General features: G+C 54.1%; 11 protein-coding genes across 12 annotated transcripts; 5 read left to right on the forward strand and 6 right to left on the reverse strand.

The window, feature by feature from the left end:
* Positions 1 to 944: 944 nt before the first annotated feature.
* Positions 945 to 10,063, forward strand: C13H15orf39 (chromosome 13 C15orf39 homolog). Its single transcript, XM_066328727.1, has 4 exons — positions 945 to 1,099; positions 6,277 to 9,312; positions 9,686 to 9,719; positions 9,923 to 10,063. Exons 2-4 carry the CDS (start codon positions 6,324 to 6,326, stop codon positions 9,924 to 9,926), a joined length of 3,027 nt encoding a protein of 1,008 aa, XP_066184824.1. The 5' UTR covers positions 945 to 1,099; positions 6,277 to 6,323; the 3' UTR covers positions 9,927 to 10,063.
* A 10,987-nt stretch (positions 10,064 to 21,050) lies between these two features.
* Positions 21,051 to 22,818, reverse strand: LOC136367213 (mRNA export factor GLE1-like). Its single transcript, XM_066328729.1, is given in 2 exon segments — positions 21,051 to 22,263; positions 22,265 to 22,818. Coding segments are annotated over 2 exon segments (1,674 nt in total). The 5' UTR covers positions 22,801 to 22,818; the 3' UTR covers positions 21,051 to 21,125.
* A 2,523-nt stretch (positions 22,819 to 25,341) lies between these two features.
* Positions 25,342 to 30,619, forward strand: LOC136367214 (mucin-1-like). Its single transcript, XM_066328730.1, has 12 exons — positions 25,342 to 26,291; positions 26,734 to 26,792; positions 27,397 to 27,551; positions 27,970 to 28,073; positions 28,198 to 28,256; positions 28,503 to 28,639; positions 28,721 to 28,845; positions 28,989 to 29,047; positions 29,364 to 29,518; positions 29,872 to 29,978; positions 30,093 to 30,206; positions 30,395 to 30,619. The coding sequence occupies exons 1-12, from the start codon at positions 25,431 to 25,433 to the stop codon at positions 30,437 to 30,439; spliced, it is 1,980 nt and encodes a 659-aa protein (XP_066184827.1). The 5' UTR covers positions 25,342 to 25,430; the 3' UTR covers positions 30,440 to 30,619.
* Positions 30,620 to 31,924: 1,305 nt separating this feature from the next.
* On the forward strand, positions 31,925 to 33,865 carry COMMD4 (COMM domain containing 4). Its single transcript, XM_066328731.1, has 8 exons — positions 31,925 to 32,173; positions 32,252 to 32,323; positions 32,406 to 32,471; positions 32,707 to 32,746; positions 32,865 to 32,984; positions 33,202 to 33,282; positions 33,383 to 33,559; positions 33,694 to 33,865. The coding sequence occupies exons 1-8, from the start codon at positions 32,171 to 32,173 to the stop codon at positions 33,732 to 33,734; spliced, it is 600 nt and encodes a 199-aa protein (XP_066184828.1). The 5' UTR covers positions 31,925 to 32,170; the 3' UTR covers positions 33,735 to 33,865.
* A 287-nt stretch (positions 33,866 to 34,152) lies between these two features.
* NEIL1 (nei like DNA glycosylase 1) lies at positions 34,153 to 37,592 on the forward strand. Its single transcript, XM_066328732.1, has 9 exons — positions 34,153 to 34,597; positions 34,694 to 34,813; positions 34,973 to 35,045; positions 35,516 to 35,615; positions 35,738 to 35,862; positions 36,290 to 36,317; positions 36,682 to 36,755; positions 36,873 to 37,083; positions 37,245 to 37,592. Exons 1-9 carry the CDS (start codon positions 34,170 to 34,172, stop codon positions 37,262 to 37,264), a joined length of 1,179 nt encoding a protein of 392 aa, XP_066184829.1. The 5' UTR covers positions 34,153 to 34,169; the 3' UTR covers positions 37,265 to 37,592.
* Positions 37,593 to 37,887: 295 nt separating this feature from the next.
* MAN2C1 (mannosidase alpha class 2C member 1) lies at positions 37,888 to 48,572 on the reverse strand. The gene is made up of 25 exons (XM_066328733.1): positions 48,476 to 48,572; positions 47,931 to 48,056; positions 47,294 to 47,417; positions 46,946 to 47,016; positions 46,627 to 46,804; positions 45,972 to 46,161; positions 45,506 to 45,612; positions 45,234 to 45,344; positions 44,784 to 44,876; positions 44,549 to 44,665; positions 44,020 to 44,115; positions 43,572 to 43,717; positions 43,012 to 43,135; positions 42,761 to 42,882; positions 42,155 to 42,240; positions 41,527 to 41,697; positions 41,161 to 41,243; positions 40,913 to 41,007; positions 40,699 to 40,803; positions 40,352 to 40,508; positions 39,908 to 40,051; positions 39,710 to 39,819; positions 39,062 to 39,141; positions 38,525 to 38,933; positions 37,888 to 38,450 (listed from the first exon to the last, which is right to left on the reverse strand). Exons 1-25 carry the CDS (start codon positions 48,565 to 48,567, stop codon positions 38,333 to 38,335), a joined length of 3,255 nt encoding a protein of 1,084 aa, XP_066184830.1. The 5' UTR covers positions 48,568 to 48,572; the 3' UTR covers positions 37,888 to 38,332.
* Positions 48,573 to 50,997: 2,425 nt separating this feature from the next.
* SIN3A (SIN3 transcription regulator family member A) lies at positions 50,998 to 82,363 on the reverse strand. Its single transcript, XM_066328734.1, has 21 exons — positions 81,960 to 82,363; positions 74,652 to 74,872; positions 73,068 to 73,244; positions 70,943 to 71,049; positions 70,162 to 70,444; positions 68,018 to 68,269; positions 67,179 to 67,331; positions 66,193 to 66,351; positions 64,898 to 64,987; positions 63,372 to 63,490; positions 61,702 to 61,912; positions 60,071 to 60,187; positions 59,150 to 59,388; positions 57,762 to 57,945; positions 57,004 to 57,577; positions 56,372 to 56,541; positions 55,178 to 55,351; positions 54,394 to 54,486; positions 53,949 to 54,043; positions 53,546 to 53,753; positions 50,998 to 52,187 (listed from the first exon to the last, which is right to left on the reverse strand). Exons 2-21 carry the CDS (start codon positions 74,838 to 74,840, stop codon positions 51,957 to 51,959), a joined length of 3,825 nt encoding a protein of 1,274 aa, XP_066184831.1. The 5' UTR covers positions 74,841 to 74,872; positions 81,960 to 82,363; the 3' UTR covers positions 50,998 to 51,956.
* A 3,698-nt stretch (positions 82,364 to 86,061) lies between these two features.
* Positions 86,062 to 96,666, reverse strand: PTPN9 (protein tyrosine phosphatase non-receptor type 9). The gene is given in 14 exon segments (XM_066328735.1): positions 86,062 to 87,606; positions 87,874 to 88,081; positions 88,171 to 88,321; positions 88,580 to 88,658; positions 89,176 to 89,245; positions 89,348 to 89,441; positions 89,813 to 90,141; positions 90,369 to 90,479; positions 91,104 to 91,209; positions 91,801 to 91,925; positions 92,025 to 92,077; positions 92,080 to 92,113; positions 92,553 to 92,696; positions 96,255 to 96,666. Coding segments are annotated over 14 exon segments (1,764 nt in total). The 5' UTR covers positions 96,288 to 96,666; the 3' UTR covers positions 86,062 to 87,379.
* A 1,969-nt stretch (positions 96,667 to 98,635) lies between these two features.
* SNUPN (snurportin 1) lies at positions 98,636 to 107,413 on the reverse strand. 2 transcript variants are annotated; one of them, XM_066328736.1, is made up of 8 exons: positions 107,245 to 107,413; positions 106,961 to 107,117; positions 106,052 to 106,156; positions 105,855 to 105,951; positions 104,907 to 105,004; positions 104,536 to 104,613; positions 103,388 to 103,468; positions 98,636 to 99,685 (listed from the first exon to the last, which is right to left on the reverse strand). In XM_066328736.1, exons 1-8 carry the CDS (start codon positions 107,394 to 107,396, stop codon positions 99,356 to 99,358), a joined length of 1,098 nt encoding a protein of 365 aa, XP_066184833.1. In that variant the 5' UTR covers positions 107,397 to 107,413; the 3' UTR covers positions 98,636 to 99,355. The 2 variants fall into 2 exon arrangements, with proteins under 2 accessions (XP_066184833.1, XP_066184834.1); XM_066328737.1 differs by lacking the exon at positions 106,052 to 106,156.
* Positions 107,414 to 107,843: 430 nt separating this feature from the next.
* Positions 107,844 to 112,743, forward strand: SNX33 (sorting nexin 33). The gene is made up of 2 exons (XM_066328738.1): positions 107,844 to 109,996; positions 111,865 to 112,743. The coding sequence occupies exons 1-2, from the start codon at positions 108,556 to 108,558 to the stop codon at positions 112,116 to 112,118; spliced, it is 1,695 nt and encodes a 564-aa protein (XP_066184835.1). The 5' UTR covers positions 107,844 to 108,555; the 3' UTR covers positions 112,119 to 112,743.
* Positions 112,744 to 119,107: 6,364 nt separating this feature from the next.
* Positions 119,108 to 132,771, reverse strand: CSPG4 (chondroitin sulfate proteoglycan 4). The gene is made up of 9 exons (XM_066328740.1): positions 132,528 to 132,771; positions 127,944 to 131,522; positions 127,175 to 127,654; positions 126,627 to 126,803; positions 123,558 to 123,756; positions 123,260 to 123,394; positions 122,964 to 123,118; positions 121,952 to 122,135; positions 119,108 to 121,766 (listed from the first exon to the last, which is right to left on the reverse strand). Exons 1-9 carry the CDS (start codon positions 132,660 to 132,662, stop codon positions 119,884 to 119,886), a joined length of 6,927 nt encoding a protein of 2,308 aa, XP_066184837.1. The 5' UTR covers positions 132,663 to 132,771; the 3' UTR covers positions 119,108 to 119,883.
* Positions 132,772 to 135,636: the final 2,865 nt, after the last annotated feature.

The raw sequence follows: 135,636 nt of genomic DNA on the forward strand, positions 1-135,636 counted from the left end.
TTTGCTCCCTGCCGCCTGCAACAGACGCTCTTTGAGCTTTGGAACCTAATGCATGCGCTGCACTGGGGCATCCTCTTCACGTGGACTGCCTGTGCCACCGAAATGAGAAATCAGACTTGACACCGGTGTGGCTCTAAGAAGCAGACCTTGTTATCTGCCCTGATGCAGGGCGCGTGACTGCGGTGCAGCGGCGGCTCAAGATGATACACGCCTTTATTAACCGGCGCCAGCCCATCAGAAAATGTTACCTATGAAGGTCTTGGCTGTCAAGGCGAGCTGGGCACTTTTTTTTTTTTTTTTTTTTTTTTTTTTTTTTTTTTTTTAACAATTTGTTACTCAGGCGGCCGTGGAGTCCCTTAAGCGGACCGCACGGAGTTGTGCCCGAGCTCTCCACGTTCCACGGGCACATCACGTTCCTCGAACTGTGGCTTCGCCGTCAGCACCTACCCAGGGGGTCCCCTCGATGGGGTCCTCTCTTATGGGGATGTCTGTAAGCGGGGGGACCTCCCTAATGGGCATTGCCCGTAAGTAGGGGGTCCTCCCTAATGGGGACTGATTGTAAGAAGAGACCCCTTAACGCTGCTCCTCCCTAATGGGGTCCCCCTTAATGGCAGGGTGGTTTCTAGCGGGGACTGCCTGAAATGCTGGCCCCTTCACTGGGGCTCCACACAATGCACCATACAATGAGCGCTGCCCTTAAAAACGCTCTTCCCGCACCTTGGCTCCCCGTGCGGCCCCTCCTCTATAACGAGGGGCTCGATTCAAAGCGGACCCCTCCGTAGAGCGGTGTCCCCCGGACCGCGGGGGTGTCGCCGTGCCGAGAGTCCCCGCTCCGAGCGCAGCGGCAGAGCCCCGAGCAGCTCAGCGCACATGTGGCTGGGCTGTCCCCCGCTGTCCCGCGTCCCCTCCCCTCCTCCGGCCGGCCCACGCACACCCAGCCCTCCTCCTTCTCCACCTCCTCCTCCTCCTCCTCCCACTTCCTCCGCACAGCGCGGGCTGCCGGCCGAGGAGGGGCGGCGGTGCCCGGTTCCCCGGTCCGCTCCAGCCCGCAGCGAGCCCGTAGCGATGCGCCGGGGGAGGCGCCGCGCCGCAGCCGCAGGTGAGTGCGGGCCCGGGGGGATGCGGTCCCGCAGGAGCCGCGCTGGAGCCCAGGGATGCGGGGGGACCCCGGGCAGCGCCGCGCTTGTCTGCGGACTCCCTCGGCGGGTGAAAACCTGGAGCAGAGGGGGGATCCCTGAACGCCTTCCTCGGGATCGGCTGCATTCCTTGGGCCCCGCAAGGAAAAAAGGGTTGCAGGCTCCACATCCCGGGATTTTACCCATTTATGGATACTTTTGGATCATGCGGCTGATTGGCAGCGCGAGTGCGCTCAAGCTCCTGCGAGAGGTTTGTTTTGAGTGTTGAAGAGGTGGCCGTGGGTGTGCGAAAGGGACAGAAGGACGGCCACGGCCACCCACCCCTGCCACATCCATACCTCGTGTCCTGGCAGGGCCCTGCGAGCACCGAGGGGGTCTCAGCCGTGACCACGGCCAGCCTTGGATGTGACATCTATGAGTCGAAAAGGGATCGATGCCTTTTGGGGGGCTTTTAATCCCCCAAGTAGAAAGGGGCGCAGTCCCTGAGCCTTTCTGGTGACTGCTCGATGCTCCCTGAAGTTTTTCAGTTTTTAAAATAGAAGTGAATATTCCTGGGGGGAGGTTTCAGCTTTAACCGCAGACAAGCCGTGGCTTGGTGCATACGTTCCGTAGGGATACTGACTCAAAAGCAGCGGGCTTCATCCACGGGGAGGCTCCGGCCGGGCTTTTGCCCGCGTGGGAGAAGCTCGGGAGCCGCAAACCTTGTGGGAAAGGGACAAGATGTGGAATAAGGGGACCGCTGAGGCCTTTTGTTTGTTCCCCCAAATGACCCAAGTTTGGGGAAGCGATGCCGGGGTGAGCTCATCCGAAGCCGCCGGCCGTGGGAATGGTGACCTCCTCGCAGGATCCCAGAGTCCCCGGGATTGTGAAACCAGGATTGCAGCCGGCCAGGAGAACCCGCCTCCTTACCGGTGGAGTCCATTGGTTTCGGGGTGACCCCGGGAACACCCCTCGTTCCCCAGCACCTCGAGGGGGCTGGCTTTGCTGGGTGCTAGCGGGTTTGGGAGATTTTATTTCTCTATTCCTGCGGGTTGGCCGGGAGTCGGCGGCTGGTTTTGGCATCACGTGGCGATGGAGGAGGCGGGAGACTGAGATGAGAAGCTCCGGCTCCGGGCATCGCATCCCGGGGAGGAAATTCCGGGGAGCCTGCGTGCCCCGCGGATAACGCGCACGGGCGCATTGTTCGGAGCTGTCGGAGCAAAAAAAAAAAAAAAAAAAAAAAAGAGATGTTTGAAGTGTTCCCAACGGCCTTGGCACGCCGAGGAGGTGCGGGAGCCCTCCCGCCTCCTTTGGACACCCAAAACGCGGCAGATAAGGCTCCCGTGGGAGCTTATCAGGGAGGTTTCGCTGGTGGCGGCACGTGTTCCCTCTGCGCTTGGTTTTACTTTTACTCCCTCGCGGCCAAACGGCCCCTTGTGGGAAAAAAAAAAAAAAAAAAAGCCCTGAGATGAAGGAAGGGAAAGAAAAATAATATAAATAAAAGAGGAGTAGCGAGTTGTGTTTATTCCACCCGCTGCTTTTCCCAGCTGTCGAGTTTCAGAATTACTGGCTGCACGTGATGGGGTTCTTCCAAGCATCCCCCTCCACCAGCGCTGATTCCCACGTGTCCCTGTCCTCCCCCTCTGGCTGCGAGAAGGATAGCCCCAGAGGGAAAAGGCTGATGGTGACAGCAAAAGCGGAGCAGTTTTCCTGGCGTGGCGCAGGTGTGGGGATGGCACCGGTTGGGCAAAGTCCCTGTGGATTCCATGGAGAGAGGGCGCCCCTCTCCCTGATTTGGTTAATGAGCTCAGCCCTACCAAAGGATCCCTGTGCCCGGCTGCTGCTGTGGCATCACTCGTCCTGCTCTGCAGCCCTCCAGCCCGAATTTAACTCGCAGCTGGGTGACACAGGGCTGTTTCATCGTGCCCCGTGGCGTCACCCCATCCCGCGGTGACAGGGTGTCACAATATCCCCACGGTGGGGAGTGGCGGATCCCCGGGGCTTCGGGGAAAGGCTGATAGCACAGGGTTAAAATGATTTTTAAAACTGTAAAAATTGTAACTGGGGAGGTGGTTAGAAAGGTGAGGCCTGGACCTGCAGGACAGCGAGGCCCTGGGAACGGAATGTTAACTTACTGTAGGCAGGACGATACTTTCATGCTATTGTCTTAACCAACTCGAGTATGACTCTGCCCGGGTAATAAATCAGGGGAGGGCGGGGGATGAGTGTGATTTTTGTGATTGGTAGTTCGGGGAGCTGTTGATTCAAACAAATCATTAATATTTATAACGTAAGAACAGAAAAGCCCAAGCCTCTGTATGTCTGAAGAAGCGGTGGGGAAACGTCGGGACTCACAAGGGCTGGATCGCTGTCCCAGCTTGTCCACCCCTTGTCACAGCTGGGAAGGGATCCCATGCCTGCACTGCCCTCCCATGCAGCATCTCCCGGGGAGATTGATTTAAACACCACCCTCCCAAGAGATCCCTTTGGGAAGGAAAATAACCCAGTGTGGGGATTTCTTCAAGCTTCCTTCAATTTGAAGGGAGCTGTTTTCCCTAGATCTAAGTGCTGGCAAATTTAATTGGTACTGCATGTCTTAGAAATGACCCCAAGGACTTATCCTGAGGATAAAACTGTTGGAAATGATGTGGGGGAAGCACCGAGGCTCCCGTGGGGATTTTCGGAGGATTCCTGAAGGGAAGCAGTGTCCTTCCCGGGAAGCAATTAACTGAAGCTTGCATGAGAAACGCACCGAGAAGGCTCAGTGAGAGATGCAAGCCTCAGTTGTGCTGTTTTGGGGTGAGCTGGGGAGCTCTGGTCCCCTCCAGCAGAGCTGCACACCACCACCACAAGTCTCCCCCCATATCTGCTCTGTGTCCCCTGCTGGTGATGTGGCTTTTATCTTATCTGCACGTGCTCTTCCTCCATTTCCTCCTTGGCTTCTCTGCTAACGCTGCCACAAAAGGAAGGGGAAAAAAATAAAGCGCCAAACCAAAACGGGAGGAGATCCTACTGTAGGGAGCCCATCCCTGGGCTTGGGGTTGCTGGGCCGTGCCGGGTGACAGGGAGTGACATTTGGCCGTGCTGGGAGGGGGCTGAGGGGTGCTCAGCTTTGTCCTGGAGCTGCCTGGGTGATGTACAGGATGCTCAGGTGATGCTGGGGGATCCTGTCTGATGGTCCAGTGGTGCTTTTGGGGCTCAGGTGATGATCAGGTCTCTCAGTGGGGTGCTCAGGAGATGCTGGGTGATGCTCAGAGAACCCTTGGGGTTCTCCTGGGTGCAGGACTGTTGATGGGACAGACTGTCAGCTCCACCTGCTGGCACCCACCACCTGCCACTGCGGGCCAGCACCCACCCCTCAGCAGCCTCAAATCCCCTAAGAGAGGGGCTGAGCTGCTGCCTTGGGGGAAGAACCTCCAATTACTTCACAAGGTGAAGCCGGGGATGGGAATTTTGGGCACTCTGTGTCTGCTGGCTCCTCACCTGAGCTGACCCAGCTTTGCTCCCTGCTGCCTGCAACAGATGCTCTTTGAGCTTTGGAACCAAAGCAGCCAGAGCTTTCCAGGGCTTTTCCAAAGAGACAGATGGGGAAATGCCCTGCCAGCCTCTCAGGACTCCCCTCAGGGCCAGAGAGGGTCGGATCCTGTGGAAAGAGGAGATCCCTGCACAATTAAAGCCCTCATGACTGGCCACGGTGGAGAAAGTGTAAAAAAGACTGTGCATCTCCAATTAATGCCCACACAGTTATTGGACCTCTTGTGACATTCCCCTGTGGAAGTGGCCTCGGATGTGCAGAGATTCCCTGTCTTGATCCGAGGCACTAAAAGTTCGTGCTAAGATTATCACTTTATTTATAGTTGTTTTATTTGTATTTCCATCAAAAGTAACTCGTTTGGAGACCAAATATTAGTCAAACAACTTTTATACATAGTTAGCTTCATTTTTGCTACCTTTATTTTGTCTTTTTACTTGGAAAAAAAATGATGTGGGAAAAGCTTTTTACCTTATAGAAGTATGATTTTGTCTCGGCCAAACTTAGCCTGGGAGTTAGTGCAAGGATTTACGCATATTTGGAACAAAAAAAGATATGTACAGCCTTCCTTGTTCTGCCTCGGAAGGCTTGAAATTTACCATGAGGAGGCTACATTTTTTCAGAGATATTACCAGGAGAACTGAGTCATCTGGACAATGTAATAGGAAAAAGGTGACATGACCTTCTGTCCCATTATGCTGCAAATCACCACCGCGGGGGGAGATTTGGAGTGAGCAGCAGCAGCAGAGAACTGTTGGAATGTTTGAGTAGGGGCTGCTGTAAGAGGCTGGAATGTTCATGGTTAATGCCTCCAACAATCGAGCATTTGCATTAAGTGCCCAGGTGCCGATGGGCTCACACCCATCCCGGCCTGCAGCTGTCTGTTGAACAAGATAAGAGGCTGATAAGAGACAAATCCTGCCAGTGGGATGGTGCTTTTTGGTCCTATCGATGTCCCTACACGAGTGGCTCAGCGGTGAAAACCCCCCTTACCAGGACATTGGAAGTTATCCTGCAGATATTCATGCCCTCGGGAGGGCCATAGACACCTCCTAAAAGGTCACAGGCAAACAAATGCTCCGAGGTGCGCAGTGATGCGCGGCATTACATCATCCAGAGTCAAACTCCCTGCCCCAGGGGAGGTACCTGGGCGTTCCCACCGAGCCCGAGCATTATATTAACCCCTGGAACTTTGTGTTTCCTGCGCTACCATCACCCCAGACAGATCATCACAGTGGAATTGCGACCATCCCAGTCTTCTAAGATCCAGGGGTGGTGGATCTACTCTTAGCCTTCTTCTTTCTACTCTTACCCTTCCCTTTCTTTTCCTTAGGCATTGTTTGAAGGGTTATTTTTATGCTTTTATATTGCTGTATATCAGTAGATAATAACCAAAACGGCTCCAAATTGCTCTAAAACAAACTTCCTATTTATATATATATATATTTATTAACACGAGTTATTCAGCGTTGTTTCACTCTAATCAGCGTCGAGAGATCCATTAACAAGAACCTGGGTTACGCTCCCCCTGTGGGGTGGCTTGTAACCCTCAGTCACCCCGTGCCACCACAGGCTGCCGGCTGTGGGGACTTGGCTTTGCTCATGGCTTCTTCTCTCTCTGTTTCCCAGGAAGGCCAGCTCACCTGTCCCGTGGGAACCCCGGCACCGATGTATAAATGGCCTCAAAGCGGTACTCGCAGTCTGCGGACACGGTGATTTTCAACAAGCTACCTCGTCCCGAGCCCGCCGCCGCCTTCCTGCCCGGCGACATCCCGGGCACGTCCAGCCCCGTGCCCCACGCTGGCTCTGAAAACCATTTCAACTACAAGGGCTCCTACTTTGCCTGCCCTCTGCAGAGCGCTGAGAGCCCCGAGCAGCCCCCGGCCGGCTGGAGCCCTGCGCCTGCCCACCTGCACCACGGCCCCGGAGCCCTGAGCCAGCCCGTGCCGGCCGAGGGGCCGCTGCTGGGCTTCCTGCCCTACCCCCCGGGGAGCCCGGGCACCAGGCTGCCGCCCCCGGACACCCAGAAGAGCAAGGACGGCTTCAGCCAGGAGCAGCTGATGGCCAGGAAGAAGCTGGACAGCCCCAGGTGCCCCTTGCCGTTGAAGAAGCCGGTGGTGGTGAAGGCAGCTCCTATAGCACCTAAGCCGGTGTATGGGGCCCCTGCCTCTTTCCTGGCTCCCAGGATGGCTCTGCTACTGGGAACGCAAGCAGAGAGCCTGCAGCAGCGACCAGGGGAGGTAAACTGGGCCCTGCCCCCCGCCACCCACCCTCTGCACCCCAGCGAGCCCCACAAGAGGGGTCCCTGCTCTGAGCACGGGCTCCAGCTGCTGCCCTCCAGCCAGGCCCTGCCTCCCAAAGAGCAGCTGGGCTCCCCCGTTGCCTTACCTCGCTGCTGTGTCACCTTTGATAAGTACGGGCCACCCCCCAGCACCCTGTTCCTGGAAGCAAGCTGTCCCTCTGCCCAGAGCCAGAAGAAGGTGCTGGAGCTCCCCAGCCTCAGCCTGGACCCCTGGCCCAAGCTCCAGCCTCCTGACGTCAGCCCGGTGACCCGGGACAGGACAGCAATGTGCTACCCACCCCCTCCCTATCCGCTGTCACCCCACAGAGCTGGCTCCCTGTGCCACCCGCCAGCTCCCGCTGTGGTGGAGCCCAGTGCCCTGCCTGCCTTTGGCTATGTGGGAAGCAGGGAGTCCTTTCCCAGCCCCTACCATAAGCCCCAAGCCCCCAGGAGTTACGTCCCCAGCCCCCTGGAACCCTACGTGCCAGGGACAGGGGCTGCCAGGCTGGGCGCCGTGCTGAGGGATGCTGAGCCACCCAGGGATGCTGAGCTGCCCAGGAACACCAGGTACCCGGGGTTTGCTGGCAGCCTGGGAGATGCATCCGTGTTCCACGCCTCCTTTCCCGGACTGGAGCCGGGGTGTGAGCAGCATGGGGCAGGCGGTCTGCAGTGGAGAGCAGCGCTGAGGCACAGCAGCGCTTTCCAGCCTGTCTGCACCTCAGAGAAGCTTTCTGGGGGCTCCAGTGGGCTCACTGAGACATTTCCCGAGAGCGGAGGGAACTGGGAGAAACCCAGGCAAGGGGATGAGGAGCCCCTTTACCCAGGGAGGAGGAGCATCAGCCCGGCCCCTCAGGACACCCACCGTGAGGAACCAGGGGAAGGAAATGCCTGTGAAGTCGGGGATCCAGCCAAGGAGCTCATCCGCCCTTCTCCATCCATGACCCCCAGCCAGGGGCTGGAAGACCTGAGGGACACCAAGGCTTTGTCGTCCTCCCCACCCATGCCTGTGATCCACAACGTTTTCAGCCTGGCGCCTTACCAGGAGTACCTGGAGAGAGCCAAGGGCTCGGACCCCATCCTGTTCTGCAGGAAGAACCTGTGGGAGGACTCCTCACCCCAAACCACGAGTGGCAGCCAGGAGCCTGCTGCCCTCAGAGACATCTCAGTGGTGTCCAGCCTGAGGTCTGGCAGTGGTGCAGTGCAGAGCCAAGGGGAAGGCTGTTACAGGAGCAGCCCTAAAAACCCAAAGCCTGTGCCCCAGGAGCTGGAGTCTCAGGAGGGCAGCCCTGGCGGGCTGGGCACTGAGGAGCCCCCTGAGGACATGGTGCTGGACCTTAGCTTCAAGAAGAGACTGATAGACGCTGGGGACTCCCAGAGACCTACTGGGCCTGTGGAGGGGACGCTGGAGCAAGAGGATAAGGAGGAGAAAGAGGCTGCAGGGGGGAAGGTGGGGTCGGAAGAGGCTGTGCAGCCCCGGACGCCTGAGGCGGACTCTGGGGACAGGAGGAGCTTCCAGAGCTCAGTCACCTTCATGTTCCAAAAATACAAGCTGCTGCCCTCCGTCCCGCCCAGCGCCGAGCCCCCCCGGCAGGATGGCAGCCCCCAGGCCCCCCCACAGCCCAGCCCCCCCAGCAGCACCCCCACACCAGCTCCGCCAGCCTCCTCTCCATCCTGCGCCCCCTTGCTCCCAGCGCCTGGCCTGCAGCTCAGCATCATCCTTGGCCCAACCCCTCCCCAGACCCTGCTTCACAAAGGCCCCTCCACCCCGGAGGAGGAGAGGGTGGTCAGGCAGGCTGGTGGTGTCCCCGCACAGACCCGCTCGGGGCAGTACTTCAGCACCCTGCACACCTTGCTCTGTGACATCATCTCAGGCTCGGTGTCCCGCTCCTCCCCGGAGCTCCTGCGGCAGTGGCTGGAGAAGGCTGACCGGGCAGAAGAGCTGGGAGGGATGCCCAAATCCCTGCCCAAGGCCAAAAATGGCTCCAAGGCTCCCAATCCTCAGAAGCCCAGCAATGGCAAGGAGATCTGGCTGGCTTTCCAGGACGTAGCTGAGCTCCTCGGCAAACTGCTCTCCGAGCTGAACTCCTTCATGTTATCTTGCCCTTTCCCCCATGTTGTCCGGGCAGGAGCCATCTTCATCCCCATCCACGTGGTGAAGGAGAAGCTCTTCCCAAAGCTGCCCGGGAGCTTTGTGGACCAAGTGCTGCAGAAGCACAAGGTGGAGCTGCGTCCCACCACCTTCTCAGAGGAGAAACACCTGAGGGACCTGGAGTTGAAGAGCTGCACCTCCCGCATGCTGAAGCTCCTGGCACTCAAGCAGCTTCCTGAAATCTACCCTGACCTGCTCAACCTCCACTGGCACAACTCCATCTGGCAGCAGCTCGGTGGGTAGCCCAGCAGGTACCGGCATCTCCTGGGGATGGGTCCCAGGAATGTTCCAGCTGCACCTGCCCTCCAGATGCTGCTGTTCTTGGGGGCATCCAAAGGTGCCTCAGCATCCATGTCCTACCGAGGGTTCTGTCCAGCTTTTCCTCTGTGGGTTGTGGAGAGGGAAAGTTTGAACTGGAGGAGGGAGAAAAAAACATCCTGGGGTTTCAGGAAGGTTTCAGTCAGTTCCAGGCCACCTCTGTCCATACGAGGGTGCAGGGTCAGACCTGCCAGCCATGGCTGTCCCATCCAGCTGGTGACTTCACTGCTGTGTTCAGATAACCTTTTGTTGCTACTCAAGGCCCTTACCAGCAACTTTATTTCTTCCAGGTTCAAGTTCAGACACTGGCCAGCAGCCTTCCAAGTAGGTAACTCCTCTTCCACGTGGGTTTATAGGAATGTATGGGATTTGTTTGTAATTTTGTGGAGGTGGGAGGGGTGTGTGTGGATTTCATGTGATGGTCAGCTGGAGCTGGCTGGGGAGGCTCCACTCCCTGGGCTGGGCAGGAGAAGGAAATATTCGGGATGTGGAGGTGTGCCCTCCCTATCCACTCTCTCCTCCCCCAGGTAGCCCAAGCGTGGAGGCACTGAAAGCTGATGGCAAAGCACAGCCACGGACAAGTCAAGGAAAAGGAGGCACTGGGGAATGTGCCAAGGGCAGCAGCCAAATGATGATGGGAGTGGGAAGGTCCTGAGTCCCCAGAGGATGCCGAGACTGCCAGCAGCCCTGCGGGCAGGTGCTCAGCTCCGAACAGCACCAGGATCCTCCAGGAAGCTGATACCTTGCAGAGACCCCGTGGGGATGCTGCTCAGGGTGAAGAACAGCTCAGTGGTGCTCCAGGGATGCACACAGGGATGCTGGCGGGTTATCCAGGCCCATAGGCATGGGCTGGAGCTCCTCACAGCAGCTGGAGCTGCTTTTCTTTCAACGGATCATCTGTGATTGCCCTGGTGAGCTGAGAGGGAATGGCTGGAGTTCCAATGGAAGTGGAGCAAGAGCAGCATGGAAATGGCCACAGCACCATCCCCAGCCTTGGAATAAAGGACTGCAGGGACAACATCCCCCCTCCTGCTTTATCCACACCATTCCAAATAAACATCCCCTTCCTCTGGGATTTTCACCTTTAAGACATGGCAAACAACAAGGGCAAGGGAATCATAACTTCCGTAGGCCCAGGACTAAGTTTCTTTTTTTAAAAATAATTTCTAACATTTTACAAATGTTCTGGATTTACCTTTATAAGGAGCTGCTACCTTCAGGTCATGTGTTTTGGGTTGTTTTTTTTTTTCTTTAAATACAGTAATTTATACGTGTCTTTTTATTTAAACTAAGAGGCTGCCAGAAAGATCTAAAGACTCTTAAAGAAAACAAAACCAAATCACTTTACATCCCTGTCCCAAAGGATGTGGGAGATGCACCTTCAGGGACTGCCTTAGTGGAGATGAAAGGGGCAGAGAGGGGAGTGGTGCTGCCAGAGCTTGGAAGGAGGGATCCTTTCATCCCAAAGGGTCACGGGCATCCCAGCAGGGATGTGGGCATCCAGGATTAATGGACCTCCCCTCACCCTGGGGGGCTGCAGCAGGGTACACAGCAAAGGCCTTAAAACCTCATCACTCAGGTGTTCTTCAAGCTGCTGCAGGGCATGGAGGACCAAATCAAGGGTTATTCAACCTCTGTGTTTCACTACAAAGATTATTTATTTTAAACTAAGAAAACAGAGGGACGGGGAAAAAGAAACTACCCCACCCAAACTGTACTTATTTTAGCCAAAATGTGTTTGCAACTGGGGCATTTCTGTGGGTGCCTTCCTGGTTTTCTGTGGGGATGGGGTGGCTGTGGATGGGAGGAGTAAAGGGGATGCTGCTGTTCTCCTCACTGACCCTCACCACTCCATGCCTGTGCACAGTGATTTGGAAAGCAATGCTTGTTAATAATGATGTTGCTTTTATATGCATAGAAGGTTCTGGGGAAGAAAATTCCTTCCCTTTATTTAATTTTTTTTGTAAGAATATGAAGAGCTGCCTCACCTGGTTTAAAGAGTTTGGCTTGTTTCCAGACATGCCTTGCTTCTGGCTCTGCTTTCCAGTGTGGGCACAACTTCCTGGGTGTTGTGGGACCTTCCTGGGTGTTCCTAGGGATAGTATAAAATGTATTTGTCCTGGTTTAGGGAAAATCTGGGAGAAAACTTCTGGATGGGATCCCTCTGGGAAGTAAACCCAAACAGCCCCTCCTCTAATTGGTCTGGTAAAAAAATCTCCTTAGAGAAAAGTGGCAAAAACCTGTTTATTCAACTAGTAAAGTGCCTACAAGCATAAAAATGAATAATATGAAACAATAAAACCTCTTGCTGTTTCCGAAGAGAAACGGCAAAGTTCAGAAAGTCCTCACTTGGCTCGCTCAGTCTCTTATCAGTCCCTCTGGTGCTGGAAAATGCTGAGGTCCAGACCCCAGTAGGCTGCAGGTGTGGGCGTCTGGTGCTTTTCTGGGTTTTCAGTCCAGAGCAGGTTTAAATAGTCCTAAGAAAAAGGGAAAAAAAAAAATCAATCTAGGGAACCTTTCTTCTTCAGCTAGCTAAAGACTAACTAGAAGCAGAGATCTCTGTCCCGCTGTCTGTCCATGCTGCAGACAACACAGTCCAGGGGTGGAATGCGGAGTAGTGAGAGCAGTTTCTGAAAACAAACTTGGTGCTTCTATTTCTTCCCTTTTGCCCTCGGAACCAGTCTTAATGGTACAGAAAATAATATCCAACATAAACAGAAGAGACAGTTGGGGATACAAGCGTCATAAAGTCACTCCAGGACATTCCACCCCTTATCCCCATATTGTTAACTTACTACTAAAACTAATATGTATTCTGGCTACACACACATACATTAGGCATACATACATATATATATATATATATATATACACAGAGTATACAGCTGTCTACAGACAATGGCAGTGACATTCAGCAAACAGTGATACTTATGTATGGTTCTCACCCAACAATCACATCTCCCTGAGGTACACATCATGTTGTTCCATCTTTCTGCATTATTCACCATGTGCAACCTAGTCTCTGAGCACAGACGACCCCACGGATGGGTTTGCCTCTACTCGAGGCAGAATTGATCCAAAGTGTCTTCTCTAACAAACTTCTCACATGTACCACTGGGACTTTATCTCCCTGTATTGTATGCAGGGGCTCAGACTGGGGAGGGCCTGCTCTGTTGGTGGAACTTTGGGTGATAACTAACCAGGTGGCCTTTGCTAGATGCTGCTCCTAATTTTTGAAAGATCCTTCACCTAATGCTTTCAAGGTGGTTTTTAACAGTTTAACAATGAAGTACTTCTTCACTTTGCTTGCAGCTGGTGTATGGTAGGGGATGTGGCGCACCCACTCAATGCCATGTTCCCTAGCCCAGGTGTTGATGAGGCTGTTTTTGAAATGAGTCCCATTGTCTGACTCAGTCCTCTCAGGGGTACCATGCCTCCAAAGAACTTGCTTTTCAAGGCCTAGAATGGTGTTACAGGCTGTAGCATGGGGCACAGGGTGGTCTCCAGCCATCCCGTGGTGGCTCCTACCATTGTGAGCACATAGCGCTTGCCCTGGTGTGTCTGGGGCAGTGTAATATAATCAATCTGCCAGGCCTCCCCATACTTATACTTGGACCACCATCCACCATACCACAGCAGCTTCACCCTCTTGGCCTGTTTGATTGCAGCACAGGTGTCACAGTCATGGATAACCTGAGAAATACCTGAGAAATACTGTCCAAGGCTAGATCCACCCCTCAGTCTTGTGCCCGCTTGTAGGTGGCATCTCTGCCCTGATGACCTGAGGCATCATGGGTCTATCAAGCTAGGAACAGCTCTGCCTTGTGTTGCCAATCTAAATCTATCTTTGGCACCTCTTGTCTTCGCAGCCTGCTCGTTGTTTTGGTGCTCCTCATTAGCCAAACTCCCATGGACATGGGCATCTACACGGTGGACTTTCACAGGTAGCTTCTCTACCCTTGTAGCGATGTCTTTCCACTCTTCAGCAGCCCAAATTAGTTTTCCTCTATGGAGTCAATTAGCTTTTTTCCACTTCTCCAGCCAACCCCACAGAGTCTTGGCTACCATACACTAATGAGTGTAGAGGTAGAGCTTTGGCCACTTCTCTCTTTTAGCAATGTCCAGGGCCAATTGGACAGCTTTGAGTTCAGCAAGTTGGCTTGACCCACCTTCTCCTTCAGTGGCTTGTCGTGTGGGGCTCCACATGGCTGCTTTCCATTTGCAGATCATCCCTACAATGTGACAGGAACCGTCAGTGAAAAGAACGTAGTGTGTTTCTTCTGCTGGCAGTTGGTTGTATGGAGGAGCTTCTTCAGCATGTGTCACTTGTTCCTGCTCTTCTTTATCCATGAGACCAAAGTTTTCACCTTCTGGCCAGTTTGTAATAATCTCTAAAATCCCTGGGCAATTCAGTTTTCTAATACGAGCGCGCTGTGTGATGAGGGCAGTCCATTTGCTCCATGTGGCATCAGTGGCGTGGTGGGTAGAGGGAGCCTCTCCTTTAAACATCCATCCCAGCACCAGTAGTCGGGGTGCCAGGAGGAGCTGTGCTTCTGTGCCAGTCACCTCTGAAGTGGCTTGAACTCCTTCAAAGGCAGCCAAAATTTCCTTCTCTATTGGAGTGTAGTTGGCTTTAGACCTTCTGTAGCTTTGGCTCAAGAATCCCAGTGGTCGGCCTCGAGTCTCCCCAGGCACTTTTTCCAAAGGCTCCAAGACAGACCATGGCTCCCAGCTGCAGAGTAGAGCACATTCTTCACATCTGGTCCCATCCTGACTGGGCCAAGGACCACTGCATGAATGATCTCCAGCTTGATCTGGTCAAAGGTGTGTTGCTGTTCAGGGCCCCAGTGGAAATCATTCTTCTTGCAGGTAACCAGGTAGAGAGGGCTCACAATCTGGCTGTACTCTGGAATGTGCATTCTCCAAAAGCCTATGGCACCTAGGAAAGCTTGTGTTTCCTTCTTGCTGGTCGGTGGAGACATCGCTGTGATCTTGTTGATGACCTCAGTGGGAATCTGGCACTGTCCATCCTGCCACTTTACTCCTAGGAACTGGATCTCTCGGGCAGGTCCCTTGACTGAGGTCCCTTGACTGAGTCCTTTGCTCTTCTTGATGGCAAAGCCAGCTTCCAGGAGAATCTGAATGATTTTCTTTCCTTTCTCAAACACTTCAGCTGCAGTGTTCCCCCACACAATGATGTCATCGATGTACTGCAGATGCTCTGGAGCCTCAACCTTCTCCAGTGCAGCCTGGATCAGTCCATGGCAGATGGTGGGGCTGTGTTTCCACCCCTGGGGCAGTCAGTTCCAGGTGTACTGCACACCCCTCCAGGTGAAAGCAAACTGAGGCCTGCATTCTGCAGCCAGAGGAATGGAGAAAAATGCATTGGCGATGTCAATAGTGGCATACCACCTTCCTGCCTTGGACTCCAGCTCGTACTGGAGTTCCAGCATGTCCGGCACATCAGCACTCAGCGGTGGAGTCACTTCATTCAAGGCACGGTAGTCCACAGTCAGTCTCCATTCTCCGTCAGACTTGTGCACAGCCCAGATGGGGCTGTTGAAGGGTGAGTGGGTTTTGCAGACCACCCCTTGGCTCTCCAGCTCACGGATCATCTTATGGATGGGGATCATGGCATCTCGATTTGTCCGATACTGCCGGCGGTGCACTGTCGAGGCGGCAACAGGTTCTCGTTGTTCTTTTACCTTCACAAGTCCTACTGCAGATGGGTTCTCTGAAAGTCCAGGCAAGATGTTCAATTGCTTAATGCCTTCTACTTTTACAGCAGCTATCCCAAATGCCCATCTGAGTCCCTTAGGGTCTTTGCAGTAGCCATTCCTGAGGAAGTCTATGCCCAGAATACACGGGGCCCCTGGGCCGGTCACAATCGGGTGTTTCTGCCACTCCTTCCCAGTCAGGCTCACCTCAGCTTCCAACAGAGTCAATTCTTGTGATTCCCCTGTCACCCCGGCAATGGAAATCAATTCTGCCCCAACGTGTCCCGAGGGCATTAGGGTACACTGTGACCCAGTATCAACCAAAGCTTCATATTTTTGTAGCTCTGATGTGCCAGGCCATCGAATCCACACAGTCCAAAAGACCCAGTTTTCCCGTGCCTCTTCTTGGCTAGAGGCAGGGCCCCTCTATAGCACTGGTTATTGTTTCCTTCCTGGGCATACATATAGAGATTCCTTCAAGGGGATGCAATAGCTCATCCTCACTTCTATAATACGTGGCAGCTTGGTCATGGGAGGTTTAGGCTACCTTTATTTTTGTGGAACCCCCTGGATGACTGTTTCCCTCTTTCAGCTCATGCACCTGTGCAGCCAGGACAGAAGTGAGTTTCCCATCCCACCTTCTCATGTCTTCCCCATGGTCATGCAGATAAAACCACAGTTCAGCTCGTGGGGTGTACCCTCCCTCTCTAGCTGGGGGATGTTGGGCTCTGACTTTGGGGCCTGTAACTCGCACCAGTGCCACATGGGAACTGTTCTTTCTCATCTCCTCCCTCACCTCCCTTATCTCCTCTTTGAGTTCCTTTACCACGGCAGAGACCTGAGCCTGCATTGGGCCATTGATCATACTCTTGTAATTTCTGAGGCTGCTGGCCAAGCACCCACTGCCTCTCAGTTGGTATCACTATTAATTGTTGCAATGAAGGTGGTGTATTGAGATGGTCCATGAGTTGCCAGATTCCACAACAACTGCCCTGTACACCTAACCTTGCTGTGGTCATTATCAAGCTGTTCACCCCTCCCAAAGAGTCCCTCAAATACCACCACTTCCCTCAGCTGTTAGATCCCTTCCTCAAGGGTTTTCCAGTGCATTGTATGATGGTGCTCCTGCATTCTTGTCTTGGCTTATGTAACCAAAAAAAAAAATAAATTTATTCTATTCCATCTTTCGAAGCCCAGTTGGGGAGGTGTAACTCTAAGAGGAAGGGGGTGACTGCCTTTCTGATAACAAGCCAGCTGTTAAGACTGGATGGGGCATTGTTTCTTGTCTCTGTTCACCCTCCCATTACCTCCCAAGCCAGCTGTTAAGACTGGATGGGGCAGTGTTTCTTATCTCTGTTCACCCTCCGATTACCTCCATGGGGATATCCTCTGTTAAAGGGCCATTAAAGCTCACCAAAGACATGACACATCACATTGTGAGATGCTCTACCCAGGGAGAAGGAGTCAAACCATTTCCACCTAGAGAAAAAGGAGCCACACGTGTCACCAGGCATCCAGTCAGACCCTCGGAACTCCCAAAGGAAGACCAGACCTATCTCTGGACCCTTTTTCTCTACAGGACCATCTCTTCTTCCAACAGGACCACATCTGCCACTCCAAGAGGTCTTACTTTTGGACTATTTCTAATGCTGTGACCAACAGGGTGTCAGGTTGTATTTCTGATTCTGTCAGGGTTTTCTAGGATTTCTTGGTTTTCTGTTTTTTGCTTATTTTGAATTTTTAATGTCCCTAGTAAAGAACTGCTTTAACTATTCCCAAAACCTTTGCCTGACAGCCTTTTGATTGCAAATTTATAATAATTTGAAAAAAGGTGGAATGGGGGCTTACATTCTTCATTCCAAGGGAGATTCCAATCTTCCCTTGTTGCCCGAAACGAAGTGAAAACACAAACCAACAAGAAGTCAGTTTATGTCGTGCTTTATTCGGGGCCCGGGGTCCTGGGGACTAGCGTCCCAAATCAGGATTCCCAAAGACCCTCATCAAGACTCAGGTTTTTATACCTTTTTACAAAGATTACTTCATCATACTACGTGGCAAACAGAAAAATTCTTTGATCAAAGCAAAGACATTCATCTACTAAATAACAGACTCCTAAAGTAATAAATTCTGCATGCTTGTCTTGTTCAAAACTATAGGTTAATTACCAAAGTTTACTTTTCCCTGTCACTAGACCCCCTCCTAGTAATTTTTCAAGCTTTATCTTTAAGACGGTTTGCCCTTTCAGCATGTTTTTCATGCTTTGCTAATCCCTTTGATTATTGTTTCCACAGACCCAGCACATTCCCAGGCTACCTTCCCAAGGCCTAGTGCCCTAATGCTAGCCAAGAAGCCTTAGCATAACTACTGCTATACGATTTTCTGATATTTGGTAACACCCTGGCGGATACCTGTCTATCTAAACCCAGACAATTCTCTCTCTGTGGACAAACCTTTCCCTTACATTCATTAAAAGTTGCTCCCAAAGAGAAAGGGGCTCTGGCTCCCTTACAAATACCTGATTTACACCTGAGTCCTGGGTCAAGGGTCCCAAATTCCTTGCTCACTATCCAGCTGCACACCTGCACCCATAAGGTCCCAGACCTGAAGTAACCAGGCTGTATAAGCCTCACATCCCCATCGTGTAATATCTTTGTGCAGATCACGGAGACTCTCATGCATCAGGGACTAGGTGATGACCTCAACCTGTGGCTCCCCTGCAGGTTGTGAGGGCCCTCCTTTCTTATCCTTATTTACCTGGGTGCTCTGATTTCATCTTACACTTCTTTGTTTCTACAGGGGCAACTGCTGCTGGCTGTGGCTGTCCCTGTGGATGGTTGTAATGTCTGTGGGTTCCACTACTGCACTTTTAGACTCTCCCTCTTTGAGGCAGGGAGATGGTCTCCAATCCTCTGGGGATAATGAGGCTAATGAGGCCACCACTGGGAAAATGTGCTCCTTTAGTATCTGGCCCATCTCCTGCACCAGAACCTTCACCCAGTCTGGTTGGTTCATTTCTGAGGTGGGCTGTGGGGCAGGGTCACACTCTGGGGCTGCATCCCTAGACTCTGGGGCTGTGTCAGGCTCTTGGGGAGCATCTGTATTCTGTGGGGTAGGTATCAAGGTGGTTATTCAGGTCCATCTCCCCTTATCTCTGAATGCTAAATAGAAAAGGCCTATCAGCCACACCAGCCACTGTATGATATTAGCATTCAGAGAAGATTTGAACTCTTCAAGAACTGGTGAGGTAGACCCAAAGAGCTGGGTGAAGGGTTGGGAAAAATTTCCCCCAGTGTCATTTCCTCACAGTAGGTACTATTATTAAATAACCCCAAAACCACACAATTTGTGTGTGATAGTTCTGGATCTATGTGCCCGCCTGCCAGAAGAAGTTAAAAATCCATGAATTCCTCACCTTACTAACCCATAAAGCAAACTGCATGACAGCCACAGTAAGCCTTAGTTATAGGGCCTGTGTTTAGATAAGGGCTTGGAAATGGGAGAAATACAGCCATGACCATGTGCCACCCAAACCAGGGTGAGCTAGACCACGTGGTGTTATCTAATGAGGTTTCTATACCCAGTGCACTCAAAAGAAAAAATTAAGGGGCTCAGGAACACTTTTTTCACTCTTCTTTTCTCAATGACCTCATGTTCTATGCTGGGCACCAAAGTCTGTCTTGGTTTCAGAAGACAGGTGTCTGTCAGGGAAAAGCCAGAGTCTCCCTTGGAATGGAGAATGTAATCCTTCTCCCTCCGAATTAGGGTAATTTTGAAATTAAGGGGCTTTCAGGAAAAGATAGGGAAATAACAGTTCTTTACTAGGAATATTTTTTTAAAAAAAGTAGTAGTACAAGAAAAGGAAATAAACAAAAAAAAAAAAAGACAGTGACAGAATCAGACTACAGTGTGACTTCCTGTTGGTCAGGGTGTTGGGAGCAGTCCAATTAAGTTCTTCTGGAATGACGGATATGGTTCTGTTGGAGCCCACATGAAGAAGGATGTAGTTTTCCTATGAAGGTCCAGTGGTGGCATAGAAGGGTGCAGTCTTCCTCTGGGAATCCAGTGGAAAACAGGTTGTCCTGGTGTTCTGAATCTTAGGTTTTATCCAGGTAGGAGTGCTGGGCTTCTCCCACTGTTTAGAGCATGTCCCAATGGGATGATGTAATTGTATCAGCCATGCAGTGAGCCTGGATGGCCCATTAACAGCAGATATCCCCTGGAGGAAGGATGGGTCAAGGAAGAGAAAAAGCCCCATCTGGTTTTAACAGCTGCCCATTAACAGAAGACACCCATCCCCTCCCCCAGAGTCATGAGGAATGGGTCATACCAGAGAAAAAAACACTTCCCCAAGCCATTTCAACAGATAGTAATGGAATGCATACTTTTGGTTACGTCTTGCATTACAACCCAAAACAAATTATGAGAAGATAACAGGGAAAACAACTTGCCAAGTTCATGACTCACACCCTTAAATAACATACAGAGATGAAGACTCAAGTCTTCATATTATAAAATTTTTGTGCCATTTGAATAGGTAAAATCCTTAAACACACTGTCAATTCTAAAAGTCCCAGATCTCCACGTAAAAGGTGTAGAAGTTGTTAAAATTGCTGGTCCACAATAGCTGCTGAGGGATCATCAGAAGGGAGTTGTCTCTGGTCCTGAACAGGACAGCAGGACATGGGGCAGGGCAGACACACGTGGCTGGTATCAATCTTGTTCTGGTGACTGTGGAAGTGCACAAATACCCATGTCCCCATGCAATGAGGTCCTGGGGACCTTCCCACTTGTTTGTGATAATGTCTTTTACCATTACTTTAGGTTTAGGTGACTGGGCATCACCTAATCTAATGACAGGAAATGGTTTAAGATTAGTGGGTTTGGGGCTTGTTCTGGTAGTGTTAAGGGATTCAATGTGTAAACAGCTTTTGCTACTAATCTGTCCTGGTTTGGGAAGACAGGTATCTGCCAGGCAAAGCTGGAGTTTCCCTTGGAATGGAGAATGCAAACTATTTCCTCTCCTTTTTCCAATCATAAATTTGCAGTTAGAGGCTTTTAGGCTCTAGGATTTGGGAATAGAAATAGCAGTCCTATGCTAGTATGTATAACAAAGTAAACACAACTACAGCATTAATAACAAAAACAGTACTAAGAACCTCGAGGGCTTTGCTTTACAAAAACCCAGGGCAGTTTGGTCTTGGTGCCTTTGTAGGATTTTTAGAGCACCAAGATGGAACAGCGAAAAGTCCCGGGCTGGTAGCTGGGATGGCAGGGTGTCCTGGCAGGCAGGGACAGGGTGTCCCAGCAGGCAGGGTGTCCTGGCAGGGCAGGGGGGTGCAGGGTCACACCGTAGCAAGAGGAGCGGTGCCTCTGCAAGAAGAAAGAAGAAACTGCGATGGCGGGGCAGAGCTGGCCCAGCTCCCACAGGGTGGCAGAAGAGCTCAGAATTCCAGGGCAAGCAGATGATGGTAGATTTCCCAGGACTGGACTCTTTCAGCAACACTTAACTCCTCTCCCAGCAAGCAGCAACCCAGCTGTTCTCTCTCACAAAACGCTGAAAAAACAGAGTGCCAAGCTGCCTCAAGCTCTGTCCTTTATCTGCCCCAAAACTCATGTTATCTCTCCTTATGTGCTTTGGCCACCCCGTTGTTTTGGTTAAGTATTTTTAAGTATTTAACACTTAGTTTCCTTGATAACTGATGGCGAAAAAAATCTTCAGAGTAAAAAAGGAACAAACCTAACCTCTAATGTCTGCTCTGTGTGGTATTTTCACTTCCATGAGCAAAACAGCACTGTGCAATTTTTCATTACAAAATTCCCTAATCTCTGGAGCCATCTGGACAATGGATTTAAAGCATCTTCCACATGACTAAACATATGAAGGAAAACTCTTGAAGTTTCAATAGTTTATTGTACAAAAACTTACATAGAACTAATACAAAGATTAGCTTCAAAGTCTAACAAATAAATCTTGTTGAATTAAACATTAGGGGGAAAGGAAATACAAACTGATTTATGTTCTCCAAAAGGAAGGTGTCAGAATGCCCTTTGGTAATGGAATTTCCTCTGCCTGTAGACATTTCTGCACAAAACTCTTCAAGCGTGACAAACAGCCCATCTGGCCAGAGCTGGTCACAGCTTCTATCCTTGGGATATAGGATTTCTGGATAAAGAACATTGTTTTTCAGAACTGAATCCCATACTGCTTCATCAGAGCATTGCCACACACTTCCAGGAAATCCAAAAGCAGCATAGCTGTCACATCTGCCAGAGGCTCCAGATTCAACATCTGTGCAAGCCAGCGCCATCCATAGCTCAGACCGTGAGGATGTGCCCCTTGTTTGTTTCCATAAGGCCACTGCAGCTGAATGATGGCAACATAGAGACGAATCATTCCTGACATCCTTTTAAGAAAGTGATCATGTTCTTCCACTGTAGAATCATGAACTTCATATCCAAGCATCCTCTGATATTCTTCCACGGTCGTCCCTTCTTTCCAAGCAGGGTAAAATGGCACAGAATATGGACACTTCTTGTGCAGATGAGCTAAAAAGACGTCTCCGACTTGAGGGTGTAATTCCCAGATTCCTGAGAGCACCACAGCTATTGGGAAAGCTGAATCATGGTGAAAAGATACTTCTCCTTCCCCATGTCTCACAAACTTCTCTGCCAGTTTGTAACAAACAAACTGCAGCCCCTGTGGATGCTGAGTCACCAACACCATTTGCCCTTCAGTCCGAACAGCCTTACCAGACAGCAGGTTATTGATCTTGTCAAACACCTCTCTCAGCTTAGAGCCTGATATGATCGAGATCTGGCTCACAGGGATTGTAGCTGCTTTCTGCAAGTTTGTTTTTATCTTCTTCACCTCAGTGTTGCCTTTGCAGTTTCCAATTTCACTGAAAGCAGCAACACATTGCTCAGCAGCATCCTGAAGCTGCTGGTACCACTGCATGATACTTTCTTCTGTTTTAACTTGAAATCCTTCCTTCTGCTGCTTTCCTCCCAGCTGCTGTGCAGGGACAGGAGTCTGCTCTTTTTTCTCTAACTCTTTCTGCTTTTGTTTCTTTTCCTCTTCATCTTTCCTCTTTTTTTCTTCTATGGCTGCAGTGATTTCCTGCTGCATGCTAGGTATCAACCCTTGCATCTCCTGCTCTTTCAGTGCTGTCCACATCTGCTTGAGTCAGGAATCCTCTCTCATCCATGGCATGGATGAGCCCTGACACCAATCCACAGATCTGGTTGTCACGATTGCTGTATGCAGACAGATCAATCCTGGGCAAGTCTTTCTGCCTGTAGTTGGGATCAATCTGCTGGTTCAGCTGCAGCAGCTCGTCGTGGGTGGAATAAAGGTGACACAGTCTCTCCTGGCTCTCTTCCTTGTGCAAATATTCCGGCTCTTCCTGGTGTTGCCTCTGCTGCTCAGCCTCACACAGTTTTAGGTTCAATATCTTTGCTCTGCGTCGGTGTTCTTCCTTCAACTTCTCCTGCTGCTCCTGAGCCTCCTTTGAGCTCTTCTCCATTACTTCTTGCAATTCTTGGAGTTCCTGATGCTGCTTTAGCTTCCTCAGTTCATCAAAGTGCTTCAGCTGCTCAATGGCCTGGGCATAGGCTGCCCTCACCATCTGCTCCTGCTGCCGCTGTCTCAGCCTCTCCTTTGCTCTCAGCCTGTGCATCTCTTCATACATCCGAATGCAGCCTTCGACTTTTGCAGTGTGGGCACAGTTGGACCTTCCTGGGGTTGGAGGGTCCCCAGTTCCCTCACCTGATGCACTTGCCAGCTTCTCCCTGCAACAAGCCACAAGTGCTGTGCCCAGTCCCTCTGTCCCGTCACTAGAGGCTGGATCCAGTGTTCGGGATGCCATCACAGGAGCCCATCCCAGCCTCCGCAAACTCCCCAGGTGACAGCCTGGAAAGAGGGTCCTGGTGGATGTCTGAGCATCAGAAACTGGGCAGGAGAGTGTGGGAGATGCTCAAGGGATTCAGCCTTGTGAGGCAACTATGGAGAGCCAGAGTGTAATGAGCTCCTCACAGGAGAGTCACATCTGGGGTTGTCAGCCAACCCCAAAAAGTCTTAAAGATATTAACAAGATGCTTTGAGTGGAGATGTTTGGAAAGCAAAAATGTTTTAATTAAGATGAAAATAACAAACAGAACAAAGGAAAAAAGCCGTGCCAGGCGCATGGAGTATCCTTGCACCTGCTAAAACACCCCAAAAATGCCATGAGGGGCTTTGTGCTTTTTTAAAAGTATGTAATGACTGAGGCAAGATTCTTGGCATACTGCCTGAAAGATAGAGTAACAGGTTTCGAGGTACAGCTCTAAAGATCCAACAGGTGTCTCTGTGCTGGCACAAGGCAAAATAAGGTAAGAAAAGCATCAAAGTCTTGGGGTTTTTGCCTTGTAAGTGAGACAAAGAGTGAAACACAAATCCTTCCATAGTATGGAAACCTCAGCCACTGTGGAGTGCCCACCTCATCATGGTCAGGTGCATTCCTACAGCCTGGGCTGACCCAGTGGGGACCCCTGAGACCCTCTCCCTTGTGAGCCTCCATCAGGCACAAAATCTGCCTGATCCTAAAGGCCAAGTGCTGCAATCCATGATTCCCAGCCGCGGTTATAGCAGGTGAACACTGCCACAACCTCACAAACTGGGTGTTTTGGGGAGCACCAGCAGGGTTTGGGGATCATCCTGCCTGGAGGGGCAGGCCGACCCCCTCCTTCTGCTGTCGACAGCTCAATGAGGAGCAGAGGGAAGCTAAGACTCTGTTCACCTGGGGAAGTGCAGATGAGTTTGTGTGTTAATTGGGAGCAGCTGGAATGGAGCCACATCCACCTCCCCTACCACCTGTGGAACCAAATAAAAGCCAGGGCTTGGCCGGGCTTTGGTGCCTTCTTCTTCTGGAGTGTTGCCAGGTGTGGGGTGCTGGTGGGTTGGCTGTCCTTGGGGAGGTTTCTGTGGACAAGGTGGGCGTTTGGGGCAGGGAATGTCTGAGCCTAGGGCTGGTTAAAGCCCTGTGCTGCACTGGGAACTTCCCAGGAGGTGCTGAGGCTTGGCATCTGCTTTTCTGACTTGGGAGACTGCTGGAGAGAAGGAAGGTGTTCTAATAAGGAGCTCTGGGGACGGGAAGCTTGGGAATGGGCCAGGCACTGGGATGTGGGAGCTGCAGAACCCCACCCTAAATCTCTTGCTGTCCCTCTCCACAGCTGAGCTCTCCCCGTGGCTTCTTCCAGGATGAGACAAGGGGTCGGACCCCCAAACCCCCCAGATGCTGCTGCCCCACAGCCGGGAGCGCTGCTCCGTGCTGAGAGGGATGGGGCTGCGGGCACAGCCCCATGTGCTGCTTTTCCTGCCGGCAGGCTGGGGTGCAGAGCCCTCCTGCTGCTGGCCGTGTGTGTGTGTGTCACCGCTGTCCCCTACTGCCTGACTGCTCTGGCTGCTGTCACCTGGGGTCCCCCGGGCTCATTGGCCTCCCAGCAAGACGTGGGTGACAGTCTGGTGACAGCGTGTGGGGACCTCCTCACCTTGGGCTGCTTCCCAGGGCTCCAAGGAGTTGTGACGCCTGGGACAGATGCTGGAGGACAGAGCCTGGAGACACAGACTGCGGCCACACGGACACCTCCGACCTCCCTGCAGTGGCAGCCTGGATCTGGGGACAGGGAGGGCCTCAGGCTGGGCACAGCAATGGCTGTGACTCTGTCCCCCACACAGTGGCCCGGCATAGGGGTGCCTGCTCCCTCAGCTCGGCTCCTGCAGAGTCAGAGTGTCCCCCGTCCTGGATCCTGGCGTCACCTTGCTCGGGGACGCCTCCACAGAGCAGGGCCAGGCTCACACGGTGCCACACAGACGGCAGCAGTGACTCCAGCTGGTGACCTGGGGCAGCCAGCGGGCACAGAAGAGCCCCGGAGCCCACAGAGGGAGTCTGAGGCCACTTCCAGAGCTTGGAGTAAGCCAGCTGCTGGGCTCCCTGCCACCTCCCAGGTACGGCTGCACCTGCCTTCCCTCCCCACAGCTGCTTCTGGCCCCTCTGCAGTGATGCAGGTGGTACCCGACCAACTGGTGCCACCCCAAGGGGCAGCTGTGGGTTCTCAGGTCCCACTTGATGTCCCCACATGGACACTGATGGAAGCTGACTCCTGGAGCCCCAGCACAGCAGAGCAGGTGGTGGCCTCTGCTCTGCCAACCCAAGGGACACCCAGCTCTGCTGAGCTGCCCCCTGGCACGGTGTGGGTGCCCCCTGCCCTGACCCCTGAGGGGCTCTGGGGCACTGCTGGCACTGCCCTGCCTGGGACAGCTGCTCTGTTGGTGGATGCTGCAATGGCCCAGGTTCCAGGAAATGGGTCTGGACTCCTGGATGCAGCCCTGGCATCGCTTCCTACCACTGCAACAGCTCCTGGTGCCCACAATCAGCGTGTGCTGGCTTCCTCCCATCCCATGGTGGAGTCAGGGCCTCCTGCTGTCACCTCGGAGACACAGAGTGAGTGGCCTTCTCCCCCTGCACTGCCAATGTCCAGTGGAGCCTCCCCAGCTCAGACCAGGGCTTCCAGCACTGCAGGTCCTACTGTGACTGGGATGAGCTCTGCAGCCACTGGCGTCATCCCAGATCTTGGACAGATGTTCGGGATGGAAGAATCCAGGCACAGCAAGGCAAGGACAACATCACTGGGATCTGTTCCTACTCCAGCAGGACCTCCAGGGCCCACCCCAGCCAGCCCAGGCTCTGTGCCTCCCCCCTGCTACACAAACCCAGTTCTGGAACGTGGCTCTGAGCCTGGGCACCACTCTGCCACCACCAGCAGTGTGACATCTCCAGCCTGCCTGCCGACTTCTCCTGGAGCTGGGCATGCAGCCAGCTCCTTGCTCAGCTCCCAGCCCCTGGCTGTGCCCACAGGAGTGACCCATGTCATGTCCAGTGGCTCCAGCACTTCCCATTACTCCTCCACAGCCATGGAGCATCTCCCTGCAGCCACCAGAGAGGCGTCCAACCCAGCTGAGCTGGTGACAAAGGGCAAACCTGGCTCCACAGGGACAAAACCCCCTGCACCCCACCCCTTTCCCACACTGCCTGTGATCGTGCTGCCCTTGCAATTCCGGCTGTTGGGCGTCACTTACACCCCAGATCTGGGCAGCAGGGATTCAGAGAGCTACCAGCAACTGGAGAGAGACGTGAGACTGATGGTGGGTGCTGGAGGTGGCTGGGACAGATTTGGCACTTTGGGGTGCAGGGTGGTACCAGGCCCTGCTGGGGTGAGAAGCCTGTGTGCTGCATCAGCCCTTGGCTGGTTGGTTGCCCCCCAGGCATGGTGGAGGTGGGTAAACCCCTAGCACTGCTCCACTGGACTTTGGTTTGAGGTTGCACTGGGCTCCCCTCACCTCTGGCAGCCAGCAGGGCCATGGCACACCCTATTTTTGTTGGGATATTCCCTGTCAGGAATGTGGGTGGCAGTTCTGGGTATCCCAGGTCATCTCCAGGCACTCCTTGGGGTGCCAGAATGCCCTCCCCTGAGCATGCTGAGCTGACTTTCTTCTATTTATTGCCCACCTGCCCCTACATTTCCCCTTTGCACGGGAGAGCTTGGAAAACCTTCTCAATTAATTACCAGGTGCTTCTTCCTTCCAGCTCAACCAGATGCTGTCTGGCTACAAGAGCTTTCTGCAAGCAAATGTCCTTGAGTTCATGTGAGTGTGGAGGGGTGGGTTTTGTAGAAGCAGTGGCCTGTGGTACCCATCCTGGCCTTAATGAGAGTCCTGTGTAGAAGAGCAACTTGTTGCACTTAACTTTGATAAAGGCTCTGTTCTCTTGGGAAATGTGCACAGCAGAGGAGTGACTACAGCCATAAACACTATGTGTGAACATTTTTCCTTTGCCTCCCAGAATCCTGGGAGGTGGATGTTTGAGTGGATGGCTGATAAAGGCAGAAACATCTACTCTAACCAATGTTTGGTGGTGTAGGCTGTTTTGTCTTTCCTCTTATGTGTTCCCAAGCTTTCTTTAAACTTTCCCATAGTAGAAACAAACACTCGAGTGTGTGTAATAATGATGGGTTTGATCCTGCTGGATGAAGCAGTGGGTCTCTGTTTTGTTCCAAGCTGCTGCAGGTTTGTCTTGGCAGGAAGGGTTTGCCCAGAAAAATGCTCCAGACAGGTCATTGTGAGGGGCTACACCCCCTCCCTGGTGTCATCATCCTGAGGGAGCCCTGTCTAAATTTCTGGATAAATGCACCTGGGGGAAAACAAAAGGCAGCAGGTGTTTTGCCCACTGTCTCCTTTCTGTCCCTCCCAGGAATGGCTCAGTGGTGGTGCGAGGGGAGGTTCTGTTCCGGGGGGATGCTCCTGCTCCCACCAACTCCCACCTCATCCGGACACTCACCACAGAGGCAAGCAAGGGCAAGAGCATCTTCAGCTGGCAGCTGGACCCCCAGTCTATCCTGTCTGGGGGTAAGTCCTGAAGATCTCCCCACAGCAGGGCTGCTGCTGCCAAGTGCCCTCCTTGTGCCTCTATCAAACCCCAAAACCTGCACAGTTTGGATTCCAGGCTTTCCTTCACTTAACATCCCTTCTCCTGGCCTGTGTAAAACCACTGTAAGGATGTTAAGGGTGGTGGAGGGCACAGCTGGACCTGTGTGGGCCAGTGCTGCTGCTTGACTCCCTGGCCTCCCCTCTTTGCCTCAGCTCTCCTGTGCTGGGGAATGGTACATCCTGACCCCTTCCCACATTCAAAGGAATTCCTCCTCACTTGGATGCTCTGCTGGTTTCTGCTTTTGGGGTGTGGCCATGGATGAGCTCAAAGCTGAACAATACCTCCCAAGGAAGCTGGAGGAACAGGGATGAGTATAACTCTTCCAAACTTCCTTAGGTTTCAGCCTGGAGAACCTGGACCCAGAGAAGCTGTCCATCTCTTTCACTGCCTCCCATCTTGGGATAAGCAGGATGGATTTTCTGGAGCAGCTGATCAGGGAGGTATGCCAAGCCTTGGGGGCTCTTGCAACGGGTGATGCTGGGAGAATGGGCACAGACTGCCTGGGTGGTGGAATAACCTGTGCTAAACAGGCAAGGTGTGAGCTGTTGCCTTCTCCCTACCTAGGTAACTTCATCTGTCAGTGCCCTCTACCATGTGAGGAACTTCACCATCTCCCAGCTCAGGTATGGGATGCAGCTACTCCTCTGCCAACATCTTCATTTCATTACCTTCGCTATCTCCAGTGCCCAATGCACCTCAAGAGCTGTGCTGCAAGGAGGGAGAGGATGGGAAAAGCTGGGAAAGGATATGTAGCTGGAGAAAACTATAATTGAGCACCTTCTGTGGGTCTCAGGGGAAAACCACTAGTAAAAGTGCTGGAGCTGGGTCTGAACCCTCCTGCCTTGCTCAGAGCTCTTCTCTCTTCTCAGAAACCTCAGTGGGAACACAGAGATCACGGGAGACCTCTACCTTGACACAGCTGTCCATGCTGATGTTATGGACGTTCTGGAAGCCCTAACTATGCTCTCAGACCTCTCCATGGAGCTGACCTCCATCTCGGTGCAGGGTAAGGACAAGTCCCTGTGGGTGGTGTGGGCAGGGTCACTGCCAAATCTGCACACCCAGCGCTTGTTTCTTGTTCCTTCAGAGTCCAAACTTGGTCTGCATGTGTATCCTGTCTCCTTCCTGGTCACCAACAGACACTTCAGCCAGGAGCTTCAGGATCCACTCTCTGAAGAGCACTACAATCTCTCCAGGGAACTCGGTGATGTGGTAGGAATGAGGATGGTGGGAAGAGGGGGTTAAGGTCCTTGCAGCAGGCTGACAAGAAGAGCTATGTGAGGAAGAGGGGCTGCTTTGGGGTGTCCTAACATCCCCAACAGCTGGTGGGGAGCTGAGCACAACCTCTCTTCCAGGTGGCGAGAGCCCTGAGGGATTACCCAAGCTTCCTGAAAGCGATCATAAAAGAATTCCTGTGAGTGGGGCAGGGGTGTATGGGGCAGGGAGGTCTCCCTTCAGGTATCAGCCAACAGGTTGTGGCTGACAGGTGTATATTTTTGGCTACAGAAGGATTTGCAGAGAGAGCTGAGGTCAAGCATGAACCCATTGTTTCAGTGGTGACTTGCTGGACCTCCAGGGATGTCCCTTTCATCCCACAGCTCCCTGAGTGCAGAGATCTCTTCCTACTGAGCAAAACCCTCTGGGAGGAGGCTGGGTGTGCCCACCCCATCCTGCTGTGGGGTCATGGTGGGACTGGCAGCTGCTGGAGCTCTTCCCAACCCTGTCTGCAGGCCTGGCTCTTTGCTCTGCCATGGGAACATGTTATTCCGTCAGCCTGCTCCAACCAGTGTGGAAGTTCTGGAGGCACTGGTACTGTCAGTTGGGCCAAACCAGGCTCTGGCTGACTCTGACATCCACGTGGATCCATTCTCTCTCTCTGTGGGAGGTAAGCTCCCCTCTGGGACATGGTGGGTACATGAGATCCACAGGCCCCGTGCCTCCACTGTGAGCAGAGTAGATCCACAGCTGGCCAGATCACAATCTCTTGTGTGAAGAGAGGATGAGGTGACCAGAAAGTAAAATTTTAGTAGCAATTGTGCCCTTTCCCTCTGCATAGCCTGGGGACTGGGGTTGGAGACCTTCTGCTGCAGGCTGGTATAGGATGGGAGGAAAAGGCATGAAGGGTGTGGAACAGGTGTTATTATATCCCCTCTATTTGTCCTGGAGCAGAGTGGGTGGCTGGCACCCCGTGGGGCAGAGCTGGCTGCTCCAGGCTCTAAATGCTGTGCTCTGCTCCAGAGGACACCCTGGTACATCCCTCGCCCGAGCCAGGATTCCCAGCCTATGGAGTGGTCCTCATGGTCATAGGCGGCCTCTGCATCATGATTGCACCTGTCGTGCTTGTGGTAAGGGCCAGTTCTGTCTGCTGGGCTGGGCCAGCATTCCTGGGCCCCTGTGGGAGGTGGGCTGAGGGACTGTGGGGCCAGGTAGGGCTGCAGCCCCTGTGCTCTCCTCCCCAGTGCCTGGGGACCAAGAGGCTGGGCTGGCAGCAGGGAAGAGCCCTTTGGGACAGACGAGACCCTGAAGTGGGGATCCAGACGTTGGAAATGGATAACCAGGGGTTCTGGACAGAGGTGAGTGGCCTTTGCATCCCTTGAATTGTTTTATGTGCCTGGGAGCTGGTGTTTATGCAGGTCACAGGTTCTTCTGTTACCTGGTGATGATCTCTGGGGTTGGAGAAACCTGGGGGGAGCTGGAGGGAAAGGACCCTCATTCCTGCCTTCACAAGTGTTTAAAGTGACTTCTTCCCTCTCCACTGCAGGACCCTGAGGATGGTCACTTTGAGTGGCAAAACACTTCTGCCTGAGGAGAGAAGAAACAGCAACTGGGGGGAGCTTGGAGAGGGGCTGTAGGTGGGAAGGAGATGCTGAGAAGCTCTCCCTGATCCTGTGGCAGCAGCTGCCAGGAGTTCCTTGAGCAGAATACAGACTCAGGTGTATAAAGGAATAATTTTGTGTCTTAAATAAAATGTTTGTAGACCGTGAAACTCAGTTGTGAAGGATGTGTGTCTGCTGTGGTGGTGGTGTTCAACCCTCTTCACTTCATGGGCTGCCAGTAGCACCACAGCCGTGTGCTGCTGCTCTGGTGCCAACGAGCTGGGCTTGGTCGTCTCCAGCTCTGGGGTAACAACCTTAGTGCTGGGGAGTTAAAAAAGCAAGAATGTGCATGACAGCCCCACTCTTCCAGTTCCAGTGCTTCCCCTTGCAGTACCCTGGATTATATTTCAGATCCTGCTCTGGAGTTTGTTCCAGCCCTGACCCTGCCCCACAGGCTTTATCTCAGCTCCAGCCCTGCACCGCTGCTGGCAGCTCTCGCTGTGCATGCTGAGGGCCCCAGTCTTTATTTCAGATCAAGCTCTGTGCTGCTTTGCCTCTGCAGTCTCTATTCCAGCCTCAGAGACAGGATCTCCTCCTCTCCCCAGCCACAGTTTTTACTTCACCTCTGGCACCCCTGTCTCTACTTCAGGTAAGGGTTTCATTTCAACTCCACAATTAGAATTTCACCCCCAGATCAACATCACGCCCCCACAGCCTTTATAAACACCTCAATGAGGTCCCAGCTCCACTCTCCCAAAACTTTATTTCACTGCCACCTCTGCCTCTTCTCTCTGTGGCCGGGTGCAGCTGCTCATGCACCAGAACAGAATCTTTATTTCAGGTGGCGGTCTGTTAAGCTTCAGCCCCACCGCTGAACTCCGCATTCCCTCTCCAGGCCTGTGGCGGGGCCGAGCAAGCGGCCAGGCCGTGAGAGGGGCTGAGGAGCCGGGGCTGATTGAGGGGTTGTGTGAGGGGCCAGGCCGGCCTGAGGGGCTGACGCTGAGGGGCCGGGCCGGGCTGTGTGAGGGGCCGGGGCTGACTGAGGGGCTGGGCCGGGCTGTGTGAGGGGCTGAGGGGCCGGGGCTGACTGAGGGGCTGACGCTGAGGGGCTGGGCCGGGCTGTGTGAGGGGCTGAGGGGCTGACGCTGAGGGGCCGGGCCGGGCTGTGTGAGAGGCTGAGGGGCCGGGGCTGACTGAGGGGCTGACGCTAAGGGGCTGGCCCGGGCTGTGTGAGGGGCTGAGGGGCCGGGGCTGACGCTGAGGGGCTGGCCGGGCTGTGTGAGGGGCTGAGGGGCTGACGCTGAGGGGCTGGCCGGGCTGTGTGAGGGGCTGAGGGGCCGGGCCGCGCCTGCGCGAGCTGAGCTTTGTCGGGACCGCCCCTGACTGAAAGGGTGGCTGTGATTGGGCAGGGCGGAGAAAGACGGGCCGGGATTGGCGGAAGCCGTGAGGCCGCGGCCCATGGTAGCGCGAGCGCTCCGTCGGGCGGAGCCAGGGAGGCTCCAAGGGGCCGCTCTTGCCCCGGGTCCCGGTCCCGAGACCCCCGTCCCCTTTTCCGGCCTCTCTCGTGCCCAGGTCCCGGCTCAAGGCCCCCGCAGAGCCCCTACCGGAGTGCCCCATCGGCACTCGGGGCAGGGGGCTCGGAGGGCAGCCCGCCCGGGAGTGGTTCCGGGTCGCAAAGGCGGATTCTGCTATAGCAGCGCGGAGCGGGGAGCGGCGGCGACATGGTGGGGAGGGGGCTCGGCGACAGGGAGCGGGGAGGGCGTGCAGAGCCCGCTGCGGGCTGACCGCCTCTTCCCCCGCAGCGCTTCCGCTTCTGCGGGGACTTGGACTGCCCCGACTGGGTGCTGGCCGAGATCAGCACCCTGGCCAAAATAGTTAAGTGCCCGCGTCCTCCGCATCCCCCTGCCCGCCCCCGCCTGCTGCCGGCTCGCTGCTCACCCTCTTTCTCTCCCGCAGTCCTCTGTGAAGCTGAAGCTGATCTGCGCCCAGGTGCTGCGGGACCTGCTTGGGGAAGCCATCGAGGTAAGTGTGGGGCTATCGCAGTGGAAGCCAAGTGTTTCAGCACTACCGTGGCATAATCAGCAACATTAATTAATCTCGTGTTCTTCATGGAAGCCTCAGCGTTAAGAATGCTACCAGCCTCTACTAGTAGTAATAATATGCATAGTAAGTGTTATTAGTAATTATGCTTAGGTAAGAATTGTTAGCGTTACCATTGGTAGTAAGTGTGTTACCATGACACTGTGCTCTCCCACAGTATGACAAGATCCTGAAACTGACCTCAGATGCAAAGTTAGGTAAGCACTGCTGTCCCTACCAGGATCCCCCGATGGAGCCCTGCTCCGGGGATGGGCAGCAATGCGTCTGGGGATGCCTTCCCAAGGTGCCAGAGCTCACCCTCCCTCCCATCTGTAGAGTCAGGGGATGTGAAGGCAACCATCGCTGTCCTCGGCTTCATCCTCTCCAGTGCAGCCAAGCACAATGTAGACAGTGAGTCTCTGTCAAGTGAGCTGCAGCAGCTGGGACTGCCCAAAGGTAGGGGGAATCCTCAGGGGGGCACCACGAGCCAGACATGGTGGAGCGTTGCTGACACTTCACACCCAGATGGAGGGCAGGCTGCTGTGCTGTTCTCCATCACCTCCCTTCTGTGCCATCAGTCTCTGGGGGCTCCCTCGGGTGCTTTGGTGGATTTTGGCAGCTGCAGGTCTGGTGTGAGCAGAGGGGTTTTTCTGTTGTCTCCCCTGCCGCGCAGAACATGCCAGCGTGTTGTGCCGTTCCTATGAGGAGAAGCAGAGCCCCCTCCAGGACAGGCTCAGGGCCTGCAGCCTGCGATGTGAGTGGGGTGTCGGGTGTTAATAGGGCTGCGGGGGTCAGTGTCAGTCACCGCGCTGCAGTGAGCCGGGGCGCCGACACCATCCCACTCCCCACCCTAGTGAGCCAGCTGGGCTCCGTGCGCTGGCGGGTGGATTACACCCTCAGCTCCAGCGAGCTGCAGGAGGTCAATGAGCCCGTGGTGCACCTGACCTTCAACGTGCGCGACAGAGAGGGTGAGAAGATGACGGCTGTCCCTGTGACGCTCTCAGCCGACAAGTTCTGGGTGCTGCTGGCAGGTGAGGAGCCAGGAGAGGAGGCAGTAGGAACCTCCGTGGGGTGGAGATGCTGTGGGAGGGACGATGGGAAGGGGATGCTGGAAGGGATGCTGCAATACCAGCAGCTCCCCCACATCTCCGTCCTCTCTCTGTAGAGCTGAAGCAGGCCCAGACCCTGATGAACACCCTTCTCTGAGGAGCCGGAAAAAGGCCACGGCGAGAGGCTGCGACACGGAGTTGTGGGTCCAGACTGGTGCTCCTGCTGGGGAGGAGATTGTTTCTCTTCCGTCCTCGAGTCAGCTCCAATAAAGTCCCGGTGACAAAGCTGTGTCCCGCTGTGTCCCCTCGTTGTGCAACATCTCCGAGCGGCGGGCCCGCCTCGGCAGGGCACCAACCTCCGGTATCGCGGCGCAGCCAATGGGAGCGCGCACCGCCCGCGGCGCAGCCAATGGGAGCGCGCACCGCCCGCGGCGCAGCCAATGGGAGCGCGCACCGCCCGCGGCGCAGCCAATGGGAGCGCGCACCGCCCGCGGCGCAGCCAATGGGAGCGCGCACCGCCCGCGGCGCAGCCAATGGGGGCGGGCCGTGCCTGCAGACGGCGGCGGCGGGCTCGGGCTGTGCGGTCGCCACCATGCCCGAGTGCCCGGAGCTGCACCTGGCCGGGCGCTTCATCAACGGGGCGTGCGGGGCGCTGGTGTTCGCGGGCGGCGTGGAACGCTCGGCGGTAGGTCGCGGCCCGGAGGTGCCCTTCCGCAGCGAGGCCTACAGCATCTCGGCCATCGCCCGGGGCAAGGAGCTGCGGCTGACGTTGAGCGCGCTGGACCCCGCCGCCGGCCCGCCCGCGCAGGATCTCGTGTTCCGCTTTGGCATGTCGGGGTCGTTTCGGCTGTGCCCCGCCGCCGAGCTGCCCCGCCATGCCCACCTGCGCTTCCTCACCCGTGAGAGCCCCCCGCGCGCACTCTGCTTCGTCGACCCCCGGCGCTTCGGGTCCTGGCGCCTGGGGGCCGCCTGGCAGCCGGAACGCGGGCCCTGCGTCGTCTCCGAGTACCAGGCCTTCAGGTGAGCGTCCTGAGGAATGCTCCCCGCTTGCCTTTGGCTGCTTTTCCTGCGCAGACATGTCCAGATGACTTCGTGATGGCCCGTGCTCACTTGCAGGGAGAATGTGCTGAAGAACCTGGATGACAGGGCTTTTGACAAGTCCATCTGTGAGGCCCTCTTAAACCAGAAGTATTTCAATGGAATTGGGAATTACCTGCGTGCTGAGATCCTGTTCAGGTGAGGTCTGTTGAGCACCCGCTGACCTGCCACAGAGGTTTAGTCTCTAAGAGTTTGCTGGAGCTTGACAGCTCCTTGGCTAAGTCGGCTGTGCCTCCTCAATTGGTGACACTGGATGTGCCAGAAGCGAGGCTTCAGGCTTGTGTGTAACTCTCTCAGGTTGAAGATCCCTCCCTTTGAAAAAGCTCGGACAGTGCTGGAGGCCCTGAAGGAACAGGAGCAGAGGAAGAAGGTGGGGAATACCAGGTGCTTTCATAGGCTCAGAAAGCAGCAAGTTTCCAGGTGCCAGAAGCAGTGGTTTGGTTTCCCTTGATGAGCTCTGCTAGTCTTCTGCCCTAAAGAAGTCTACAAGTGTTCTTGGGGTGGATGAAGAGGAAGAGGTGAGGGAGACACCTTGCAAGTTTAAGATTTCCAAGGACAAGGCTGCAGTAAAGCCCAAGGCTGATCTTGTGGCCTCAGGGGAGAGGAAGCAGCTATTTTAAGCCTGAAAACAAACTACACGACCCACTGCTGGTGTTTTTGTGTGTTAGCCCTCTTTCATGTCTTTGCAGTTAAGTTGGAAGTCTAGTCTGTGGTGAGCTCAGGGCTATTGTGTATGGAGAGTGTGGCAGCTCATCCTCTGGAGGGCAAGAGATGGGGAAGAAGATGGGAGAAGCAGAGGCAGCTGGCAGGTGACTTCTCTGCCCTTCTCCATGCCTGCAGGATCCTTCCCTGACACTGAGCAAGAAGGTAAAGCTGAGGCAAGAGAACCCAGATCTCCTGGAGCTGTGCCACACTGTGCCCATGGAGGTCATCATGGCAGGTGAGGGGACAAGACAGGAAATGAGGGGATGGAGCTGGCAGGGAGGCCGTTTGGGGGGGCATCCTGACATGGTGATCACAGCTTCTGCTCTGATTCTGTCCTTCCCCTGTCTTCCCTTCCAGAAAAGCAGCTCTTTGACCCTGAGCACTCAGATAATTATGCCGCCTTCAAGAACTGGCTGCAGTGTTACTTGGTGCCTGGCATGAGCTCCCTGCGTGACCGCAGTGGCAGGACCATATGGTTCCAGGTAGGAGCCCCCAGACCACTTCTCCAAGGGGACACTGGCCTGTTTTCTGCTTGCTGAGACTCCCATTACACTGTGTGGCTGGGGGTCTCCCTCTCCATTGAGTTACTGGGCACGGAGGTGACAAGGACCTCCTGTGTGGTGGGCAATCTGGAGCAGATGGAGGGAATAAGGGACTTTGGGTGGCCTGGCAGCTCTGTTCTTCCCTCCTGGGCCCTGTGTTTGGGGCCTTGCAGGTACAGGAATTGACAGTAGAGTCCCCAAGGCACAGGGCAGGCAGAGCAAGCCCAACTCCACTGCCTTCCCAGGGAAATGTGGCTGCTTCCCTGCCACTGAGGTGGCTGCAGGATGGAGAAAGAGGCAGGGATTCTGCTGTTGCTGCCTACAGAATGACTGCACCCCAGTCAATGCTCTGTCCCCTTCTTTACAGGGAGAGGCTGGCCCCATGGCTCCCAAAGGTGAGTTTCCTCTCCCCTTCCTGTGGGACCCACTCTTGCTCCAGGAGGGCTGGAGCCTGGGAAACCCTGTTCTTGCTGTGCAGCACAAGGGCACAGGCAGGAGCAAAGCCATTCTCTCTGGGGTGCTGACAGGCTTGTGACAGTTGTTGGCACCGAGGGACAGAACCTGTTTGTCCCCAAGGCTTCCTAGCAGCATCCTAAGCAGCCTGGGTGCATGCAGCTGTTGGATGGTTTTTCACCCTGTAGTTCCTTGCCCAGGACAGCATCCCTGCAAGGTCACTGTGACATGGGCTGTCCCTTGGGGTGCAGGCTCTGCCTTATCCTCTCCTCACCCCACCTCACCTGGGCACATCCTCTCCTGCAGGGCAGAGACCTCGCAAGAAGAGCCCTCAGGTGAAGGCAGAGCCCAAGGCCCTGAGCCCCAAGGTGAGCAGCTTTGTGGCTGTGTCTGGCTGTCCTGTTGCCCGTGCCTTGTTTGGGCTGCTCATGAGTTCATGGTGATGATCCTACGTGGAGTTTCCCATCTTGGTAAGCGCCACTCTGGTGCCCACCCAGGCCACCACCCCACGTGCCTTGAAACGGCGCTGCAGTGCTGCAGTGAACCCCCAAAAGTCAGAGGAGAAGGAGGAAGAGAAGGAAGAGGAGGCTGATGGGGCAAGGAAGGGACGTGCTCGTGGGAGGAGGAAAGCAACTGCTGCTCCAGCCTTGCCTGAGGTGCCTCTAAACGTCAGAAGAAGCCGCCGGCTATCTGCTCACAGGGGCAAAGGTGAGACTGGCAGTCCCTGTGGCTGAGGTGCACACGGGGGGGCTGTGAGACAGCTCCCTTGTGCAGAGGGGACTGAGGAGTGCCACAAGCAAGAGAGGAGCCCACGGGGCAGAGCCAGATACCCCCTTGCCCTCTGACTCATTTCCCTCTTCCTTCTCCAGGTGCAGCCCCTGCCGTCTGACTGTCACCTGCTGCCACCTCCTGAGGGGCATTTAAGGGGCCAAGAGGAGCTCAGGCAGGGCCTGGCCACAGACCGGGGTTAGTGCTAGTGAAAATGGAGCTGCTCTATACCTGTGCTCACACTGGTTTGCTACTGTTGCATCCTGACAGTGTGGGAGGGAGAAGCTGAGAGTGGGGTTGAGGCTTTTTTCTGCTCTCCACGGGGATTTGAGGGGAAAAAGGGCCGGGCCACATGTGCTGGACTCTTGACTCTTCCCTCTCCCTCTTCCCTTTCTGGCTGCTGATCCAATCACTGTTTTTAGCTGTCTAATAAAGTATTTTGTGTAGAAATCACCATGAATGCCTTTTCATGTGAAATCCTTCTGTGCCTTTTCGTGCAAAATTCTTCTGTGCCCAGCCTCTTCTCCACAGGGGCTGGAGCAGACTTCCCCTCTACCTCATGCCCCCAAAATAAAGGTAAGTTCAACCTCCCCAATGCCAGGAGAGATCCTGCTCAGGTGGACACTAAAAGAGCAACTACACCAAAGGCCCTGGGAGGAGGCAGGTCAGTGCAGTTCCTGAAAACAAGAAAACAGGCTCGAGCTTGTTTTTATGTAATTGTCTTGATTATTTTTTTTGTGTGTGTGTGTTTCCTCTTCGGCAAGGGCAGTGCAAAGGGCAGGCAGGTGGAAGGTGGAGAAAGGAAGGAGAGGAGTGTGTTTTTACACTCACTGCTAGACAAGATGAAGGCTGTGACGCTGTGGAAGCTGCTGCTCCCCAAACCTTTGTGTCTGGAACAGAGCCTGTGCAGGGCCATCAGCCTGTTTGCACCTTTGTCCACACTTTAATGAGCTCAGAACACACTCAAGCCCACTCACCCTGGTTGGGCAGTGGGCAGCTGTCCTTCCCTGAGGAGTGGGGTTGTTCAAGTGCTGCTCTCCAACACTTGGGTGCAGGACATGGGGACACTGCCCTACCCTGGAACTGCTGCCTTGCATAACTCTTGGGCTGGGGAACAGCTCAGTCTGTGATTTGAGCTCACTGTGTTGGGGCAGGTGGCTGCAGCATCAGCCAGGCACGATGTCTGGTGTCAGCAGCTCCGGAGCAGGAGGACAGAGAGCACGCGGAAGGGTGTGAAGGAAAGCCTCAGGCCCTGTGGCTCCAGTGGCAGGTGCCCCTCTGTAGCTGGACGCTCCAGGAGGTCACAGCTGGGGGCAAAGCACAAGGGTGAAGGGCCTGATCTCCATCCCCACACCCTCCCAGCCCTTCTGCACAGACTCACAGCATTGCCTCCTTAATGGGGAGGGAGGTCTGGAGCCAGGCGGTGACGGTGCTGCCATGGGCCTCGTAGAGCCGAACCACCAAACCCTCAGCTCTGTCCTCGGCCTTTGGGGGAGTGCACACAGGCGAGACTGGCACAGCCTCTCCAGCACAAGCTGCTGTGCTCAGCTGAGCCTGCCCACCCTGGGTGTGGGTGAAAGCAAGCCCTGCCCAACAACAGCACCTTAGCCCCTCTGCCCTCCCCTCCTCCACCCCAGCACCTGCCTGCTTGACACTCTCCAGCACGATGGCAGGTGAGCTGACAGAAAAGGCACTCCAGGCTGGGCACTGGGCACAGCTGGCCGGCACCACATGGAGGGGGAAATTCAAGTTGTAGGCCTGCTGAATCACACCGGCCTCCTGGAAGGAACCTGCAGCACAAGAACCTCTCTCCAGTCAGCCTTTACATGCACAGCCAGGGGCATGCTCACCCCAAGGGTCACTGGAGTATCTGCCACCCTGCATGTCCCCATGGGCCACAGATCTGCCTGTCACTCACCCTGGTGTGGCATCACAGCATAGGTGAACTGGTGGTGCCCAATGTCTGCTGTGGAATCAGGGGACTTGGGTGCTCTCAGCCTAAGGCAACGTGAGGTTAGTGAGACCAGTGCCTTGAGACAGTCACCCAGAGCAGAGCCAGAGCACTGTGACAAGACAACTGCTTCCCTTGGTACCTAGAGGCTGAGACATGAAGTGGAAGCAAACACACAGCAGTAAAAAGACCCTGGACAGTCCCAGAAGCTAAAAAACTGGGGTGTCATCCTGTGAAAATTGTGGCTGCCTGAGTCAAACTGAAAGAGGCAGTTTCTTTTAGCTTTGTACGAACCTGCAACTTATTAATACTCCTGTTCCTTTCCTCTCCTTAAGCCTCCTGTCCTGGGAAATGTTTTGGTTAGCAACAGAAAAGCTACCTGCCACAACTATGAATCTGATCTCTCCTGAATTATCTTTGAGCACAGTTCACAGGACTTAGTCAGTTGGAACTAAGATAATGTAAATCAGCCCAATCCCCAGAAAACAGCCACCCACCAGACTACTTTCTTGTTAACTAAGGTCATTTAGGAGCAGGTGTTGCCTTGACTTCCAAGAGACACCTCAGAAGGCAGAGTACCTGCAGCAGCTCCTCCCTCACCCATCCCTAACTCACAGGGAGAGGCTGAGGACGTTCCTGTGGGCTGATGCTCCATATTTGCAGTCGTTCAGCAGAGCTACCCCAAAGCCATGCTCAGAGAGATCCAGCCACTTGTGAACCCACACCTGCAGCAGGTACCAGGGGATGTGTTCACCACATGGAGGCAGGAAGAGGAGCAGCTTGGCCCCAGGAGCAGAGCAGCTCCCCCCTCACCTCGAAGCGAGCCCAGTCCCAGGACGTGTTCCAGTGCGTTGGCCGCTGCAGGTGTCCGAACTGGATCTCGTAGGTAGCATTTGTGCTCCGGACCTGCACAGGGAACTCCACCTTCAGGAACTTGTGAGCCTCCTTCCACTCAACCTACATGTGGCAGCAGAAGGATGTCACCACGGGGGACTGAGAGGCAGAGACTGCACTTCTCGTGTCCCGGTGTGCAGCAGCCAGTCCACGTCAGCTACAACAAAAACACACCAGAGTCTCAACACGGATGAACTGGTGGGTCCCTCTTCCACCCTTGTCCCTTGGGACCCCCAGCCTTGGGCTGCTTTCTGCAGAGGAGGACAGATAGCAGGGGACTCCAGGGAAGAAAACAGGGAGTGGAAATATAATTCAGACACAAGGTTCAGCTCCCTGGTTCCCAGGAGCAGCCAGGGGCCAAACCTGTGTCAGGAAGCGGAGGTACGGGCACGCGGCATCCAGGATGATCTCCTGGGTTAAGGTGCTGCTTTTCCCAACCTGCAGGGAGAACCTCACGCTTCCCCGCAGGCCCCCAGCCAGGGTGATTTCCAGAGGCTTCAGCAGTGTTGTCACTGGCTTCCTAGAGAAAGGAATGAAGGCAGAGGTAGTCTCAGCCTGCTAGATCCAGGTTCCCAAACCCCAGTGCAGCCACCCACACAGCAGGCACTCACTTCTCCAGTGTGAATGCTCTCTTACAGCTAGGACTGACAGGGGAACAAGAATCTCAGGGCAAAGCCAAAATCCAAGTGCTGCATGCACTGCTCCTCTACCTGGTTTCCAAGTGATAATCCATCACATCCCAGGCGTCCCAGTAGAGGGGAACATCATCAAAGAGTGCAAACTGGTTTGCATAGCAGCCATCCGGGATTGACTCTCTGAAAGAAAGTGGAATAGGGTAACAGCATCAGAAGGACTGGCAGTGGAGAAAGGTGCACAGTGGGACAGGTTTGAGGAGCTCAGGGCCAGGAACTGGGTGACACAGACCTCCCGGAGTCCAGCAGCTGAAGCGAGGTCAGGTGCCCCATTGTGTCCAGGCAGACAGCAATTACCCCATTCTCCATGGTAATGGAGCCATCCTCCTTGGGAAAAGGCCAGAAACAGGTGTCACAGACCCACACCTGCAGGAGCTGAGTGCCTCCATTGCAAATTTAATACCTGGATTCCTTAGATTTCTCCTCAAACAACCTCTGATGTGGGGAACATAGACCTGAGGAAATCTGCCTTGTGCTTACCTGTTTCCTCACTGCCACAGGCTGAGGAGGCACTAACGGCTCCTGCACTAGAGCATAGCCCATGCTGGGGACTGTCACCAGAGCTGGAAAGCAAAGAGGTTCTGTTCCAACACTGGCCCCAGACTGAACCCCCAAGTGACATGACTGCTGTCCTACTGCTCTTGTGTCAGATCTACCTCCTCCCATACCCTCCTCTTCTTCATGCACACTTCAGGGGACTTTATCCCATTTCAAGTTGTCCAAAAAACAAACCAATCAGTCACTAAAACCCTTCCCAGGGCAGGGAGAGGCAGGGTATTTCTCTGTTAGCTGTCTCTGCCGCTGTAAGGAACTCTGATACAAGTGCTACTGCCAGGTCAGACATACCCAAAGTCTCTGTTCCCTCTGGCCCAGGCCTGGAGATCACCTCGGTGCGTTCCCAGGACAACGTGTTCAACACGAGGGTGCTCGGGGTGCTCCATGCATTGGGCTGCAGCAGATCCCTGCACAGGGACTGCACAGCTTCCTCCTGCAGCTGAGCACCAGCCCTGCGGATCTCTGGGCAATAAAAGGGCCTGAGTTAGATCTGAGAGAGCTTCTGGCACTCTCTGTGCAATGAACACACACTTTATCTCCTTCCAAGCTACAATTGCTAATTATCATTAATTATTATTATCTATTAGTAAGTAATTCAAGTGTATAATTATTCTAAACTTTGTTATTACAAGATTACAACGAGCTGTGCCAGCTCAGCTGGAAAATTCTGGTTAATGAAGCTCCTGCAAGCACCCCTGAGCAGGCAGAAACAAACCTTGGTGGGAATCTATCCTGGCATGCCAGCAGCAAGAAGCAAAGTCAATAAATTGGGATGGTTCTCAATCCCTTGGCTCCTCTGCTAGTTTAAGGCTGTTTCAGACATGCCTGCAAAGGCTGGCCCTGGCAGCCCAGGGCTGGAACCTCCACAGCCCCACTCCTCCCACAGGTGAGTGCCCTCCTAGCCAAGCTCCTTGCTCACCTGTGTAGTACTGCAGGGCATCCTCAACCACGAGCTGGATACAGCTGCCTGGCAGGACATCATGGAACTGGTTGAGCAGCAATAACCTAAAACAGAGAGCAGAAACCAGGGAAGAAAGCAGCAGAACACTGGATTTGTGCTGGTTTAGAACAAGCTCTTCTCTCAAACAAGAGCCTTGCTTGCAAGACAGACAAACTTAATAACCGTTCCTTATTCCCCCATTACCCAGCACTTGAGAGAAAAGGATTTTTTCCACAGCATCCTTTAATTCCCTTTATGTTAGGGCTTGTCAACTGTCATCTCAGTAAACCACAACCACTGGCAGTAAGAGCTATTTGTTTTCACCCCTCAGGGCTACAAGATACGTTGTTGCACAAGCTCAAACAAGCCAAAACTGGGGAGGTTACAGTAAGCTTCGGTAGGAAAGGAAGCTTCCAGACAGCAAAGAAGTGAGGGTTTGGAGTTATTTTTCAGTAGGAGAATCAAGCAAAGCAGCAAATTCTTTCCAGGTAGATTCCTGCTCGGTTTATGGCAGGGGTTGTGTACATGCAGTGCTGCAGCACTGAACTCTTCCCCAGTACCAGCAGGGCTCCCACACTCCCTCACCTCCAGAGCTGCTGGAGCTGGCTGGCAGGATACCGGAACCCTCTGTCCTGAGCCACAGCCAGGCTGCTGAGCACTTCCACATCATGGAGAATCCGCTCACATTCTCGATTCCCCTTCTTTATCTGGTGCCAATTAAGGACAGAAGGAAGATGCTCAGGAAATGGGTAGCTGGGAGTGGATCCCTCACACCAGTGGCAGAATCCCAGCTCCATGCAGGTGCATGGCCCCTTGTCTGGGAGTGGGACCCTCACCTGGGCCTGGGTGGTGTAGGTGCCATTGTGCAGCTCCAGGAAGAGCTCTCCCACCCAGGTGCACAGCTGGGATGACTCCTTCTCCAAGACAGAAAAGAGCTGGTCAGGAGTGGAGATTTGCACCCTGTGGGACAGACACACAGACAGTGATGAGCTGGGGAGAAGCCTGTGACATGGCTAATGGTGCATCCAGGCTGGAAAGGTGACAGGCCTCAGAAACTGCAACACAACCATACGAAGTATTCCCCTCACCCTTCTCCTGCTCCCCTGTGACCCTGTCTGTCTCCTGTGGACATTCCCCAGGCAGGTGGTGGCTGCCAGGCACAGCTGGCCATCTACTGCACGGCTCTCCTGAGGGGTCACAAGCAGTCCATGGCTGCCCCATGGACCTGTTCTTACAGCTTTTGATGATGGAGAGATTGCATCCTCCTGAAAATCCTTCCCAGCCTCTGGTTGTCCATCTACCTGCCATTCTCCCTTTCTTTTGGCACTGTTGAAGGCCAGGCCTGGCTCAAAGCAAAAGCCCCTGCCAGGAGAGAGGATGGGAGCTCTCCTCTCACCTGGGCAGCCCATCTGTGTTACTCATTCTTTTCATCCTATCCAGCATCTTCTGCGTGGGTCCCCCTCCTCCATCTCCAAAGCCGAAGAGGAACGCGCTGTGATTCACACGGCCTTTGTCCTTGTTGTTTTTCACTGTTTTCAGGATCTGGAGAGATTTTTGGGCAGTCACAATCCTCTGGCACCCAGCCCCAGCTCCCACAGCTCCATAAAAGAAAACCAGGTTAGTCTTTAGGGTGCAAAGCCCAGTCTTGCTTCTCTTCCCCAGCCCAAAGTGCCTAAATCAGGCAAAGACACATCTTGGAGTCAGACACCCCAACAGTCTTTCTCCAACAATGCTGCCAGATATCCTGCTCCCTTTCCCAGGCAGTGCCCTCTCCCACGAGCCTCACATCTGGCCTCAAGGGGCTGGCACTGCCCTTCTCGTGCAGGTCTGGCAACCTCACTCACCTCTTCCACTCGCCCATGCATCCCATAGGAATCACCAGGGGGGAAATGGGTCAGGACTTGGGAACCGTCAATGCCTTCCCAGAAAAAGGTGTGATGCTGAAGGGAGAGAAAGGAAAATGTAATGCACAAGGGCATTTCAGAGCCTCTTCAGGATGCAAACTGGGCCTTCATTTCCTCTCCTGGGAGGTGCAGGATGCCCTGACAGATCAGCTCAAGGAGAGTACAAGAACAGGGAATACCACAAGGGCAAGGGCTGGGTTTGCTGCCTGTTGGACTCACACACGAGTCACAGCTTCCCATCTGGAAGTAGAAGGAATATCTAGGCCAAGGGCCTGGCTGGGATATCTGACCATGTCCTTCCTCTCTCCTAAACCCTGACAGGACATCACTACCACCGAAACCTAGCGGCTTCTGGAAGCAGAGCCTATGATAGCTGAACTGAAGAACTGTGGAACCAACAGCTCCAGCTCTGCAGAAGACTCCAGCACCCACATGTCTATCCCCTGGGGAGAAGGCAAGCACAGCTCACCGGGAAGGAGTTCACCAGGTTCCAGCTGAGCTTCTGCGTGAGGAAGCGCTGGATCCCACAGCCACGCATCAGCTGGGGCAGCTGGGCTGAGTATCCAAATGTGTCCGGCAGCCAGAACTGGGAGCACAGGGGACAGGAGCAGAGGGAGAGGCACACACCAGTCAGCCCAACCTCACAAAGAGCAAGGGGTGGAAGGAGATGGTGGGCAAGGGAGGTATGATAGAAAAACAAGTACCTCGGAGCAGAGCCGACCAAACTGCTCCTGGAAGAATCTCTGTCCCTGCAGGAACTGCCGCACCATGGACTCCCCACTGGGAAGGTTCCCATCCTGGGGGGGAAGGCACAGGCAGTCCATGAGGAAAGCCAGGCACCAGGAAAGGAGAGATCTTGTAAGACACTCCATTCCCACCCACCTGGCCTGGCAGATTGTGGGGAGAACCTCAGCAGGGCTCGGCAGAGGGAAAAAGGAGGAACACACTGGGGAATCTAAAGCTCCTTTCTCAGGGAATGATTTGGGAGGATTGTATTTTTGCTAGGCTGGACACTTCAGACAGCTGCTGTTCCTAGGCCTGGAGACCATCCAGACAGGCTCAGCAAAGGCTCTGCTCCCCACTGCAGCATCAGACCTGGTCCCAGAGGATGGCACGAGGAGGGTGCAGCAAGGCAGGCTCACCATGCTACTCACCATTTCCACCCAGGTGCCTCCAACAGGAATGAACTGTCCCTTGGCCACAAAGTCCTGAATGCGTGCATAGAGCCCAGGGTAGCAGCTCCTCACCCACTCGAACTGCTGAGCCTGCCAGAGCACAGGGATCAGCCCCAGCTCCCTCCATACCACCCCACACCCTGCCCCTTCTCTCTGCAGCACCTCTGGTTGGTTACACCCCCTCATCTCCTTTTGCTGAAGAAGCAATATACCACAAGCAGAGGAGAGGTGTCCGGAGGGAGATCACTCACCTGGGAGCAGGCAAAGGTGAGCTCTGGATTGTGCTCCATCAGATGGACCACGGTGACCCAGCTCCGGGCGCACTTACGGATGGTCTCCTCATACGGCCACAGCCAGGCTGCAGGGACAGGCACGGCCCCACCATGGTTACTACCTAACTCAAGCTCCTCATGGAGCTGCAATCTCTCTGAAACCCCTCCTGGGATGGGAAATCAAGGCGTGAAGCCCAACAGGTGGAACACAGCAGATTGTATAATTCATTCCTGATCCCCAGTCACATCAGTGTTCCAAAGGGCACAGCTAGCCAGACCCACAGTCCCACATTGCCCCAGTGACAAACCAGCAGCACAGAGGTCCCATTCCCTTCTCTCAAGGCATGGTATCCTGTGCCTGGAGCCCAAGGGCAGGCTGTTTTCCCCTTGGGCAGCATGCCCTGGCCTCCAGGTGAGAGGAGGGGGAGTGCTGTGCTGCTCTCACCAGAGTCAATGTGGCAATGTCCCATGGCATGGATGGTGTGCTGGCTCTCGCCGTTCCTCTGGCTGAAGATGGCTGCAGCCAGCTCATGTGCAGCAGGGAAGGTGGAGGGGTCCGTAACATCACACACGTTGACCATCTGGTTGGCAGTGTACAGTGCCTGGAAACTCCTCTGGTTTTCCTCCCCGAGGAGCTGGGGTTGAGAGGGATAAAAGTACAACTCTGGCCACTGTATCAGGTCAGATGTCACCTGCCTCCAGGAGAACCTGTTACCTCCTTTCAACATCTGTCTCAGGCAGTCATAACAAGTAGACACCATGTCTCTCCTTCACAAACACATGCCTTTTCTCACATGTCTTCCAGATCCAGGTTCCACATATTCCCTTCCAGGGGTCTGTGGTTAACACATCCTGCTTTGGAGCAGGAAGTGGATGAAAAAACACCTGTGGCTTCTCTCAATTCAGTTTTTTCCTACTCTAGAATATACTGAGTTGGAAGGGAACCCACAAGGATCATCAGCCCCAGAAAGTGTCAGTTGTGCTGAAGCAGAAGCAGCAAACATTTTCTCCTCCAAGGTCTCAGTTCACAGAACAGCAGGAGGAGGAGGTACAGTGAAGTTGAGGAAAAAGGTGAAAGAAGGGAAGAGGAGCTCCCAGACCTGAGCCATGTCCAGCAGTATTTCCAGATCCACCAGCAGTTCATAGACATCTCTGTTGAAGACAACCAGCTCAGCCTTGCTCAAGGTAACCCTCCTGTCTGGATCTGGAGGGGCGATCATGCTGCCCTTGCCAGCTCCAAAGAGCCCATTGCAGGCCAGCTCCACATAAAGTGTCAGGCTGTGGGTTCAAGAGGAAACCATCAGGGAGCAGGTCACAAGCACCAGGACACAGACAAGGACGTGTGTGTCCTTGGCCTTGGCTTCCCACAACACCAAGGTCCCCCAGCAGTGAGGAGCTCTGGCTCAGCTGACCACCCACCTGTGGGGTTCTGACTCTTTCAGGCTTCTTGTCAGGATGTAGCTGGTCTTCTCACCTTCCTTAGTCAATCCCTGCACAGGAAGATGGCACATTCAGCACCATGTCACGTAGAGGGCATGACAGCAGGCTGGATGGGCAGGATAAGATACCCCAAAGTCCAGCTGCACAGAGGGGCTGGCCCCACACGCTGTAGGATAATTGTTGGCACAAGAACAGGAACCACAGCTGCTGCTGCCCCAGCAGCACCACGACCACTGCATGCACCACCACAGAACATGGCAGTGGTGCCAGAGGTCACCACTGTGTACACAGCAGGGCACCTGGCACACCTGACCCGTGCCTCCATACCTGCACAGGCTGGGCATCTCGCCACACCATGCCCTCCCCATCGCTCTCCCAGACGAAGTGCACTTCCCGCCCTGCCCATGCCGGGGGGATGCTCAGCTCCACCTTAAACCAGCACGTCTCCCATCTGAAAGAGAGCAAGCAGCAACCTCAGTCCACCATGTGACCTTCTCCAGAGGGAAAGAATGCTTCCTCAGAGCCCTCCATGGAAAAACCAGAGTGGGGGCAGCCCACGAGTTTGATGGGATTCACACACAACGATGCTGCCTGTCCATACACACACCTGATTTAACCTGTGCCCTTCTGGGACCCCAGAGAAACCATCAATGTGTCTTCTCTGACTGCTGCTGGGATAAGAATCTTCTCCCAAACTTGACAAGCAAACACATCCCCCCAAGAAGCATCAGAGATACAACCATGGTCACAAGGAGCTCTCAGAAGAAACAAGCAAGAAACTTGTCTGTTCCCTCATGAAATCTCCCTTAGGCCTTCTGGGCAGGCACCTCCAAGCACTCATCACGAAGATCATCAACCCATCTCCTCTCCAGAGACAGCTTGTGAGGACTCACCCACACAAAAAACTCCGAGACACGACTCCAAACCCACCGCGGGCACAGCACCACCGAACCCTGGTACTCACGTGGGTCCGAAGGACTGTCCCACCTGAGCCGGCCCGAATTCCTGCACAACAGCCTCCTCGTACGGGATGCGCCGCGGGGTTTGGAAGTAGGAGAGCGATGCTGGTGGACAGCGATCCCCAAAAAGCCTGTGGTGGGAGATGGCCAGGACACATTAGTAAGATTAGCCCCACACGGACCAGCCCAGAGGCGGTGCAGGGAGCTTTCCCAGCACGGCTGAATCGCCATCGCCCTGCCGCCACCCACCACCCTCAATAATATTAGATCACTGAGTAATAAAGCGGCCTGATGGCCCCTGGTGGCCAGGGGAGGGCTGGGGGGCAGAGGGGCAGTGCCGTGGAGCCCCGAGGAGCGCTCCACGCCGACTCAGGACTGTATGTGCGGTGTGTGTGTGATTTGTCCCCTCAGTGAGTCCACTCCCCGGGCCCCCGGACCCACAGCGGGCAGCGCCGAGGGGCATCACCCCCGCCCCGAGGGGACACAGCGGAGCCTGTCCCCGCCGCCGCCAGCACCCGGGGTGTCCCGGAGGGTCCCCCGCGCCGCCCACCTGCCCCGCAGGTTGCAGTCGGTGAAGTAGACGTCGGAGATGAACTTCTCCACTCGCTCCAGGGCCGTCCGCCGGTGCTTGATCGCGGCCATGGCACTGCCACTGCCCCCGCCCCGCCCCGCGCTGCGCAGGCGCGGCTCAGCCCTGAGCCCTGAGCGCTGAGCCCTGAGCGCTGAGCCCGGAGCCCGGAGCCCGGAGCCCGGAGCCCGGAGCCCGGAGCCCTCAGCCCGGAGCCCGGAGCCCTGAGCCCGGAGCCCTCAGCCCTGAGCCCGGGGCCCTGAGCCCTGAGCCCTGAGCCCTGAGCCCTGAGCCCTGAGCCCTCAGCCCTGAGCCCTGAGCCCTCAGCCCTGAGCCCGGAGCCCGGAGTCCTGAGCCCGGAGCCCGTAACCCTCAGCCCTGAGCCCGGAGCCCGGAGCCCTGAGCCCGGCTCTCCGCGCCCTCCTCGCTTCCAGCTCTCCTGCTTCCATCCTCCGCGGCGCATCCCGTACGAGGAGGCTGTTGTGCAGGAATTCGGGCCGGCTCAGGTGGGACAGTCCTTCGGGCCCACGTGAGTACCAGGGTTCGGTGGTGCTGTGCCCGTGGTGGGTTTGGAGTCGTGTCTCAGGGTTTTTTGTGTGGGTGAGTCCTCACAAGCTGTCTCTGGAGAGGAGATGGGTTGATGATCTTCGTGATGAGTGCTTGGAGGTGCCTGCCCAGAAGGCCTAAGGGAGATTTCATGAGGGAACAGACAAGTTTCTTGCTTGTTTCTTCTGAGAGCTCCTTGTGACCATGGTTTGTATCTCTGATGCTTCTTGGGGGGATGTGTTTGCTTGTCAAGTTTGGGAGAAAATTCTTATCCCACCCTGGATGAGGAGAAGGCAGAACCCAACTCATCACTGTCCCTCAGGCTAAGCATTCCTGCACCCTCCTCTCCATGTCCTGGTTTGCCTCCAAATCACCCCAAAAATGTCATTATTATTAGGAGGGAAGGAAGAATCTGTACATGATGCTCAGCCCTGACGTTTTAATGGAAATACTGCGCTACAGTCAAGTTTACAACACTGGTATAGAAATCACACGGGTTGTGGCCCGAGGATCATGTCACAGAATACAAAAAGCATGATGAAACAAAAAGAAAATTAAAAAAGCGCAAAGCTCTGCTGTTGTACAGGCTGGGAGCAGAGCTGGGATGCCAGGTGGAGCACCAGAGGCAGAGGTCTCCCCACGGTGTGTCCCAGGGACCTGCACCAGCCCCCTTGGCTCAATGACCTGTAGGCACAGGTTCCTGGGATGGGAGCCCCAGCAAGCAGCAGCAGCTGGTACTTCCAAGCTGAGAGTTTCCCTTCCAGAGCACCTTGAGCACACACCAGAATAAAATAAAATTTAAAAAAAAGGGGGAAATAATAGGGGAGCATGCATGACACCTTTGGAATGGAAGAGGACACATGAGAGCCCCTTTTTGCCTGGTTACAGCAGAGGAGGAGAAACCAGACGGGTGATTTATTGCTAGCAAAGTGTGAAAACCCCTGCTGGGCTCTTCCTTCTCTCCCTCTCTCCACAGGAGGCTCCCATTCCAGACCTGCCTGCTGTGCATTGGCTGCCAATGGCTCGTGGCTCCTCGGGGCTGTGACTTCCACCCTCACTCCAGGTCCTGCCTCCAGCCCTGCTCCCTGGCCTCTCTCCACGGACGGGAAGGAGCTGTGGTGGCAGGAGGAAAGAATTTGGAACTAGATGAGATTTAAGGTCCCTTACAAGCCAGGCTGTTCTATGATTCTGTGAACTTGCTGTCTCAAAATACAGTAAGTCCCTGGGAGAGGCTGAAGCCGTGGCAAAGTCCTGCTGGTGGTTCCCTCTCCAGGCACGATGGAAGCCATTCCAGGTGTGTAGGACTGGCAGCGTGGAGTTTTGCAAGGAAAGCCGCCTCCTTTTGAGGAGACACAGTGCAGTGTGTCTTACAAAATCTGTGCTGACTTCTTTATTTTTAGAATCAGAATCTTCCCCCACATTTTAAATATCTGCCAGCGTTAAATTTCTCTACTTAAAAAAATACATATCCCATATGTGGATTTCTGGAGTGAAATGCACCGAGACCTCCCCAATCCCTCCTCTTGCACACACACACACACACAGAGCAGCTCTGTCAAATACTGGCTTGGTCTTTCCCAGGATGTTTTCTCCAACATAGAAAGGGAAAAACACATCACCACAATCAGCCACAGATAAGTTGCTCAGCAACACTTCCGAAAAGTGAAGATCCTTGGAGCTGGAAGACAAGGTGGATAAAAATTACCCACCAGGAAAAAAGCCAAAAATTTTAAAAAAATTAAAATTATATACTCTATATTTATATCTCTTTCAGGCTGCTTATACCTCAGTTGTTCAACCCCCAAACGCACATGTTGCCTGTGCTGTTTCCTCTTGCCAGCCTTAGAAAAGGGGTTGGATTACACCTCCCTCTTCCCTCCCCTTTCCCACCCCAAAACCTGCATGCAGCAACAGTGCCTTTCAGACCAGGCTGTGGGTGAGCGAGTGTCTTCCTCCAGTTAAGAACAAAGACATTATTTTTTTTTTATTTACAAAAAAAGGAGAAAAAAGTTTCCACACAAAAGCACTACAATGATAACTCCCTTTGGTAAAAAGTGTAATAAATGTCTCCATCGGTCTGTCTGTCGGTACTAATTCTCAAGCCACCTGGTACTATGGTACACAAGAAGCTAGTACAGTTATGCTAGCACATCAAGCATAATTCCTTTAATTAAAAAAAAAAAAAACCAAAAACAAAACAAACCAAAAAGGGAAAAAAAACCAAAAAAAAAATTGACAATTTGTACATTTATTTACAAAAAAGGAGGGGAACATGTTAAAATCGTGTTGTTCTTTGCTGTGTGTGTGTACGTACATGTGTGTGAAAAGCTGGTGCATGGCACTAGGAGAGACTAGTAAACAAGCAGGTACAAAAAAAAAAAAAACCAAAAACAAAAACCCAAAATAAAAATAAAACAGTTCCACTGGCACTAGAAAGGACAGACCGATCTGCACAGGGTGAGTCCAGCCTGGGAGGGAGGGGAGGGAGCGAGAGGAACCCGGGGTCCGCTGCCCCATGGTCCCGTGCCGGGAGGAGAATCCGGTGGCCACAGGCACCTGGGGACTTTGGGGACACATCCAAGCGGTCCGGTGGTGGAGAGCATCCTGTTCCCCTCCCTCGCTGCTCAGGGAGTCAAAGCCTCAACGCTGCTGGTGTGTACGAGCTCGTGGTGTTTTCTCTGGGATGGCTCAGTTCAGAGAAGGGTCCTTCCTGCCCAAAAAGGGCCGGCAGCCCACGGCCCCGGGCGGAGATCCGTGTCCCCACAGGAATCCCGCCGGGACAGGTTGTACCAGCCACGCACTAGTCAAGTGGCCATGTTACGGAGATACACAGTGAGGGGAGAAAGGCATCTTCCTCCTTCCCTGGATGCGCGCACACACACACATCTCCCGGGCTCTTCCCTCGCCCCGGGGACTCCTAGGGTGTCTTGAATATCGTGCCGTATTTGACGCGGTACTTGTTGATGCTGACAAAGTGCAGGGTCTCTGTGTCACAGGTGGTGGTGCAGGGCACCAAGCCCTCCAACCCTTCACCCATGAGCCACTTGTTTGTCTCGGCTGCCATTTCGCGGGGCACATGCTCCTTGGTCCATTTGTCCACCCAGGCCTGGAAGCGCTGGTGCAGCCGCTTGCTCACCCTTTCATGGGACTGCAGAAATAGGGAGAAGTGTTAGGAAAAGGCAGCTTTGGCCCCCAAACTGCAGCATAACACAAAGCTTGGCTACTGGTTGATACTGGCAAGGGGATCAAAGACAGAGAGGATTAGTAATGCAGACACTGGACTAATGACAGAGGGAAAGCTCTGGTCAAGGTTCCCCTGGGCCTCCTCTCCAAGAAAATTCATGGCAAAATGAGCTCAGAAATACAAAAAAGTATATGCTCTTTGTTTAATACAGCAGTTCATGGGCTGGGGACAAAGAACATATCCAGTTCCCACTGATGCCCAGCTCAGAGTCCCTTCTGCATTTGCCCAAAGTTGCTGCTGTCTCCTCTGCTAGCACCCAGGACCAGGCAAATCCTGCTCTTCCCAGACCTCGAGGTCTGCCTCCAGCCCTCGGAGAGGGGCACAGTCCCAGGAAAGGGCAAGCTCAACATGCATTACACATGCTGGGGACACAATTGCTACAGAAAATTAAGACCCAGGTCAGGTCTAACTGGCTCAAGAAGCTCTGACTCAACAGAAACATCAGGAGAGGAAGAGTTGTGCACTTTTTTGAGTAAGAGCATCTGCCTAAGGACTGTAAAATCCAGGACAGATGGTATAAAGCCATGGCTACAGTCATAATTGAAAACAGGCAATATAATTAAACCTCCAGATTAAAACTTAGAGATTTTATTATTTGTTTGTTCTCCTCCCAGAGACTGACTGCTCTGGGGTGTTAACTGCTAAATCCAATAGATTTGTTTCCAAAATCCCATGTGGCTTCTACAGCTCCCTCAGTGTATTCCAGTAACCAAGGGCTAAGCTGCACACTACGTATTTAACACTTCAAGAATTTATGTTCAGATTCTCTGTGAAGAGCACTGGCACACAGTATCCTGCTTATAAGCTTACATTTCCTTGAGGCTTGTGCCAGTTGAATGAGACAGACAGAATTCAATCAAAATCCTCAGTATCAGCATTTCAGAGTTGCTGCGCTGCAGTAAAATGCTCTCAACTGATGTGGATGCAAAGTTTAAGAGAATCACTTTACAACTAATGAAGAAAAGCGACTACCTGTATCTCATCAGCAGGAAACATGGTAAGTAGTTGTTTTATAAATCTAAATACATGGTAGAAGTGGATGGAAGTATTCCCACAAGATGAGAAAAAGGGAGTGTCAAAGCATCCGGATGACCAGATCAGTTTCCTCCAGTGCAATCCCCCTAAATTTCACCCATCTGGAGTCACAAGCTCTTTTCATCTTGGATAAACCCAAACCTTTACAGCTTCTCAAATGCCTCCTTTCCTTCCCCTGGGTCCCAGGAAACACCAGCAGCCCACCCCATTCTCTGGCTGGCTCCTACCTGCTGAGCTCGCAGCAGCGCGGTCCTCCTGTACATGTAATCCTCCGACTTGATCACGTACACCATCTTATAGGAGTTCAGCTTGAATTTACACTCCAGCTTGTCCAGGCTCTCCACATTCTCCATGGACTTCTTACTGTTTCCCTCCTTCCCTTCCTTCTCCTGCTGCTCCCGACCCCGCTGACACTTGCGGATCCTCCTCAGATTCCTGCAAACCAGAGAACCCCTCTTGGAATTGATGCCCAGTCCCTGGCACTGCAAAGCTGGGTGTAGGTGCTGGATCTCAAGGCCAGGTTGGACAGGACTTAGCACAACGTGGTATAGAGGGAGGTGTCTCTGCACACAGCAGGGGATGGAATGAGAGGAGCTTTAAGGGCCTTCCCAGCACAGCCTGGCCACTCACCTGGGCAGGAAGACGGGTTTCTGGGCCAGGTGCTCGCGGAGCTCGGGGGAGGTAGAATCAGAGTTGACGTACCGCTCCACGTAGTCGGACCAGCGCTGGAAGCAAGCACAGAGCACACATCAGCCACTGCTCTCCCACCAAACACCACACAAGGGTTAAGGAGGTTAAGCTGGAAGTCACACAGAGGAACACAACATCCCTTCTGAAGGCTCTGTGCCATCTTATGCCCCAAAAAGGCAGGTACAATGTTTCTCTATGTGGTTTTGAGTATTTTCTAATACAAAATAAACCAAGGATTTGCCTGCTCACATCACTGGAAGCTTCATGGCATGTCCTTGGTGTTTCTTTGTCTTGTACTAATGCACCACACCACCAGTCAACTGGACACTCTGGTCCAGAGCAACCTTGACCATCACAGTCAGCTCTCTGGACAAGCTGCCCTTACCTCTGCTTCCACAGGGTCATCAGAGTTTTCCTCTTCTGTGTCCAGCAGCTCAATGGTTAACTGAACTTGACCTCTGCTCTGAATGAACATCAGCTATAAATAAAAAGCAGAAGGAACTCCAGTAAGAGGAGGTTTGAAATAGAAACAAACACCTTCACTTCTTATTGGGGAAAAGGGACAATGAAGCAAGTTGGCAGTTTTAAAGGAAACCTTCTTGACCCCGAAACTAAGTTTGAGGGTACGGGAAGAGATACTACGCACTAAGGTTTTTATACAAAGTACTTCTCTGACTCAGAAAGGGCCTGAGCACTTCCTGCCTCTTCAGCAAAGGAAGTATGGATTTGATTAGCACAGGTTTATTATAAATGTATGCAGGCAGCAGTGATTTAATGCCCAGGCAGTAGTGGCAGATCTCCCAACAGTTGACAAAACTGAGACACCAGAGAAACGGGAGTTTGAGCTAACGAATTAAAAGCAGTGGCAGCCAATCAATCAGTATGATACAGCCCAAAGCTGCTGTAAAGCACAGGGGATATTCATTGCCGTTCCAGGAAATATATTCCCCCTTGAAACTTCATTTCTGAGGGGCCCTTACAGAAGCATTAACCTATGTTCCAAATGCTGTCAGCACATGGGCTGGTTTTGGCTGGGATGGAGTTAATTTTCCTCATTTTTGGATGCCTAAACAAAGCTCTTTTTAAACGACTGATGCCTCTCCCTTCCTAAAAGGCACCCCCCCTCAGCTCTTGCTGGTTTTATGCTGTGGTTCAGAGGCAGGCTTTACCTTGAAGCAGTTCTCCTCGGACATGAGCTGCTCGGCTTTGCGCTGGTAGGCGGCCTCCAGGAGCGTGCGGGAGGACTGCGAGGCGAGGAGACCTCCGGTGGCCCCGTTGCTGTTCTCTGACAGGTACAGGTCTGTCACCTGCACACAGATCTCATCGCTCACGATGTGCTGGAGCTGCAAACAGGAGCAATGGGGGGAAGGGGTTTGTCAGGGAGGCTGCTACACCCCCATCAGAATAAAATAAAATAAGGGTGTAACAATAGGATTGAGCTCAATCAAAACACCCTTAGCTTCTTCCACTTGCAGCGGATCTCTGCTACTATGTGAAAAAACTCAGAGTATCTTTAGAAAAGTTAGCAGGTGGCAAAGTACAGCAACTCAGAGAAAAACTACACACAGAGAACATTCTGATCAGCAGCAGGGGAGGAAGGGCCAGAGCTCCATGACACAGTGTGTCCTCTCCTCACCAAGGGGCTGCTGCTGTGTCTGAGGAGAGGGGTGGGAGGTTTAAGATCAAATCCATATTTTGTGTAAGTTTAAAAATCAGAAGTCCCCCAGCTGTCTTCTGAATTCAGTTAATCTCTGGACTGAAGGGCTTCTGAAGAGCAGCTCTATCCTTCTAAAAGAGGAAAGCCCTTTCAAGTTATTCTACTTCCAGTCCCTTGTGCCTGTTTTTGTTCTTTATGCTACAAAAAGGCACAAGAAATTTTCCTTTGCTCACATGTTCTTCTTACCAGCCCAATAAAAGGACTGGAGATTAACAGCCAAAATGAGCTACTCCAGCAGCCAGATAAAAGAGACAAAACGTTTTTAGAAAAAGCGTGCACTCCTGCAGCACTGATGGAAAAGAACCATTTATATGTAATTTCCATTTTTTTTTCTTTTTTTTTCTTTTTTTTTTTTTTTAAGCTAAAGCAAAATTATCTTTGAATACTTCTATCCTAAAACATCTGGAAAACAAGGAGAACTCAGTAGAGGATATTCTCAACAATCCAAACAGGCTAGAAATCACCTTCCATCATCTCTCTACTATAAGGGTTAGAGAGATGGGGTGAGGAAACACCCTGAAATTTACCTGCTCACCCCTGAAACTCCCCACGTGGGCACACAACACGGCCTCCAGTGTGAGCCTGGAGCATACAAGCTGTCTACTTTCTCCCACCCCAGCCAGTGCCCAGGCCCGCTGGCAGGCACCTGTCGGACGATGCTCTGGATCAGCTTGTCCATGGTGAAGGCGATGTAGGCGTGGATGGTGAACATCTCGCGCAGGGAGTCCTCGTACTGCGACGAGTCCATGTTCCCGTCCAGGAGGTTGCGCACCATGTCCAGGAAGGCCGGGTAATAATCCTCAACATCGATGTCCACTGCCACAGGAGAGAAGGGGAGAGATGGGCACACCACCCCCAGGAAGGGCTGCTGGGAGTTCTGGTCCTCAGGTGGCCCACTGAACCTGAAGGGTTACTTAAACTTGTTTTTTATGGACATAAGTAAGTCCTTTAAAGGCCACAGGTATTTTCATAAGCTCTTGCTTTCTAGCTCTAGCTTCCTCCATGAACATTTTATTTCTGAAAGCTTTTACTTAGGGAACTTGAGGATATGCAAGTGTAAAACGAAAGCTCTTATGAAATAACTGCTGCGTATCATCCTTCTCCTATTCCAAGTCCCATATTCTCCACATCTTCCCATCTTCCCAGGGACAATAAAGGAGAGCCCATCTTAAAGGGTCACTACTGTCACGTGCCTGAAGACACCAAACATCCTGTCCCCAACACTACAAACAGAAGCCCCTTTTTACCCCCCAGCCTCCCCCTCCAGAAGTCACTCACTGGGCTCCTTCAGTCGCAGCTGGATGGCAGGACTGTCACTCTTGTCTCGCTTTATGCCCAGCACTTCCCTCTCCCACTCCCGTTCCCTCGTCTCCTCCTCGATCTGCCGCTCGGCCTGGGTGCAGATCCGCAGCAGCCGCAGGCACAGGATCTGGTGCAGCCTCATGAAGATGTACCAGTTGCTGTTCACGTAGAAGAGGTTGTAGACCTCATCCATGCCTCGCAGTTTCTGGGCTGTCGTGTTGTTGAACATCAGCTTGGTTTTGGGAGGACTACCCCCAACACCGTTGTGCTTTTTTGCAGCCCCGGTAGCTTCGTCCACATCCATTTCCTCTTCTTCTTCCTCTTCCACATCTGAGAGTTCACCTCGCTGCGCAAACAGCAGGTCTGGAATGAAGTGATACATGATCTGCTTGATTTTATACTTGTCCTCTTTCTGGATTCCTGTCTGCCGCTTCACGTGGTGGATGATGAGAGAGGCAGCATCTTCCAGGATCTGCTTGTCTTCATAGGCTAGTGAGAGGTGTGGGCCTGTGGGCACTCCAGCATTGTCTTCTGAAGCCTGTTCTTGCCTCTACAAAGGAGAAAGAGCATAAAAATCAGCCTAAACAATCCCTCTCCACCATCCAAGAGCCTGCTAGAAAGCCCTGCCAGTGGAAGAGATTTCCTCCCTCATCAAGCTGTGAGGAGCAGGAACCGAAAATGCACTAGCAAAGTACATAAGCTCGAAGGAAGGAAACTATTAGTGACCATCTCACCTCATCATAAATGCTTTCAATTTCATTGAGGAGACTCTTTGATCTTAGGACCTTGGTATCATTCTGCTTGAAGTTGATGCCCTGGTGGTCCAAGGATTTCAGGTAATACTTCTCATTCTGCTCTCGCCAGACTTTATTAAATCCTCTCTGGGCTTCTCGCCACTCTTCCTCTTTCATCTTTAACCTTTGATCAAGAAAACAAAGGTGAGCTAAGAGGTGAGCATACAAGAAAAACCTCAGCCCGTGCTCTTGGCGAGTGTTGACAAGAGCTAAAGTCCCAATGAAATGGGCATGGATCAAAGATATCCCACAGAAAGGAGCTTTCCAGGAGATGCCCTCTGGACACACTCTTCTGGAGAAACCACTCTGTGTTTCTTTCACGTTTAGGTAAAACCATGCAGGAACAAAGCAGCCTGAGGAGAAGGAATAAAGAGACGGAGAAGGCAAAAAAGCTGGCCCTGGTCTCTCAGAAATCTCCAGAAAGCTCCACCTGTGGAACAGGAGCAGCTTAGTTTGGACAATGAACAAAGCATGGACAGCTGAGTATCCTGGGAATGCATTCCTGAACCTTGACTCAGCATCCCAAGCAAAGCACCCCTGATTCAATCCAAGAAGGGTGGGGAAACTGGAACTTGCAGGTATCCTGGGAAGGCTGTTACACCCAGCTCCAGAACTCCAAAACACAGGACCAAGAGTCCCAGAGAGATAAAACAGCATGGACTGCTTACACATCTCTCAACCTTCCTCAAGGAATTGTAGCATCCACTCCATGTTGACTGAGGAAGGGGAGGCTGGCAACAGAAACAGGACTGGGAATCTGAGGATAGCACAGACACCATGATCAGAGCACACAAGCCCATAAGATTTGGGAAGGGATCACATTTAGCCCTGGGACAACATTTCTTTTATCTTACATACAGTGCTGACACCAGGGAAGAAAAAAGTTTAAGAGGAGGCAACAAAAGCTCTATATCCTTCCGGCTGAGCTGTAAGGATTTTGTTTCAGGAGGGCAATTCCCTCTAGGTGATGATTATGGAATACACCAACTGTCCAGAATATAAATGAACTTCTTAGTTTCACAGAATAACAGAATCATGGAACGGTTTGGTTCAGAAGGGACCTTACAGATCATCTTGTTCCACCCCCTGCCACAGGCAGGGACACTTTCCACTGGACCATGTTGCTCCAAGCCCTGCCCAACCTGGCCGTGAACACTTTCAGGGGTGAGGCAGCCACAACCTTTTGGGGTAAATTTGGGGTAAAACAGCCTTGTGGAGGGCACACTCCTTAGGGGTAGAAATTAGCCACTTTTCCATAAATTCGGGCAGCATACAGTGCATTGCCCTTTGGAAGGGACCCTGGGGCAGGGTGCTGAGGCCATCAGTACCTTTTCAGCACAATGGGGACAGCCACAGACGGGTTCTTGCGAAGCCCATCGATGATGTCAGCTGCTTTGTCAGCATATATCCTCTGGAGAGCCTTGCGGTGGATCACCTCCGAGGTGCCCCCCAGGGTGTTGTCCAGCCGGAATTTGGCCTGCTCCTCCGCAGACAAGCGTGACAGCTTCTTCTGGATTGCCTCGAGAACACGGATCGTTGCCAGGTTGGTCTCCAAGACAACATCCAGCTGGAGAGAACAGTGCGTTAGCCGTAGCATTTGAATAGACAAAACATGATACTTCACTGAGGCAAACGTTCAAGTGACACGAAACAAGAAGCTGCGCCTGTTTAACAAGGTGTACTCGAGCACTTCGGTGTTCAGCCGCTCTAAAATAATCCAATTATATTTCATCTGCTACCTAAATAATATTGTGTAAGAATTTAAAGGCTACCAGAATGATACTGTTCGGAAATTACATCTTCCAGCTGGGAATAGAACACAATTGACAGTTACTCTACAAAAGGATGTGCAGATTCAGGTAATTGCCCAGCTAACTTCCATTTCCAGTCAAAATGTCAGTCATTTAAAATCCTGAACACATTGCTTTGCAGATGATTACAGGGGAATGAATGTTCTCATACAGTACGTGGGCAGGAAGAACAGAAAAGATGCAACAATTCCATGCTGGCCATTCAATAATTTCATGTGGAGCGGGGCGAATGAAGAGCTACACACAAAAGGTGAGGGGCAAGGGTGGCAACTTAGTGGTTATGCAGCCAAGGCATCTTGAAGAGAAGAAAAAGCAAGCTTTTATGCCAAAAATCAGGTGGCAGACACAATATAAGATGCAGAATTAAAAGTATCATTACATCAGGTTCATTAACTGCTCAGAGCTGTCTGAGACATGGACCAAGGAAAAGCAATTTACCTCAAAACGCTCATCCTCACACCTGTAGATGTGCTCTTCATATTGTGTCTTCTTGGAGCTCACAAATGTGGAATCTTCAGACCAGGACGGGAAGGAGACCCAGGTGTCATTCAAAACCTTTGAGGGAAGCAGAGGGAGAACAAGAGTCGTGGTCAGTGTTCAAAGGGATCACACCTGGCCAGCTTCAAGAGCAGTCTTCTGTCTCAGTCGGGACAATCTAATTCCCAGCTGGAAAAAGTGTGTGCCCCTTCCAAAGCCCAGCACTCACAGGGCAACCCCAAACAGCCAGAACCCAAACAGCTAGGCAGCCTGAAAAATTCACAGGCTGGAGCTGTGAGGAAAAAACTTGAGAGAAGAGGAAATAAAGGTGAAAGGAGCTTTTCTGCTACTTTGGATTAGTCAGCTGCAAACAGCTGGTTCCCCATGTGTGATTCAACATCAACACTGTATGGTCACCACAGCAGACGTGACTGTTACACAGGACACAGTTGCTGCCTCCAAATAAGGCTAATTGGAAGTATAAAACCATACCCTAGCATCACCTTTCCTGACAAACAGCTCAACACCTGCAGCTTTCAATATCAGAGCAGAACATTAAAAAGCAAAGAAACAAACAAACAAAAAAACCCCAACAACCTCAAAGAGGCTGAAGGCTAAGAAACAATGCAGGCAGTCTTGAAAGCCAGGTCCAGTTTTCATAAACACAAAGCCTGAACGACTGAGTCATTAGATTCTTACAAGGAGAAAAGTTCATAACTGCATCACACAAGAAGCTTTTGAGAGACATGTCAAGACATGGATTAAAAATTCAGCATTTCAGGGAGAAAGAAAGATGCATCTGAGGGAATACGTGGGAGAATCTCTCTACAGAAAATATGATTTTCTTTTAAAGTTGGCCTAGAGACAACTCTCAAAGCAGGCTAAGTGGGAATTCAGGTGAAAAGGTAGCAATAATCCTGAATTACATACTACCTTATAAAGGACCTCTGAGATCACATTAAAACCACACAGAAAACCAGTTCTGTCATCTCCTACTTAAGTTTGCAATCTTAATGTTCCTTTCACAGGTTGTACTACGTAACACATCATAAATAAAATGTAGGAGCCTTAGGTATGTCAGTAATTAACCATGATAACTATTCAGTAGGTTTTTCTCCAGCTGCTCCTCAACGCTCTATGCAAACCTTTCACAAACGACGCTGGAGAAGAGCTGATGCCAACCATCAAAGCCACGTGGGCACCACAACTCCCAGCCAGCTTCCAGCATAACCCAATTCCTAGACTGATGCCTCACCCTGTGCAAGAGCTTCTGGATATGATCCAGATGTTTACAGGAGTGCCACTAGGAATTCCTTAGGCGTGCTCCCCTGGGGCTGCCGCACACACCGTGGTGATCCCGAGCCAGGATGGTGTGCCCACGCACGCCTGGGTGCAGGAGCAGCACAGATCTGTGTGGATCAGTGCTGAGCAGGCAGCTGCCTGGCACCACCACCAGCTGTGCCCTCACATCCCCAGGAACCTCTCCAACACAGGGATACAAACTAAATTCCCCACCCTGCTCCATTTTGCTTGCTTTTGCTCTAGTGCTTTAAAAAGGCTGGGAAGAGCTTTCCTCTGTGGCTCTGCCTTACCTCCTTACACAGCGGAGTCCGCCCTGTGCACTTGGGTTGCTGGTAGCTCTTGGGCAAGGCTCGGTAGCTGGAGCCCAGCCTCTTGCAGGAGGCATAGTCAATCTCCATGGCAATCCCCTCAGTAGCCCGTTCCTTTGGATATGTCTCCATGTGAACAGACTCCTTATATCCCAGAAAGTTTTTAAACCAAGTGAACAGTTCTGGGAATTTCCTAAAATAAAAGGAAAGAAGTGAAAAACGAGCTAAGGAGAATGCAAACAGTGCTGAGCTGCGATGCTGAGGCTAGAACTGATTACTACAGGCAACCCTCTAAATTGTCATTCTGGTGAGAAGACCCTCTCTACTTAACCCCACTTCCACAAGGGCGTGACCAAATGGGACGCAAGCACCTGCTGTTGACCAAGTGGGGGATTGCTCTCTTGGTGCAAGTAATGTGCTTTAGTGACAAGCAAGGAGCAGCTGTCAAAGCTTTTGCTACAGGAACAGCATTCATGGCACAGTCACATCTGGGTCTCCCCAAACGACCCTGGTAGAGAACTCAGGCCAGATTCCTCATTGTTTGCCGATGGTTTGAACCTTAAACCAGATCTTTCCTTTCCAGAGGCAGCAAGAAGAAACCAAAAGGCAATTCTGTAACTACACAGCAAAAGGTTTCAGTGCCAAGCAATTGCTTGAACCAGATTTCACAGAGCAGCACAAATCATGGAGAAGCCTTTGCCAGCAAGGCCCAAGTTCACCTGTTTGCAAAGTTTCCTGAAAAATTTATTTGTCTAAAATACAGCATTTGTTCAAGTCTTCTTATCTCATGCAAAGCTCCAGCAATAGGATGAAATGAATCTCTTACTAATAGAATCACTAGCTATCAATTGCTTTTTCATTATATGGCACAAGATAAGGTCCAACTCTAGAATAAAAAAAACCCTGTATCATGTATTTCCCTACAGTCAGGAGCACAGGCAGTAAATGGGAAAAGTACAGAATTTCTTGTCAAATATTGTACCTTTTCTACCTGAAGTCAGGCATCCTGCTGATGCCTGACTAATTCCAGTGGACCTACAGAGCGAGTGGAAACTCCTTAGGGCAGTTTCCCTGCACAGTAGCTACTGTAATGGGGTCCTGAACTCAATTTCTGTTGCCTTCTCCCTTGGAACCAGCAATTCAGTGCCCAGGAAAAAGAAACACTAATCCTGTTGCCTAAAGTTGATGAGAGGATATCTGTCCATTTTAACCAATTAACAGAGCTGTTCTGTACACTACTGACAGTCACACAAGTCATAAATTCCTATTTAAAGTACAGAGTTCTTTAACATTTTTGGCCTTGTGACAGAATTCAGCTACTTTTTGTAAACTTTAGTGAGTTTATATCAGCACTCTGCTTCTTTGGGGAACATCTCCTATGTAATTAAACAGTCAATCTTTTCTTAAATGACATAACCCATGATTCCAGAGCAAGAAACTGCAATAACAGGCTGCTAATAATTTTGTTTGCCCTCCTGGAAAGGAAAAGCACACAGCAAGCAACATCTGTACTGCTCCTGCATGCTGCCCGTCAGGACACAGCTGGGACTCTCTCTGGGATAAGGAACAGGAAAGGGCAGTGCAGAAGACTATGAAGGTGTTTCTTTCCTGGCTCCACAACAGAAACAGAGCAGGAAAGGGGCTGCACTTACCCCAGGAATGGAGAAACCAGCTGCACGAGCTCAGCCCGGGAGATCACCTCCTGGTTGAAAATGACCAGGCAGCGCAGGAAGTTCTCGTAGGCTTCTGTGCTACGCAGAGCTTTGCGCACCTGAGCGACAGGAGACAGAAGGAAAGGGGAGCTGTCAGGGTGAGACTGAGCACGGGCACGTCCTGGAGACCTGGATCTGACACTGTTTCCCACCAAGGCACACAAATCATGGAGTGAGTTGAACAGAGAGAACTTGCCCTGTACAAAGGGCCAGACAAACTGGAAGTGATGGGAGCCATCCCCACACTGGGATTCCCTGCAATGGCAGCACTGGGGCATTATTCTAAAAAAGGAGTCGCAAGTGAAGAACTAAATCCTTCAGAGAACCCTGTAACAGCTGGATAAAAACCACTGGAATCATGGACAACATCGGTTGTAACTGCAGCACCACAGACCCACCCAGGCTGCTTTTAAACTCCAGAGAGTATTTCCAGCAGGGAGTGGGGTGTATGAGACCCGTGCCCTGGGCAACACCTCTCTAGCCTCTGCCTGCTTCCAGCAGGATTATCCAGCTTGGATTACCACATACAATCCTCCTTCTGTAACCTCGATCTTCACAGAATGAAGAAGCCAAACTATTAATCCCAACACCATTACCTTTCCCACAAGAACAGCTGGATCTACACATGAGATTGAGATCTATCATTGTTAAGTTATTCATCATTATGGTTATAATTCCACAGCAGGGATTTCTAGGTTTACTCATGTTAACACCTACACATCCTCCAAGCAATAAATTGGTTCCCAGTTACCATTAGCTGGTTCCCATCATGCTGCAGAATTCACCAGATCAGCAGGGAGCAGCCAAGACTGTCATCAGTGCATGAATATTGCTTAAAAGGATGGTTTTAAGTTTGTTCCATACTCCCCTCTGAGCTATAAGGCAATGTATGGACATCTCAGAGAAGACACCAAGGTACCACTTGGAAACATCCCATATCTCCTTCATTTGATCTGTGTGCTAAACCAGCAACAGGTAACAACTGTGCAATTAATTAGATTAATCTCTGAGGGGAAATAAAAAAAACCCCAACCCAATGTAAATATGAATCAGGTGCTTTGTAAAGTGAGCTCCCCCAGTGCAGCCAGCTGGCTGTAGATGGGTACAAGCTGTGCCGACACAGCAAGACACGCCACGCACATCATCAGCTGTATGGGGATCTCAGAAAGGGGAAAACAATCTGGAGTGTAGGCTACAGGAAAAAATTCCCATCCCCTCAAACAAACTGCAGCAGCAGCAGGTGGAAAGCTGGAGGAGTTTGGGGAAAAGACACATGTGAAAAAAACCACCAATTTTTAAGAAATTCAATGGATCCGACTTAGAGGTCGCAGGATACATCTGAGTCAAGCTGAGAGATGTTATCGGGGTGGTGTAAATCTCACACACTTCAGTGTGATAGAAATCCAGATGTGTACACAGGAAAGACATACATCAAGGACGTGCAACATCTGCATCCTGCCTCTCACCTTCTCAAAGAAGAGAGATTCTGTCCCCACACCATGTTTGCTGGCTTCTGCCAAAGACTGGTCTTTCAAACCAAGCAGCTTTGGTTTCTTCTGTTATCAAAAAAAAAAAAAGAAAGGCAATTAAAAATTGCAAGCAAGTTGAGATAATTTGATTATCTATCACACATGAGTGCCAGCTCTCTGATCCCGCCATGTGCTTCCCATTAAAGGAAAGGTGGATTTTTTGAAGGAAAAGTCTATTAAAACATGTGCTACAAGTTAATTTACTGAATGTTAATAAGTAGCATGCCACTCCAAATACTTGTAATACATTGTTGCACCCTTTCCTGTAACTAGCTGATTGTTTCAGTCACACTACAGCATATCTTACTTGGATAACTAGTTTGGAAAACTGCCAGAATAAATGATTTTCCTATCACTCATCCAGCTCTGCAAGTCTTACACCTCCCCAGAATGACAATTTTTTTCTCTCTTACATTCTGCTGCAAGATGCTTTATTTTCCCCATCCTCAGAAAGGCTGAAAGTTGCCTCCAAAACGTGCTTTATTTCGGTGGCTTTGATTTGAAGAGGAAGGGAAAGGGCAAAAGGGGACTTAAATGGTACAATTATGCCTGGTAATGCTTTTCATGACAAAGGAAGATATACTGGCTTCAAAAAAACCCAGGCAAATCTATCCTTCATGCACAAACACGAAGCCACCTGGCCACAGGACAGTTTTTGTTGCACTACAAAACCTCACTGCTCTCACAAATCGTGCGTCATTTGAAAAGGGCAAACTCTGCTGAGAGAATAATCATCCATCATTGTATTAAAAGCTTTGTCAGATGAGAGATGAGCAAACATGATACTACTGCATCTGCTCCAAGTTCTACTACAACAAAGCTTCCAGGCACACCTTTTCAGCTGGTCTTCTCCTACCTGCCTTAGGAACATTTGCTACAAATACTGGACACCAATTTACTCTGTGGCATTACTGAGACTTTTGTCGCCACACTCCACAACTCCACCTTATAAAATACTGCTAATAAAACTACATCTTTCTAATAAAGGGATGAAAACTCTGTTTCCCCAAGGCATTAAAGTAACTATGTACCACCATCAATTTGCAAAACTCAGAGGCAAAGACTTGAGCTTGGAAACAAGGACTTCGGAAAGGTTTAAAGACAAACATAATTTTCCATTTTCTCAAGCTGCAGCCCACACCATGAAAATCACTAGGACTTGGAAAACACATCCTGCTGTGCCCCAGGCCCTGGGACAAACAGGGCTCTGAAGGAGCAGCAGAGGCTCTTACCTTCACTGGAGGGGTTGCTCCAGTGCCCGAGTGCCGTCGAATCTGGCAGCCGTTCTGGTTGGGTCTCTGCTGCTTGTTGTTGAGCTGTGGCTTCTTCACTGTGCCCCCGTGGTCATTCCTGACAGATTCCACCTTCTCTGCAGTTGTCTTACTCAACAGCTTGTTCAGAGACAAACCCATAAGACCATCAGGGCTACGCTCCACACAAAATGTCACAGAATGGTCTGGGTTGAATGGGACCTTTAATGTCATTAGGTTCCAATGCCACGCCGTGGTCAGGGACACCTTTCACTATTCCAAGGTGCTCAGAGTTCCATTCAACCTGCCCTTGAACACCTCCAGGGATGGGGCAGCCACAGTTTCTCAGGGTAGCCTGTGGTAGTGTCTCACCACCCTCACAGGGAAGAATGTTTTTCTAATATTTAATCTAAGCTTACTCTCAGTTTGAAGCCATTCCCCCTTGTCCTGTCACTCCATGCCCTTGTAAAGAATCCCTCCATCTTTCTTTGAGGCTCTCTTCAGGCACTGGAAGGCCACAATTAGGTGACTCCTGAGCCTTCTCTTTTCCAGGCAGAACAATCCTAATTCTCTCAGCCTTTCCTCACGGGAGATGTGCTTCATCCCTCTGATCATCTTGGTGACCTCCTCTGCACTTGCTCTGATGGATCAATGTCATTCCTGTGCTGGGGACCCCCAAACCCAGATGCAGCAGTCCAGGGTGGGTCTGCTGCTCCTCCTAGCTCTGCATGATCAATGGATTTTACTGCAGTTACAGAACTAACTTAGAACAACACTTTCAGGCAAAAGAATCACATTTAAAATAAAAAGTTATTTAAGTGACAAGTTGTAGCCAGAAAACACAGTCTACTCCCTGACCTCCTTCCTACACCCCAAGAAAGGAACAGCAAAAGCACATTTTTCTGAACACTGGCTTCATACAGAACAGCATGCACTAGGTATTTCATCCTATGCCCAAGGGTACTCACCACAGAGCTGTTGGCATCAGGCAGGAATTGCCCAAATTCCGAGAGCAGATCCTCCTGGTTCTTGAAGAGGCGAGCCACCTGGGCATAGACCTCCTGCTCTGTCAGAGCTGGTGTGTAGTTCCCTCCTGCCTCCTTGGCATTACGCTGCTCTTTCTGCCAGAGGAAAGAGGAGAAGTGTCAGAAGAAAAGATGCATGAACTATTCAAGTGACAAAGAAAAAAATTAAGGAACTTTCAGTGATAGAAATAATGAAACAGCAAAGGTCTCACTCAGCTTCTTATGTAAAGCATCATACTATATTAATAATATGACTCTCATATATTCTAAATATTGATACTTATATATATATATTATAAATTCATCCTAGATGCCCAGTGAGCCTCAGAACAGTAAGACACCGACCAAGGAAGTGGTTTCTTTGCTTTTAACACAGAGCTATGGCCACATTGCCTCATCCTGACACACGCTCATAGAAAAAAGCCAAATCCAATTTTTAAACAAGTATTTCAGACACTTCCAAACATCCAGACAAGGATGATGGATTGAAATCTATTACTTCATACTGCTATGTAATCTTTTTAACTTGCCAGACTTCTGCTTATTTCAAGCAGAATTCAAGACCAGGCTGGGGCTTGGAGCAACCTGACCTAGTGGAAGGTGCTCCTGCCCCATAGCAAATGGTTGGACTACATGATCTTTAAGGCTCCTTCCAATCCAAACCAGTCTGTGATTATCTGCTAGCACAACAGAAGATCCAAATGCAAGTTTTGGACACTCCCCCAAAGCAAAGCAAGAGCAATAACCACGAGTACAGACAAATTCACGTTTCTAACACTCACCTGATACGTATGGAGAATCTCCAGGAAGGCTTTGTAGATGTCTGGCTGTCCCTGGAACCGATTCTTGATCTTGTTGACGTAGTTGATGGCGTGATTAAACTCCACGGGCTGATTGTTCTGCAGGGATGGTGTGGTGCCCAGAGAGATTGTCACAGGTGTGTGTGGCTGGACGGGCGGCGAGCGCGGCGACGCGTACGGCGGGATCGGCGGCGTTTGCTGGCTGGCAGGGGTATGAGCCTGCAACTGCGATGGCTGAGGGCAACACAAGCTGTGTTAGCAGGCAGCAGATCCCTTTATGGTCAGGATAAAGGCACTTTTAATCCACTTAGGTATAGATAAATATTTAGTGGGCCAGCAGAGACTCAACTGCATCAGGGAGAAAAAAAATGCCTGGGCCATTCGAGCTGTTGTTATTCAAATGATTTTCCTTGTTAATTGCTTTGGACTGAAATCTGACAAAAGACATAAACTACCTCAAAAACTTAACAGGAGTCAAAATGCATAGGTATGGCCGGCTTCAACACTGCAAGTCACTTTGGCACTAGTGAAGAATTGTGGGATGTATAAAGGCAATAGCAAGGGAAAACTGCAGTTTCTTGAGACAAAAAGCAGGCAGTAAGTAATTATTTTCAGTACTCTCAATGGACATCGAACAGCCAGGTGAAAATTTAGTTTTGAGGTGGCAATTTTAAATGGAAATGTAAGTACTTATTCCCCTCATGTTTTACATTTCAAAACTTGCATTACAGAATTTCCAGGACTGAGACTGTAAATAACCGTCTTAGGATGGCCATAAGTACCCCATTATAAGGTCCTGCCTTCCTCAGCTACAGCTTTACCTGCCTGGCAGGGACATCTTACCTCACTGTCTAGCCTAGCCCTCAGGTTCATTTTAAAGTTTCAGCAAAGACAGTTCAACATTTTGCAGGTTAACAGGGAGAAAACCACTTATCCCATGGTGTTAAAAAGGACACTGTTACATCTTTACTGAGAGCATGTGCTTCTTCAGAAAAAAATCCTTGAAATCTGGCACACGCAAGTTCATTCTGGAACAACCTGCAGTGTCCAGTCTGGCAAATCTTTTAGCAAATCTTTCAGCATGTTTTTCATTGCCATTTCTGAGCAGGAAGTTGCATGTCTCAACAATGTTTGTCCAGAGATCAGCTAACTGCCACATTTTAAATCCTGCTGCTTTTTAAGTGCACATTACCTTTTCCTTTAGCTTTTCCAGGCAATTGTTATCTAACAGTTCAGGGATTAACCCTTGAAACTTTGGAGTTTCCCTCCCTAAGGCTCTGAAACATTTTCACATTTTGAGGCTAAAATACACAGTATTTTATCTGGAGTAATCTTCTTGAACATCTACTATCCTGTTCTGTTTCACATAAAATACAACTTTTGGACAGCAGCATCTGGATTATATCTAAACCAGAGTCAAATTTCCTCTGTTACTGAAAGGTCTCTGTTTTGGGTACACACACCAATACCTATAGGCAACAGCACGGTCACCTTGCTAAACTCTTGCACTTTACACGTTGCCAGTAACTCCTGAACCCTTCCAGCTGACAGCTGAACCACACCCTTCTACAAAACCCATTCAATCTGAAAACAAGACTTCAAGCAACGCAGAATCCACCAAATAACAAATGAAGGTTTCCTAAAGGCTGAATTGCCTCAAGCATTTGAAATGACACACACCTTCACACCAAAAAGAACCTCTTTATCATAACCTCTGTTCTATGGGCAATTTCTTGGAACTTTAGGTCTAAGACAATATACACAAAAGCAGGTAGATAACGTGTGCCCAGTGCTTTAAATGGAACCTTTTCCCTAGGGTTAATGGATCACTTCTTGAATAATGTGTGTGCCATTTACCAGATGCTCTCATTGTCTTTCACTTCCCCACTGCCATCCACAAGGCTTTTCCAAACCTTTAACGTTTTGAAAAGCTTATTTGAATTGCTGTATCTTCAAGTTTGAAAACGAGAAACTAATCCAGCAGCAGAAAGGGAACACACGAAGGTTCACAAATAGTGTGGAAAAGCAGCGTGAAAATAATTTTTCACTCTCTAGCTCCACACCAGCTTCAGCTGGAGGAAGCAGGATGCCCGTGCTCTTAGCACAGGCCACCCAAAGGCTCTCACCTTGCTGATTTTGGCAGGTGTGGGCTGCGGCGCCGGCTGTGCTGGTGTTGGGGTCGACTGCGCCGAAGGCTGCGACGGATGCGGGGGCTGCGGCTGCGGCTGGGGCTGCAGCCCATGGGTGGGGATCTGGTGAACCTGCCCTGGGGTGGTCACGTTCACCATGTCATTGGTCTGCACCTCAATCTTGTAGCCAGGTGGCAGGAAGGTGTTGAAACCCATGATCAAGTCTGGGTGGCCCTTGAAGAGCTGCGACACACGGCTGATGACCCCCGGAGTGTCGATGCTGAGGAAGGGAGAAGATCACAATGTTCACCATCCTCTGGGACCTTTCTGTGGGACAAGGTTCTCCACACAGAACCTTCCATTAGATTTTTTCTTTTTTCCTTATCACCTCTAACATATGAAACAATGCAAAACTGAATCCTATAAACACACTGCCGAACTCCAGAGTGACACTAGCATTATTTTATTAGCCCAGACAGAGTTTAATATCCACGAGATCCAGCCCCAAGTCTGATCATTATTAATGGGCAGACAACCAGACAGCCCGATGAATCAGCTGTCAAGGCTGAACTTGTGAACTCCCACTCTAAGCAGAGATTTAGTACAAATGAAGGGAAGCGTTTCATTTTCAGAAAATGAAGCACACAACTGCTTTTACATCATTGTCCAGGTGTGTTATTCTGTATACAAAGGACAGAATTCTGCTCCTGCCCTGTCCTCCCATGTCCACACACACTCTTTCTAACCTGGAAGGAAGAAGTAAAATGCAGCTTGTTACCTCTGAGATTTAAATTCCTTCATAATATCCAAGAAGTCATTGTAGACCTGTGGCTGACTACCAAACTGTAGCTTCACCTGGTCAAGGTAAGACAATGCATCCTCCACCTGGAGACAGACCAGACAGGTTATATTAGCAGAGAAGATTTGATTTCAGCTCCCATTGTTCTGTAAAACACTCATTATCTGAAAACCCAGCTGTTATCCCTCAGCCTGGGCAGGGAATTAAGGAGCAAAAAGCTCACGAGCCTAGTTAGTGTACTACCAGCACTGTCTGAACAAGAGGTACTCACTCCCCACTCCTGGCCCACAATAAAATTGTACCAAAAAGAGACAAAAAGGAAAAAAAGCAACACAGACCAGCAGAATTACTCAGAACAAAAAACCCCAACAAAACCCAACACACTCCAAATTTGCCATCACTGAAGTGACTGCTAGGATAAACAGAACTAGACTGAGTATTTTTCCTGCATTCATATGTGGAAATTATTACAGAAGTCCAAGAATAAGCAAAGTGGAAATGACATATTCAGTGTAGTAGATGTCTGCCAGGTACACACTTGCACTCCTCTCAAAAAGCCCGACTTTCAGTTCAACATAGAAGGGCTTCAAAAACAGCAACTGTGGGCGGCAAATTGTTTTACACCTCAAACAGCAAGAGGTTCAGGATTCGTGTACCAACAGCAAATTTTCAGAGGTGCTGGAAGAACAGCCATGGCCTTAAGCAAGAGCTCTGGGTCCCTGTGCCTCCAGCAGCCCAGCCAGGCACTCAGCAGCTGCCAGAGCTACACATGGGACCTCTCTGTCGTCTGAAATTAAACAACGGCAACGGAAGAAAGACTCATATATAGCCCCAGCCTTGCACCAGCCAAGGATCTTCCAGGGATTTCCCTGTGAGGAAGAAACACTCTTTTTGAAACCGGTTTTGAGAGGTTTGTAGAAACGAAGTTTCCCACATTCAGCAAAAGGAAAGGGCAGTGGTTTCCACCAAAACTGGAAAAGACTCACACCGTATTTGGAAGAAGCTGAAACAGGCATCAATTTGTATGTATGTGCCTTCTCCAAATGTAGCAACTTAAAGGGGTTATTTTTGGTGGACTTTTCTCTTTGTTTAAGGATTTTACTTCACATAATCTGAGAATAGAGCCTTCCTTACTCCCAAATTACTCCCACACAACCACCCACATATGCCATGTGTTCAGAAAAGCACCAAATGTTTTGGTAATTTAACCCATTCATCCAAATACTCGAAGCAAAACGTTTTAACTTTCCCTCCCTGCCACGAATCTTTTCCTGGCAAGTCCAATTTCTTTTCATTACAGTATGTGAAACAACAAGGCTTCGGCAAAAAAAGTGAAGTCCATTTCTGCACTCAATAGACTCCCAAACACGAGAAGCATCAAATGGGAGGGAAGGAGGGAAGGAGGGAAGGAGGGAAGGAGGGAAGGAGGGAAGGAGGGAAGGAGGGAAGGAGGGAAGGAGGGAAGGAGGGAAGGAGGGAAGGAGGGAAGGAGGGAAGGAGGGAAGGAGGGAAGGAGGGAAGGAGGGAAGGAGGGAAGGAGGGAAGGAGGGAAGGAGGGAAGGAGGGAAGGAGGGAAGGAGGGAAGGAGGGAAGGAGGGAAGGAGGGAAGGAGGGAAGGAGGGAAGGAGCGAAGGAGCGAAGGAGGGAAGGAGGGAAGGAGCGAAGGAGGGAAGGAGGGAAGGAGGGAAGGAGGGAAGGAGGGAAGGAGCGAAGGAGCGAAGGAGCGAAGGAGCGAAGGAGCGAAGGAGCGAAGGAGCGAAGGAGCGAAGGAGCGAAGGAGCGAAGGAGCGAAGGAGCGAAGGAGCGAAGGAGCGAAGGAGCGAAGGAGCGAAGGAGCGAAGGAGCGAAGGAGCGAAGGAGCGAAGGAGCGAAGGAGCGAAGGAGCGAAGGAGCGAAGGAGCGAAGGAGCGAAGGAGCGAAGGAGCGAAGGAGCGAAGGAGCGAAGGAGCGAAGGAGCGAAGGAGCGAAGGAGCGAAGGAGCGAAGGAGCGAAGGAGCGAAGGAGCGAAGGAGCGAAGGAGCGAAGGAGCGAAGGAGCGAAGGCACCAGGCTGCAGAAGGAATTTTAGGGGAGGACAGCTGACCTCAGGCAGCTGCTGACATTACCTTGAGCCTCTGGAACTGCTGCTGGCCCTGCACGGGCACGGCCGGGGGCGTGGGGTGCGTGTGGCTCTGCACCACCTGGCTGCCGTGGGGCTGCACGGGCGCGGGGTGGTGGTGGCCGCTGTGCACGGCGGCGATGGCCGGGCCGTGGCTGCCCGAGCTCTGCGGCACGGCCGACACCTGCCAAGGCAAACAGCACGTCAGGAACGGCCTCGTGGCACACAGCACACAGCCTCGCAGCCTTCCCACACACAAGGAGGCAGAATGCAGCTGGTTGGAGCTTTAACCACGACTGCTAACAACTTTTTACTCATCCTCAATTATCCTTCAAATATAAGAAAGCTCTCCCTGCAAACACGTTCCAAACACAGGTTGTCCGCAGCCTGCACGCTCACTGGCTGTCTAGTATGTGCCCTGGCATAAAGACCTGAAAAAGGAGAGTAAAATGGAATTTTTAATCTGGCAGGAGGCAAGGTTCTCTCCTTTCCCTACATGTCACAAGTAATAATCTGAGTGAACGAATCTTTGTGGGCTGCTACGTTCTTGATAATTCAGTTTGGGTACTGGAAGACAAATTGTGGCTCTCTGGCATCAGCAGGCTCAGGGGAAAACCCAGCTTGGTATTTCCCCTAGAAAACCAGGGAAATAACAGAAAGCATGCACTTTTGGGACTGATTCATACTGTAAACCAGGAAAGTTTCAATTTGGAAAATCATTTTCACAAACCCATTTTTCCATTCAAGCCTCTTTTAGATGGGACATGCTTAATTTAATTCTCATGAGGAAAATAGGGTTTGCCTGCTGGTCCATCTAAGTTCTTTTTAGGAAGGACTGCCAGTATCAACACAGCCTCTTCCAGCCCCTGCAAGGGTCAGCCTGCAGCTCTTCAGCTTGGTGGCCACCACTATCGTTGTGAATATCCTTTATGCAGAAGCAAGGAAGAAGCTGTGTGTAAAATCAGACACTAGACAGGGAGAGCAGTTCACCAGCAACACAAATGTGGAAGATTAAATACGCCAGAAACGTGGCAAAGACAAATAGCTTTTCCTTGCTCTTTCACTGACAGCTATCTCCAGTGTACTCTTAAAAAGATTTTTTTTTCCCCGTTCCCAACTGCCAGCTCCTTGTAAAGGAGGCAAGAGAGGGAAGAGTGCCACCTAATGACTCTGGGGTAATGTTCTCCGAAACATTTCAATTTTCCTGAAAGTCTTCAATCTAAATGCTGATCTAGGCTGTTAAGCTTAAGATCACCCAAGATACCATATGTCTTTCACAACAGCAAACCTTTTCTTGTCGAAGAACAGAAAAATGGAGGAAAACCCCTCCACAAACCTGACTGTGTGCTCCAGAGACCGTGGTCTGAGAGAATCATTAGAAGAATCGTGTTCAAGAAAGCCAAGTCACACCACGTTGGCTCATAAATGAAGCCAATCAAGCAAGCATGGACGAGATGTACACCGTCCATTTTTTAAAGGAAACTCCAGTGACCAAAACAAAACCTCGTGTCAAATACAGAACTCAGGCCGGCTGTCAGAGCCAGAACTCAGGTGCTGGCTGCCCAGGGAGCTAAAGGCTGAGCACACACACCTGGTAGCTGGGAGTTACGGAGTACTGGATCCCCGTGGCCGACTGCATGGTCTCGGAAACGGCCTCATAGACCGGCGGGGCCGGGGCGAGCACGCGGTGCTGGTGGGGGAAAGCCTCGGTGCTGCTGGTGATACGTCTCTGCTGCGACGCATACACGGGTGACTCCTGCTCATCCAATCGCCGCTTCATGCTGAACTCATGCTCAGGAAGCCCTACAAAACCTGGGGAAAACACACTGCTTAGCACAGGGAATCAGCCGGCACGCTGGTCCCAAACCACGGAGATCACCGCCGGCAGGCTGGGCGAATTTCTGCCTCTTCGGGGGCTGATGTACTGACATGGGAAAGTGGAATTAAAGATTTAGCTTTCAGCATAAAACATGCAACCGTATCTCACCACAGAAAGTACAGCCTTATTGTTGTAGTAACTTGAAAGTTAATGATTTCTTCAGTCTCACCTAAAGGACGTTGCTAACTGAAGCATGTGAAGCACACACGGACCCTGAGCGATGCAAAGCTTGTGAATGCAGTGTTTGACCACAACAGATTGGGGAAGGATGTGTTACCTACACGCTGTTTATACTGACAACAGAAAAAACCCCTCTTGGACAGTCCAGGTAGGATGACAGCTATGAGAGATGCTTTAAAACATGGGAAAAAAAGCAGGATGCAGAATCAGAGTTTGAAGTCACTAACAAAGCCCCAAAGTGTTTTGCATTTAATACACATCCAATAAACACATTTCATGTGTAACTTTAGGGAAAGACATAGGTCTGCTATACCAGGAGTATTTTGGATGCCACATGCCACACCTGTGGTCCTGCCAGCACCCTGGCCCCACTTAAGAAGTTGGATTCCTGCCTGCCTGCCAGGGAGAACAGATCAGCAGCTCCCTCACTCACTCTCCCATATTTTTCTTCATGCTCCTACACAACCTCAAGTTGCTTTTTTGCAACTTGATTTCACTTCAAATATGACAGGTCATTCTGCCACTGTCCCACTCCAAAAGGAGCCATGAATTCCCAGCTCTGCTGGATTGAACTAGTCACCCCAGTGCTCTTTACTGCCATCAAATTCCAGTGCTGTTTTCTGCCCATAGATAGTTACTGCCATCCTTGAGATGTTATCTGCCATTCATTAAAAGCCCAGGCAGCCTGTTAAGATGTTTGAAGGAAAGAAAATAGTGAAAACACCCTCTTCTGCTTCAGGATGTCTCCAAAGCCAGGCCTTTTCAGTTCAGTGCAGTGAAGACACACTCATTGCTAAGGCAAGCACATGGATAAATGAGAGGGCACAACATTCCCCCAGAATAATGTACAACAGTCAACTGAGCCAATCCCTATCCACCAAGTCAGGGCAGCTCTCTTCACAGTCTAAATCTGTCATTAATCAAATAAACCAAAGATCATTAACTAATATCTCCTGTCAAATATGGAAACAGGAATCAGCAGGACAGGTGCAGATTTTCCCCTCCAGGACATAAAACATAGAAAAGACTTGAAAAGGTTTGTTTTGGATGGGACCTTAAAGATCATCTCATTCCACTCCCTGCCATGGGCAGGGACACCTTGCACTGTCCCAGGGTGCTCCAAGCCCTGTCCAACCTGGCCTTGGACACTTCCAGGGATGGGGCAACCTGTGCCAGGGTCTCCCCCTACTCAACAGGAAAAAATTTCTTCCCAGTATCCAATATAAACTCTCTCTATTAGTCCCTCCTTTCACTAGGAGAGGGTAGGACACCAAGGAAGATGACTTAATTTAGTTTTGAAGTTACTCTAAGTTTAACTTCTCAAGAGGTCCCCAAATCACCTGGCAGCTCACAGACGGGAAGCAAAGGAGAACTCCTTGCTCCAAGTAAAGCAGAAAGCTCATCAATTACATCTTAATTGCGACTTACAGTCCCTAAGTAAGCCTGACCCCCAGCACACAGAGCAGAGGAACACACTCCAGGAGCTCACTTTTCTAATGATGTCTGCACTGGTTGCCTTTTCAGCTGGTGTCTGCTAATAAATAAAGAGCACGAAGGTTAACATGGAGCTACACCCCTCATGGAGCTACTTCTCTCAGGCACAGACCACATTTCACTTTGCAAAAACATAGTTTTATGCTAATAAGGCTGGGACTAAACTGAGTAAATCTGGCCTCACACCATCCACCCACAAGCAGAGCTGGCCAGGATTTTGCATGACAATGGCTGAGTAAAGTCTGGGCAAAGGTTTGGTGGCAGCAATTTACAACCTCCTCACCAACTCTTTACCTTTCTGCTCCTACCATGTGTCCCTCAGCCAGTCCTACCACTCATTTTTGATGTCCCAGGCTGGTTCTCCCCTCACCCCTGCAATATTGTGTATAGATCCACATGGTGTACAAGTGGTGGCTGCTCACTGTCTCACCCTTGGGGCTCATTTCCCAAAGCAACACTCCACACTCACCCTTCAGATGGACTGGCCCTAAAGCAGAGGCTGTTTGAGGGCAGAAGATGTTTGGAAGATTCACTTACGAGGATTAAAATGCCACCTTAGGCTGCCTGAGAAGACTTTTCCCCATGAAGCTACCACAATTCTTGGCCTGTGAGGCCACAGGAATCATGACAGCACCAAGGATTCATCACCACACACACACCAGCAGCATGAACATCAGTTTGTGCAGCCCCTGATTCTTGCAGGCCAAGTGTACAATCTTCCAAAAATCTAGTTTGTTGTATGGTTGATACAAAAACTTCTGTAAAGCAGAAATTAAAGCTCATGTTCATCTTCTGTCTGAATTCCCCTCCCCTTCACCGACTCTGCTTTTTATATATATATATATATATAGTGTCAATATATGGGTAACAGCCAAATCTTCCCAGATAACACCACACTAACTCCTACCAGGGGTCTGCATTCCACTGAGTAAGGGTGTCCCACAGCAAACCAGCTCTTAATGAAGATTGCTATTTCACAGACTTTATTAATCCTAGCAGAGAGATGATCTCAAAGCTCTGCTGCACCAAGACAGAGACTGGTGATGGTAACTCTGCATGCACCACCACCCAAACTCTACAGGGAGGGGAAAGCAAACCAGCACCAGAACAGTGACTGGTCTGTATCCTGCAGAAGGAGATGTGATGCTGAATGGTCCCAAAGATCCGTTGTACAGCAAGTCCTACCCCTCCTACAGCCCACCAAAAAGCTGAGGAAGGAACAGTGAGATGAAACCCAAGACTAGACATGTCATTTTGAACTGATTTAGCCAAAGTGTAAAAGCTGCTCAGAGGGGCAATTCCACCCACTTCCACCCTCAGTAACAACTGATTTTTCCTTCACAATGGGAAAGCCCAGCTTGGGGAAAGGTATTTTGAGAATAGGCATACAACATGAAAGACTTGTACCAAGCATTTTCCCTCCACATTACAAACAACACCACGCTTATGTCGTCATCTCAGGAATGCAATACACATCTCTGGTATCCCCCAATGAACTTTGAAGTGTAGATTTAGAGAGTCCCAATTCAAAGTGCAATCTGTAACCTTAATTTGAATGTAAGTACTGAAAGTAAGTCACAAAATTCAGGTACTTTCCTTTCTTAAAAGCTTTAACGGGATGCATGTAGGAGATCTTAGCTGCACCTGAGCAGACCAAGTCAAGAAATGAACTCCCTTTCCACAGCAGCATTTCTACCCAAACTCCTTAAAAGGAGCACACTTCATTCTGTCTAGGGGAGGATGAAAACTATTGGTTTTTTTTTTTCCTGAGGTTTTCAGTGTTCCTCTTTGCAGGAGGAGGATGCTGCATGCAAACACACCTCTGGATCTTCCCACCTGTGTCACCTCCTAAATCTCACCAGCTCCGTGCCACAGGCAAGATGCATCAGGCAGACACACACAGGATCCTCAGCTGGTAAAGCAAAGGAAAAATTAAGAAAAGCTATGTTGCACCTCAGTAACAACACCAGAATTATGCAAATCTACCTCACCAACTTCAGCAGAGGGTTTCCCCATCCATCTGCCTCACATAAGGCGGTGGGACAGATAAAGGCCAGTGCAGCACATCCCTTTCCCTCTGGTACTGAGGAAAGCAGAGGAGTGGCAGTACTGACACAGGAGAAGGAACAAAGCAGGGACAAGGCTGGATTCAGCTGATTCCACGGGAGCAGCAGAGGCACAAGAGCCCAGGTGCTCTGCTCTTCCAATGTAAAACTGCCCCTCTGGTGGCAGCTCTGCTCCCCAGCATCTTATCACACCATATCCCAAAAATCTCCATTATTTCTATTGCATGTTTTTCCACCAGACAAGCAGTCTTCTGGCATTAGAGATCAGCTAGTAAGGTAAAAAGAAAAAGCCAGATAGAGACTAGGAAGAAAGCAAATTGGAAAGGTGTGCTGCCTCAACACCTGTTGGAAACTCAAAACACCTGTAGATAAAACACTTTCACCAACAAGCTGTAAAAGATCCACTGGAGAGGATTTTGGTCCCTCTGAAACTGCAGAGGATTTGTTTAACACATGTGAGGCCTTTCTAAAAGGTTTTTTTTTGAAGGAGAGAGGACTCAAAAGTCGGGAGCAGCAAGCGTAAGTCTCGACTCAGCTCCCGGAACAGTCACGGATGTCCTGCAGGACACATCCCACATAGGATTATAGAAGAGTACACAGCAGTGCCTGCTGGAAAGGAGCCGGCTCAGGTTCCAGCAGTGCTGTTAACCCAGCCACACGACTTCCAGAACATGACCCAGCTTGTTCAGCAGTCACTGCTACACTTTGTTTTTACGGTGCCGCACAGCCCAGATCCGCCGCCTGTAGCACGGGGATAACCCCTTGGCCACGCCACAGAAAGGCACATCCAGGACTCGAGCATCATTCCAAAAGGAAATGAGAAGCATTCTTTAGAAAAAGGTGCTGAAAAAGCATGACCTGAAGAGCTTTGGGGGAGTTTTCTGCAAGGTGACACTGTGACAGCTGTGCCAGCGCTCACCAAGAGGCAGATGGGACACAAAAAACCAGCCTCTCATCCAGATGGGTAAGAAGTTGGTGAGGCACTGATCCCTGCTTTGCCAAAAAGTGGCAAACCCCACCACACAGACAGGATCCCAGACATGTTCTACAGAGCTCAGAGCATTGTTTTGCCCTGTTCCCTCACTGCACCTACCCCATGCATGGAGTGAATGATCAGAATCCTTTTATTTAACCAAATGAAAAAAGAAAAGACCCCAGCGGGGTTGGTAAAAGGCAGCATGGTCCCAAAAGCACACCCCAGGCTGAAGTGACAGCTATTACGGGGCTCTTTTCTGCTCCAGCTCCAACAGCCATAAAAGCTTTCCAAAGCTGAATAAGTCCAGAACAGCAATCTGGACAGAAAACGATTCATAAATCCTGGAAACGTAAATGATCCGCCTGCCAATTCCAACACGATGCTCCCAGCCCTGAGACCCACACGTGCCAGGAGCCTGTGCAGAGGGCTCCCCTGGCAATCCAGACTGGGGCCAGGGGGAGAGCAACCCCTTCCCCACACTGCTCACAAAAAGAGCCAAATCAGCCAGAGTTTCCACAAACTTGAGCAAATTAGTGCCGTTTTTTTGGATGAACGATTACGTTGCAGCATCTCAAACAAATTCATGCTGAGACCATGTGTCTTCACCAGGAGCAGAAGGTGGGAAGGATGAGAATAAGATACTTTGGGGGGAGAAAGCACGATTTCTGTTTGCAAAGAGCGTCCCCATGTGAAAAACTGCTAACTTCACCTCAGTAGGGGGGGAAAAAAAAAAAAAAAAAAAAAAAGACCCTAAAAAGTGGCTTTCTGTCCTTGGAGATCCAGCACAGGCTGACACCAGGCTGCCAAGGCACTTTATGTGCTGAAGGAAGTTTTACAGATGCTTTAAAATTCGTATATTAAAATGAAATACCATTTTAATTTAAAATACTGTACTATATAGTTAATCCTATACAGTGATGTTTACTTTTCTGAAACTGTATTTTTTTAAATAATTACAAGTTGGGAGTGCAAAATGGCCAGCACAGATACAGCTGTACTGGATTAAGCTGGGCATTCCCCACTTGTTTAGTGACCCTACACCTTCTAGCACAACTAAAAGCAGTAAGTTAAAAGAGAAACATGAGGTGCTATGGCAGCCTTAAGCTACACTTTAACACACAGCCCAGGTTTAGATTCCTCTGGACAGCGTGGGAGACTGAAAATCCAAGCACAGCTGGAGATGCCTTTGATAATTACTATAAAATAGAGCTGACACAATTCATTTTGTCACATTTCAGTGGTCCAAATAAATAGATTTCTTCAGGGATGTAACTTCTATCTGAACACCCATGCTATTCACACAAATAACGACTGTTAAAATTCATTCTGAACCCAGGCCAGGAAAAGGCAGAAAAAACAGGATTTAGTTAAGCAGACACAAAGCACGGTCATGCTTTTAAAGCTACCTGAACTCCACCAGCATCCTGCTATCAAAAAAAAAAAAAAAAAAAAATCTAAAGTAGTTTCTAGGGATGCACAACAGCCTGAAGAATTAAAAAGAGGGGATGAAAGATCAATGCAAGTGCCTGCCAAGTTCACAGCACTGGAGGACGAGCAGAGGGATCCGGCTCGCTTTTAAAATCGCCGGAAAATTAATGGGCGCACGAGGAGCTCTCGGGTTTCCATGTATCTACGCGTCGCTCCAACAGGTCCTTTCGCCGAGCTGTGCCTTGGAGCCGGAGAACTGCGAAAAGCGACCAGGGGAGCCCTCGGCGATGCCGGAGCCGCCGCCGAGCGCCGCGGGAGGGGAGCCGGGGGCGGGGTACGGCCCGGCAAGGCGCCTTCACGGCAACTCCGCCGGGAAGTTGGGCGGACACCGGGAGCGGAGGGGCACCGAGCCCCCCCCCGGCTCTCGGAACGCGCCCCCCGGGCGGGCGGGAGCGCCGGCGGCGGCTCCGGCGCGCGCTGCGGCCGGTACCGGGGCCGTGCAATGCGGGCCGGCGCTGCCGGGGGCGGTCCCGCCGCAGCCCGGGAGCGGCACCGGGCGGAGGGCGGGCGGAGGGGCGGAGGGAGGAGGCGGCGCCCGGCTCGCAGCGCGCCCAGCGGCCGCCGCACGCTCCGCCCGCCGCTCCCGCCATGCCGGGGCCGGGACACCCCGGCGGGGCGGGGCGGGGCGGGAGGACGCGCGGCCGCCCGCGCGGGCCGGGGCTCCCCGGGGAGCCGCGCCGGGGGCACCGACCGGCCCCCCCCCACAACCCCACGCCGCCGCCGCACCGGCGCCGGGCCCCGCCCCCTACGGATCGCCGGAGGGGGCCGGCCCCGGGCTCGGCGGCCTCCGGTCCCCGCCGCCCCGCTCTTCCTTACCTCGAAGCGGGCCCTGGCAGCGGCCGGGTCTCCCTCAGGGTCCGGGGGTGGCGGGCGCCTCCCGGGCGGGCGGCGGGGGCGGGCTGTCCCCGGCGCAGTGAGAAGGGGGGGGTCCCCGCGCCCCTCCTCCCGGAGGGGGGGGGCGGCCGGGGGCGGCGCCGGTGCCCCAGCGGGGGCGGGGGGCTCGGCGGGGGGGCTAAGATGGAGTAACCGTCTGTCGGCCGCCGCGGCGGAGCGCTGCCCGCTTCTCTGTTCCCCGGGAAATCCCGCCCCTCCTCGCGCAGGGGGGGAGCCCCGAGCGCCCGTTGGGCGAGACGCGCGCCCGTCACCGCCTCGGCCAATGGGAGCGCTGGCCCCGCCCACCAGGCCCTCCCCTATTGGCCGCGGCCCCCAGGAAGGGGATGTGGAGAGGAAGGGAGGGAGGAGAGGAGGGGGGGGAGCGACCGCCGAAGAAAAATGTCCGTATAAGCAGCGGGCCCCGCCTCCGTCCCGCCTCCCCCGCCATCCTATTGGCTGCGTGACCAAAGCGCCGGCCAATCGGCGGGCGGGGTCGCGCCGCCGTCACGGCGAGAAGCCCACCCACGCGGCGAATTGGCCCCGCCCGCCACCGGCGAGGCCACGCCCCCCTCTCTGGGGAGCCCTTTTGTGGAATGTTTACATCGCGGCCGCGGCCCGCGCGAGCGGCTCGCCCCGTCGATCCCATCCCGGCCCCGGGCCCCGGTGGCAACCGGTTCGGCGGCGGGTGGTGGAGGGGACTCGGTGGCTGGGCTCGCGCCCGGGGGCGGCGCGGCGCTGCCTTTTGTCCCCGACCCCTTCACTTCCGGGATGGCGGCGCCCCACGTGGGGCGGGTCGGTTACACGTGCGGGTGGGGGGGACACGGCACGCACACACACTCGCTCACGCACACGCCCCACACACTCGCACACACTCACACTCACGCACGCACGCACCGAGGAAGAGGAGGAGGGGGGGAGCCGTGGGCGGCGCGCGCCGCGGGGGGGCGTCGCCCTCAGTTGCTGCGGCCAATGGCGTGGCAGGGAGTGGGCGTGGCCACGCGGCAATGCCCCCCCCTCCTCCCCCCACGCACACACACTCAGTCACTCGCCTTCCCCCCCTCCCGCCGCCCGTCGCGCGCTTCCCGCCGGCGGGCTCCGGAGCGCGCGCGCGCTGCTGTCCCCTCCTACCCCCCCTCTCCCCTCAGCTCCTGCCCGCCCGCCCCTTGGGAAAGCGATTCCCGGGAAGGGGGGCAGAACTGGGAAAGTGTGTGTGGGGGAAGCAGCTGTTACATACCCTCAACGCGCAGGCGAGCAGCCCTGAATGGAGGGGGAACTCCCCCCGGGGCGGATTGGCCCCGCGGTGCCGATCGTCACGGCCGCACCGCCCACGGCGGGAGGGGGCCCGCCAAGGGGGGTGTGGGGGAAAGGCCTCTCGGCGGAGGGCGCGGGAGCCGCTGACCCCGCGGCTGTGGGCGGCCTTCCCCTCCGCTAAAACAAGAGGTGGAGATGGGAGTTAATGCCTTCATAGTGTTTCTGTGCCTTTGGAAAGTTGTGGAGCGGGCTGCTGGCGTCCCCAGACGAAAGCTGGAGGAGCCAGGCCTGGCCGCCCGTTAGCACTCATCTGGGCGTCTAGAGCGTGCTCGGGAAAGGGTGAAATACAAACACGCACGTTCCACGCTTCTGTTAAAATGTGTATTTCAAGCACCTTCACCCAAACAAAGTCTGAATCCCGTAGGTTTTGGGGTTTTTTTCCTTTCCAGCTGTTCTCCGTTCCTCGGAGCGGCGTTGCAGAAGGCAGCGGGGCGGTGCCGGGACGAGGCGCGGGGAGCGGCCGCAGCACAGGAGGCTCTCTGGAGCTGCGAGCTGCGGTTCAACCCCTGGAAGAGCTCTGCACAAGGGAGTTTGAGCCTGCACGGGGCTGCAGTGCCCCCAGAGATCGAGCCTGAGCCTTGCAAACCGGAGGCAAGGAAGCAGAAGGGCTGGGAAATGAATCCTAGCTCTGGAGCGAGACTCTTTCCAAACTCCCAGGGTGCAAAATTACAAGCACTAAAGTAATCGTCATTAGCGAGGCAGCGTGCATGCGAGCCAAGAAAGCCAAATGAGACAGGTGGGCACAGCGATGGCAGCGCCGCTTTAGGATTGCCCTGTCATGCCTTTAAATCCTCGTTTCCAAACTCCAGCGGAACTTTGGATTTCATTCTTGGAATTGCCTGTGCTGTTACTTGTGCTCGTGGTGGCTGATCCCCATCTCTGGGCCACTCCAGGGAAGGGGAGGTCCTGCAGGCATCAGGCTGCTTGCACTAAACAGCCCATTTTTCCCACAAACGTCCAAACAATACAAAGTTTTTCTTTCCAGTAACTTTTGGCTGTCTGCGTGAAGTGACCATTTCCAGAGAAATCCCTGTTTCTGCTGCTGAGCAGGACCTGCTGGCACAGAAGGAATGGATAGAGCAAAACATAGTGTTGTGCAAGAGGACTGAAAATGCTGGCTTTGAGAAGAAACGTAGCCCTGGAAATAGTAAGGGAGGGTGAATGTTTGGGTTGTTTTTCCATGGAAAAGATTTACAACCTTTTCCTCCACCTCCAGCACAGATGGGATCTTCAGCCCTCCTTGAAGGGAGCAGCGTATCTGAGCTGTTCCCATTCAGAGGCAGAGTTAGTGATCTCCATCCCTCTCCTCTGTTTATTCCTACCAGACACCCAGGACATGAGTCTTGGAAAAGTTTTGGTTCTCTGTGCCCACATCACATGGAATTGAGCCAGAAGGCACAGCCACCTTTACTGTGTGCACAGAGTAGGCTTGGTTGGGATTTCACAGCCTGTGGAAGAGACACTGGGCACATTTGTGGGGCCACGTGGGACACTTGGCATCACCTGCAGCTTTTGGATCCGAACCCAACACTTTGCCAAAAGCCCCGCTGAGCCACAGAGAGCTGCTGCTGACAGCACAGGATTAACAATAAACTACAAATACTCCCTTCCTGCACGTGTGCTGAAAAGAAAGCCCTGCTGGGTGAAAAAGTTTGGCAGTGAGGAGGGAGGGCCCTGGGAGCCTTCCTTCAGAGGATGAGAGCTCTTGGAGGAGCCACCCTACAGTGGGGGCCTGGAGGGAAACTCCGGGGCAGCCTGTGCCCGAGGAACAGACCACACTGATGGGCTGATGCTGCTCCAGGAGACAGCTGGGTGGAAAATGGTACCTGGAAGGATGGGACACTGCAGCTAAACCAGAACCACTCTGCAGGCAGGATGTGCACAGCTCCCAACACCCACCTCTGGCACACTCCTGTGCACAGGGACATGCAGCCCTTCCAGATGGATTCCCTGCTGCCTCTGGTTCTTTTCCAGCCTTCCAGTGCTTGTGTCTGACCTCGGTTTGGCACAGCCAAGCCAGTCCACGCCCAGAGCACAGGGGAAAGCTTCTCCCTGTGCTAGTCCTAGAAAGACACCGGCATCCCTCACTTTTTTAGGCTCCAGCTGAGCAAACACAGGTGCTGCTCTTCACACCCGCCAGCTGCCCTGCTCTGGGGCACAAGCTCTCTCACTGGCTCTAGGGCTTCATTTGCACAAGCTGCCTTTTTTCTTCCCTCATCCCTAAGCCTCGGGCTGTGGCTGCTGCTTGGGACTGGCATTACTTGCACCTGAAGGCACTGGGGCTGCCTGACAGCCCAGGAGTTCCCCCTGTTTTTTGTGCCCTACATGCCTGCTCAGAGGGGATCCAGAAGCCTGTACCTCCAAATGCTGCAGCAAAAGGTAGCAGTGGGCAGATCCCAGGGGCAGACAGGAGACTGTCCTGGGGCTTGTCAAGGCCTTGGGAAAAGGGGCAGGAACTTGGAGCAGGGTGGCGTGTGTCGCCTGGCTACATCAGCCAATTGTGCTGCCTTCCCTGCTGACACTATCCTGCCTGCCCAGGAAAGCTTCCTGCAGCCTGGTTATCTGTGTCCCAGCCTCACCCAGGCCAGAAGAAGCCCTAAACACAGCCCTGTGCTCCTCAAAGTCCATGTGTATTCAGGGATGGGGCCAGCTGGTTTTTAGAGATCACGGCCCGTGCAAAGCCCTGAATTCCCTCCTTCTGTCCTGCTAAAGTGCCCCCATGACAGCAAAGAGAACTGGTCACTGGTGGTATATTTATATATCAATACAAATAAAAACAAAACTCCCAAAAAAGTAATGACAACAAAAAGAATTCTCTGAGAGCAAAATAGGAACATTTACAAATACTTCTGGCTCTGGCTTGGATCAAGTTAATATTAAATTAAAAAAAAAAAAAAAAAAAAAAAAGAAACCAAACACAAAAAAAAAACAACAACCAAACCGAACCCCAAAGAAAATAGAACCTCCCAAACCCTGCACTTCCCTCCCCCAAGATTATAAAAAAATAAGAATATACACATTCAAAGAGCTTATTACAGTATAAAGTTGGGGAGGCCCAGGCAGTGGTGGGGGCTGAGGCCAGGGCAGAGGCTCATTGCCTCTCCAGGGTTTGGGGTTTATTCTTGCTCAGCGCTTTCCCAGCCCATGACTCAACACAGGGCTGGGCCTGCGGGTTCCCAGTGGCAGCTTGGGAAAGCCAGGCAACCCGGAGAGCCGGTCGGTCCCCACGGCCCCATCACCTCGTACCTAGTGACTCCCAAGGAGCAGGGGATGCCTGTGAGCTCAGCGCCCCCTGGACAACACAAGCCTCCAGATCCTCCCAGGAGCACAGCTGCTATCTCTCTCCATGGGGAAGACGGGACAAAGAAACACCGGGGACACCATCAAGTACCCTTGTGCCTCCAGCGGGATGGGCGCAGGAGTGGGTACTGGGTCCCAACGCTGCCCATGAGGGGAAATAAGGGGAAGGGGGAAGACCAGACAGAGCCAGGACCAAACTCACCGCTCCAGAGATCACAGCAGTGAGGTGGCAGGACAGCGGGAACCCTTGGGAGCTGCTAAAGGGGAGGTTGTATATATGTATATATATAATAGCCGAGGGGTCACAGCGGGGGTATATTATATACACACATACATACAGACACAGAGATGGAGCATCAGGTGAGGCCGAAGCACATGCCTCTTCCTCAGCCCCAGGACTGGGAATACATTTCCTAGGACTTCGCAAAGCCCCTCTCTAGGTACATCTTAGGTGGTCCCAACAACAAAAAAAAACCAAAAACGAGACAAAACCGAAACAAAACCCCAACAACTCGAAGAGAAGACAAACCACCTCCCCCAACCAACCAAACCCAACCGAAACACGACGGGGAGGAGCGAGAGCCCCTTCCCGTGCCAGCAAATGGCAGCCACCGTTTGGGTTGAATAAGGCACAGTTCCATAGCAGTGCTGACGGCTGTGGTGCTCCGGCACCGCCGCCCCCACGGCTCTGCTGGGTCCCGGCGGGCACCGAGGCAGCTCAGGCAGCCCCCGAGGATGGGCAGCAGCGGGTCTCAGTGCCCCGGCGAGCTCTTCTCCTGGGCGGCCCGGCTGTGGTTGGTGAGCAGCAGCCCCTCGCGCTGGGCGTGCTCCAGGATGGCGGTGTAGCAGAAGTAATACTGCTCGGGGGTCTGGATGCTGAAGGCGCGCTGGGTCCGCATGCGCAGCACCGTCTGGTAGATGTTCAGAGTGCCCACGTCCTGCAGCTGGGACAGGCAGATGTCCAGTGCGCAGAAGGTACCTAGGGACGGCAAAGGGTATGGCATCACGCACCAAATGGCACCGTCGCTGCTCCTTGTAAGAACTGGAGTGGTGGTGCTCAGCCCCACACTGATCTCCTGTGGGGACTTTTCTCACATCTGATGGTTGTGGGAAGTCCTGAGGACATGAGTCTCAGGTCAACCAGCTTGCAAACACACTGTGGGTCCCCGGGATGGAAACGCCCCAAGGAAGCTGGATTTGTCAGCCCACCATCCCCCCCAAACCTTCCCCACACAGCGCCCATTACCTGTCCTGCCAATGCCAGCGCTGCAGTGCACCACGACTGGGGGTCCCCCGGGGTGACCCTTGAAGCGAGGTCCCAGGGCGCTGACAGCCACTCTCTGCTGCTGCTTCACGGCCCCCAAAAAGTCAATGAGAGTGGCGGCAGAAGAGGGGACACCATAATCTGGCCAGCTCAGGTACTGGAAGTGGGACACCAGCCGCCGCTCCTTGGTCTGAGGAAAGCAGGGGCTTTAGACTTTTTCCTCCTCTGACCCTTGGTGCCCCCATGCCATTCCCCCACCAGGCAGCTGTGGCCACGCACCTCTGAGCTGTGGATCTCCAGGATGGTTTTCTTGTAATGGTTGAGGTTCTCTATGCCCAGGTTGGTGATGGTCAGGGCCCCAAAGCACACGTGGAAATCCTTTTCCAGGGGCCAGTACTGGCCACACTTCCTCCTGCCTCCTTCCTCCAGCCTGGGAGCAGGACAACAACAAGGTGGTAATGTCCTCCTTGCCTTGCCTGAGACCTTTCCCATGCCACCCAGCCTAGGTCCTCTGGGGATCCCACAGGGACCAAACAATCTGTCCTTGACCCAATGTCCTCCCTCTATGGGGCTCTGGCTGGCACCATTACTGCAGGATCACTGCACTGAGGCCGGAGCTGCTCATCCCACACCAAAATTGCTCATTTTGCTCAGAAAAAGAGCCCTGTGTCCCTCCACAAGCACTCACCGGGTTGTCATCACAATCACCAGGACGTTCTGCTCCCACACCATGCGCCAGAAGTCACCATAGGTGTTTTCCAGAGGCCCTGCAGGGACAACCCAAACATCAGGCCAAAAACCTCATGGATTTGGGCAACCCCTTGCCCAGCTGCATCCACCAGCTCCTCATCAGCCCCACAGGGAAGCACAGCCCCTTCCTGCAGGGGCTGACCCAGGTGTGGATCCATGAACACAGCCTGGAGCTGTCACCGATTGCCACCCTCAGCACTGAGTCCCTACGGTTCAGTGCTGATCCCACCTCTCTGCTCATCCTTGGGCAGATGGGGCAAATCCAGAGCTGGGAGAGGGGCAGGGAAAGGCTGCTGTCATGGATGAAGATGGATCCCCTTGCTCTCTTTCAGGAAAAACTTCCGTCCGCTAGCTGGAAACTGAGGGGAATAAATACACCCAGGGAAGAGTAAATACACCCTGAGAGAAGGGGGACCTGCTGGGCAGTGCCCTGCTCCTGGGACGACCCCCATGGCCAGTGGCTGAGACTAGGCAGAAAGGTGGAACCCACGGGTGCATCAGGAGCAGAACAAACTTTTGTTGGTCCAGCCATACCCTGAGTGCCAATGTAAGCATTCCTCTGCTTGTAGCCATCCATGAAGCTCGCGTTGATGTAGTCAGTCAGCTGCAGGGAGAATAGCATGGGTGAGATAAGGCCTCCAGAACCCTGGGACAGCTGTGCCAGCTTCCCACAGGACTGTTGAGTTTCCCTCCAGGGCCAGCTCACCTCTGGGCGGCTGTATGGCTTGGCCAGCTTGACACGGGTTTGGTCCAGGCAGGGCACATCCCCGTACCGGTTCTTGTCCTGGTTGTAGGGTGCCCTGGAAGGCGGGGGAGAGGGAAGCAGGGATGTATTCTAGGCAAGGCAAAGGCAGCATCCCTCCCCTCCCTCTGTGCGAGCCTCTGGGGCCCGTAGCCTGGGCTCTGCTGCCATCACCTGGCCAAAGCCTCGGGAAGCAGAGTCCCGGCCAGGTCCTGGTCCCTGCTGTCCTCTGCAGCTCCCCCCCTACACCCAGAGGCTGCAGGACCCACAAAGGGGGCTCACACCATCCCTAGGCCGGGGTTCTCTGTTGCTAACCCAAAGCACCACACCATAAAGAGGCCGATGGACCCCCATCCAACAGCAGAAGCATGGGGAGGCACCCAGCTTTTTGGGGTGAGAAGAGCATCTGGCTCCCTCCCACTGACTCACAAAGAGCAGACGAAGGTGCCAGCCGGGCTCCTGCGCCGAATGTCTTCGTACTCCTCGTAGATTCCACGTTTCTGCTTGTGGCTGACATGATCCAGCAGCTCCTGGAGGGTGATGGACTTGGGCCCGGGGACGTGGACAGAGCCGTTATCTTTGGGGGCTGCCAGCGGCACCAGGATGAGCTCGTCCAGGGGGTCGGGGTGCCCGTTCTGCTGGGGCAGGAACCGGCAATTCCAGCTCAGAGGGTCCAGCTTGAGGGACCCTCCGAGGTACTCAGGGAGGCATTCCCGAGGCAGGTGTTCCTTCAGCTCTGACATCTTCACCATCTGCACCTGTGAGAGGAAGAGGAAAGGCAGGGGTGACTCCAAGATGGTCGGAGAGTATTCACTGGGGATGGGGAGAGGGATGCCAAAGGTCTGGTGCTCAGCAGCTTCCAGCAGATGGGGCTGAATGGCCCCGGCTGCTTCCACCACCCTGTCACAAAGGGAAAGCAGCCTCAGCCCTGCCCACTGAGGGTTCTGTGCCAGCAGAGTCCCATGCCACGAGGGTCCCCACTCACCCGCTCCCGCAGCTTCTCCTTCAGCAGCAGGCTGATGATGGAGTAGGGCACGCGGAACCACATGGGTGCTCCCACGATGAAAACCTTCTTGAGCCGAGCTGGGAAGGCACCCTGCGGACGTGAGGAGGGCATCAGGTCCGCTCTGCTGTGGCAGGGGACAGGCCCCAGCAGAAGTGACAACCAGCAAAGCGACTGTATGATGGCAATGCCACATCTGAAGCGTGCCTTGCACGCTCACAGCTGTACTTGTTTTTATGAGCTGATAAGGAAACAAATCACCTCCTTGGAATTAGGTAAGCAGAGGGTTTGGCTCCGCGGGGGAGAGGTGAAGACTGGGAACTGGGATTATGCAAAGAATACACCCTAGCCAGTATTTACTCTTATTGCTTTTTTTTTTTTCCCGGAGAAGGGAGGAGGCACCAAATGCCAGCACGATTAAAAAATAATTTGCATCTGTTTTCCCAAAAGCGCTGCCAGCAGCTGTGAGAGGAATCCAGCCTGGGGACAGCTGATCCGTCCCGCCCGCTCCACACCGCAGCCACAGCAGGGCCCAGCCTGGCAAGCTCCCAGAGCCTTCCCAGGCTCCTGCAGGGCTGGAGCTGGTGCTCCTCGGCTGAGACATGCTCAGCGTGGTCTGGGGCGCGAATTGATGTCAAAACGGCAGGACTTTGAGCTCCCGGTGAGCGAGTGGCCCCATACACTGTCCCCAGACACCAGTTAACCCCCAGGCACCACCTTGAGCAGATTGAGGATCTTCTTGCTGAGGTCCAGCTCGAAGTTGGTGTACTGTGACCCTGCCATGTCGTAGATGAACACCAGCCCATTCCTTTGCGTCTCAAAGCTGAGGGGGAAACGAACAATGTCAAGCCCACAACATGCAACCACTTGGCTCCTGCATCACCAGCTCTGCTCTGCCCCACACTGACGCCCAAAAATCCTTTCCCCATGCTCCCAGAAGGACTCACAGACCCAAACATTGCTTCTGCACTTCCCAGCTGCTCCACCACCTCTTTCTACAGCCCTCATTTAAGCCTGACTCGTGCCTTAAGCCTGTCTCAGCATCATCATCTGTGATGGGTAAGGTCAAAAACAGCAAGAGCCTGGCAGGATAAATGGGAGGGGAATGTCCTGGGTTTATATTTTTGGCAGGGCTCACGTTACGTCTGGCTGATGGTGGGGCTGCCTCCTCCCCAGCCAGAGCCTGCAGGAATCTGGGACTTTGCTAAACTGAACCCAGGGCGTGGACAGGGAAAGGCTGCAAAGAGCCTGGTTCAGGGCTCGGGGGATTTTATTCCCCTGCTGAACAACTCCATCAGGAGAGCTGGCTGGAGTTCAAACCAAATTTTAAACCATGGGGAGCAGTGATCTCCCTGGGGAGTGCTCCCCGGGGACTGCAGTGTGAGACAGGGTTCCCCTGCAGAGGCAGGCTCACCTCTCCACAGCTCGGTCCAGCAGGTAGAAGAGTGCCTGGAGCACCACGTGCTGCACACTCTTGCTGGGGTGGTGCAGCTTGGCTGTGAACAGGGCGATGGAGGCTCCTGAGGGGTCCCGCACGCTCTGCCGAGGAAACAGGGTCAGCCCCCGCAGCACACACAGGGAGCAGAGCTGGGATAAGCCAGCCAGCTGAGATAACTCCATGGGGAACACCCCACCTACCAGGATGGTGAACTTCCCACTGAGCAGCTCCGAGCGCAGCGGCTCCTCGTGTGCTTCAGCTTCACAATCCCCTCCTTCAGCCGCGTCTCCTGTGGGCAGGGAGGGGAGTGACAGGGGCACAGGCATGGCCCACCTCTGCCCCACGGGACACCCACCCGTCTGAGGGAAACCTCTGCTCCTTGGGATCATTTTCCAGCACACCCCCCAGAAACAGAAGGAGCAGCTTTGCAACACCAGGTTGGAAGAGGCATGCATGGATCTATATCCCTCATATATACGGGGAAATGCTCTGTGGGCAGCACACAGCAGCCAGGAGGGCACCCATGAGCTGCCTCCCAGAGGAGGGGAAGGGATTTGGATCGGTGAGATCTCCATGGCAACCCACTTGGGCTGAAAAAGGATTTTCCAGTTGTATAAAACTTGTAAGGGAGAGAGAAAAAAGGAGCAGGGGGAGGGTGGTCCTAGGACCAGGGATCTCCTGCAGAGCAGGAAGCCCTCAGATGGGGGGTTCCAGCCCCTCTGGCTTACCCGGTAGGAGTGGAAGAGCTCGATGGCCCGCAGGACGTCAAACTTGCGGGCCATGAGGAACTTGACAGCCACATTCCAGGAGAGCGGGGACACATTGTACTGGCCTGTCCACTTGTTGATCTCCTCCAAGAACTGCTTAGTTGCCTGTGGGAGAGATCGGAGTGAGACTGGGTGAGAGGAAGAGGAGCAGGAGGAGGAGGAGGAGGAGGAGGAGGAGGAGGAGGAGGAGGGGTGCCCAAGGAGCATCCCTGGTCACTGTTGGAGCTACAATGCTCAACAGACCCAGCAGCTTCTCAGATGAGGCAGGGAGCTCCACAACAGAAGGGGTACGGACAGTGGTGACGGAGACGGCAGAAATGCCACATGGGAAAAGGAGGAAGGGGTGGGAAAAATGGCCTGGAGACTGGGGGACATTTATGAAAAGGAGAGAGGGAACAAAAGGAGGATTTTACAGGCAACAAACTCCCATTCAGACACAGCATCCCCAGCACAGGCCCCACCAGCTGGAAAGTGGCTTCCTGGGGCTGCAGCTCCACCACAGAGCAGCAAACTTGGCTGTGGGAACACAGGTAATGAACATGGAGGACTGACATTTCGACCTGCTACAGGACACGGAGCAGCTCGCCCAGGAACACCAGTTTCACAAATACATGGAACACCAGGAGGGTCCCAGCACGCCGCTTTGCCTTCTGCTGTGGATTGATCCCATCCCACACAGGAGCCCCAAGGGAGACAGCACAGCCCAGTCTTCCACCGCATCCTGCTCAAAGGATGCAGACAGGATGGAGGGAGACACCAAAATGCCTGGCTCCCACCCAGGCACACGCCAAAATGGAACAGCTTCCCTCCTCCCTGGAGCGGAGGATGGCGATGCTGTCCAAGGAGCTGGAGGAGGGACGGGGAGTGCTGAAGGCTGGCTCCAGGAGCAGGGAGCGCAGGCAGGCGGCGGTGTAGGATGTCAGGCAGCAGCACGAAGTTACTGGGAACTATTCAGAGTTACTGGGAGCTATTGAGCCAGAAAAGCTTGTCGGTGTTAATGACTTCCGACAGGAGGAAGCGAAGGGCTGGGGTTTATCGGCAGCGCGAGGCTCGGCAAGGACAGTGAGCCCCTCTCATGGGATGAGCCAAAGGAGCCCAGCCCATCCCATCCCAGGGGTCTGTCTCCCAGCACACACAGCAGCCAGAAGCTCCATAACTTAGTCCCAGAGTGGCACAAGCACACAGGAAAATAATGGGGCAATACAGGAACCATCTACAGCCTTAACACAGCACACATCCACATATAGGAATATATTCTATCCGTAAACATATCCTATCTAATATATCCCGGGCCACACCTCCGCTTTGCCAGGGCATCCCCTGAGATGCCCAGCTGCTGCAGATGCAAACCCAAATAACTGCAGATGATCCTTCCCCAGCACGTGCAGGACGGTTAGGATATGGGGCTGAGCACCAGGCACAACTCCCACTTCCCTCAGACAAAGACCAGAGCCAGCACCACAGCCTGAGACGGATGTGATACCCCAAGATCATGGGAAGGGTGTGTCCCCAGATGATGGGAAGAGGGGCCTGAAGGGTGTGATGGCAATGAGAAGAGGATGCAACCTGTGGTCAGGTCTGCTTCCTCAACACCTAACCCGTCACACTTCACACAATCCCATTTCCAGCAGCAGTCACGAGGGATGACGGGCTTTTTGCAAGGGGAAGATGCACAACAAGCACTGACTTTGCAGGGAAGTTCAGCCATGAATTCCAGCTTTCCCTGGGAACAAAACCAAATTCCAAACTTACCAGTGCCACCATTCAACAGCAGGGAGCCAGGCGTTACGGAGCTGAGCATCAATGCCCGCCATAGCTCTGCCCCCTTTGTGCGCTCCACTGGGTCTCATCATCATTCCTAGCCCCAATCCCAAATGGATTTACAGACACGTCAATCCCAGGGGAGCAGGAATTGCTCCACGTGCAGAAAACAAAGCGTGTGACCCAGAGCAGCAGCGAGAAGTCCCGTTTTGGCAGCACTGGGAGTGAAATTGTCCGTGGCCAGGCTTTTGGAACAATGCTGGTCTTTGGAGCACTGGCGTCATCCACGTCCCCGCTCCGCTGGAGCAGGGTGGTGACAAAGGCACTGCTGCCAGAATCCAGGGGTTCTTCCAGCCCTCCTCCCCCAGGCAGCAAACCTACCCTCCTTCTTCAGCATGGGGAAATGGGGGATAAACCTGTGAGAATTGCAGCTGGGCTGGAAACCTTCAAGGAAAATTGGTTTGGCTCCTCAGGGATAGGCAGAGAGCCAGTAGAAGAGATGTCCCAAGACTGGCCTAAGAGGAGAAGGGTGAATTTTCCCCTGGCTTGTGGTCGGTAACAGGGGAAAGTGGAGGAAATCTTGAAGGTCCCAAGGAGGCCGAAGGGATGGGAGGAAGGACATGTTCCAGCCCAAACCACCACGCACGCATGAAAAGAAGGAAACTTCTGTGATTCTGGCTTCCAGACCACCGAGGGCAGCATGAAAGGCAGCCCTCTCCACACCAAGCTGACAACCCAAACCTGGAGCCGTTATTGCAAACATCTCTTCACCTTCTCCATCTAATACTCCCAAACAAACCAAACATCTCAGATCCCTCTCCTGGGATGCCGCTCCAGCTGCAAACTAGCCTTCCCTGCCACTGCAGGATCTCCAAAACCCCTGTTTCTGGAAGCTTTGCCCCCTCCATGACACAGGAGAAATGCAAATCTCAGACACCTGTGGGGACAGGGGGCAAGGACACTCCCCATTCCTTGGGATTTTATCACCCTGGAGAGAACAGCGCTGCTCCCAGGAGGAAAAAGCCGGGTAGCTCTGCATTTGCTGAGCAGCAGCACAGGCTGCAGGAGGGGCTCTTCCACGGAGGTTTTGAGAACTCGGCAGCTCCATCCCAACCCTCCCAAACCTCCCTGTAGAAACGAAGGATTTTTAAAGGAGAAACCCCACCATTTTAGAAGGAAAACAGGAACTTTTGCCTTCGCTCTGCAGTCCCCAGCGCCACCAACGTGGCCAATGTGACAGCCCGAGGGGGCAGAGGCAGCCCTGCAGCTCGCCTGGTCCCGCTCCCGGGCTCCACATCCCCGTGCAGAGGGAAGCCGAGCGGCCGCGGGTGGGCGAGCCTGGGGAAGAGGACAAAGAAGGGGACAGGCAGGGATTGCTCCGGCCACCCGAGGCGGCCCGGCTGGCTCCAGGGCCCCGTTCCCCGAGCCCAGCAACATCCTCCCGCGGTGACGCAAGGCCGGCGGAGGAAGCCGGGACGTCACGGGCGGCCTGGGGCGTGGGAAGCGCGTGTACACGCATCCATCCCCACGCAGCATCCCCACGCCACTGCCCACGGCAGGGGCCCTGCCAGCGGCGACACGCTGCCGCGGGGACACACACCCCAGCGCTACGGCACGGGCCCTGCCGGGGCTCCGGGGCTCCGGGAAGGTTGTGGGGGTGCCGTAGGGTGGGCGCTGCGTGGGTCGGGAGGCTGCGGGTTTGGCGGCTGCACGGATGGGGGGCTGCGTGCGGGTGGAGGCTTCCCATCGGGAGAATCGCCTCGCTGGGGGGAAAAAAAACCCCAAAAAACCAGCCTTGCAACCCGGGTAGCCAAATAGCGATGGGAAAAGAGCGGTGGGGGGAAGGAACCCCCGGGGTCCTGCCCAGCCCGCCCCGGGAAAGACGAGCCCGGCGGGACCTACCTGCTCCTCCTCGGCGCTGAGCTCCGCGGCCATGCTGCGCGCCGGGCCGGGCCGGGCCGAGCCGAGCCGGGCTGCTCTAGGCGGAGGGAGCCCCGGCGGAGCCCATCCCCGGCGCTGCGGGCACCGGCCCCTCCCGGCGGCGAGGGCGGCTCCGCCCCGGGGGCCCCGCCGAAAGTGCCGAGAAAAATTAAAATTAAATGGGGAAAAATTTTTTTTTTAAAAAATTAAATATCTATATATGTGCGTGAGCGTGTGTATATGTCCGAGCCCCTCGGGAAGTTTGGCTCGGCCCGGGAGCGCCGCTCAGCTGGGCCGGGCCGAGCCCAGCTCCCGCCCCGCTCCGCTCTGCCCCGGCGGGGGCGGCGGCAGGAAGCGCCCGCAGCCCCCGGTCCCTCCTCCCCGTCCCCTCCCCGCCGCTCGCCGACCCCGCGGGGCGGGCGGGGGACAGGAAGCCGGCCCCGGCGGGGGGAGAGCGGGGGACAGCAGCCGGGATGGGGCTGGAGGGGCCCGATCTTCCCCCCACCGCTCCGCGCCGGCTCCCCCAGCCCCGGTTCCGGCCGCGGCGGGCGGGAGCAGCGCCGCTAAAATGGTGGCAGCATCCTCCTCCCTTTGCTGGTGCTGGATAAAATTCCCGGCAGCCGCATCCTCCCTTGCTGTTACTGGATAAAATTCCCGGCACGGCATTCTCCCTTGCCGGGATTCCAGCCTCGCAGCCTTCCCCCCGCGAGCAGGAGTCCGAGGTTTCCAAGCGTCTCTTTCCACTCCCTCCTCTCCGAGCCCTAAATGGCATTTCCCAGCTGAGCGCAGGTGTCAGCGCCTGGATGGAGAGTGCCGAAGCTCCTCCGGGAAGGAGCGGGGATCTCGGGAAGCACAGCCCCTTGTCGCTCCAAAAAGCCAGGCCCTGGGACAAGGGGACATTTTGTTCAGCCGAGGAGCACTGTGCTGGCAGCGTGCCTGCAGCCGGAGCCTGTGCACCTAACTGGGAGAAAATGGAAGTAGGGCAGAGGGAAGGGGCTGAGCCCCGGCTGGATGAGGGCTCCAGGCTGCCTCTGTCCCCCAGCGCCCCGGGCCACGTCTCCAGGTCGAGCTGCCCGTTCATCTCTCCTGCCCCAGGCCAAATTTCAGCTCCCGGTGGGGTGACCCCTCCAGTGGAGCTGCTGCCTGTTCCAGCTGGGAGTGGGATCGCACCCAGCAAACACAACAGTCACGGCACCAAACTGCGCTGGCCCCTGCGACTTCCGTTTGACACCCTCCCTCCGAAAACAGCCTCTCGTTCCCAACAGGAATTGTAACGCAAATATTTATTTCTCCAGCCCAGCTCATGCTTTTAAAAAGGGAAACTATGAGGCATCATCTGGAGCCGGCGGGAAGCTGCAGTCGCTTCCCTCTTGCTCTCCTCCATCAGCGCACACAGCCCCTCTCCGGCTGTATTTCCTCTCCTTCCCTCGCTGGAGGACCTTGGAAGACTGCTGGAGGGCAGTAACCTGAGCTGCAGCTTTCTCTGCCCTAAGAGATACACAAATCTTCCGTCCAGATGCCCACCTCCGGGTTTAATTGCCCGACGGAAGGAAAGCTGTACTGACAGGAGGCTGGATGCAGTCTCCTGCTCAACGCTCTCCCTGCAGATGTCTACCAACCAGGCAGGCTGAAGGTGGGAACCTTTAAGGGATCGGGAGGTTAAGGCAGTCCAGGTGCTCATCCTCTTTCCCTGGGCCAGCTGCTTCACACGTTAAAAAAGTAATACTGAAACCAGTAAATTAAGCAGCTGTTCTAAAGAGACCGCTCCAAACACTGCAGGGTCAGGGTGCCTCTTCCCTGCCAGAGAAAGGGAGCAGAGAGCAGCCCTCTCCCACAGCCAGGCCAGCTCCTGCTGCCCACTGGTATCATCAATAGCAGCCGCACAGCCAGATGGTCACACACAGCCCACACACTCAGCACAGAAACCAGGCTTTTTCTGGGGAAAAAAGCGGGGTGCAAGGGCAGGATACAAGCGCACCCGCTATCTGCAGGTGGCCAGCCTCATCTCAGTGTCTCCTCCAGGGGCATTTCCATTGAGAGCCGGGAGGAGAGTCGCCAATGCTGCCTCGAGTTTGATGTTTCGTCTCCCTCCTTTTCACCCCCCTCAGGAAACCAACCTGGGGACAGTGAGAACTATAATTTTCATCTCCCTAAAAGCAGGGAGTGGAAGCAGCCGGCACTTAAAAAGTGGGATTGGGCTGGGATAAGAAAGACAGGACAAGAGACTGAAGTACCTCCATGCAGAGAATTAAACCCACACAAGTGTTTTCTCTGCTCCAGTCAGCTCTGGAACCGATTTTTCAATCCCTATTTGGGAGGCACAGCACGCATCCACCCTTAGGTAGCAGGAAGACGCTCAAGAATTTGTCGTTCTGAGAAACCTTTTATTTGGCACGATCAATGGTAGCGTTTTTCAGAGTGAACCCATTCCTTCCTCCCCCCACTGAAAAAAGCCTCAGAGAGAGAGGCTTCTGCCATGCTTGTGCCGCACAAAGCCCTGCTCCAAGGCAGGTCCTGCTGCAACGCAAGGAAATTTAATTTTCCCAAGACCGCGTGGGTGTGGAAAGTCCAGCTTTTGGATTTACAGCAGCTCGCTGCAAACTTTTTGTTAGTAACAACTCTGATTGAAAAGGCCTCAGAAAACAGCTGGATCAAAGGCTGAGAAGCCCCAGTTTCCAGGGCTGGGAAGGTGGGGCTGCTGCAAGGGTCACAAGCAGTAACTGCACCTCAGAGGTCCGAGCACTGTTCCTATGCTGGAGTTTTGCCAAGACTCTAACAGAAGCAGGGTCAGGAGCTGACCTGTATCCCTGAGCTATGGGGACAGATCATTTCCCAACACACGACTGCTTGAGCAAAGAACCAGACAATCCTGTTAAGGCCTCACAGAAGTCCTGGCAAAAAGTACATCATAACAACAACAACAACAAAAATCCAGCAGCACCTGGGGCAAGATATTCCACTGTCATGCCCTTTAAACAAAGCCATCCTATCATCATTACTCTGCCCCTCTCGGGAGCACGAGGCACAGTGAGAAGCAGGGAGCCTTTTCCCTGCTCCCTGCCCAGCTGGCTTGTCCCAGCAGCTTAACTCTCCATCTGGCTCCCTGCTGCATCCTGGCCCTCCAGAGACTTTTCTGGCTGAGGGGTGGACAAGTGTTCCAGCTCGTAGTGTCCGTTGCTGGCGGCCGGCTCGCCGCCGGGGTGGCCCTTTTCCCCAGCCAGCTTTTTGCTCCTCTTGCTCTCGATGATCTGCTGGAGCTGCCGCCCGGCGTAGTCCGGCTTGGCCGTGAGCACGGTGGCGGGCACGGTGAGCCCCAGGATCTCGGGGACCATGTAGGGCCGGAGCCAGCCCACCAGCGGGGTGCTGCCCGGGGTGTAGTGGGTTTGCTTGTGGTAGAAGAGCAGCCCGTCGACCTATGGGCAGGAGAGAGAATGAACGAAAAGGCAGAGCTGAGGCTCCTGCAGGTGAATGACCAGGCACCAGACAACGGCTCTGCTCTCTGTTTGCAGGCCAAAACCACCAGCTGGATCGTTTTTCCTCAAGCGGTGCAATAAATAGCGGAAGGGAAAGAAGAAACCTGCAGAGCTCCTGCCCTGAAAGATCAGCGACTCCCAGATGGCTTTAAATTGTCAAAGGCAAATGAGTCCAGCCTAGTGTCAGCACAGAGCAATGGCCTCTGGATGCTTTCATCCCATTCTGCAGAAAAGCCAGAGTTTCTGAATGAGGCAGCCCACTTTACTGGATTAGGGTTATTTTAAATAATACATTTGGAAAGTAATTAGCCCGAGTGTGTGACGCCAAGGAGCCCCGATTCCTAACAGCTCTTTCAGCTGGCTTATGCCAAAAAAATTCTTAATGTTTCCCAGAAGAGAACTTCTCCCAGCAATCAGTGACAGTTAAGGGCACTCAGGACTTTAAAGGTTTAGGCCCGAACCCTAGCGCTACGATTTCCACACTCTGCAGTGCTGCAGCTGGCTGACGTTTTCCCCACTTCCCCACCGTGCTCAGGGATCCTCATCCCCCCTCTTCCCACGCTTCCCAGGGGTGTGCTCTGTGAGGTTGGATCCTGCTGTCAGGCTGACTAATGCTGGAGGTGGTGCTCCTCTTAGCTCAGCTTCACAAGCTCTTAAAAGGCCATTTGGCTACGAGGAAGAGTGGCTGAGTGGGCAGAAGAGAGGAGAACAAGAGCCCACCTCAGGATGAATTGCTTCCAGGCCCCTCCATGATCCTACAGCCCCCAGAACAGAAACACTGGCTGAGCACAAAGCAGCATATATCCACTTCTGCTCCACAGATGCTAACCTCTGGCAGAGAGGGTAAAGATTCTGGCACTATTTTGTCCATAATTTTCAGTCACTGTGAACATCTTGCAAAATTATCCCAGAAAAAGGGGGATTTCTGTGCTAGGAAAACATAAAACCAGAACAGTAAACATCATGATAAGCTTGTGCAACCCCTCTGGATATATAAAGGGAAAAGCTTTTCCACCCTGCCTCCTGGGAAGAATCAGATTCTGCAGCAGTCCAGCATATCCAGCCCATTCCTGTGGGTGCGTGGTGCTTGATGAGCAACGGGGATTCTCCGGCACCCACAGGAATGTTTTGGTAAAGATCAGAGCCCAGAAAGGCTTTCCAGATCACTCCAAACACCTTCCCCAAGCTAGAGAATTCAAAGGAGTTCAGCCTGGTGGAGTTAGGTCATGTTCTCCATTCCCTGATTTAAGTGACTCCTATATTCCTTCCCATTTATTTCATCTGTTGGCTGGGTCCCTACCCTGAGTCACCACAGTGACAGTGGCCACATCAGAACAGGGACCAACACTGTCCCTAAACGACTAAACTAAACGAGGAGAGACTGGCCTGGCAGGATTTAACATTCCACAGCCATGCTTTCCAGATTTTAGGTACTTAACAGTCCTCTCGTTCCTAAACATCAGGGTTTCTCAGAGGCTTTGGCTCCCCTGCCTTTGTGGAAAGCATGGTTTTACTCAGATCTGTGTGAAGGGCAGCTCCTTTTAAGGTCCACTCCAAAAACCACTAGAAATTCAGAGCCAGTCAATTGATCCAAAGTCTAGTGAATTCCGGGAAATAAGAGTCTGCTGAACAGAGTGGATCAGGCCCTAGCTCTGAAGTTACAGATTAACCCTGAAGACCCAAATCTGAAAGCACTGAGCTCCTCTGTGGCCACCACACACACAGGATCCCTGTCAGGATCTAAAGATGCTGGGTCCAGACCTAAGACCACCTCTGTTACCCTTCATCCATAGTCAGATCTATTTTGCCCCCTGCAAAGTTTATTCTGTTCTGTGCTGGTGCTAGAAGGTGTTTTGGGGGATTTTTGGGCTCCCTCTTGTGGCACACTGCAGAGACCCACAGCTCCCTTCTTCCTGGAAAAAGCACCCCAGTTCCTACGATGTTGGGGCTGCTTTGAGCCAACATACACAACATTTTGCTTCTTGAGGTCACACCCTGATATAGCAGAGGGCTGGGGTGGGGGGGCAAATCACAGCTGGATTACACAGCTGGAGTCTGTTCAGCTCCATCTCCTACTCCAGAGTTTTGCAACAGCCTCCTTTGCAGCCCAGAAGTTTGCCCTGACTGCAGCGGGCAAACGCTCCTGAGCCTTTCCTCAAGGGAGCAAATAATACCTCAGGAAGGAATGAAGACTTTACTCAGGAAAGCCAGGAATTACTCTGTCCACAGAGGCACTTGGAGCATTTGTTATTGAGAAAGCCAGCTGTAAGAAAGCTGGGAAACCCCTTCAGTCCATGTTCAGAGCAGGGTCTGGCAAGACCAGCAAGGGGTTGGGACTTTCCAATTTGCTCTGACGACTGCCCTGGCTTTCACAAGCAGAAAGCAAAGCTGGCCCTCAGAGCCAAGTTAGTGCCCTTAACTTAAACCTACACCAATTTTAACAGTTAACTCGGGATGGGAGAGCAGGAGAGACACTGTCACATCAACGTGGCTTTTGGCTTTGTGGGACAATAAATCTCTGTGGAGGCTGCTCCTGATGTAGGGCTGAGATTGGGCACTCTCAGGAACAGCTGCAGCCACTGGAGGAGCTTCTGGCTCACAGATGCTGTCACTGTCACTGGGTCAGAATGCCACTGCCTCCCCCATCCCCTTCCCTTGCAGTGACAAGTCAGCCAGGGCAGGCAAAAGCAGCCAGAGCTGATTCCACAAGGGCCTGCAACTCCCTGCTCACAGTCACATGGAACTGAGCTGGGTGGCACATGGATTTGCCTTCCCCAAATGTCAGAATAGCACAACAGCTGTGTTAGGGGAAGTTTAGAGTGGATATTAGGAAAAGGTTCTTCCCCCACAGGGTGGTCAGGCACTGGAAGAAGCTCTCCAGGGCAGCAGCTATTAGCCCCAACTTGCCAGAGCTCAGGGAGCCTTTGGACAACACTCTCAGGCCCAGGGTGGGATTCTTGGAGCAGTCCTGTGCAGGGCCAGAGCTGGACTTTGATGCAGCTAGCAGGTCCCTTTCTACTCAATACTGTGTGATTCTACTTTTCAAGCTGATGAAGCAAATGTAAGTGTCCTGCTTAGTCATTTCTGTCACTGCCAACTGCCCCCAGCTCCAGTACACCTCAGGCACCCATCATGAACACCCGAACACCCCAGAAAACATTGGGATTTTGCCATCACCCTTCTCTTTCCTCCCCATAAAAGAGCCAGGCACTTTGTTGGAAGCACCAACACCAAGGAAAAGCACCCACGCAGGCCCATGCAGGGCAGTGGTCAGTACCAGTCTGGGCCCTAAAAAAGTCAGCTGTCCACCACACTGCTACGTGACCCTGAGCTGTGCTGCTTCTGGAGGCAGCACGAGTGTCCTCTCATCCCAAAAAGCTCTTTCAGACACAGCCAACTGCAGCAAGGGCAGCACAAAATCAGCGAGTGCTGTGGTTTAACTCTTGCTTGTTTGTGTGGTTGAATGAAGTTGGTGGTGACAAGGCAAGAAATCAAACATGGGCATAAAGGCATCCATCCCACACACAGGAAACAGCAACTTGGCAAGCTTTTTGCAGCCTCAGGAGAGCAAATTCCCAAGGAGAGGGGATGGCAGAGCTGTTGCTAAGGCTGGGGTCTGGGGCCCCACCTGTGTGTTCTCACCTCAAAGGGAAAGTCTGTAGCCAGCAGCTCACACAGGCTGTCCGAGGAGCAGGGGAAGTTCTGCAGGCCCACAAATTTGTACTGAAAGAGCAAGAGAGGGTTAGAAGAGGCAACTCTCGGTCTACAGGAGAACAAGTTGCTGAATCCAGCACTGCTGAATCCAGGACTCCTCCGGTGCAGGATCTGGCATAAGAGGGAAAGGGTGAGCAACAGCTCCCACATACTCCTGATACCTTTTTTCCCAAGCACCTAAGACTGCAGGAAGGATTTTTCAGGAGACCTGACCCAGAAATGCTCTTCTAACCAAAATAGAAAATGACAACCTCCGGGCAGGATGCAAAGCAGACAGACGTCTGCTCCAGGCTGCTGGCTCAGCCAAGCCAATCTTTCCACCCAGGAAATGAAAGCTGAAACGACCCCCCCCTTCATTAGGTAGTTATCTTCTGGATATTCCTGTTGGAAGTCAGGACAGGATGTTCTCTGAACACAGACACCCTCACTGCAGTCAGCCCCATTTATCACTGAGATGCTCAGCTCACAGGAGCTGCTCTGCTTGGCCACACCTGAGCAGACAAATCTCACGTGTCTGTGCCCAAAAATTGCATTCCAAGCTGCTGTGGGCTCTAGGTCTGACCCCCATGTGTGAGTCTTCAAAGGAGGACTTTTTATTCTGGCCCAGCAGGGCCTCCAGGGGGGCAGGCCAGCATTCACCTCGACAACTTCAGCGGTCAGTTTAAACAGAGGGAAGGCTTAAAGCTTTACAAACCCACAAGACTGCAAGAATAAACTCCATTGTAGTCAGGCTGCCAACCAACAGTGCTCCTGAAGAAACCACACTGGTTTTCCATGCCATTACAAGGGAAAGCTAAAAACAGCATGGAAGTTAGCTGATACCCTGCGGTGTGATGATGTCCCTCAGCACTTTGGATGAGGGGAAAAAACCCCACTGAATGCATTTACAATATGCAGTGGTTCTATTTACATCCTGACACGGCATCCCATTTCATCAGATCTACACTTTGAAGCCTGATCTGTGAGGGGAAAGGGAAAAAAAGGAAAATGCTTTCACTCGTGAAAGAAACTGCTGAAGCCTGCTGAACAGGAGAGCTTACTGCCCCCAGCCTCCTCCTCAGTACAAAAGGACTTACCGGATTAATCCTGCTTTTCTCTGCCAGCCCTTCCTCCTCTTGGATTTTTGAGGAGAGCCAGAAGAATCTGAAGTCAGTCTGTGAAAGGAGGCAGACTTAGTGACCACTCACCACACATCACCTGACAGCATCTGCCAAGCATCTTTGTTCCTCTGCACTAGCCTGGGAGATTTACAAACTCGACTTCATCTGCAGAAACAGCACCCCAAACCCTGCTGCTCCCTCCCAAAAACATGCACACGGTTATCCAGCAGCCCTAAAGCTGTAAAGATGCTGGTGCTTAGGAGAAAAATCTGCCTTTTGCAAAGTGAGCTCAGCAGTGCTGGAGCAAAGCAGCTCAGGGAACAGCAGGGAGGGCAGGGACTCAGTACCTGGCAGTCATAAACAGGGTGTCCTCTCCAGCACATCACGTCCAGGATATAGTAGGTCTGCTTGGCCTCGTTGTAGATGCAGTCCAGGATGCTGTACACTGCACACACAAACACAGGGAGGTCAAGCCCTGCTCCAAACACCGCCCAACCCAGCTGGCAAACACCAGCTCTCCGACATTAACCCTGCCCTGATGTGAGACTGCAGAGGGATCCCCTTCTGCTAACAGAAACTGCAACCACAAAAAGCCTTGACCTTCAGGAATCCCACAAGGCTGCAAAGGGACCAGTCAGAGGCACAACAAGCAAGAGCATGTTTCAGAAAATGGAATTTGCCAGATAATAAGCCTCTCTTCTGGGGGCAAAAAAAAAAATGAACTCCAAGAGGTACTAAGGAAGATGACACCATACAAAGGTCTCTGTTAGAGGGCAGAGAGGATGTCGGGGTTTAAGAGAGTCAGTCAGACAGAAAGCTTATTAAAAAAAGTGGCAGGACATGGGGCAATGGTTTTAAACTGGAAAAGGGCAATTTTACATTAGATGTTAGGGAGAAATTCTTCCCTGTGAAAGTGCTGAGTCCCTGGCACAGGTTGCCTAGAGCAGCGGGGGCTGCCCCATCCCTGGAAGTGTCCAAGGCCAGGTTGGACAGGGTTTGGAGCAATCTGGTTTAGAGGAAGGTTCCCTGTCATTGGCAGGGCAGTGGAACAAGTTGAGCTTTAAGGTCTCCTCCAACCTAAAGCTTTTGAGGATTCTATGTGCTTATCTAGCATAAAAGCAGCTGATATTGTTCCCATCTAGTTATCTCCAGAGATACAGAAACAAGCCTGAAGCTGAGCACCCCCAGCACAAAAAAGGGGCACAGCTGTGGGACTCGGAGGGGCTGGAGGAACAGCACTGCCAGCACACACAAACTCCCCTCTCTCTATCCCAAATGTCTCCTCACACCTGTACCTTTGTCACTGGTTGAGTTGTGCCGGTTTCCCCCCGGCAGCAGGGATGGGAACCGGTTGACACAGAAGCCGCTCTTGGTGTAAGCTGCTGTTGTGCCCTGTGGGGAAAAAAGGAGAGGAAAAAACCTCAGTCAAACCAGTTTTATGCTGTCTGTGAATGGGTACAGGTGCTTTAGCGGCTGGTGGAAGCCCACTTACCCTGGAGGCCACGACAAGGGCCCTTTTCCCGACGGGACACACCACCACAACCCACTCCTGCTCCAGATCTGAGGGGACATCCACCAGCCACTCTGACAGCATCAGCTACGGGGAGTACAGGGAGAGGAACCAGTCAGTAACAACTCTCCTGAAATTATGGACGACAAACAGCTCAAGGGTAAAGCAAGGAGGTTTTGACTTTGCTTTGACAGCTACACTGGGTGCTTTAGAGGCAGCTGGCACTGCTTGTCACCTCCAAAACGGCTCCTTCCCTCCCCTCTAATGAAGTCCAACCTGCCAACACATTCTTCCCCAAGTCTTCTCTTGCTTCCCAGCTGCTGACTGAGCTTCAGACTCAGTCTGGGTACCATACACCTTGGTCCCCCCTCCAGCACTTGATTTTTAAAAACGTAGCAGGGCTTAGAGATTTCAAAATGTTAAGAGTAAAGAGCCTGGACAAGTTGACCTCTCTGGAGGTTGCCTAAGTGCCTCTGTGTTATCTAGGACCAATACAGCACCCAGACTGATAAAACCCAACTGAGTTTGCCCTTCTTTCCTTTCCAAACACAGGGAAAGACAGAAATCTTAAGCTGAATATTGCCTGACAGGGTACTCATGCTGCTGGCTGAGGTGAAACCTCCTGAAGTGGGGAACACTTCGGGTGATACAGAGTTAATGGCTGGAATCAGCGACCTAGGAGGTCTTTTCCAACCTAAATCATTCTAAAGCACATCCCATCTTCACGTGTTTTCCATTGGAACTCAGCACGTTTTGGAGGTGAAGCAATCACAGTTTCTCTGTGAGCACCAAGCCGGGCAGGACACACTCCTCTCAGCCCCCAAATGGCCATCACCGTGGCCCCAAAGCACCCCAGAGCCCTGCTCCACAACCGCACAGACGGCTCCTCACCTGATTGGCGTAGCGCTTGGGCAGCTTTTTGCCAGCATCCACGTCCATCGCCTCTTCCTCCGCATCTTTCCCTTCTCCGTCCTCGTCCTCGCTCTCCACCCCCGCCCAGTCGTCCTCCGCCAGCCTCCTGGCATGGTTCACGTAGTCCAGCCGCCTCCTGGGGTGGAGGAAACAACCCGACGAGGAGGCGGGTGACCCGCGGCACAGGCAGCCCCGGGCCGGCCTAAGGCGCCCCGCGCTCCCATCCCCGCGGCGCCCGCCCGCCCTCCCGCTGCCGCGCTCACTCTCTCTGGATGCGAAGGAGCCGCTGCCGGCGCTCGGCCTGCCCGGGGCCGCCGCGGGGTTTGTAGGCGGCGAGGCGGGGGTGCGGCGCGGCCGGGCTGCAGGGCCCCGCCAGCCCCACGGCCGCCGCCAGCGCCGCGCTCAGCTCCTCCATGGCAACCCCGCGGGCCGGCCGCGCTTCCGCCCGCGCCGCCGCCCGGCGCCACAGCGCCCCCGCGTGGGGCGGAGGACCCGCGCTCCCCCCTCAGCCCGCCCGGCCCGTGCCTCAGTTTCCCCCCGCCGGGACGGGGCGCTGCGGGCCGGCACCGGGCGCGGGCTGAGGGGGGACATCCCGGCAGGGGCGCGGGATCAGCCGCAGGCCCCGCGGGCGGGGATTCGTGCCCTCGGGGCCGGCTGCCTGCAGAGGGCAGCGTGCGGCTGGCCGGGCCGGGCCGCTCCCCGCCGCGTACCGGGCGGCGGAGCGGGGAGCGCGGCGCTGCCCTGCGTCACGGGAGGCTGGCGGCCGGCTCCGCCAGCCCTTCGGCAACGGGAGCGGCGCCGGCGGCGGAGCGGCCCCGCCGCTGCCCCGTCACATCCAGCGGCGACGGCACCGGCCCCGACACCGCCGCCTCCGTCCTGCGTGAGATTTACGGATTTCAGGGAAAAACCAAACCCCGCCGACCGTCCGGAAAGTCGGCCCCGAAAGGAATTGCAAAATCCCGGGATCACCGGGAGCTCGGGCAGGGTTTGGGGTCGTTCCCGGCGCTCTCCCAGCGCCCGCCGACGGGAAATTTAGGGTGTTTTATCCACAGGAGCCGCGAGAAAAATCGCTTTGGATTTATTTCCTCGTTGGCGGCCAGGGGTTTTCCTCCCGGAGAGTGAAACCTCGGGATCAGCCTCCCGGAGAGATAAACCCTGCGTGGACATGGCAGAGCCCGGCTCTTGGGCCGACCGGGATTCACATCCCGGAGGAGCCAGGGGAGCGCCGCTCGCTTGACTGGGAATCTTGGTTTTTTACCCGGGGAATGTCGTTTTTAAACGGGGAATGTTGTTTTTAGCCGGGGCGCCGGGATCGGCGACCGGAGGGGTCACTTGGACATAGGGACATTGGCGTCACCTCGTAAGAGATTTCTTCTCCACCTTTTTTTTTTTTTTTTTTTTTTTTTTAATTATTATTTTCCTGGGAAAGCGGCCAAGCCGTTTCCCACAGCGCGTGGTGGTGATCCCGGAGCCGCACGAGCCCGCGGTGTTGCCAGGGGTCGGGGGGGTTGTTTTGGCTGGGGGGGATTGCGTTCCACTGGCTCCCCCCTCGTCTTCCCGACCCGGGACCGGCCATGGCGTTGAAAGCCAGAGCGCTTTACAACTTCCAGAGCGAAAACAAAGAGGAGATCAGCATCCAGGAGAACGAGGAGCTCGTCATCTTCAGCGAGAACTCCCTGGACGGGTGGTTACAGGGCCAAAACAGCCGTGGGGAGACCGGCCTCTTCCCTGCTTCCTACGTCGAGATCCTCCGCTCCCGGGCGGGCTCCAACTACACGGACTATTCCAGCAGCCCGGTGGGCTCCCCTGGGCACGATTCCTCCTTGTACTCGGCATCCCCCAACGCCGGCATCTCCTACCAGGGCAGTTTTGAGGATGATGATGACGACGATTGGGATGACTGGGACGATGCGTGCACGGTGGTGGAGGAGCCGCGGAGCGCGCCGGGCACCAACGGGCACCCCTCGCCCAGCCTGCAGTACCCGGCGGCCTACGGCCACCACCAGCACGCTGGGTACCGGCCCAAGCCAGCACTGGAGAGACAGGACAGCATGAGCTCCTCCAAGAGGGGCAGCGTGGTGGGGAGAAACCTCAACCGCTTCTCCTGCTTTGTCCGCTCCGGGGTGGAGGCCTTCATTCTGGGCGACGTGCCCCTGATGTCCAAGATCGCCGAGACCTACTGCATCGAGATGGGCTCCAGAGGCCCGCAGTGGAGGGCCAACCCCCACCCCTTCATCTGTTCCGTGGAGGACCCCACCAAGCAAACCAAGTTCAAGGGCATCAAGAGCTACATCTCCTACAAGCTGACCCCCAGCAACATCAACTCGCCGGTGTACCGGCGGTACAAGCACTTTGACTGGCTCTACAACCGCCTGCTGCACAAGTTCACGGTGATCTCGGTGCCCCACCTGCCCGAGAAGCAGGCCACCGGCCGCTTCGAGGAGGACTTCATCGAGAAGCGCAAGCGGCGGCTGATCCTCTGGATGGAGCACATGACCAGCCACCCTGTCCTCTCCCAGTACGAGGGCTTCCAGCACTTCCTCTGCTGCCGCGACGAGAAGCAGTGGAAGCTGGGCAAACGCCGGGCGGAGAAGGACGAGATGGTGGGCGCCAGCTTCCTCCTCACCATCCAGATTCCCACAGAGCACCAGGACCTGCAGGACGTGGAGGACCGCGTGGATGCCTTCAAGGCCTTCAGCAAGAAGATGGATGACAGCGTCCTGCAGCTGACCAATGTGGCGTCGGAGCTGGTGCGCAAGCACGTGGGGGGCTTCCGGAAGGAGTTCCAGAAGCTGGGCAATGCCTTCCAAGCCATCAGCCACTCCTTTCACATGGACCCTCCCTACAGTTTGGATGCCCTCAACAACGCCATCTCCCACACGGGGAAGACGTACGAGACTGTGGGGGAGATGTTCGCTGAGCAGCCCAAGAATGACCTGTTCCTCATGCTGGACACTCTCTCCTTGTACCAAGGGCTCCTCTCCAACTTCCCAGACATCATCCACCTGCAGAAAGGTAAGGAGGCATTCTCCTCCCCAGGAACATGTGAGTGGGGATGGTGTGGCAAGTGGGATGGAGATGCAATGAGGAAATCCTCTGTTGGGCCTTGAAGGGAATGGGGAATGAGGATGGGAATGGGAACCACTGCCTATGCCTCTTAGGGAGGCGGTGTGGTCCCTGCTGGCACAGCCCTCCAGTCACTCCAGCCTGGGAGAGTCTGCTAGGGCTGTTGGGTCCAGAGTCTGCCACAGTGATGCCGTGGACTCTGCTGCTGGTGCTACCCAAAGCACTGGGTGGGGGGGTCAGCATGGGTGTCACCTCCCCCAGACCGTGAGCAGGAGCCAGCATTACTGCCATTAGGTCTGGGGTGACCTGCCCTGGCACCTTTTGTGCATCCTCGCCCACTGCCACTTGTCTTTCCTCATCCTCCCTTTCTGCCAAGGCCAGTGGTGGACACTGGAGCTTGCTCCCCCAGGGCTGGGACATGGCTGGACATGGCCTTGGGTCAGTTGGAGGGGCCGAGGGGGCAGTGGGATAGAGGACACACTGAACCTCTGGGGACAACCAGGGTCGCACTTTTCAGGAGTATGTCCCTGCACCTGCAAGCCCAGCAGGAGGGGGTTAGCACCCCCAGGGCGTCAGAGCTCCCCATGTCCCGATCGTCCTGGTTCCCTGGGTTTGGTGGGATCAGAGGTGGAGAGAGGTGTCTGCTGTTCTCTCCCTGGAGCAAGGAGGGAGGGCTCGGTGTCCTTTTGCACCCAGGCAGCCACGGGTGTGGGTGTGGGGCCGAAGTCCACACACTCCTCCCCGCCCAGCTGCCCGCAGCAGGGAGGGGACAGCCACACCAATGTCCCCAGAGTTTGGAGGACACATTCTCCCCAGGGTGAGGCCAGGGCTGTCTGTGCCCAAGCATGCAGGGATGTCCGTGCATCACTCCGCATCCCTGGGGGAGGCTGGGAAGGCAGAGGGGGCAGGGAGGATTCAATCCTGCCCGGGCAGCTTCCTTGCCTTTCCTCCGAGTGTTGTTTACCCTGGAGAGGGGCTGGATCCCGTCCGGAAGCGAGGCCGCGTGGGCAGAGCGGAAGGCAGGATTTGGCCTCCAAACTTTGCTTCTTCCTTCTCCTCCTCCTCCTCCCCTCTGGGAGCAGGGCTGGCGCAGCGGGAGTGCTGTAACCCCGGGTCTGGTGCTCCCGGCAAGGGGCAGGGAGAAGGGAAAAAAGGCCAGTGTGGGCCAGATCCTGTTTTTAGTTTTTTAGCCTCTGTGCTAATGAGGGGGAGGAATGCAGGGCTGGAGCCAGGCAGGATTCTTTCGAAACCGAGCTGTAAAAAAAACATGGAAGGAGAGGGAAAATCTGGTGTCAGAGCATCAGCTGCCTCTGGGAGTGGGAGATGCTTTCCCAGCCGAGCTCCAGACAGCACCACATGCCCTTGCCACATCCTAGTTCACTGCTTCCTAGGCTGGGGTCTCTCAGGGCTGCTCCTGACTCCTGTTCATGGAATGGCATGGAATATTTGGAGGGCAGGCTTGGCTGGGGTGCTTGACTGTGCGAACACTGCCCCACGTCAGCTTTGCGCCCCAAGCCTTGAGTCACAGCGCTCCAGGAGCCCAGACACCCCAAAACTAGCTATACACGGCGGTGACTGCCTAGGGATGGGATGGCAAAAGAGCTGGGGAATCCAGAGGGAAAATGCTCCTGGTCTTTGCCTGCCTGGAGGAGAGGGATGGGTTTGATGGGCAGGGGGAGATGCAGGCAGACATGGGGCAGGTCTGTGCCTCTGCTTTGGGGCCAGGCCGGTGTCTGGGGTGGGATCAAGCGGGGCTGCCCAGGGAAGGGGGCCCGAGGGTGGCACGGATCCCCTGACGCTGCTCCCTGCCTCGCCAGGCGCCTTCGCCAAGGTGAAGGAGAGCCAGCGGATGAGCGACGAGGGCAGGATGGACCAGGAGGAGGCGGACGGGATCCGCAAGCGCTGCCGCGTGGTGGGCTTCGCCCTGCAGGCCGAGATGAACCACTTCCACGAGCGCCGTGTGGCCGACTTCAAGAGGATGATGCAGTCCTACCTGAGGCAGCAGATCGTCTTCTACCAGCGCGTCAGCCAGCAGCTGGAGAAGACGCTGCGCATGTATGACAACCTCTAACGCCTCTGCCCACAGCCCCCCGGCCTCGTCTGTCAGGGACAGGCTGAGAACGGGCAGGAACTCATCACGCTAGTGACCAAATGACTTGGGGCTTTCTTCCCCCTTCCCAGGCTGGCAGGGAAGGGCTCGCCCGTGGGCTGGCCATGACACCTCTTTCTTTCCCTGGGGACCTCCCACCCTGCCACGGGTCTGGCAGGAGCATGGAGGGGTCACAAGAGGGACAGATGTGGAGGTAATGGTGCTGGGGTCTCTGCCCAGTGATTTTTTTAGCTTTCTGAAAACCCACTCTCCTGGGTGCATCCCAGCCCACTGGGAGAAGAAATCCAAGTGGTCAACATTTTGCACACTAAAAGCTTTTCTGATGGAAAAAAAAAAAAAAAAAAAAAAAGAGAGAGAAGAAAAGAGATCTTTATTTGGAAGAGATTTTTTTGTTTGTTTGTCACAAGATATTTTCAATATTTTCCATTTTTCTGCAGCATTTTTACCAATCAGTTTTTAACTAGATGCACAGAGGCAAAGAGAAATCTCTTTCTCAAGTATGGCTGCTGACTGGGAAAAGGGAGAAAAAAGGGGGAAAAAAATAGCCCCAAAGCCTTTTCAATAAAATCGTTGGTAGAAAAAAACACCCACCTCCTTCCCAGAGATGTCTGTGGAAAACAGAGCTGCTCCAGGATCCCGGGGAAGGTTCTGCCTGAACATCCCCTGGCTTCCAGCCAGCTTTCAACATCCCTGTGCTGTGGGGGGAATGACCCCAGGAGGGATTCCCACAGCAACCACCCTTCTGCTCTCTAAACTACCCACCAAAGGGGCAAATCCTGCCCCACTCTGTCCTGGCTGGGACAGTGTGCTGCTGCCTGGAAGACAGCAGGGCTGGCACAGGGGCCTTGTTTTTGAAGGGAAATGGCTGGGATAAATCACAGCGAGGAAAGTTAGGGCCATCTTGGCCTGGCTCCAGGGATAAAATTAGCCCCGGCATGCAGGCCAGCGGGGTATTGTTAAACTAACAGCGACGCTGGGAATGCTGCGGGCTGCGCTCCATCCTCCCAGAGCCTACCCCGGCCCCAGCCTGCAGGGATGAGCACTCGGAGGTACAGCCCGGCCTGCAGCCTCCATCCAGGCAGGACTTGCTTCCTCCTGCATCCCACAGCCAGGGCAGGCCCCTTCGCCGTGGCCCCATCCCACCCTGGGTCCGTTCCACACCAGTCCCACCCTCGCCACATCCTGCCTTGGCTGCATCCTACCCCATTCCCAGCACACTCTGGTACCATCTCACCCCCATCCCATCCCAACCCCATCCCATCACAACCTCATTCTACCACAGCCATATCCTAGCCCGGCTCTGTTCCACTCTAGTCCCATCCTACCCAGGCTGCATCCTTACATGGCACCATCCCACTCCACTCCTATCCCACTCTGGCCCAATCTTATCCCAAGCCCATCCTGCTGCAATTCTGTCTTATTCTGTCTGTGTTCTACCTTGGCCCTGTCCCAGCCTGGTCCCATCCTGCCCCAGCCCCATCCCATCACATCCTTCCTTGGCACCGTCTCATTCCATTCCCTTCTCATCCCAGCCCCATCCCAGCCTGGCCCCATCCCAGCTCAGCAGCCGTGGGAATGGTGTCTAACCCTGTGCTAATCCTGCAGGAGTGGCGGCTCTCCAGCCTTGCTGGCCATGCTCTGGATGACCATGGTGGCCTTGGCCCTACGTTGAGGCCAGAACGTGTCCCTTCCCCCAGCCCTGCTCCCTCGGGAGCACAATGGGCACTGGGATTGAGCCTGCCACTGCTGTCCCCGGGCAGGCAGCCAGCCTCTGGCACTGCAAGCAGCTTCCAGAGCTGAGCCAACATCCATACCAGCTCCCCTGGACCTGGCTGGGCAAGGAGATCCCCTGCTTGGGGTGCCCTGTGGCAGCTCGGTCCCTGGGATGTGCTGAAGATGGGGTGTGTATCTGGAGCAGGGACATGTCCCAGATGTTCATCCTCTGCTTTGGTGTCCTGGCATGGGGACAGGGATGGGCTAAGGACCCCGTGGGGCTGCATGCACCCCTTCAGAAGGCCGTGCCTCGGTTTCCCCAAAGGTGGACCAGTGCTCTCTGTGGTCCTTCAGCAACCACTAAGGTCTCCCTCCCCCACCATCCACCCCCTCTGTACCCTCATGTCTCGACCACACTCCCAGGACACAGCAAATCCACTGGGCAGAACCTGTATTCCTGCCTTTTCCCTCTAATGCCATTAACATTCCTGCCTCTTCCCTCTGCCACCGGGCAGCAGGCAGCTGGGCCTTCACTGCCCATGGGTGGGCATTTCAGAGTCTGCCTTGGCCAGATCGAGGGGTTGAGCATCCTGCTGCTGCTCCCCCCCTCTCTGACAGCATCCTGCAAATGTGCCAAGGGTTGGAGGATAGAACCAGCTCCGAGCATTTCGGTGGCTGTCCCAGGGTGCAGGGTGATGGTGGGGAGGAGGCTGGGGGTGTACACAGTGCTTCACATGCCCCAGCGGTGTCTGTCACTGCCTTTGTTATCTGTCGCACAGGCTGTTCCCTGCTCCCACCAGAGAAAAAAAATCAGGGCACAGAGGGCTGAGAGGAAGCACCAGGAACATGGAGCAGATCCGTTTCCTCCTCCCACTTCCCAAGGCTGCTCCTGCGTGGGAAAGCCAAGGCTGAGGGAGGCCCCGTGTGAGTCCTGCTACTACTGACAGCAGGGTTGGGAGGTGGCAGCAGCAGTGGTGGCTGGAGCATTGTCCCTGGAGAGCTCTGCAGCCAGCACCAGAGAGCCCGTGGCTGCCTCCCTTCCTGCGTGTGGCTTCCCGGAGCTCTTGTCTTGCTTCTTCTCTTTGGGCCTCCCTCCACCATGGGAAGAAAACCAGGCATCCTTGTTCTGAGCCCTGGGTCTGTGTGTGGGCCAGGCTGTCAGGCTGTAGGGACAACCTGTGCGTGTGTCCTGAGCCCAGCAGTGCTCCAGGGTGGGCAGAATCAGCCGGGGTCCTGCAGGGAGCAGCCAAACAGCTGGAGGGTGAGGGATGGGAATGCTGGGACAAGCAGAGCTGCTGATCAGAGCCTTGTCAGCCATATGGAAACACCCACCAGGGCTCAATAATTGGGGATCAGCCACTAAAGGAGCACAGTGACCCAACCCAGCTCCTCCCATGCAAGGGGGAGCGCAGGGCGCAGCTGTGGGCAGGATGGGGCTTGCTGTGCACGCCACGCTGCCGGCACACGCTGGCACAGGGGTGGAGAGGCACTGCTGCCAACAGGGAGCAGGGAGCACTCCTGAGGGAGTGGGGAGAAGTCCTGCCTGCCCATTAGGGTCAGCAGCAATTCGGGGGATGGAGCCAAGTGGAGTTTCACTGCCACCCCCACCATGTCAGGAGGTGGATGAGTGTGTGTGCCCGTGTAGAGGAGTGATTCCGGGCGGATGCAGGTGGGAGGACACAGGCATGGATCAGGGCTGAGGGAGACAGCTCAGCCTGCCAGCTCCAATCTTTTAATTGCTGTGCTTCTCAAATATTTCCGAAGCATGACCCTGAGTCGGCTCCTCCAGGCAAAGATACGAGCACCAGCTGGTTCCCTTGGCTGTGGCTATAAATGCTCCCTTCTGCTCCCAGCCCAGGGAAATTATGGGGGATCAGTGGTGTCTGTTTTAGGGAATAGGCTGGCAATCAGCTTTAATGGGGGTATTTGCCCCTGCCAGGCATAGCCAGTGTGATACTTAGGTCAGACCCTGCCCCAGCTCTCCATGCCAGCCCAGATTCCCTCTCTCCAGTCCCTAAGAAGGTGCTGAGCATGGGGAGGTAGGTCCTGCACTGCCAGAGAGCTGTGTCTCTGGGTGTGTTGTTTGTGCAGGAGGGGTGGGGAGCCCAGGCTCTGGGATGTGGTTATTCCTCCATCATTGTCTGTCTGCCTTGGAGTTGCTGGGTGTGGAAACAGAGGTCAGGCTCAATTTGTCTGAAATTTAAATCGCAGCTGGGCTGGCGAGCCATGGCAGGCAGCGGGGATACTTTCTGGTGTCCAGGTCTTCACCACTCCATACTTTCCCAAGGACTTGGGAATCTCCTCTGGCCCTGCAGCGTAAATCCGTGTGCTTTATCTCACGTGGCCAGGTGGTGGGAGAGATGCCAGCTTCCCGGGGCCATCGCTGTCCCTGTGTGGGTTTGTTTGAGGTGCTCCCAGGGTGACGTTCCAGCTCTTCCCCCGGGCTCCATCCCGTCCTGCCGGGCTCGCTGCCAGCTGAGCCTGTTCTGCAGGCTGCGGGCATGACTGGCCTGAATCACACAGGCACGTAGCAGAGAGGGAGGGCTCCCGGCATCCCGGGGCACTGGGCTTGGCTTGGAGCCGAGTGGAGGTACCGAGCCTCGTCACACCGTGCAGCTGTCAGCCCCAGCTCCGGCTCTGAGCTTTCCACGTAGGACAGCTCCCAGGAGGACCTGACCCCCCTTCACCGGCCTTGGTGTCCTCCTGCCCTCCCAGGAGACTGCTCCTCATCACCTGCCCTCAGGCAGCGTGACCTGTGCCCTCTGAGGGGACCCCGGGATGCTGCTCCTGGTTTCCGGTGAAGTCCAGAGCATCTCCTGGGGCTGGTGAGAGCTGCCAGGGAGGTTTTTGGGATTGAGACAGAGAGGCTGGAGCCCTGGGACCATGCCTCTCCAAACCAGAGTTTTGCAGGGGTTGCCTGCCTGAGCTCAGGAAGTTCCTGTGCTCAGTCCCAGGAGAAGTGTGGACAATGCTGTTCCCAGCTCCCGCAGCTGCTGTGGTCCAGAGCAGTGGGGGATTTTGGAGGCGTAGGATGCTTACATAGGTGCCAGTCTCCTGTGCTGGCCTGAAGCCGGGCTGGGAATAAATAAAATCCCACCTTTGTTGAACCCCTGCATTTGCATGGTTAAAGCTTCCCGGGGTGGGGGGGAGGGGATGTTTCAAGGCCAAAGGATCCAACCTGTCCTGGGTTCTTTGTTTGCACTTGAATGGGTGCCTAGAAACTGGTTCAAGTCACTGGAGTTGTGACAGACTCCTCTCCTGCTCGGTGTCCATCCCTCCCGGTGAGCCCCAGTGCCTCCAGCTCCTGCTGAAACCTGACCTGAGAGCACGCTGCCGGTGTTATTCACCAGGAGAGGTGTTGGATCCAGCCTGTCACAGGTGGCATGGCTGTGAGGTTATGGTCCCCCTCCTTCCCGGGATGCTCTCTGAGGACTCTGGGGACAGGCTGGGGGAACTGGGGGTATTCACCTGGAGAGGAGAAGGCTCCAGAGGGATCTTAGAGCCCTTTCAAAGGCCAAAACGGGCTCCAGGAGACCTGGAGAGGGACTTTGGACAAGGGCCTGGAGAGACAGGACAGGGGCAAATGGCTCCCCACTGGCAGAGGGCAGGGATAGATGGAATGTTGGGAATTGTTCCCTGTGAGGGTCATGAGGCCCTGGCACAGGGTGCCCAGAGCAGCTGTGGCTGCCCCATCCCTGGCAGTGTCCAAGGCCAGGTTGAATGAGGCTTGGAGCACCCTGGGATAGTGGAAGGTGTCCCTGCCCAGGGCAGGAGGGTGGAACAAGGTGACCTTTAAGGCCCCTTCCAACCCAAACCATTCCATGATTTTCCCTGAATGTCTGCTAGCTTTATAGCCAGCTTGGCAGGGAAGAGTGCCAGGGAAGGGCCTGGCCAGGAAACTTCTGAGATTGTCTGGGCTGCGGTTTGTGTTTCACATCCAGGCAGGAGCCCACCTGGGCCCTCAGCCCTTCCTCAGGTGGGTGAGTGGGTGTCAGTGGCAGCACTGAAGCTGCATCTGATCCTGCAAACCTGGAATAACCCAATCCTTCAGTTCTGAGGATTTAAACCCTGCCAGCAGAGGCTGGCCCTGGAGAGCTGCCGTCCGCACTGCCGTTTTCCAGGTTACTGCCTGTCCTCCCCTGACCTCAGGAAGGGGATGTTTCCCAGCAGCGGGAATACAACCACAAGCCTTAAAAATAACCTGGTTCGCTTTCAGTGTTCCTTACAAAATAGGCCACGTTCCTTCTGTGTAATCCCTGGGCACAAGACAAGAATCACCGGGAAGGAAAACACAGCGATGCTTCCAAGGCAGCTCACAGTGGATGCAGCTTCCATCCCTCACTGGGGGTATGTAAGTAGTGAAGATAATAAAACTGTGTGTTTGAATGAGACGAGGAGGTGCAGAGCTGTGATCTGGAGGCCATGGCAGAAGCTGCCCCAGCCTTTGGGGAGCAGCATGGCCCTGGCAATCTCCCAGCCATGGCGTGGGCAGCACGGTCACCCTGACCCCATTTCACAGTGGAGAGAGGGTGTAATTTGCCTCTGAGCAGAAGGAAACCTCATTTTTCCCTCTACAGGAGGCAGGAGGAGGGTTTTGGGGGTGGGGAGCAGACATCCATCAGCCTCCCCCTTGGGCCAAACAAGCTCAGAGGTGCCAGGTTTCCACTGTGCCCTGTCCTGTGGGGTGTGGGGACACAGGGTGTCTGCCTGCACTCTGATGGCTTTGGATGCCCATCAGATGTGCCAGCACCAGCTGAAGCAGGACAGGTGTGATTTACTGCTCACTGAAGGTTTGGCACCATAAACCCAGCCAGGAAAGCTGCTGGCATGATCCAGGCAAACATCCCAGCTCTGCCACAGCCTTGGAGTGGGACCACACAGGGTCGTTGTTTAGGGAGGGATCGTGTAGTGGATTTTATCTTGGGTGAGAGGGGTGCAAGTGGTCCCCCGTGGTCCCTGGGGGCTCATGTCAGCTTCCCATCTGACATGTGTGAGCAGGATGTGCTCTGTGATGAGATTCCCAGCTGGAGCAGTGCTGGGTGTTATTGTTGGGTCCCATCCTGAGCTCAGCACTCAGTTTTTCCTCTGCCCTCCCTCAGACAGTTTCTATTTAAGTTTTTAGGACTCTGGGCTGGGGAATATTTGAGCAAGAGCCCAGAATATGGTCCATTACCTCCAAATGTCGCACAGCAGCTGAAAACAGGCCTGGCAAAGCAGACAGCTTAGGAAAACAGTGATGCACCTTGGAAAAGGCACTTTATTCTGTTTGCTTCTGCCATACTGGAGTATACAGTGGAAAACCGTGCTGGCTCTGCTTCTCTGCTCTCCTCTCTGGTTTCACACTGCCCAGGTGAGCTCCAGCCATCCCTCCCTGCCAAGGGCATCCTACCTGTTGTGCAACCCCCCCAGGGCTCGGTGCTATTGGCTTTATGCAGCACACGGCAAGTAAAGAAAGAGCGAGGCGGGTATTTTTCCAAGTGGGTGGGGACTCCTAAATTCCCCTGGCATTGGCCACAGAATATTTTCCGAGCCTCTGCTCCAGTGTCTCAGCCCGCCTAGCCCTGGGGAATTTGGGCAGCTTCATCCCCAGCCTGACTCAGCGCAAGCTGCTCCTCATCCTCTCTCTCTTACCAAGAGCTGTGAAAAGCACCCCTGTGGCGACTGTGCTGCTCTCAGAGGAGCCACCACTGGACCAGCCTGGGTGGCTCTGTGGGGACCAGTGTCATCAGGTGCCCCTCAGCACTGTGGCCTCCATCAGGTGGCCCAAATGAGCACCCAAAATCAGCGATTCCCAGCAATGCTCAGGAATTTTGCCTGTCCCCAGTTGCTTATGTATTGTCCCCCTCCCCTGCCCAAAGGAGATGTGGGGCTACAAGGTGGGCTGGAGCCCCTCCTGCGTCTGTGGGATGCCAGCTCCCAGGGAGGAGGAGGAGAGCGGGGAGGAGGTGGCTGCTGGTGCTGCAGGAGGGGCTGGACGCCCAGGTGGTCTCGTGCCACCACACCCGAGAGCCCTTCACACCCAGTACTGGTTGTTTTTCAGCGGGGGGTTGGAAGTCCGGCAGTACTGGAGGAGCTCGGGGTCTGGAGGTGCCCCTGAGGGCGGGGGACCCGTGCCCTTGCCCTCCAGGGAGGTGACAGTCGTTAAGGGGATGTTTTGGCTGGGGTCTGTCCTCCGGAAGGTCTCGTGGTCTGGCACGGCCCCGTTCTTGGCCTTGGAGGCGGGAGTGCCCTGGACGTTGTGCTTCCCGGTCTTGTTGCGCTTGTGCAGGTAGAAGAGCAGGGGCAAGATGAGGGCCAGCAGCAGGAAAATGAGGCAAATGGGGATGATGATGCTGAACATGTTGGCCTCAATGAAGCTGAGGAAGGTGCCCCCCGCCCCGGGGCTGGGGCTAGTGGTGGCACTGGGGGCCAGCCAGGGAGTCGGGGGCACGCCCAGCTCGCTGGCATTGGGGCTGCTTCGCGCTGTGCCATGGGGCACTGGGGGTGAGGGTGCCAGCGGGACTCTGAGCAGGGTGACACCGTAGGATTTTGAGGCATTGTAGGGCTCGATGCTGTACTCCAGGGATGCCAGCGCGGGTGGCACGCCAGCAGCCACCAGCTCAAAGGAAAAGCTGTCCCTCTGCAGGGATTGTTGGGTGTCCCCAGCATCCAGCATCTCCAGCCCCACCAGCCCTTGCTCCAGCTCACTCTGGCTGAACGTTTCGATTGGGGAGGCGGGTTGTCCCGGATCTCTGGATACCCTCACAAGACGGCTGGCACGGGGCGCCCTGCGGACCTTGAAGACTGGGATGCTGTTGGTGTGGTTGGCCAGCCCACTGGCATCAAGGACACTGGTGTCCAGGAGGGCTGTGGTGCCTCGGGGCCACAAGCTGCCCACTCGGGTCTTCACCGCTGCACGGACAGTCACATTCACCACCCCGCTCCTGTTCCCTGCCCATGAAATGGCAACGAACTGGAAGTCATCCTCGGGCGACCTGAGGTCACTGAAGGTGAACGTCACCTCCCTGCGATCCAGCTGCTTCTGTGAGAAGCCCCGCGATGGCTTTTGGTTGACTTGCACCTGTCCAAATCTGGGGTCCCTGGTGATCCTGTACAGGACATTACCTGCCCCTCGTGGTGTGGCACCCAGCAGGTGATGGTGGGACACAAGGGCCCTGTTCAGGTCTTGGGGCACCTCCAGCACTGCAGTGGTGCTCAGGGCAGGCAGCACCTCGATCTCTAGTGAGGTCTGGATGGGTGGGTGGTGGCCACTGGAGAGCCTCAGGGCTAAGGAGCCTGGGGTACTGCTCCCGGTGGCAACAAACACCACGTGGCCAGCATTGACATCTGCTTGGGTGAAGCGGCTGATGGGCTCCCGTGGGTCGTGTGCGCTGGCCACGTGGCCAGCGAGGGGTCTCTGGAGGACGCTGTACACCATCTCCTGTGGGGACACCAGTGGGTCTGCCACATCCAGGTACTCCTGTGACAAGGTGACTACGGAGCCTTGTGGGGCCTGCAGCACTTCTTGCCGCTTCACCACCTGCGGTGACTTGGTGCTGCTGGTCACTGTTATGTTGAATGCTTCAGAGATGACCACCCCATCCTGTGGAGGACGTACAGACTGCTGTTCCTGGGGCTGGAGCCAAGCCTTAAAACGGAACTGATCTTTGGAGGTGCTGTCCCCGCTGTGGGCGTACACCAAACGCCTCGCTGCCAGGTCTGACTGCAGGAAAAAGGGCCGTGACTGCTCCAGAGGCACACCGGCCACCAAGAGCTGTCCATGAGCCGGTGCCTCCGTCACCAGGAAGACAACATCATATCCAGCCCTCTCAGGGACCAGGATCTGGCTCAGGAGGTTGGAGGCATCCAACACCAAGGTGTCAATCTCAGCCTGCTGAGCACTTGGGAGCTGCAGACCTGGCAAGAAAGGGGAAAAGAATCAACTGTTGAAAGCTGGTGAGAGTTTGACGCAATGACAGAAGGAATTGGATGCAGTTTTAGATGTCTGGTGTAATCTATCAGCCACGGAGAACAACACAGTGGTGTCTTTTTCAGACAAACAAGCCCTTCTGAAGAGCTGGTTTGTCCCATCCTACCCTTACCTGCGTTTTTCCAAAGCTGAGTCAAGCGCTGGGGACAATTTTCCTCGAAGGAGATCAGAACGAGGAGGATGAAAGAATCCGAGATGGTCGTGGGAGTGACCACACGGAAGCGGATGGCATCTTGGGCCAGCCAGAAGGGCTTGTCTGGCATCTCGTGCTGGTAGAAAATCAGATTGCTGTCCACCTGAAAATTAAAAAAAATCCTTGATCAGCTCCTGTCTTGACTCTGGGATGGATCAAGCAAGCTTGAATTAGGTAAGAAAAGGGGATTTTCAGTAGCCATGGCACAGTAGTGACCATGGAGAGCTCATGGTGTTTCTTTTCCAGGATGTGAAATTGTGGCTGCCCCATCCCAGAAGTGCTCAAGGCCAGGTTGGACAGGGCTTGGAGCAACCTGCTCTAGTGGAAAATGTCCCTGTCCGTGGAGGGGGCAGAACAAGGTGACCTTTAATCTCCCTTCCAACCCAAACTGTTCTGTGACTCCACGATGTTTCTCCCAGCAATTAGAGGAAATGAGGCTCAGAGGAAGGGTTGAGCTTGTTCAGCATCCTCCAAGGGTGAGCACATCACAGAGAAGCTTCCACGGAGGGTAAACCTATGTGTCTCTGAGTGATGGACTAAAATAAGACCCTTGTTGGGCCTTGCAAAATTTGCCCCCACGGGAGAAGGGTTTTTTCAGAGCAGGGGTGAAAAAATCATGCTTGGCTCTTCCCTTCAGCAGCAGCTAGGCTGGCTGGCTCTGAAGCAGGGAGATGGCCTAGGAAAAGGGATTATAGCTCCCTCAGCCTCCCCCAGTGCTAAATCCAAGGCTGGGACAGCAGCTCTTAATCCCTCTCAGCAGCTGTTGGCAGAGCTGGGAAAGTCACAGCACGGCTGGAGCCTTTCGATGTCTCCTGCCTGGGATCAGGTGCCTGCGGTGGCAGTGGGCTCAGATGGGACCCCCATGCTGTGGTGGGGGGTGATGAAGGGCTGCGTTTGGGGTTCTCAGGGGCTGGAGGAATTGAAATCTCACCTGGGCTTGGGTGAAGTTCCTGATTTCCTCCCCCTGTGAGGTGGTCAGCCTGCCCAGGCGTGGGGCTTGCTCGATGCTGTAGTACAGAGTGCTGGAGCTGGTGGGGCTGTTGCTCATTGCCTGCAGGTTCTGGCTGGTGATGGGCTGTAGGGCACCTAGAAAACACATCCATTATGGATTTCAACGTGGCCACCCACCTGGGACCTCTGCCAGGGACATCTCAGCAGTGCCTGGGCAAGGGGAGGAGGTCCAAGGGGGCCCCATTTGAACTGGGAGGATGGGGAAGGGGGACCCACCTGGGCAGACAGTGAGGCTCTGCTTCCTGGCCAGGCTGATGATGGGCTCTCTCTGTGCCCTGATGAGGAAGAAGTGCCCAGGAGATAGGTTCTCACCATCCCACAGATCGAAGGCGAAGCCGCCATCCAGGGGTCCTGTGGAAAGCACAGAGCTGGGCATCTGTGGGGGCCAGAGGAGATGCAGCTCCCCATTAACCTGTCAGGGTTTTGGACCAGGCACGGGGTGTGCATCCCCTGTGGTGGCACAGTGTCCCCATCACTCTGGGGTGGTGCAGGGGGCACCTCAGTCCTGCCCTACCTTGGTGCACAAAGAGGACGAGGCCGTTGTCTATCTGGGCCTGAGTGAACCTCTGGACCTCAGTGCTGGGTGCTGTCCTCAGCACAACCTTCCCGTTGGCTGGGGGCTGGATGGAATAGGTCACCTCTTCCGCTGGGGAGTCCTCATCCTCGGCACGCAGGATGTGGGCGCTGAGAACAGCCGTGGCACCTTCTCGCAGCTGGGGGACAGGGAGAGGCTGTCATCCCCCTGAGATACCCCTGGCACTTCTCCCCTTTTTTCCCATCCCGGTTCAGACCACTCTGCTGGGTGCCAGAGCACATCCCAGCCCAACAAGGGCGCCTTGTCTGCATCCTGGGTGACTCCTCCATCATCTGGCCTCCTCCCAGCCCTGCGTCACCGCTGCCGTGTTTGCCAGCACGTGCCACGCAGCCGGGTCTGAGCCTCTGCACAGCTGTGCTGGAGGGCAAAGGTGCCTCTGTTTCCCCAGTTCCTGGCAGTGGAAGAGGGCCCTGGGGCAGGGGCTGTGCCTTTGAGACCTTGCCTTTCAGGGGAGGGGTTTTAGTGGGGTGCACAGGCTGCTGCTGGGTACACAGCGACCACAAGCAGCCCTGCCTCTCCCTGGCTGGGTGTTTCTCCTCGCTGCTGCTCGCCCCAGTTCCCGTCCTACCACCCCCTCACAAGGCTGCAGCAAGGCTCGCTGTCCCAGCAAACCCTCCAGGAATGACAAATATGTGGCCGAGTTCAGAGCCACTGAGGAACTTCCCAGGACCACTTCCTCCCATCCAGTGGTGCTGACCCTCCTGTGGGAACCTTGCCACCCCATGGCCCTGGCATCTCCCATCTCCAGCTGGAGGCAACAATTTTCCCTGCTCGTGACCCTGTGCCACATCTCTGTCTTGGCAGACCACAGGGATGGATCTTGCTGCCTAACAGGTTCTGCCCACGCAGCCCAGAGCTGCCCTTTGCCCTCAGGATGCCTGGAAATCATGGGGTGCACAGATGGAGCTGTGCTGTGGCTCACGTGGGGTGGAGGGGTGGGATGTGCAGCATCCCACAGCATCATGAGGCTGGGATCTCAAATCTGCATCTTCGGAATCTGCAAGACAACACCCAGGCAGGCGCTGGAGGAGGTGCTCTGCTGGATGAGCTCTTTTCTGCTGTTTTCAGCTGGCCTAACTCAAAACATTGCTTGAGTGGGTGTGGGTGCCGACAGAGAAATTAAATCCCTCAGCAGTCCCCACGGGATGGCAGAGGCAGGCTGGAAAACACAGCTTTGGAGAGGCAGGGTGGGGGAAGTGCTGCTGGACACACAGCCGGGACAGCAGCTTCACTGTGCACGCACTGAGTTTTTGGGCTGCTTTCTCTCTCTCCAGCACCCACAGCAGCTGGAGCAGCACTCACACCAGGGGCTTGGAGCCAAAGGAAACTCCCCGTGGGCAAAGCAGTGAGGGCTGGCAGCCCCAGGGCATCGCTGCCCGCTGGGAAGGGACAGTCAGAGTGGCTGGAGTAGCTTTGCTCCCCGCCCCGAGCCGCGGGAGCTGACCCATTTCTCCGTGCTCCTCGTCCTCGCTGAATTATTAAAGCCTTCCGCCTGGCTCCTGCGCTCCTTGCTCGGCTCATTGTGTTTGCTCAGCCTCCGTGTCGCCTCTGCTCTCGGGGAGAGCAGGCGGGGAGGCGGCGGAGCAGTGCCTGGAGCGTGGCCGTGTGCTCTGGGCTGGTGGTGGAAGCCTCTCTCTCGGTGGCATCCAGCCATCCTTCCTTCAGATCCAGCCCAAAACCTGCTGCTCCTTCCCAAGGGGCTCCGCTTTGGGGTCCAGACCCAGCCTGTCGTCTCCCAGCCCTCCGAGGGCTCGGCATCCCTGGAAACCTTTGTGCAATCCCTCTCCCTGCCCGGCCTGACCTTTAAACACTGAAGTCATCCCTCAGCAGAGCACAAACACAGCAGGGTCGGGCCTCTCCCATCGTCCCCGTTGGGGGAAGGAAGCCTTTCCCCGCTCCAGAGCTCCTCTGGGCGGCTGTGGCTGCTCTTTCCAGTGTGCAAAGGGATTCCCATGGAAAGGCAGATAAATTGCTGCCTCCGAGTTTATTTTTAGGAGGTTTTGCTGTCTTTTCACCCTTATTCTTAGCATGATGGCTGGGGGGCAGGGAAGGCCATGCTTACACTGGATGTCTGCAGTGGGGAAAAGGGGCTGGCACAGGCCCAGCAGCTGAGGGGTCAACTTCTCCCTGAATTTTGGCCCAGCTGAGGCAGGTCTACATAAAGGATTTGATGGGAAGCTTCCTGGGCTGGAGGGGGGAAACTGAGGCAGCACAGAGCTGGGGCTGGGGATACCTCCCAAAGTTTGCTGGTATCCCTCAAAACAGCTGTCTCTGGGGCTAGGCAGGGCAGCCCCTTACCCTTGGGCATCTTCTCCCGAGTCCAGGCTCCCAGAACCCTTCCCAAGGCAACTGTGTGATGATCCTCATGGAGCAGATTGCTTTCCAGCTGCCACCATGGGAAACCCCGGGATAGTGAAAGTAGGTACGGGGGGGTGGAGGGGGGGGGGATGATTGTGCTTCCGTGTTTTCCATTAAATTCTTTGCTGGAATTTTGCATTAGTGAAGGAGACAGGGAGGTGTTTGAAGCAGAAGGTGGGAGTTCAGCAGCAGGTGAGACCTCTTCCCTTCTGCCGTTTTCCGGGATGGACATAAAGAGAGATGTGAAAGCCGCCCAGATGACTGAGTGATTCCAACCTGCGTTGGTGAAACGCGGGCAAGCTACTCTTGGAGCTGCCGGGGCAGCGAGCAGGGGCTGCGGAGGCGCTGTGCCGCCGTGGCAGCACTGGCCGCGCCGGGACCGCGGGGCGATGCTCCCACCTCGCGGCCGGTCCCCGCATCGGCGGCGGGGCGGGACGGGCCGGGAGCGAGGGCAGCCTGCTCTCCGCCTCCTGCACAGCCTCGCCCCGTCGGGAAAACGCTCCTCCCTTCCCCATTCCCCATGGCTGGCCTCTGGGCGGCAGCCCCGCTCCGCCGAGCCCCAAGTCCCGCCAGTGTAGGGGGGTCCCCACGCTGGGCTGGCCGCCCCTCCCTGCGGTGTTCCTCCCTTACCTGCAAACCGGCGTTGACCTTCAGCCGCGGCCCCTTGGTGCCGCGGGGCAGGATGGTGATGAAGAGAGTCCGGGGATGGCTCTGCCGGGACACCTCGGAGGCGTTGGCCAGGATGGTGAAACTGTCGGTGAGGGATCGGGGACCATCCTGCCTGTACTGGATCTGCTGGTTCTCCACCTGCGGGGCAAGGGCCGGGTGATCCTCAATGGGTGACAAAGGCCACCGGCCCCTCTGGGGAGGGGACCCTGAACCATGCTGGGAGGATGATGGCAGCCCACCACTAGCTCAGGGGCAATCCTGTAGGTTCCCTGCTGGAAGCAGCCCTGGAGCCCAGCCTGGCTGCTCTGCCTGCATCTCCACCCCATGTCCCCAGGGGCTGCAGAGCAAACCCATCACCCCAAATGCCTCCATCCCTTCTGATGGGGAGAAGACTCATGCAGCCCTCCACAACCTTCCAGTGTGGTTGGGGGCTGGAGACCACCCCGAGCTCTCCCCAGACCCTCGGGACAGCAGCCTGCTGGGCAGGTGGGTGCCTGTGGGGGCTTTACCTCGCTCCAGGTGAAGCTGTGCAGCCCGCCCTGCTCGGGCCGCTGGCTGCTCAGGAGGGTGCCAAAGCGGGGTGGCTCGAGCACGCTGAACTCCACGCCGAGAGCTGGGTAGTAGGCATTGGGGATGTGGAGGATGCTCGAGGAGATGGTGGCAGAGCCACCTCCTGGCACCGTGATGTTGTGGACATCCAAGGGGACGGTGATGGGAAGCACAACCAGGCTGACCACCACCCCCTCCAGAGGGTCTGCATTGCGGGCTGTGATGTCCAGGACAAACTGGTCACGCTCCTCGTTGGGCTTGGAGTGCAGGTAGAGGACTCTGCCACTGTTGATGTCCTCCTGGGTGAAGGACTGGATGGAGTCCAGGCTGGGCTGCTCATTCATGTCCTGGCTGTGCTGAAGCATTGTCAGGAAGCCAGATGCTGGGGGGCTGCTCACCAGGTAGACTATGTCTTGGGAAGATATCTCTTCGTGGGTCACCTGGGAGTGTAGGGGAGACCAGGCATGAGTGGGAGGGTTGGTAACTGGGGCTGGGCCACAGCCCACCTGCTGTGCAATCAATCCCTCAAAGCTTTGCCGTGGGATGAACTGCAAGAACCACCACGCCTGAAGCCCTCTCTGCCCCTGGGCAAAGCCTGGCAAGAACACAAGGCCTGGACTCTGAGCAGGTGGGAGTAAAATGGAGTCCCATTAAAATGGGTGGCCATCCTGGTTTGGTGGCCAGGGAAGTCATGCAGGCATGGGAATGACTAGAGAAGGGCATACTCACCAGTAAGTCCTCCTCCTTGATCCCAGCCGCTTCCCCCTGGAAAACATAGATCTCCCTGTGGTTGACCATGCTCAAGGGGCTGGGATGGGTATCCAGGAACACACTGATGGCCAGCGTGTCCTCCACTGCCACCTCATTTGCTTCTACAGTGAACTGGAGCTCATCCCGGCTGTTCCTGCTCCCGTTGTGGCGGTAGGAGATCTCTCCTGCCAGCAGGTCCCTCTGGGAGAAGGCCATGACTGGCTGCTCCCCTCTCAGCACGGTCCCCCACCTTGGGGGGGTGGTTATCAGGAACCGTATCTCTTCATCAGACCTGATATCCATGTTGGTCTCCAGGCTGAGGACAGAGGAGTCAATGCTCCCTTGGGTGCCCTGGTGGATGACCAGACCGGTGTTGTTGACTATTTTGATGTAGGGCTCTGATGCCTGCACTTCCAGGAGCGCTGTGGTTTGGTGGAGGCCATCTGAGACCTGTAGCTGGATCCAGCCCCGGTCAGCCCCAGAATGGACAAAGAGGATCTTCTTCTTCCTCAGGTCGTCCTGTGTGAATCGATAGACCTGGTGGCTTCTGTCATCGACAGACACAATACTGCCAAACAAGATGTCCTTCCTGGTCAGCACCAGCTGCGTGTCGGAGAAGCCGGAGTCTTTGTCAGTGAAGGCGATGTCGTCGGTGGTCAGCAGGTGCTGCCCATTGCGCACCACGTTGAAGACTCTGTTCACTGCCCGGACAGGGCTGTGGTCATTGATGGGTTGGATGGAGACCCTGAAAACGCCCCTCACCTCCTCGGCCTCCGACTCGGCGCTGCCCTCACCCTGCCTGAAGGCAACAAAGGGGATATCGTCCTCCAGCGTCTCGGAGTCATCGTGCTGGTACAGCAGCCGGCGCTGGAGGATGTCGTCATTGCTGAACTCCGTGATCTCCTCTCTGGAGGCCCAGCCGTGGGACGCAGCCCAGGCCAGCCTGCCGTGTGCCGGCCCCTCAATCACCTCATAGACATAGTCCATGCTGTTCACGCTCTGCACAAACAAGTGATCCTTGGAGATGACAGCCTGTCCGCCTTCCTGCACGGTCAGGAGCATGTTGGTCAAAGTCGGTGCGTCAGGGTCCCCACCAATGCTGATTCTGTAGGTATAGACGGGCGAGTGCTGCTCACCAGCATGGACACGGAACTGGAAGAAGTCCTCGGCTTGCTGCGAGTTCCTGATGGTCACGCTGTAGCTCAGGTGGTTTCCCTGCAGGTCCTCTTCAGTAAACCCAAAGCCTTCAGTCAGCCTGTTGCCAAGCAGCTCCAGGTTTCCCTTTTTGGGAGCCTGGATGATCTTGTAGTGGAAGGGAACCAGGGCAGAGTTTGGATCTTCCAACATTGCTTCCAGCTCCTTGCTGGTGATATTTCTGTGCCGCTTATTCTTCATCTGGAGGGGAGCCATGGTCCTCATCTTAATGGTGGCTCTCTTAATCCTTATAAGGAAGGTGTTGTTTGGCAAGAGCTTCTGCCCCACCTGGACTTTGAACCTCACCTCCTCCACGCTGTCTTCCAGCCGGTGCTCTGAGTCTGTGCTAAAATACTGGATGCGCCCTTGCTCCAGGTCTTGCTGGTGGAAGGACTCGACTTTTTTCCATTCCACTCCCATGCTCCCTTGCTTCTGGACCTCACCATACTTCAGAGGCTCCGTGAGGACATACAGGATGGAGACCCGTTGTTCCACAGCGTTGGTCTCCACTGACAGGTTGGCTGTGGTGATGCGTGCGGCCCCTCCTTGGGAGAGGGAGAGGCCGGTGTTATTGACCAGGCGGATTTCAGGATCAATGGCGAGGATCCTCAGGGTGGCAATGGGGCTCGGGACGGTGCCATCACTCACCTGCAAGGTGAGCTGTAAATTTGTCCCACCCTGGTGCACGTAGACTACATTGCCAGCTTCCAGGTCCCTGCAGGAGAACTCTTCAATGGGCACTCCAGGGTGGAAGTCTAACTCCACATAACCCTCCTCCATCTGCTGACCATGCAGCTGGAATTCGAGGTCCTCGCAGGATGAGTCATCATCCAGGACCTGCAGGATGTCGGTGGTCAGGTGTTTCCGTGTGTGCCTCAGGATTGTCATGTGGTTCCCGCGGGGGAAGATCACCTGTGGGGCATCGTTGACAGGGTTGATCATGATGGGCAGCAGGTACACCTGCCCCTGCCGCAGGCACTCTGGGACCCCTTGCTGGGTGGTCACTGTCACCTCCAGCATCAGCTGGTCCATGGGCCCCTCGGAGCCATCGTGGATATACCTGACCTTCCGATTCACAATGTCTAACAAAGTGAACTTCCTTCTGCTCCTGGACCCGGGAACGTCCAGCTCCAACTGGCCGTGCCTGGGGTCATTGGTGATGCTGAAGAGGATTTGGGACTGGCGGATGTTGGCCAGGCTCAAGTCTACCGTTGGCTGGGTGTGCTTCCACTCCAGGTAGGCCATGCCCCCCTCCGAGACGATGAGGGGGCTGACGTGCAGCAGCCTGCTGATGTTGGCAAAGGCAGGGGGGAAGCTGCTGTCGGGCCGGCACGGTTCCACCACCAGGCCCGGTGCTCCCGAAAAGCCGTTTGGAGGTGGGGAGGTGGATGCCTCATCCTGCTCGTACACCTCCTCGTAGTCCCAGTAGTGGTCCTGCTTCCCACAGCCTGCTGTGATGTCCTTTGTGATCACGGCGTCCTGCAGGCTCCTCCTCTGCAGGTTTATCCGGAGGTCCTCCAAGCAGCCAACAAATGAGTGGTTGGTCATGGTCCACAAAGAGACGAAAGACAGATGGTGCTCCCTCAGCCTTTGCAACGCTTTTTCATCCATACCTCCAATGAAGAGGTTTCCCTGAAGGTCCAGGTAGTTGTTGATGCCCCGGTTGGAGGTGGATGAAGCATAGTAATCTATCAGTATCTCAAACTTGTGTTTATCTGTGTGGACTTTGACGTAGTGCTGCTGCTCGTCGCTGATGAAGACGTTGTTGTGCAGGACGATGATGCCGTTCCCCTTCTCCACAAACCCTCGCAGGCGCCCGTTGGAGATCTCCAGGTAGAAGAAGTCATTCTCCAGCCCTGCGTGGTAGATGAGGGGTGCCTGGGTGATGCTCGTCGTTATCACAAACTCAATGGTCGCTTCCTGCCTTGCGTCCCAGGTGGGAAAAGCAACGTAGGAGTGCGGCCCCGGGAACCCGAACGGCTCCTCAGGGTCTGCAGAGAACTGTGTGCTGCACCCTTCCTGGACACGGTGGAAGGTCTTGGAGCTGCCGTCAGCAGACAGATGGGAGAGGACATCCAGGCCATTGAATGTCACCAAGTGAAGACAGCCCCTGAAGGGAGGGCTGGCCTCGGCCAGGTACGGCAGGTCCAGGCTGCCCGTCCCGCCGGCATAGAGGCCGTGCTGGATGTCCAGCTCCCTTGCTGGCCCCGCGATGTCTGCGGAGCTGTTGAAGAGGCCATCGATGGTCAGTGTCATCCTGCCATCTTCCACCAGCAGCTCCACATCGTGGACTGCCAGGTTATTGAGCTGCAGCCCTGCTGGGGACTGCAAGGTCACCTTCTCCAAGCCCAACTGCAGCCTGGCCTGCAGGGAAAGACACAGAATCCTCAGCTCAAGTGAGACCTCTCCACCTTCCAGTGACACCTGCTGAAGCATGGACCCATACCCAGCTGCTTGCAAGGGTTTTGGTCCCTCAGTTCAGTCCTACATCTCTGGATGTGCTCCTCCTCCATCCTCCCCATGGGCCTGCCCTCTTTGTCCTTCTCTCTGAATTCCTCTCCTTTTTCACTCATTCTCAGCAAACCCCACTCTCAGGGCTGGCTCCTCCATCTCCCAGTCCCACAGCTGGGCTTCTCCCCTCCCCTCACAGAGCTGCCCTGCCAGATGTTGGCTCCTCCTTCCCTACTCTCTCTTGCCCACTGCCCTCCATCCTTGCAACCTGGGCTGCTTCCTGCTTTTTCCCTGGGAACTGGCAGGGGAAATAGCAGGCTTTTCTCCTCGTGGGCAGCAGCCTGGAGCCTGCCTAAGTAGAGGGTTAGCTGATGGGACATGTGGCCTGCATTAGGGACACCTCTGGCCAGTGGCTCGCTTGCTGTTCTGCTTTGGTTTAATGTGGTTGGTAGCCCAGCCCAGGCTGCAGGAGAGGCAGGATATGTGCCTCAGAGGCTCCCTCCTCTTTTCCTTTGTGGTGGATGCCAACAACATTACCACAGCAGGGAATTTTACTCCTCTGTCTCAATTGCTTCCCATGGGATGGGACAAGGGGGATCTGTTCTTTCCCCAGATCCTCTTGTCTCACCTGCTCACACCTGAGGGAGTTGTGCACCGTGTCTGACCACACAATGCAAAAGGGTGTCAGGGTGTCCCTACGACCACCCCCCCATCACCCGGGCAGTGGGTGAGGAGCCTCCCCAGAAGGAGCCTGTTTCTCTGTATTTAACCAAATCTTCCAAAACTGTGTCCACTCTCCTCTGGTACTCTCGGCGTTCCCTGTCAGGGGTCCTGGCAGCTGGGCTGCCCCTTCTTCCCCTCACTGGATGAAGGCATGACACGGAGCCCGGGGAGAGGGCAGGGGTGCTGGGGGCTGACCTGCAGGCGGCCAGCTTGCAGCTGGAGCAGGAGGTGGTCGGGCTGGCCGGCAGCCAGGAAGAGCAGCCCGTTCCCCTGGCTGGTGAGCAGCTGCAGGTGCAGCCGCACCGTGCGCGAGGCGTCCGCCAGCGGCATCTCCACGAAGCTGTCCCCAAAGAAAGAGGCTGGGGAGGGAAGGGAGAGAGGTCAGGCAGGGAAGGACACCTCCTGCAAGCCCTGAATGAGACCCCGATCCCAAAAAGAAGCAGGGAATGAGACCCCAAGTCCAGGAAAGGGCTGGGAATAAGACCTCAATCCCAGCACAGATCAGGGAATGAGATCTCAGATCCCAAAAAGGAGCTGGGAACGATACCCCAAATCCCAGCAGGGATCCAATCAGGCAGTGCAGGGAATTCCCATCAATTCTTACCCAAACCCCACCCCAAATCTCCCCAAATTCCCCCAATTTCCACCCCAAATTCCCAATTCCTACCCCAAATCGCCCCCAACTCCTGCCCCAAATTTCCTCAAATCTCACCCCAAATCTCCCTCAAATCCACCCCAAACCTCTCCAAATTCCCACCCCAAATCCCCCCAATTCCTGCCTCAATTCCTGCGCCAATCCATCCCAAATATTCCAATTCCCACCCCCAAGTCCTACCCCAATTCCTGCCCCAAATTCATCCCAAATCCCATCCCCGATTCTCACCCCAAATCCCCCCAGTTCCTGCCACAGGTGGGTGCTGTGATTATGGAGCCTCCCAAGCCCATCCATCAGCCCTTCCCTTGTTTGCCATCTGACAGGTTGCTGGAGTCCAGCAGCCTAAAAAGACCCTTAGGGGAGTCTGTTTTTCTGCTTTTCCTAAAAAAATCCTAGAAGGGTTTGGGTTGGAAGGAAACTTAAGGCTCATCTAGTCCAAGCCCCTTGCAACAGTCAGGGCTATTTTCCACTAGCCCGGGTTGCTCCAAGCCCTGTCCAGTCTGGCTTTGAACACCTCCAGGGATGGGGCAGCCAGAGCTTCTCTGGGCAGCCTGTGCCAGGGCCTCAGCACTTTCTGATTAAAGAAATTGTGTTTCTCCTCAGTGCTGGAGGAATAAGCACGAGTGCCAGTGATCCATATGTGGATGTGAGAGCGTATGGAAACCTCGTCTCAAAGCGGGCGCCTGGAGATGCAGCTGGAGCATGTCCAATACCTAGCATACATCAGCCCCGGAGGACTCAGCTCAATGGCATGTGGTCATGAAATGACAGACTGTGTCACAGGGCAGAGGAGGGAGACTGCAGGATTAAGAGTACAGGGAGCGGCGAGGCTTAATTTTAGAGCCCTTTTAGTTTTTAGCTGACTCAAAGAATGCATGTGCACCTCACACATGTTAAATGTGTGTGGCTGGGGCGTGCAGCCACCCATCCTGTTTGGCTCCAGCTCAGCCTGTGGCAAAACTCAGTGCTTAAACATAAACACTCCAGCCCTGTATGCTGGAAATGTTTGGGGAGGATATGTCAGGGACGGGGGGCAAATGCACATTTTCAGTCCATATGTAGTCACAGGCTCTGCTGGAGTTTATTTGTGTGAAGTTTTCCTGCTGTGCTTTACTAGAGCACTCATCAGATCCACCCAGTTGCTGACCTACCCTTTGGGGTCCCAGATCTGTCTTGCTGAGGTGCCATGGGCAAACAAGAACAGGAATTTGGCTTTCAGGGTCCTAACCCCTGATCTCTTTTGGCAGAGGCAGGGGGGGATGTTGGATGCTGGGGTGAAAACAATCTTCTGCACAGCTAGGTCTGGATATAAACACCCACATTTGCTCTTACAACTGCTTCCCTGGTTGCATTTTCCTCTTGCCCGAATTTCTGTGGGATGACCAGGGTGGGAATGGGCAATGCAGGCTTTGCTTACAGGGTGATGCAGCAAGTGAAAACCCAACCCAGCGAGTGAAAACCCAGCCCTGCAAGACAGCCACAGTCACTGAGGCATTTGGAAGGGGACCATTCGTAGAGGTGATGGCAAAAGCTGGTGTGGCAGGGACAGAGTTGGAGCACTCTGGTTTAGTCTTACACATTTTCTTCAGAGCTAAGCCCTGCATGGGGGAAGCTCTTCTGAGCCCTTTGGGAATGGGGGAACCTCCTTGTCCAGGACACCACAAAAAATCATTTCCTGCCACTGGCAGCACAAAAAAGTGCCTCAGTTTTCCCCTGTGGTCTGGGAGGATGACGTGGGTGTCACAGGGACCAGCACCCCGCCCGTTCTGGACAGGCAGGAAATGGCACCATGGAAATATCTGGCCTTTGCTGTAACACTGAGCCTTTTGCCCAGCCCAGGGCAAGGCTGTCAGGGTGCCTCCTCATTCCCTGGCCCTCATGCCTGCTGCTGGCATGGGGCACTTTGGCTTCCTTGTCCTCTTCAGGCCAGCCAGTGACTCAGAGGAGCTGTGCTGTTCTCTGCAGGGCTCTGTCCTTCTCTGACCTGCTCCCTCCTTCCCATGGTCCCAGCAAAACCAGCCTTGCCCAGCGGCCAAGGGTGGTGGGTGCTGGGGCTCTCAGCACTGCCTTGTCCTGGGGCTTGGTGAGCAGGAGTGACGTGGCACAGTGGAAAAGGGAGTTTTCTGTCCCTCCTTGCACAACCACAGGCACACATGCGTGCACATTTGGTCCCCAGAGTCATCCCTGTACGTTATGTGCTGGCTCCCATCGAGGTTCCCTGTACATTCTCCACGCTCCAACTCCCACTGGGATTTTGCTACATTTTAGTGGCTTTCCCTAATTCACAAAATGTTTTTCAGATGGGTTCTGAGAGGCTGTTCTCATGGGGAGGGAAAGCTTGGCTGGGCTGGACCCACCAGCAGCTCCCATGCGGCCCAGGGACTGGGCAGTGTCTCGCCGTGGGTGCTGGGGGTGAGGGTTTGGGGCTGCTCCAAGACCAGCTTGTTTTCCAGTGTGCCAGGGGGCACCAGCTCCTGCAGCCAGCACATTTTGTCCTGCCTTCACTCTCCCAAAGCTGCCAGAAATGTTTTTCTTCTTCTCTCATAAAATGCTACTAATAAAAAAGCTCCCAGAGGTGCGGATGCCATGGGGAGTGGTGCTGTTTGTTGGGGAGGATGAAGGACCCTTGCCCAGATCTAGGAGGCACTG

This window comes from Sylvia atricapilla, chromosome 13, assembly GCF_009819655.1.
Source record: "Sylvia atricapilla isolate bSylAtr1 chromosome 13, bSylAtr1.pri, whole genome shotgun sequence".
NCBI classification, from domain to species: Eukaryota; Metazoa; Chordata; class Aves; order Passeriformes; family Sylviidae; genus Sylvia; species Sylvia atricapilla.

Excerpts from the sequence above, each read along its gene's own strand:
- C13H15orf39 (XM_066328727.1), top strand. The coding sequence starts at position 6,324 with ATGGCCTCAAAGCGGTACTCGCAGTCTGCGGACACGGTGATTTTCAAC. Across the intron at positions 9,313-9,685 it reads CTCCATCTGGCAGCAGCTCG|GTTCAAGTTCAGACACTGGC; the intron begins GTGGGTAGCCCA and ends TATTTCTTCCAG.
- LOC136367214 (XM_066328730.1), top strand. The coding sequence starts at position 25,431 with ATGGCCCAGGTTCCAGGAAATGGGTCTGGACTCCTGGATGCAGCCCTG. Across the intron at positions 29,979-30,092 it reads TTGCACCTGTCGTGCTTGTG|TGCCTGGGGACCAAGAGGCT; the intron begins GTAAGGGCCAGT and ends TCTCCTCCCCAG. Across the intron at positions 30,207-30,394 it reads ACCAGGGGTTCTGGACAGAG|GACCCTGAGGATGGTCACTT; the intron begins GTGAGTGGCCTT and ends TCTCCACTGCAG.
- COMMD4 (XM_066328731.1), top strand. Across the intron at positions 32,324-32,405 it reads TCAGCACCCTGGCCAAAATA|TCCTCTGTGAAGCTGAAGCT; the intron begins GTTAAGTGCCCG and ends TCTCTCCCGCAG. Across the intron at positions 32,747-32,864 it reads GACCTCAGATGCAAAGTTAG|AGTCAGGGGATGTGAAGGCA; the intron begins GTAAGCACTGCT and ends TCCCATCTGTAG.
- NEIL1 (XM_066328732.1), top strand. The coding sequence starts at position 34,170 with ATGCCCGAGTGCCCGGAGCTGCACCTGGCCGGGCGCTTCATCAACGGG. Across the intron at positions 34,598-34,693 it reads TCCGAGTACCAGGCCTTCAG|GGAGAATGTGCTGAAGAACC; the intron begins GTGAGCGTCCTG and ends GCTCACTTGCAG. Across the intron at positions 36,756-36,872 it reads GCCCCAAGGTGAGCAGCTTT|GCCACCACCCCACGTGCCTT; the intron begins GTGGCTGTGTCT and ends GTGCCCACCCAG.
- MAN2C1 (XM_066328733.1), bottom strand. The coding sequence starts at position 48,567 with ATGGCCGCGATCAAGCACCGGCGGACGGCCCTGGAGCGAGTGGAGAAG. Across the intron at positions 47,418-47,930 it reads GGACAGTCCTTCGGACCCAC|ATGGGAGACGTGCTGGTTTA; the intron begins GTGAGTACCAGG and ends GCTCTCTTTCAG. Across the intron at positions 39,142-39,709 it reads AACGTCCTCAGCCTCTCCCT|GCTGAGAGCACCCAAGTCCC; the intron begins GTGAGTTAGGGA and ends ACGTTGCCTTAG.
- SIN3A (XM_066328734.1), bottom strand. The coding sequence starts at position 74,840 with ATGAAGCGGCGATTGGATGAGCAGGAGTCACCCGTGTATGCGTCGCAG. Across the intron at positions 67,332-68,017 it reads AGATTCTCCATACGTATCAG|AAAGAGCAGCGTAATGCCAA; the intron begins GTGAGTGTTAGA and ends TTCCTCTGGCAG. Across the intron at positions 55,352-56,371 it reads TCCAGAGCATCGTCCGACAG|CTCCAGCACATCGTGAGCGA; the intron begins GTGCCTGCCAGC and ends TCCTGTTTGCAG.
- SNUPN (XM_066328736.1), bottom strand. The coding sequence starts at position 107,396 with ATGGAGGAGCTGAGCGCGGCGCTGGCGGCGGCCGTGGGGCTGGCGGGG. Across the intron at positions 106,157-106,960 it reads CCAAGCGCTACGCCAATCAG|CTGATGCTGTCAGAGTGGCT; the intron begins GTGAGGAGCCGT and ends TACTCCCCGTAG. Across the intron at positions 99,686-103,387 it reads CTACAGACTTTCCCTTTGAG|GTCGACGGGCTGCTCTTCTA; the intron begins GTGAGAACACAC and ends TCCTGCCCATAG.
- SNX33 (XM_066328738.1), top strand. The coding sequence starts at position 108,556 with ATGGCGTTGAAAGCCAGAGCGCTTTACAACTTCCAGAGCGAAAACAAA. Across the intron at positions 109,997-111,864 it reads CATCATCCACCTGCAGAAAG|GCGCCTTCGCCAAGGTGAAG; the intron begins GTAAGGAGGCAT and ends CTGCCTCGCCAG.
- CSPG4 (XM_066328740.1), bottom strand. The coding sequence starts at position 132,662 with ATGCCGCTGGCGGACGCCTCGCGCACGGTGCGGCTGCACCTGCAGCTG. Across the intron at positions 131,523-132,527 it reads TGCAAGCTGGCCGCCTGCAG|GCCAGGCTGCAGTTGGGCTT; the intron begins GTCAGCCCCCAG and ends CTTTCCCTGCAG. Across the intron at positions 123,757-126,626 it reads AGGTCAACGCCGGTTTGCAG|CTGCGAGAAGGTGCCACGGC; the intron begins GTAAGGGAGGAA and ends CCTGTCCCCCAG.